Consider the following 132,499-nt stretch of genomic DNA (forward strand, 5'->3'; position numbering starts at 1 on the left):
GGCAGGAGGATAATTATAATCTGGGCTCTGCAAGTGTGGGTTAGCTCTCACTGAAATAAACTGCTCCATTCTATGATGAATATCAACATTGTAGGCACAAGGGGCAAGGCAGTAAATTGTAGTAGGATGAAATACCTACATTTAATTATGTGAAATTATATAGAATTTGAGAGTTTTTCTGATGCATGCTATTTAAAGCTACGCCTAAGTGCACTTCCTTGACTGAATAAAGCAGCTCTTGTTGCAAGATGTGGGCTTACTTTGTAGTTTACAATTTATAGTCTTTACCACATTTTGTCACCTTCTTATTTCTTAACTGAGATGTTTCTGAACATCTCCTTTCAAATAATGGAACACAACTCAAGTGCTGCACTATACACAGCCTCTTAAAAACTCATGAGCAGCGTTCTGTTGATTTTTTTTCCTCCAAGATACTCATACTTGAGTATGCTCTTCAATGAAGAGTGTAACACATGCATGCAGACAGTAGTCATTGCTCCATCAAGCCTAAAATTCATGCGCTTGTACACCAGGTGGATGGCACCAACCCCACTAATTTTCATTGAAAATAATTTTTTGATCAAACCAATCAGGAGCATTTAAATAGCCCCAGACAGGCCCAACTGAGCTCAGTCTCTGTGGCTGAGCCCTGCTTTGGGACACTGCTGCAGGAGCTCTGTGCTGCACGCTCATCGTGGTGGGGCTCGCAAATTACAAAGGAGCATCCATCTCAAGGCAAGGGGACACCTAAATCGTTTCCAGTGTGGGCAGAGGAAACGACCATCTGGGGAAGCTGAAAGGGTTGCCACCCACACAGATCAGCGGCCCTGGAAATAAAAGAGTGTTTCTGTACAAATAAGAGTGTGGAATATTCCTGCCTGACAGCCTGGCATGCAGGGCTGAGCAGAGAGTGAGCTTACAGCCGCAGGCCAGTAAGGATGCACAGCATGTCAACAGAGACACAGAAATTTTGTCCAGCCTCAGTGAGCACAACATTTAGCTGGTGATGGTGACCCAGACCTGAACCATTTATTCACATGCCAAGACACATGGGAATATTTCTGATCTGGTGTTCCTGCCACTATGCAGCCCTCAGCACCCTCCCTGAGCTGCAGGGCTGTTCTGAGAGGTGGTCAGCCCTACACAAGCCCTGTCGCTGCACTGGCTGGCAGGGACAGGTCCTGATGATGAGGCAGCAAACTCTGATGTTCTCCAGGTGTACAGGACACCGGACAGTATAGTCATGGCTTTATTTCTCACTGTTGTGGTTTAAATCCTGCCAGCAACTAAGATCCCCATAGCCACTCACTCCTCCCCTCCACCTCCCGAGTGGGGAGAATAGGGAAGAAAAAAGTAAAGCTTGTAGGTTGAGATAAGAAGAGATTAATAATTGAAACAAAATATAATAATGATAACAATAACAATAATAACAACAACAATAATAATAGTATTGGAAAGGAGAGAAAGAGATAAAACCCAAGAGAAACAAGGCACAACAGACTTGGTCACCAGCTGCTGACTGACGACCAGTCCCATCTCCAAGCAGCAATCCTCCTGGCTCAGTTTAGATACTGGGCATGGTATTCTATGGTATGGAATATCCCTTTGGCTAGCTTGGGTCAAGTGTCCTTGCCCTGTTCCCCATCAGCTTCTCATTTATCTCCTCACTGGCAGAGCATGACAAACTAGAAAATCCTTGAATTAAGGTAAGCACTAAGCAAAACCCAAAGAATCAGGGTGTTACCAACATTGTTTTTGTAGTCAGTTCAAAACACAGCATTGTGCCAGCTACTATGTGAAGAAAATTAACTCCATCCCAGCCAAAACCTCAGATACAGTATCAGGTCTTTATATTCCCTGGCAGTGGAGTATTCACAGACATAATTCACCTCATTGCATGGGACTGCAGCAACACTTACCTAGCAGATTTTTTCAGCATAGCATCAGAATTAATGAAAGGATTAAAGAGCTTCATAAATAATAAAAGAACAAATCTCACTTGAATTTGACTATTTCCCCTGGTTGAAAAACAAGAAAATAAATCCAAAGAACCTGCTTAGAAGATAGCCCCATATTTAATACTCAGTTGAAGAATCTTAAGATTTCATCTATGGATATAGACATCTTACCAGGACAGTGGAAGGAAATGACTACAACCTAAGGATTGCTTGTCCTTAAAAATAAAATTAATCAAATTCATTGGGAAAGATACTTTAAATTTTAATCTCACAGAGACAGATTCATTCAACAGCAGCCTCACTAATTTCAGTGTGTCTATAGACACCACAAACATCAGTTTGTTTTTGCAGCTACGCTGCACCAAGATGATTTTAACTGTATTAATAACTTGAACATCCTCCTTCCCAAAACATCAGAATGAATAAATGCTGTGCTGCCACAAAACAGCTTTGCAAGAGCAGAGGCAGATGAAGCTGAGGGGAGTGAGCTGGTGCAGCAATGACAGAAACCCCGACAAATTTGCACGAGGCCTCCCTTAAACCACAGTACTGTGGAAGCTGAAGGCTCAGTTAGCGATGCTGACAGCAAAATGTTCAGTGATTTCACTGCTCGTAACACAAGATGAATCACATGTTCTTCATTGAAAGCTAATTAGATAAAGTGTCATCTCCCAAAGGCTCAAGCTGTGCCTATGACAACACCCAGATCACTGCCTGAGTGGGTGTTCCACAGCCTGAGCAGTGAATTGCTGTAAGTCAATGGGCGAGAAGGAACAAGAAGGAATGCTGAGGGATGGGACATGGTGCCTGCACGCAGCACAGGCAGGGAGAGATACATAGGCTGTGATGTCCAGGCTGGCTCCCTCTCCCAAGGGACTGAGGCTGGAAACCTGGGGAGGCTGGAGTCACTGGTTGAGGACAGGCAGGGCTATGACCTTGCAAAATGCTAATGGCTCCCTCACACCTCTTCTCCCTCTCACTCTGCATAACCCAGGAGCAGCCATGACTGCTGTGGTACTCGCTCCATGACCGCCCCCCACCTGGGGCAGCAAAGTCTCCCCACACCCAGGAAATTGTGGGCTGGTTGTGGCATGGGACCAAGCCAGGAAGGGAAGGACCAAGGAGGAGGCCAGGGCTTCAGACCAGCTCTGCTTGGCAAGGCTGTTCAACATCCACTTGTTTCAGTGGCCTGTAATTCAACTGTAATACACCAAGTAAGAAACAAAAGTTTGGTTTTATTACAATATAGTGTGACAAAAATGACTTCAAAAATTTAAGTGCTGTAGTCGAAGGAGTAAGTAGGTTGTTGGCAAAAAGGGAGGGGGGAAACTTTACTGAAGAGATAGTGGGGGGACTGACAAAAAGTCATTTGAGAGGATTAAGTTATGATTATGCTAAGCTTGCCCTTAGTCCATTTTGTTCTCCATGTATTAACATATGAATGCCAACCTGCTCACACTTTCCTTCCCAAGTTAAACTGTTTCATGATCAAACCACAGGACCAGTAGGTTACAAGAAGAGATGCCATGAAACCATCAGAGCTGCACTTGAACAAGGCTGGGCTTTGTTCCTCCACTGCCTCACCACTCTCTTGAGAGGCATCTTTGAAAACTCCTGAGGCCAAGCCAGTAGGCATTAAAACATTATCATCACAGTAGACACAATCTTTCTGGGTTTTATGGGATAAACAATTACCCAAAAACACTTCATTGTGTGGCACATACATTTCAATCATTTTCTGCTTTGACTTGAGGCATTACCCTGCAGCAGGCTGGATGGTAGGGAAATGCATACATTTATGCATTTAATTTAAATTTATCTAGGTTTGCCCCTTCCTGCAAACCCCTAGACTAGCAAATAAAGAGTGTGAAACAGCCGAGCTGCATGTGGAACACCATACACTGCAAATGCAGGCAGGCTTGGAGTCACACAGTGCCCGTCAGGTCCCAGGTCATCACTGAAAAACAATCTGTAATATCTCCCCTGTGCAGCTGCCACTGAGACCTGCCTGGACGTGCTGCTCCAGACATGCCAGAGCCTGTCCCCAGCTCACAGACAGGAGCAGTGCTGCTGTCACAGCGCTCACAGGGGCAGGGTTCTGCCGCCTCTCCAGCCCCCGTCCCCAGCCAAACCAAAGCTACGTGGGGCCCAGCACGGCTCCGCGCACCCACAGCGTCCTTTGCCAGCCGAACCCTTGGCAGGGCTGCCTCGAGGCCCTCAGTACAGCTGAACCTGGAAGGGCAGCAGAGGGGAGGGGCTGCATCAGCCGTACTCTCCTGCCTGCAGCCTGGGTCACTTTCCTCTCAACTGCCAGACTGCTCAAGCCTGGAACTAGCAGTGGCTCAGGCAGGGCAGAGCTCACCAACGCTCCAAGAGAGCAACCACAGGCAATTCAGAAAATTTCTCCTTTCAGCAAGTACTCAGCTGCAAGCAGAGTGCAAGTAAACAGGAATGATTTAATTACCGTATAAAAGTAATTAATTACACACAGGAATCAACAGGGATGCCTTATGAGACACTGGTGGCACATTACTGTCAGTTGCAGAACAGTTAGCCACAGACCTACATGAGCAACACCAGACACTAGTTTCTGCTCTTAGAGTAGCAGAAACATTTTGGCAGACAAAAATAGGGTTTAAAAACATCACCAAAGACCATAAAGCAATTTCAAAGCAAGTAACATAAAACCAAGGCTAGGGCTGCTTCAGTGTTCCCCTTGAAATATGAAAATAGGCAACTGATCAAATTAATTGGTATTGTTCATCAGGAGGTTTAGATATTTCTGTTAGGGGGCTGGGGATGACTAACGTGATATTAAACATGGATTAGGCCAATGCTGCTTGTAGCAGCTGGACTAAGGGACAGACCACCCTCTCCCACCTTCTTCTACCACTTAGTGCATGGCCCCAGCATCCACAAAACACTTCATGTGCTTCCCCTCCACTCTATCCCTTCTGCCAAAAGCATGGAATGAGTGATTTCATCTGAAGTTAAGAATTTAATGTCTACCTTTGGACTGTGATCCCATGGCAGCCACAGCCACTGGGGAATTAGATCCTGCTGCCCACACTCTTAGCAATGATGCCCCAGATGACTTTGAGCATAGTGAAAGATGTACCTCGAGTAGCAGGAGTGACCAAGGACTGATGGGACACCTGAACCTTTCCAGACAAGCACTGAGGGCAAGACAGGACACCTTACAGCACCTAATGTGGCACCATGCAGGGACCACCAGTAAGTGGAGTCAATTCAGCTTCCAGAATGAGTCAAGACTTAAAGGAACTTAGTACCAGCTCAGCTGCTCTGCTCTAGCCATACACACCTAGATCTGGACACATTTACGTGGCTTAATCCTGAGCTGAATCTCACACAGAGCCCACAGAAAGCAAGGGGACTCTTCTCCCATTAACTCACCCCTGTTGCTCATGGCTTTGCTGAAATTGAACCTGCCCATGTTATCTTCAGAAAATAATCAGAAACCTTGTGACTTATGGCCAGTTTCAAGGCTGGGGTTTTGCTCTAAAATATTTTCCTTGAGGAAGTAACTAGAACAGTGCAGCATCAGCCCATCACCTAGGAGACAATACTTTCTTTCACATACAACATCATGTATCCCACATTATGCACATACTGAGGATTTGAGCAATTTATTTGGAAAATCAAGGAACGCATCAATCTCAGTGCTGGCATTTTATGCAAACTCACAGAAAAAATGGTCAGACATCAGCTATCCAAAGTTCCAGAAAACAAAGTGCTCCATTTAGATGCCTGAACACTAGCATCTGCTCTTTGAGATGCCCTGAGGCACCCGAGATACATGTGGGGTTGGCAGATACTACATAGGATGTATGGAAGCAGGAGACATGGAGACCATGCAGGACACCCCAGGGCATCTCAAATGGTATTCAATGCCAAAGCACAAGCAACTGAACCAAGTTCTAAAAATCATGTTTATGCTGAAGTCAGCTGTAGCTCTCCCATATCTAATCAACGTGTATCTTGCAGAGCAGCTAAGCTGAAAAAGAGCTACAAAAGAATTGCATCCTTATTTTGGGTCTGCCGAAATCTGGCAGAGCTTATGGACTGTGTCAGCTTATTTTGTTATGAACATATAATGCTCACTGAACCCCATGAGCTGCTGTGATAACAATCTCTGCCAGCTTGCTGAATGGATTCCTTTCAGTTGCTGCCTCTGAAGTTATGTGGCTAGAACAGAGCTTCTGCAGTGCACTGGGAACACCGGGTTTCAGCTATGGGAGCAAGAAAGCTGTCTGGAAAGATTAACGGGCTCAGAATTGATTATCAGACCATAGGAGCAGAAGGTCATTGTGTCAAGGCTCCTGGCTACCGCAGTGAGAATGTACTACTGGCTAATCCTCTTATCAACACATGCACTTCCACGAGGAAGAATACCACTAATGATTTAAATCCAATTTTTATATAATCACTGCAGTGTTTATTACAGTGAGGTTGTTATGGCATTACAGTCTTAACTGAGCTAGATGACAGAAGAGGATACAAGTCTTTCATCTGCAGTTAATAAATCTGGGGTCCCATGAAGGCTGAGTAGGTCTTTCATAGAATCATAGAATACTTTATGTTGGGAAAGACCTCTAAGATCATCCCAGTTCAACCATTAACCTGGCACAACCAAGTCCACCACTAAACCACACTCCTAATGTCAAAGCTACGCATCTTTTAAAAACATCCAGGGATGGTGACTCCCCTATTTCCCTGGGGTTGTTCCAATACTTGACAACCCTTTTGATGAAGATCTCAGGACCGAACAATAAACTTTGTACCGTAAGTATTTCCAGCAATTAATGTTAAATGAGCATGACTAGATATATTACTAATTTTCTGGACTATCAGCAAGGAGTAGTGACAAAATTTTTCCTTTAGGAGTTACTTAGACTGAAACAATCTTCGTACAGGTTAAACCTGAGAATATCCAATTAAGAGACCTAAGTGATTAAAAACCAGAAAATATGACTTATCGTTGGATTTTATTATTAAGAAATGTAATAAGAAACAGTTATTTGTATGTACCAGCATACACCTTCCCATCCAGCTTAGCACTGTAAGTAATTTTTTCATAACACGCATTTAAACAGCCTCCATCCTTGAGTACAGGTTACATGAGTGAATACTGCCATCTAGGCAGGCTTTTGGGAGCAACACCTATTTTAGAACATTAATCCATCTTTGCCAGAGAAAAATATTCTTTTACCCAAAGCAGAGGAGAAAGAAACCATTTTTTATACTATTAAAACTGACACAACACCAGCCACCAAAAACACAAAACCTGCCCTTCAACTGGATTGTAGCAATACACATTAAGAGCAAATATTATCTACATGTTTATTAAGAAATATATTATTCCATATTTCAATACAGGCCACTTGAACTTAAGCTTTGCACTGAATTAGAAATCACCTTTTTTCTATGAAAACTGTAAATATAAAGTATATTTTATTAAGGCTATTAATTACCAAAGTACATTTCACTAAGGCAGTACTATAATTGCATCTATTTTTTATGCTTTGAAATACAGTAACAGTACATTTTTAGGAGACACTTACTAAAATATCTGTTGATGTTCTACAAAGACAGAAATAATTTTTAAAACCATTTTTCTTCATATGACCCAAATAGCTTCCATCCAGCACAAAAAAATATAAAGCATGTAAAGCATTTATCTTATTTCTGACAATAAACAAGTTCTATACACGGCATTTACAGGAGACTTGCAAGATTTGACAACAATCTCATTTTGATTGGATACATTAAAAACTAACTTCATTATCAGTTGTGGGATCCTTTAGGGAATGCACAAATTATGAACACAGAATCCTACACAAAACAGTAGAACCTGAAAAGATAACAATTTTGCACTTTCCACAGATCCACTGATACTGACTGTGAAGCTATCCCTCCTCAGGTTCCTCCCCGGTATGTTTCAGCTGTCACCTTGAGGATTGTCCTGAGCAGGTTTGTGTACAAAGGTATTCTTCTTTCTCTCAGAAAGACCCCCCTGAATAATCACAGAAATGTGATTGTCTGGCTACTGACATCCATCTCCTCAGCCCCACTCCACTCTTTCCCCCACTTGGTAAGAAGCAATGCAGAATGAGACTGATTTGTACGGACAGCAAAGCAGAAAAAAGGAAGAGAAATTGCTTTTCACACAACTGCTTAATAGCAGACACATTCCAATTCTAGAAGGAAGGATATTGCAGCAAAGATGTATCAATTAAGCCTCCCACTCAGAGCAACAAAGCAAAAAATGCTCTCCTCCTTTCTCAAGAAAAATGGACTTCACCCTGCAGAAAGGGAAATCAGTATGAGGGACTGTTTTGCATGAAGACACTCAAGTAAAACACTGATGCCACCAGTTAAAGCAGGTGTCCATCACACAAATTGGTCTGACTAAGTCAGGCTTATTGTGTTGAAAACAGAGTTACATTCAGGTAACTTCTTTGGGTTTTTCCAAAACAATAGCAAAACTAAGAGACAACATGAGCATATTGTTTTATTGAATAAAATTCTGCGTCTCATATTTACACAGTGAAGTCTAGATGTAACTTAGTGAAGCACAGCAATATGCAATTTTCATTCAACATCTGGAATACCTTTAAATACATCTGAAACTACTTACTGTAACAATCACTTGCCCATCACTGATTTCATAATTAAGGAAAATTTGAACTTGCTGAAGAATAGCCAAGATGAACATTCAGGATAGCTGAGTTAAAAGAAAAGTCTGCTATGTAAATTCCAAACCCAGAAGATCTGATTAAAATGTCAAGAGTTTTGAAGGCAGCTTCTGTATTTCCCTGTTGTTCTTCTCCTCTCTGCAGAAAAAGTTGACAAAATAAATTATAAATCTGAAGACTGAAATTAATATCTGCACATTAAACAGACAGCACACTCCAGGGTAATCTTATTTCTTAAATTCATAATGTCTTAACTTCAAGGTGTATGAACTAAAACAAATTACTACCATTCACTTACTGATTTTCAGTTAAAATACTATTTTAAATCTTTAAAGCTGCCAAGGTAGACCTGAAGAAATTAGAAATGCTGCAAATGATACCTCAAGTCATCACACCACTAATTATTGTCATTTACACAAAAAAAAATTATGATGAACTACCTTCCCTCCTACTCTAGAATGTTAAGTAAATGTTTTGTATTTTTTCCACTAGATATACTATCATTCTACTATTACAGAGAAGAGGGGTCTGGTAAAGAAACTATAGTCAAAACCTTTCCTGTTTACAGAGATTTTTTTAAAGATAATTTCATTATTGATCTTGCATGAATTCTCAGCAATGTCTAAATGCAAGTGTAGACTTGCAGCAGCCATACCAACAGTCTAACTCATAGCTCTAGCAGTGTGGTATCTTATATGTGGACTACTCACTTGTTGTAAGACATGATTCACTGGCCACTTGCATGACTTCTGTCATCCAGCAGGGAAAGATTATAAACCAGGAATGTTGTGTCCTACTCAAGCTTCTGGAGGTTTGTTACTCTAGTGGTTACAGTTAGCGCTTATTAAGCAGGCAGTCTAGCCTGCCGCATTTGTGATTCATGTATTGAAAAGAACTGGTTGTTCGTCTCGGGTTAAAAAGATCTTGCACAGTCTCTCATATCTTATTTATCAAACAAGGAGAGGAAGTACCGTTGTCCTGTGCTCAAGCTAACCTGTATGAAGCCCTGCCAAACAGCCAGAAGTGCAAGGAAGACACAATTACTAACTAAAGTACCTACCATGTCCCTTCCTGTTTCCAGCACAACCAATTTCAAATGCATGCTTGGAAAGAAAAATGAATTTAAATCAACCCCCTAAGATCACCTAGCCTTTAAGCACCAAGATTAAACTTCTCATAAAATAGCTCAGCAATGAAGTTTAGAGTGGTAACGTTGCATTTTTAGAGAATAAGTTTGTAAAAGTAACAATGGCCCTCCATGAACACACACACTCTCACCGAGGTAAACTGCAACCTAGCAAGGAACAGCTTTAAAATTCAGTATCTGTTCAGAATCTGACAAGAAAACAAAATATACAAATGTGGTAGTAAAAGCTGCAAAATAGAACAGAAAAACACTTAAATACTTGCCATTTCTATGCTACAGTCAGCCCTCAACATATTGGTGAACAAGAGTATATTTTATAAAATTTGTCACTATTTTCTTCAGTTTCATGGCTATCTTCTGTTTCTCCTTTTAGGGGTTTTTTTCCCTCCTCAAATAAACAGCCAGACACTGTTCCACTTACCCAGGAAATGTATGTCCATCCTAATCTCACTGCTTTTTTTATCTTTATCTGTTTTCCAACTACAGAGAGTTATCTGGAACACAGCTGCCTACCTGGAAGCTATTTCTCTTATAGCTAACATAGCTACAAATTTTAATGACTGAGAAGCTGCTGAAAGATAGAGACTTTGCTCCTGTCTGTCTCATTGGTGAGGTATACAGGACACGTTAACAAACACTGTCTTTGTGCAGGAAATCCATCTGTACTGACAAACTCAAGATAAGCAACTACCTGTGTGTGAGATGCTGTCAGCATAGGCTGAACAAAACTAAATGTACATTAAGATAATAATGCTAACTTTGGAAATTATTAACCATGAATAAACCCAGCTTTTTTTACTCTTCCAGTTCTCTCTCCCAGGGGGGAAATGAGAGAGGCTGTGTGTACTCTCATAGAAAAAAACAGAAAAACTTTGAGCAGCTCATTCTGTGACACTAATATCTAGTCACACCAACCAAAAGATATGGTGTTATGGACCCCAACATCTGGATGTTTTGTTAGACAAGGCAGAAGGCAGAGTTTTCTGTGTCCTGGCACTGTTTTTCAGATGACCCCTAATAAACCTGCTCCTTGACATGCTAAATCCACATTTTCAGCTGACCAATAACCTCCTCTGACATTTGTGTGTGGTCCAGCCCATGAAAGAAATAGAAGTATAAATGCAGATGACTTTTCCATGTTTTAGACCAGGTTTAGTATAGACTTCCAGTGTTGAAATTGGATTGTGCACAAATTCGATGCAATCTCAGAATGCATTTTTTCTCCTATCTCATATCTCTCTCACTTTACCATCCTGTAGTGGAAGAGGGAGTTAATGAAGTCTCTGAACCACCAAATGCCCTCAGTTTGTCTCCCTTTTCTTACAGAGGTGACTATATTTGGTGCTTTGGTTTCCTTTGAAAAGTAACAAATCAGAGGCTACCTAGCATGACCCAGTAACTTGCCTCAAGGAAAGATACAACCAAGCATTCTCTTTAGGCAAAATTCCCTGACTGTGTTACAGAGGTGACAAACAAAAGAAGGAAACAAGTCATTAAGGAGTTTATTTCAACCCAGATCAAAGGCAAGGACAACTGCTATAAAAAACGAAAACACTAATTACATATTCTACAAAAAAGATGACATGTCAGAAAACAGCTTTAGTTTTAATTCCAAGGAAATGAGGTGCATTAAGAACCGCATCACTGGCCGAGCAAGGGAAGGGATTGTCCCTTCTGCTCTGCACTGGGGCAACCTTGCCTCAAGTCCTATGTGGAGTTTTTGGCACCACAGTGTAAGAAAGACACTAAATGATTAGGGAGTGTCCAAAGGAGGGCACAAAGATGGGGAAGGGCCTTGAGGGGAAGCTGCATGAGGAGCAGCTGAGGGCACCAGGTCTGTTCAGCCCGGAGGAGGCTGAGGGGAGACCTCACTGCAGTTACAGCTTCCTTGTGAGGGGAAGAGGAGAGGCAGGCACTGAGCCCTTCTCTCTCATGGTAAGGCAGGACTCAAGGAAACAGCGTGAAACTGAGTCAGGGAAGGTTTATGTTGGATATCAGGGAAAGGGTCTTCACCCAGAGGGTGGTCAGGCATTGGAACAGGCACCTGAGAGAAGTGATCACAGCACCAAGCCTGACAGAAGCACTTGGACAACACTCTCAGGCACATAATGGGATTATTGGGGTGGCTTCCAAAGGGACAGGAGTTGGACCCAATGATCCTGATGTCTCCCTTCCAATTCAGCATATTCTGTGATTCTATGAAATGCTCTGGTATGTCAGTAACAAGTGATTTTTGAGAAAAATAGAACTACATTATTTTTTGGAGACATTGCATCACTGGTAGCAAACCCATTTCTCATACAGGCACTCCACTATCAGCTGTTGAGAGAATCAAACAGAGTGGAATGCTAAAAAGTCTCCTGAAAGTAACTATTTATATAAAGGAAATTACCATTATGGTACTGGTAGCCTTCTATCCATGGCTATAAATTTAATTCACAGCTTAATGTAGAGGTAAAATGGACAGAAGACAGTGTCCCTAATACAGGGCCCACCTTGGCCCTCCTGTATTTGGTGTCAACAGCTAAAAATCCCCTGCCTGCCCATCACAGGTTCTGTAGTTTTCTTCTTTTCATTTACCATGTACAAGATCCAGCAAGACTGTATCTCAAAAGCTAGGTTAGTTTGTTCAATTAGAGGAAGCACAGAATCCACTGTGTTAACACATTTTCTAAACTGTTAAACTTTGGTCATTAAACACCAGAAGTTCTCCCACAGCATAATTCTAAATCCTGGTCAGCAACACCCCCCCACTGTCAAATGTTACTTAGTATAATATTATAATGAAACAAAAGATGTTACAGACTGTGAGTAACAGACACAGAAATACAAAAAAAGTCTTTGTGTTCTGCAAGGTAAAATCTTCAAGCATGATCAAATTACATGGAAGACCATAAAGAAAAATTACTTTTATAACAAATACTGAATATTAGTGCTTCAACAGACACTACAGATGCTTCATGTATTTCCAACAGTTGTGTATGTTTACAATACAGAGCCAATATTCAGGGTGAATTTGGTGTTATTTGTACTTTGCAGGATTACAGGCCACCCAGAGGAGTGAAAAATTATAAAATTTAACACTGTGGCTTGCCTATGAAGTAACTCTTGAGTAATCTAATAGAGATAAAATTATATTCTATGTGTAAGTATTCCTTTCACCCTTCACTTCATACTCTTTTCACTTCCCAGGATTCAAGACACTTAATTTTCAGATCGATTCAGCAAGGTAATTAATTTTAAACACTGATTTCAATGGCAGTACTCAAAAATATTCAGACACCTTTAAGACTGAAGGCCCAAAGCCATAAGAGGCAATTCTTATTATAAATAACTAAATAAACAAGTAGTAAATAAACAAAATAAACAAGTAGTACTATAGCCCTAAACCTTGCAGTTACCCTGTCAGAACCCTTGGAGGTAACCTGTCAGTACACAATGTTATTTCTCACCTGTACTACTGCTCAGTAGTTAATCATTTTTCTAAGAGCATCATAGCATTTCCATTTGTCTGGGATGTAGAAGGGCTCAAAGATGTGAGGGAAGGGAGTGTCATAGCCACATACTCTTGCAATAGGAGCTTCTAAATTCAAAAAGCATTCCTCCTGTTAACAGAAATACAGAATAAATGTTAGTGAGGACATTATTTTCAGGAGTCTTCTATCACAAATTGAGGTCAAATTAACTTTGCCAGACTGACAGTCCTGGAAACTTGAAAGTTCTATTTATATCACTGAATAAGTAGTCATAACCAGAATAGTCCTTCCTCTTGCACAAAGGTACTTATTAAAAAAACAACTTGTATTAATGTTATTTTAATTCTCTACACGTGTGCTGCATTAAATCATAGGCAGGTTATATTTAGTACATTTGCTATACATCCAGACTACTGCTGCCAAGAAGCAAATATTTTAGGAACAAAGGAGTAAGAGTCTCTTTCCTGTGCCACTTTTAAGCATACAGAATAACTATAATCTAAGAGTGCATACTATTTGTTGGCTAAAGGAACATCATGTTCAAACTTCTTTGAACTCTTAAGATTATTAAGGCTCTAAGCATAAAGCAGTTATGAAAATTAAGTGGATTTGCCTATCCTGTGAGTCAAATCCATGCTCTACACAACCCCCCACAATTTGTGTTCCACTTGGGAGATCAGATTTGATAATGACTGTGAGAGTTTCATTATTTTACCTAGAATGGCACAAAATACTACAAATACCACATTAATTGGAAATTAACCTGTAAATATGTAACATTATCAATCTTAATAACCAAATATATAGTGTGATCTTCTTACTGTCAAGTACCAGAATGATGGCATGGACCACAAAAATCTGTGAGAAGCAGATGTAGATAACTACAACTGATGTTGATGCTAATTATCAGCTCCCTTTCTCCCCATATCTTTAGTACAGGTATTTGCTTTCCAAAGCAGACAAATGAAGTGATAAAACATGTCTCCTCCTGGTCTCTCCTTTTTGGAGTGCAGCAACTGAGAAATCCTGGCCAACTTCCCCTGTACTTGGCTCAGCAAAATGGAAGATGAAGTATAATCTACCGGTCTTTTTCCGCCAGGCCCACAAGGAAAATAGTTAAAAAGCTATGCTTTTCTACAAACGAGTGCTAAGTATTTTCTCAGACTGATGAACTGTTTTGAATGCATGTTGCCTTGCAGTCCATGGCAGCCTAACTCTGCTTACTGTGCTTTCTATACATCACAATATTTGGCAGTATAGAAGGTACTGGTAACACACTGAGATCACCTTTCACTCCAGCATTGTGAAGTGCACAATGAACCAAAGTAAAAAGTCCAAGAAATTGTATGATTGCACACAGTATCAATTACACTTAATAATGCATTAATTCACCTAGAAAACTTCAAAGTCTGAGTATGCCTGAGGCAAAATATATATGCAAACAACATAAACATTTTTGAGCTCCATTTCCAGACACTTTTTTTTTTTTTGTAAAGCGAAAGGTTCACATTAATACAAAATAATGAGAAGCAGAGTGTAATAAATCCATTATCTGTCCACAAGGTAGATGTCTTATTCTGATTTTCTGGCAAGGATAATTTTGATCCTAAACAGTCCTTGATTCCTTGATTCCCATGACCAATAAGACATGGCAATAATTTTTGGACCACCCCAAAACTGACAGCTGCATTACACCAAAACATGCAAGTTTATTCTAGACCCACAGCCTCCCAGTCCTGCAGTGCTGTTTTCAAGTACCCAACACAGACCAATATCTAGGAGACAGACTGTCTAAACATACTGATGTCTTTCTAAGGAAGATGTTAGAAAAAAACTTCAAAGTTAAATGGTTCTGGAAGTAAAGTAGTAGGCATAGGATTTCCCATTCAGCATAAAACATTTTGAAAACCTGTATGAAAAAGTCATACTCTATTAGCAGGATATCCACAACTTCCAAACTTCAATTAAAGTAAAAAAATATTTTGTTAGAAAAATAAGTGTTTACAAAAGCAACAGCTATAGTTATTAATTCAATATATCTAAATTTTTCTTAATGTAAAAATATAAAAACAAAAATTAAATTGCTGTTCCTCTTGCTCTGCTTCCTAATTGCAGAGGCCAAATTCTGGCCAGTTATTCAATATGATACAATTTTCCTTCATTTGCCTGATTTTCACTCAAAGCTTTCTGGAAAATACACTATTATATTAGGATATACAGGCATATAATTGGTCATATAATTCTATTTCAACTATTTGATGCTTAATGCACACTTATTAAAAGACTTTTCAAAACAATTTAAGAGCACAGGTCCCACTAAAAATGTGTTCTTGAAATTCACAGCAATCAGTCAAACATGTCACACACAACACTTTAAAACAATCACATGCCTTGGCTTTGAAAATAGGAGCTAAACCCAAGGACTTGCTGGAATTTGCATAATTGTATGTGAAATGGATCCTCCAGTATGTGGTATATTCAATCTATTTTCCCAGATTACAGCATCCTAGTATGATAATATAGAAAACTTATCCAAGGTTATTTTAGCTTTATTTAAAAGCACATTTTACTTTTATCAGAGATTCAGGTACTCACTGCTAAATCAGGGTTCTAAGTTACAAATTCTTAAATTAAATTAAATTAAAATTTATAATTAAAATTTAAAATTTAAAATTAAATTTAATTTAAAAAATTTGAGTGAGAACAGCTGACATTTACAGAGATACAGAGTTGAACAAAAAGGATAAAATAAAAAAACAAGTCCATTATTGGGCATTACTGAAAGAAAACATTACTCATCCGTCTGCAATGTATGGAAAAATAAAGCAATCTCATCTGCCATTTGGCGGCAGTGCTTTCAGGTATCTGGTCAAGAAGAAGATAGTTAAAAGAGTTTTTTTGCTCCAGCCTGTCCTTCCTCTGAAGGGAATCTCTACAATTCCACAGTCATAGTAAACCGACCTTCAAATGCAAACACTTTGGTAAGTAAGTACTGGTAAATGAGACTATTTAATGCATAGCTAGCAAATCAGACAAAGTCAAACTCAGTCTTTCTCTGTATTATAGTTTTACTTTATTTCCATATTTTTTGGATCTATTTCATTTTTCCCCTCTAGCTAGCGTGGATTAAAGTCTGTAAACAGGATTTTTTCTTTATTTTTCATTTCTACTTGTGTGTAGAATACTTCCTAAGTGAGAAAGCTTTCCTTTAAAAATAAATAATTTCTGCAACAATTTATGTCCTCAAGCTCTCTCCCATACTATTCTTATTTTGCAACACTACAAGTACTCCAAAAAATTAGCAGCTACTAGAATGTACAGATGGCTACACAAGACCACTGATTTTACAACTCCTTTTTCAGCACAGGAATATACTTACAGAGGATGATAAACAAAAAGTTTATAGTAAAAGCTAATATGAATACAAAGAGTTGGATAGAACTCTTGATATTTATTTTGGTATTATAGCTATTATAATAAAAAGAAGACTAAAGTCCATTACAAAAGACAAACCATAGGAACATTCTTCATGCAACAGTACTCATTTTTCGGCTGACAATAACTACAACATTTACACTCAGGAATTCATGTGACAGGTTGCAAAGCTTTAATTAAATTGTGGTCAGTTCTTAATTTTGACATCTCATCTACAGATTATAAAATTTTAAGAAACACATATTTAACTGAAGAACTTTTCAGAGAGAAAATTTCAATTAATTTTCAAATCAATTAATTAATTCAAATTAATTTGCATCAGTTTCACTTTCTGTTCTGGATTTTTATTCAGATATATTTATGTTGCTGCCATAAACTAAAGTATGGGGCTTAAACAGTTAAGAACATTTATTTCAGATCACACTGTTGGTGATTGTTACATCTATATTATCTATTACTTCCACATATGGATTTTTAACTGTAGATTACCTACTATTGTAAAAATAAGATGAAACATGCTATAGATTAATAATGAACACAACAATCTCATTTACAATAAAATCTAGTTTTTAACTCATAACTTAGATTTTCACAAGAAACTTTCCAAAGACATTGTCAATCAAGCCCCATTTTGTAAAATGTGAATTTCATGCAATAAAGATTACACTAAATAAAGATTAAACAGCTTTTTCCTTGGTTCCTGCTAAAAAATAATGTCTTATTTTAAAAATTTACTTTCTATACCAGAAAAATCAAGCATCTGCAGATTTCATATTTCTCAATTGTAGTACTTTCCTTTACAGCTGCAAGCACCAAATGCTACACATTTTAAACATAATTTGCTTTGACAACATATATATGTCACATTCCTATGAACAGTCACCTCTATGACCTACATAAGTACTATACAATGCACCCACAAGATATTTTCAAGTTGAGATATGTGGAGAGAGAGAGATCTATGTACTTTCTTTAGAGAAACTTTTTCTTTCCAACAGCTTAGCCATTTTTGTCTGAAAATATTTGTATAAATCTTTTCCTGATAGTTACAACAATTACACAATTTTTCCTCAGAGAACTCTGCAGATGTATGTTGTAAACTTTTAACTTCTATCAAATATTTTTCTCCTTTCAAATCACTTGAAGACTATATAATTTAGCACAGATTAATAATGATCCATTTTATTTGTTACCAATTCTTTGAAATTATGTAATTTATATCTTGTCAAATACACAAAAATAGTTAGCTGCTAAAATTATTTCTTTTGTAATTGCTAAAAGAGATGGCATTTTTACTTAATAAATACTTCATTAATTATAAAACAAAGAAAAATTTAGGGGGAAAGAACTCTGTTCTGTGTAATTCATTGCCTTGTTGCCATTAAAAAACAATTAACTGCAAATATAGTCTTTACAGTAATAATTAACATAGAATTTACAGAATAAGTAAAATTTATTCTATGAAAGATAAAGTATTATAACATAAAATGAACAATAAATACTGAGGCTTAAAGCTTGCCTTCAAATTTCATTTCAGCCAGCTTCAAAAATAAATAGAACAATCTTTTATAACCCAATACACAACTGGTATGATCTGTTAAATTTTCCTTATCAAGTTAACAGAACCACTCCAACAAACATTCACAGCAAGAGTATTAACTTGAAGCTGTTGGAATTAGAGCCTTGGTTACTGGCTGAGTTGTCTTGGTGGCAGAACTGCACAAAGAGATCAGCACTGCTTTCCCACAGTATTTACAATACCAGACCAAAAAAAAAAAAAAAAACCAAAACCAAAAACACACCACAATCCAAACAAACCCAAAACTTTATTTATGTAAAATAATTATCTTTTCAACAAGAAGGACAATGAATAAAAAGTAATTTTTATTTCTTCATAACCTATCGTATGTTTTATGCAAAAAGGCAAAGACTTCGTATGAAAATATTACACCATTTAAATTGACTCTGGTAGAATCTACAACTAGAACTGAACTATAATTCAGTTCAGGAGAACACACAGACAGGAATGAAGTTCTTCCTAGTAAATGTACAATTTGCATCATTTGGGGTATGAGGTGCAGCAGCCAGCACAATTCTTCTCCACAAAATAAATGGCAAAAGACACATACACTCAAGAGGATGTGGAATGACTTCCAGGTTATGGAATAAGCTACTTTAAGTGAACCATAAGAATGTTTTTTGACAAGTCAGGTTTTTGATAATTAACTGCAATCTGCTAGATGATCACTTCCCAACTTTCTGCTACAAATACTAGAAATATTATATTTTCCTAGACAATTATGTTAGATATGCAGAATACGACAAAATTATTCAAACAGAAGTTGTTCCTCTGTATAGCAGGAAACCACCTTAAAGCAAAGTCACTACAAATTATGTTATTCTATAGGATATTCCTGTTTCCCGTGCACTTTCTTAAATGGCAATTACGAATATTTGCACTGGGACCCACATATTTTCTAAAAACATGCCCAAAGCCCCAAAGGTAGAATGATCTTCCAGGCTCACGAGTATCTGACTGTTCTTGCTTTATTTAGTTACTTGGCATTACTAACTGATCTGTTCAGTAAACAATCCTGCAAACTGCTACACGTACAGTAACATGGCTGAATAATCCAAGGGAAATCAACAGAGCTAAACGTCTGCATAAAATTATTCTTACGTGAAAATGTTTGCAGATCACAGGTCATTTTTCTGCACGAATGAGCAGTTGTTCTGCACAACAAACATTTGTTAAGCTTTTCAGTAAAGATTAACCTACTTCTAATTACTTCCTACCTTTTAATAACAAAGCTAGAAATATGCCACCAATATAATCAGACTTCATATTTTTTGATCATCATTTATCACCTACCATTCTAATTACTTATTTAATTCTTTTGTAAAAACATTTTCTGGTTAAGCTCAGCATGCCAAAAGTGACTGGAAGGATTTGCTGCTAAGAGTTTTAATAGTCAGTGAGTAGTATTTTTATTTTTACAGCTGTAGAGGCAGCCGAGAGATTCTTGCAAAGACAGCCTTGTCAGTCTACGTATCTGGCACAGTAAAATTCTCATAGAAGTATTTCACTCAACACACACTAATGAAATTCAAAGGAAATGCAATTTCAGCTGCTGTTACTAAACAATTTAAACCAGCACATTTCCCTTTTCATATCGAAGCATTTGCATTTTTGGACAGCACAGTGAGAATGATGCTGTCACTGCGACTGACACCAAATCCTTCCCCAGGGCAAACCTACAGCTTGGCCAGGCAGCCACAACTATAAAGGCACTATTCTGTCCTCCCATGAAAAGGTGAGGGCTTATCTAACATCTTTACAGAATTTTTTACGTGATCACCTTTGCAAAACAGGCTTAGAGTGGAGGGGATTATTAGACCACTTGACACAAAGATATAAGGAATTTCATGGTGTATTATTTAAACCAAGCCATCGTTTTACTTATAAATTTAATTTATTGGAAGCTGCTCAATGGTGCAAGCCCTCAGGTAGAAGAATTCTACTGAGAAGCTTCAAGTGAATAATATATATTCTCCTATATAGAGGCAAAATTAACAGTTAAGAAATCTGTCTGGTGAGAATAGAGATGTAATTTTTATTCTACAGAAAAAGTGTAAAAAAGTTGGAGAAAAATTTAATGAGGTTTTAATATAAAGGTTTATGAAAAAAGTACTCAGTAAGACTAAATTAATTATATTGGAGACTGAGATTTTGGGTACAGGCTAACCTAAAAGGCATGAAATAATTATTTTACAAATTCCTTAATGTAATTAGCTCTTCTTCTTTTCTAGAGAGATGCAATTTTTTTTATAGTTTTGATCATTCTACACTTCATTTCCTAAATTACTATTCAAATAGGCTACATTAATAATCCAGTGTAATGAAAGACTGCCAACAAAACAAACAAGAACAAAAACTCTATAAAATAAGAAATTAATACTTCATTAATTCTTGCAGCCATAAATAGTCAATGCAACTCTACAGAAGACCAAGGAATGGGCTGCAAATGAAACACTTTTATTTTAAAATGTTTAATAAGACCATAAACAGTTAGCATTACGTCTCTTTAATTTAAAAACTGGTCCAAAACTGAAGATGAAGAATAACATATTTCAGAGGCTATGAAATTTTGAGTTTCTTTTATGCCAGAACAAACAGTTCAAAATTATTGCCCTGATTTTGAAGAGTTGATGAAATGCATATATAAAAACAAATGTGTGGGACCTGTGACATATTCAGCAATATTGCACACAAAAATAAGGGTAACAGAAGAATTATTTTTACACAGGAGAGGAATATAACAGTAGATGTCAAATGTATATTTTAGGAGTCTCACTGAAGTTTTCCTTGGATTAAGCCCAAGTATTTAACTTGGTCTATGTTTCAGATTTATCATTTAAATAAATTTCATACCTAAAATGGTTATGTGAACTTTACTGTTATACTAAATCATTTACATAATTTTAATTTTCACCCCACTAATGAATTTACTGCTTTAAAATCAAAACTATAAATCCTTATATAAGCTAACCTATGTCTTCCACCAATGTTATCAATTGTACAGTGAAATTTCTTAATAAAGAAACAAAGTAAAATACCTACACAACTCCCCCAGTTACTCAGTTATGAAGCACCTCTCAATTTTCTCCTTTTCTGTTTCAGTTAGCATACAACATAAAATTGCCATGAATGAAATGTAAAAATAAGCTATTGGTAAAATTGCAAAAGGACATTTGCAATAGAGCCGAAACTGAGATTTTATTTTCCCCCTATGTGTCTGCTAAACAGTAAAAAAAAAAGTTTCCCTTGTGTAAATACTTGAGAGAAATTCTCAGTTTATTCACTAACTAAAATTTTTTGCTGAACTCAATCCATCAGGACTCTATTGGACTAGATATCTCTAACAAATGGCATTCAACAGCATAATACATAAAATTAGAATATCATAATTATAAAACAGAACTATAGTACAAATTTGTAAAATTTACTATTTACAAGGTCTGATTTTATTAAGCTAATTATTAGCAATCTTACTTTGCAAAAAAACAACAAAACCCACCAGTATTATACTAATGCAGGATTGTTTGAGAATTACTCCCTATGTCAGATTATTTTTTTCAATTTTTAACATAATTCTTGAAGTACATTTGGCTTCTGGTTTCATCCAGTACCCAGTACTGTGATGTACAGTGGTATAAACTCTAGCCTCCTGCAATCACAGAGCCTGTGATACATGACATACAAGAGGAAGCATAAAGGGAGAACACAAAATGTAGAATTCTGTCAAAGTGTGAGCTTTTATTTCCTTTGCTAGTGACCAAATTTATCACTGCTTAAGTCAGGTTTCCTGTCACCTAAAGCCACTACTGATGTCAGAAGTCAGGGATTAAGTGCACTTGCACTGATATGCTCTCCCAGATGGGTGACAACAAAATCAAAGCACATTTTTAAACAAAAGTTATCCAGTCATGGAAATTTCTATGCCCACCAGCCCATATGTCTGATTTCCTCTCAACAAATGAGACCACCAAGCCATGCACAGCTAAAGCTGGGGCTTTTCCCCCAAACTTCTGACAAAGCGTAAGGATACAAATCTTGTCAAGGTCTCAGAACCTTGTTCTGTCTCTGCCATCACAGAAGGCCACAGTTTCTATCACAAATTGATCATATTTGACTGTATTGCACTCTGTTGTGGTGATAATGCTGTAATGTGGTTACTGGCTTCTTTTTATCCATGCTCCTTCTGCATGACAGGTTATCCTGAAACCCTTTCTCTAATTTCAAGCTATTCATTTCAGATTCATTCATATATAATTTTCCCCCAGCATCACTTTAGCAAACACTTTTCTTTTGGTTACCTTTGTTTATTTTTCCAGTAAATTTATAAATAGGACTTGCATTACTTTAGTATTCCTTTTGACAGTAGCAAGAAGGCAGGTACCGTAAAGCTATTTTCACAGAGCAGGCTCCCCACAACTTCTGATGACCCTAACAGCTCCTCACTCACATCATTTGTTTTCAACACTTCTTTAAAAAAAAACTAGTTTGCTACACCACTGTCTTCTACAAAAAAATAAGTCTTTACTATTACTACCATAAGGGCCTCTCCAAACACACTTGTCTTTTTATCCAGTTGCAGGATACACAATTGAACCAAAGATAACTGATACACTAGCTCTTCCTCTTTCACCCAACTAATCATTTATAAGCTTATGTGAAAAAAAAACTAATAATTCCTAGTCATGTAGAAATTCTGTTTCTAAGACCCTCAATATCAGCCAGATTCATTATTGGATTCTGATTTTTATTGTATCAATAATATACTGACTTTGTAACTTAAGAATTCTGGGGTTTGTAATTAAGAGACAAGAGTGTTAAGATCTAACCAAGTCTTAAAAAATGCTACTCTTTACCACTTGTTAATATTTTTGAGAGCCCACCATACTACAGTCTCCACGTCAGTGGGGGAACCTTGCAGTTCTTGTACTGACAAGATTTTGTAAAGTCAGGATCTAATCTGTCAGGTTAATCTGGCACGATCTACACTCACTGTATAAAGCCCTGCAAATTCACTGACAAATTAAGTTTCAAAAACATCAGGCTGACAACATTTTTATCAGAGCACAATAACAGAAGAAAATTAGTACTTCATGCTTTTAGGAGGGAATTTGTAACTCTGAAGACTGAGGAACAGTATTCAGAAAAATCCAGCTGGAACAGAAGTTATTATGGGGCTTTTCTCACTGTATTTGGTGAGAGTTTTCACTTGTCAGATGGTAGAAATACAAACAACCAATCCTGCTAACTGTAAAAATGAAACATGCAGACACTGCTGACATAGGTTTAGATCACTAAATATCCAGTTTGAGTGTATGACATTGTACTTTTTCTTCATCAAGACAAGAAAGATGTTCTCAGATGTCTTTTTTGTGGTTGACTTTAAAAAAATCATGAAATAAAGTTCACAAGTAACATTATTTTCCTGCTTTGTTTCTGCTATGAATTCAGGGATACTCCAGAAATTATGGGGTTTGTTGGCTTCATAGTTTCCTATCCATTGTAAAATCACTATTACTTTGAATGCTCTACAAAAACAGAGGTTTAAGCATCTTTCTCTGAACAGTATATAATTTTTCAAGGCATCTCTACTTATTTTAGTGACCACCACAAATTATATGGAGAAAGAAAAGCTTAGCTCATAGAGGTTAATAAACAACTTCAATCTTGAAGACCCAGTGACCTAACAAACCAAGGGCTGAGATTTGCTATAGCACGATGACTACAGCATGCTGAAATTCAAGTTGCTGCTTTGCAGTTTTCTTATTGAATACAATGATTTCCTTTATTCAAACATATTTTGAAAATTTTCTTAATTATTTAAGTCTTCTAAATTATTGCAGCTGTTCTTTCTTTCTGATTTCCCCCCAACCAAAGAATCACTTAGGGGTAAAAAAGGCAGCTCTGTGTACTTCATTAACTTGTTACCATTAAAAATCAAGTAAAGGTATTTATGATCTTGAAAGGGAGATCATTTTAGGAGACAATCAACAGGATCTCTAGTCCTCAGGCACTGCTAAAAAGTTTCAAATCTCTCCATAGGGATATTTACTCTAAAATTAAATGTATCATCCTTTGAAGATATTAATCCTTATTGACTATAATAGTGCATAGATTAGAGATGCAACTTTTAAATCAATCCCAACTGAGTAATTATTAAGAAAAATTCAAATCCATGACACCTCATTGCAGTGGCTGTCTTTACACAGGCAGTCACAGAGATGAAACAAACCTTCACAATTAAATGGAAATATTGCAGAAGGTAGAGTACCCAGTAAGAGTGTCCATCAGTAAGAGTGAAAGAGACAATGATACTTGAAAAATCAATCCATATTTCCCTCTCATTTCAGTCCTGATCCACTGTCAAAGGTGGTAAAATCTTTATGGACATAAAAAACAGAACAACATATATTGTCAGTACACAGACAGTGAAAGGTCTTCAGAGCTTAGAAGTCTCTCAACTAACATGAAATTCAAAGTTGGTATAATGTCCAGCTTTACAACTGAATGAAGATGGCAGGTAATCAAATATATAAAAAGAAAATAAATGCCATTCAGCGACTTCTGAAGTTGCTCCTATAATTTTGGTAAACCCATTGACTTCTTGAAACTTCTAAATCCATATATTAATGGATTTAGATGCTACATATAGTATTTAGAGCCAAATGTTTCCCTCAACTAGTTCAAAAGTCCATATGAACATGGGGTAAATTCAGATCTTCCTACTCAAAGTTAAATCAGAATTTCAATCCCTGAACAACAGTAAAAGTTTCCATATAACTTGTGTAAAGATAGTAACATCCACATTTATTCACATAATCCCATCATGCTTCCTTATATAAGAAATCCTTTTCTTAGTATTCTGAATATAGACAGTGATTAAATACACAATAATTAGAAGATTTTGCCTCAGAGGAAAGTAGATTTCTCAATTTTGGTTCAACCAAGTAGGATTCCTCTCAGAGAAAAGCTGCTAAAATTGTGTTGGTAATGCAACATTGATGACATAATTTGATTTTTGAGTAACAGTGATTGCTTCCCCTGTATTAGTTACCAAGTTCCTTGTACATCTGAAACATTCTCAATACTTTCTGCAGACGAATTGCTTACCTGAGGCACTCTGAATAAATGGGAAAAATTTTCTGACTCAACAATATAGTAATATATGGTGTTACAACTCATATTTCAGAGACATTTTGTCTCCTTTCACTTCTGCCATTTGGAACTGAATAGAGCATAAGTCCATCAGAATATTTATTAGCATATGACCACATTAATTTCACCAATATCAATATATATTGTGGTTGACTCAGACATATGTATATGGAGACTTGAACTTGATGCACACAGAATGTGTATTGTGACACCTACAATACACAATATTCAGTGCTAGCTTTTTATACTCAGTATTTCTTATTCTCAGCCAAACAGCATTCTTAATACAAGGTGGTGGCCTGCCCAGCATGAATCTGATGTTTGGAACCTACTCCCCAAGTAAGGCATCTGATACTGTTCTACAGCAAGCAAATAAAAAAAATAAACAAAAAAAGTCTAATTTTTTAAGTACTCCCATGAGTAATAAATAACCACAAAGAGGGATAAAATTGGAAAGAGGAGCATTCTCTTTGCAGCACCCTAAAAGTCACAGTGCCACTGAGCAGCAAAGAAGGGAGCTCAAGTAGGGCACTTCTGTGCCCATGGCCAGGGTGCTCATCTCAGGGATAGCAGCTCTCAACCCCCCTTGCTACTCACATAAGCATTTTATCCAATGGACATGAACACAAAACAGAAAACAGCCCAGGGAAGAAGCTCAAACCTTCAATCAAGAAGACCTAGTTTGTCTGAAATTCCACCTGGAAAGACAGAACTAGTATTCCCTGAAAATCTCCTGCTGAAACTGGCAAAAAGATTTGACACTGGCATTTTCTGACAGAACAGTATTTTGCTAAAAATTGTCAGTCTTCAAATAAAGGCACGTTACCTTTTTTTTTTCTTTCTTTTTTTTTTTTTTTTTCTCTCTCTGAAGAATTGAAGTGTTGCATTTAATTAGCTTCCTGCTTGATTGAAATAATAGATTGTCAGGGACTAAATATTAGCAGCCCCAGTGGAATTGGTTATTTCTCCTCCAGGTCCTTAATAACTTTTATCTGTCTTCTCTTCCTACCATTAATGTCTTGTATCTAAGCATGACTTACAGATGTATTCAAATGTAAGAGTCTGAATATCTTTTACAGTTCATCTTGAAGAAAAATATTGAAACTATGTTAGGCAAAGGGATATATCATGTTTCTACTTGAATATTTCATAAATGAATTGCAATGTTTGTTTCTCTGGAATAACACCAGTCAATGCTAGCCACCCAAGGGGCCTTCCAGGATTTAATTACCGAAACTTGGGCCTGCAGATAACTTTTTTTCTGTGGCAATACTGAACAGTGTAAGTTTGACTGTATTTCGAGCAGCAGCCAATCCTAAAATACAATTCATCCATCTCAGCTGTCCAACAAAAGCATGGAGCTTTCACATTATAATGCAGGATTTACGGAGTGGGGTTTTCTGCCTTTTTCTTTTCCCCTTCGAGTTTTTGCAGGAACACCACGTGAGTTGTCTTTGGCCTCATCAAATATTTCTTGTATGCTTTTTGGATATCACTGTTACCAGTATTTCTGCCTCCCTGATGGAACATCTTAGGTCTGAGGTTTCATGATTCAGAGCAATTATATCATAAAAATTGAATGTTAAAACAATTCATTTACACATATGTTTATACTGATCCAAAGATTTTGTACACTGAGATCAGATTATAAAGCACATGGAACTAAACTTGTGTTTCAACTTCAACTAACAGACTATTCACATACAGTAAATTGTTTTAAATTAAGATGACTGCACTTAAATTTAAAGTTTGTGCATTTTTATAATTATGTTATACTCTAATGTATTTTGCAATGAATTAATTACATTATTTGGCAAAAATGCAAATGTAGCCCCTTTAAGTTTCTATTGTATTTCTTAAACCTGTCTTTGATTATAAAACCTATGAGCAGCTGTAGAAAGAATAATTTTTCCTTTAGTCATAAGTTCTATAAAAGAGTTAAAATGTAAACAATTAAATATACAGAGTTCCATATGCCGTAAAATAATTGTTATCAGATTTTTAAGGTATGGAAAACTGATTTTTAAGGTTTATAGTGTATCAATCAGTGGGTTTTTTAAATCAAAAGTTAAGGGTTTTTTCTGCAGGATGATTACTAATATGGTCAACATTTTCCTGATATTTGGAATTAAATTTAATAACTTTTTTTAAAGTAATAAGTGATAAACACATCAATTTACTACAGAAAGAAACTATTTAAAATAATAGCTCCATATTTAAGTTCTGAATGTATGTTCCATAATTCACTGTTAAATTTCATGCTATGAAATAAGCATGAGAATGGCTTTCAGATTTTAAAGCTGTAGTGCTACTACAAACCAGAGTACATGGAAGCAATTAACTCAGATTGCAATCATCTTATGCTGTGTTTATAGAAAATTAAGCTTTAAAAATACATACTTAAAACTGTGAAAATTTTCAAATATGCTTGGGGTATGCATAAAGAGGATTAGAGGTAATCTATTTCTTTTTAGTATCAAATTATGCAAAGAAATTGTCCTGGGGTGACTTCATATACTGCATTTATGAAGTAAAAACAAACATACAGTTTCTCTGGAAGATATTTCATAATTATTACTAATATTTATATAGGTAAGCACACTAAATTATTTCATTATTCCTTCCACTAATCACCATTCTGAATTCTTTCTATAATGTAAACAAAATTACTGGCTCAGAATTGTCAAAAAAACCATGAAGTTGCATAGATATTAACAATTCCAGCCCTGTGAGTTGCGAAATGCTTTCCCACGATTACTTAAAACTCAGATTTCAGTCAGAGGTGACAGCAATAATTAACACAAAGGGTTAGGTCTGATTTTTTTGTGAAAGAAACAGTGCAAAACATGCTAAGGCACTAAACTCTCTTACTTTTGCTTATTTTGCTGCTCAAACATGTTGCAGCCCACTAAACTGCAGGCTAAAAGCAAGAAACATTTCATTTTTAAAAACAACTCCTCAGCTTGGTTTTATGCCCACAGGCAAGGACTCCAGTTCAGCTCCCTGGGTATTTTGGCTATACAGGAAGAATTGCATCCATACCATCAAATATTCACATTTCTGCAGTATCTGGTCAAAAACTGTAAGAGCTAAAACAACTGATTTTGCTTTATACTTATTGTAATTCAGTTAATTAGAAGAGAGTGACCAGTCTGCTTCAACTGCTGCTCTGGAAGTGGGCCCTGAGAAAAGCCATCTGTTCCACGCAATAAAATCAATTTTGTGGGCCCTCTTCCACTTTTATTTCTGAATTCAAGTGCCAAACACCTGCAAATTCTCCAGGCAACTTCCAGATCCAAAACTCCCACTTCCCTCAGGACACATTTCAAGACGTAAGTGCACCACTGCAGTGACTGGCAAAGCTCCTCAGAGTGGAGTCCCCACAGTCAGGGGGCATCTGCAGGGGGGACAGAGCCCTCCCCTCCACTGAGCAGGCAGGGATGGCATAATGATCACTCTCCAACCTTGGGCAGTACAATTCAGTCCCTCAAGTCACAAAGCAAACACTGAATACCCAGGTTTAAGACACCTAAAAGCAGGTTTTTTTACTCAGAAGCACCTGAAAAAATTGTGTTACTGTACTATCCAGAGGAAAAAGGCAGCAACCACAGCTGATTACTACCTGAAAGAACTTCAAGATGCATTTGGACATTAAAATATTTAATTTTAAACTGTTTTGTCAACAAAATGTCTGAAATCAGTCCAAGAGAGTGGGCAGTTTCTAACCTCAACTGGCTATTTTAGAGCCAGCATCTGGTTTAAGCCAGCTGTCCAAAACCTCCTCACAGTTTGAGGAGCAGAGAGGCCTCCCACGGGGCACAGCAGACCCTGGGCATTCTGTGTGACCAAGACTTCTGCTTTGGGACTGCAGAGGGAGCTTATGGTACCAAAACTGCCCAGCCCCTTCACTTACCCCAGCCCAGACAATCGTCCGTCAAGCAACAACTAAATCAGAAATTAGCTCCCTTTATATAGTTATCCCCACTAAATTTAATGTATCTGAGCCATAAAGAACATACAAAACTGCAAACAGAGAGTACACAATTACCGTGAGCCCTGCTCATCCTGACATGTTGCCTACATAGTGAGATGAACCTTTATTTTTCATACAGAGCAATTAATCATGTTGGTAGATGACACCATCGAGCCTGTCTGAATCAAGAGAGCCACTGAGGAATACCGAAAAACTATCCAGCCAAAGAACTGCAAAGAGCCGTCACTAAAATCTCCCACATGCCAGAAAGCACTACAAGGTTAAAAGTATAAAAATTCGCCGTGGTGGGGAAATGCTCAACAGTTTTTAACACTGTAACACACTTGCCTATCAGCATGGTTATCTGCTGATCTATTTGATATATCTGATATATTTGCCTTATATCAAAGATCAGATCTTTTCTCTGCCTCCAGGACTTCAACATTTTATGGCATCACTCAGTGCCTAGATGAAATAAGTGCATCTATCTGGGATTAATGACTCTGGCCTTCCTCAGTTTAAAACATAGATACCCACATTCTGCAGCTGAAAATCCTAATTTTCAACTCTCTTGCTATAAATGCTAAGCATTTCTGAGTTGAGAAAGAATTTTCTCTCCTTAATACTCAAGGGTGAAGACTTGCTTGAGAAAAATGAGTAATGGGTCGCTCACCATTTCCCAGCTACAGAAACAAAACCATCAGCAGTTCCAGTCACATCAAACGCTTTGGTCTGCTAAGTCTGAATCAGCTTTTCCAACCAAGCAGTTAGAGGTTACAGCACATGATAAAATCAAAACACCAATGGCATTTCAGAGCAAATTATTGCAAAGATCAGTATTTTCAAAAATTCAAATGCAGGAGATATTCTTAAGTCTTCTGAATAGTAAAATGTGCTCACTTGTAAAATCTGGCACCCACATAGAAATGTGAATCATATGAACCTTAGCAAAAACCTAAGAACAGCCTTTAAAGTTTCAATTAAGTATGTTTTATTCTTATTCTCATTCTCTAAAAATCGTGTTCGCAATGAAGGAAAAAAAATAAAATTGAAAGTTCAGAAAAGTGTCAACATAATTACAACCATACACAACTAATCTCCTGAACAAAATATTTGTGGAAAAACCTGAGTGACATGGAAGAATATCTTTCAACAACAGAATGTATTTCCCTGATACAGTCCTCTTACATTTTAAAATACAATTTGTGAATATTTTTATGTATGCAATCCTCTCAGTCTGTAACGTTACTAAAAATAGTAAGTCAAGGGTAATGCCAGCTCTCTATCAGAGCTTCAATCACACTTACTTACTTTGTTGTGCTTCACATGCTTGTCCTCTATGATTACTGTCATCTGTCATTTTAAAGACTACCATCTTGATAGCATATCCCCTCCTCTTTATGAATTCTGAAAAAGAGTCCTGAAACCCCCTGAACTCAGTCCTCCTTTTGGACTCTATTATGAACTCAAATACTATTTCTTTCCAGTACTATTAGTGAGAGAATTAGAATTAGAGCAATTGCTTTGTAGAAAATTCCAAATTTCTGTCCATGTTTTAGGATATTTGAAAACTCAGGCAATGAGCAAACACACCACACTGATAAAGCTCATGTTGTTAGTATATTTCTTACTAATACTTAAAAATTTGAAGAAATTTCTGCTTCCTTTCACTTGGTAAAGCATCATTTTGTCTATAGCACTACACTAGTCAGATTTTTGACAGACCTATTTTGCTTTCTTGTATTTTAATGTCTGAGAGAATTATTATTTCATTCATTTTAAAAACCCTTTAATCCTCACATTTCTCAGCTTCATTGTGGGTAACACTACTGCTTACTCTTTATGCATGTAGCAATGTTTAAAAGGATACACCACTCCTTTTCAAAGAATAACTTAAGGTTGGGATTTGAAAATTTAGTTTGATATCCCTTATAAATTTCCCATTGAATACTTGCTATTATAAGGTAAGAGGCTGTTTTTGCAGTTGTCTTCAGAAGAACAGGTATATCTTTAGACTTTAATTCTTCCTTTTCACTGATACCATGACAAGGTGCTCCTATAATCTGGTGAGCTTTAGGCATATAAAACTAAGGTTTCTGGACACTTGGGAAACTAAATCTTGCTATATCATGCAGGATCTTTATTAAAGATGCTATGGCAGCTTAAATAGTAAATTTGATTGGGTTATGATACCATAAATAGTTATTCACAGATTTTCCCTCACAGAGATTTTTAAGTGTGAATCCATATTTTATAGCAATCTAGAGGTATGTAGACATATTCAAAGGTATTTCAAGGGTAGCTGGTCCTTCTGCTTCACCTACATTTCATTAACAGGCTCACAGAATCACAGAATTTATAAGGTTGGAAATGACCTCTAAGATCACTGAGTCCAATCATTAACATAGCAATGCCAGGTCCCCCTCTAAACCATGTCCCAATTTGCCACACCTACATCTTTTAAATGTGTTTTATCACCAGGAATGGTGATTTCACCACTTTCCTGGGCAGCCTGTTCCAATGCTTGACAATCCTTCCATGGAAGAATGTTTCCTAATATCCAACCTAAAAAGCAGCTTGAGGCCATTTCTTCTTGTCCTACCTCTTGTCACACAGGAGAAGAGACCAACCCTGAGGCTACAACCTCCTTACAGGTAGCTGTAGAGAGCAACAAGGTCTCAGAGAGCTCAGTGACCACTTCCATCAACTCACTCAATACCCTTGGGTGGATCCCTATCCAGACTCAAAAACTTGTATGTGTCTATGTGGTGTAGGAGGTTGTTGACCAACTCCCTTGGATTATGGGATCTTCCTTCAGGTCCCCCTCCCTGCCTTCCAGCTCAGAGGGCTGGGTATGCAGCTATTAGATATTGTCCTCAGTGCAAAGTTCTTAATCACCTCTGCATTTTAAAGCTAATCTCCACACCACATCTTCAGAGATAAGAACGCTAATCTCAGGTGTAAATGCATTAGAAATACTGAATTATCCTAAATAAACGACTGTTCTTTGAAAAAGCACAGTAGTCCTCCTTTACTTGGTAAAGAATCATTGATTTGGAGATAAATTGTTTGATTCTGAACAGACAAATCTGAGTGTCTTCAAGTGCTAATCATAAATAATTTATTAATACGTCTCCCTTAGACAATAAAACCGAACAAGTACTCCCAAAAACAATGTGCTGTCTAATGAATGTTTATGAATTTCTTGAAGAGATGACATTAGCACTCCTTACTCAAAATTAGGGATTTTCAGCATGTAATTCTTACCAGACATGGAATTCATAAATCACCTATAGTATATTATGCAGTTTGTTCTGTTTAGTTCAGCTGTCTGTTATTACTCCCTCCAGGAGTGGAACTTCTCCCTAACTTCAGTTTAAGTCAGGCATCCTAACCTAGCACCAAATATAAGATACAGCAGAGATTAAACACTCCCTGCATATGTCAGTCTGTTTTAGAGAAGGGTCAGCTCCTCTATGTAAAATCCTGTTTCATCTGCTATTAAAAAATTAAATAAAAATCTGACCTTAATCAATTAAAACTGTCTGACAAGGTAGTTTGCATAAAGAAATTATCTATCCACAATCCAATGTACACTATTGGCTAATATTCAATTACAGAAGCAGCACATTTGCCTTTGGAGAATATTCCCAGTCGAGCATAGATATATGCAGCACAAGAATATAAAATAGTCACAAATGTAATAAATTCAGCATGTTTTTGACTGTTATTAAACAATTTTTAAGTAATGGAAGATAATCAGATACCAATCAACACACCTCTGAGTTACAAAGATCATATGTTGCTATCATTTTTGAGTGAAGCTAGCAAGCTTTATATAACAACTAAAAGTTTAAAGAACTTATTTTCAGTTGTTGACATTTTTATTGATTGCACCGATGCCAAGTGAAGGTAAATTACATGAGCAGTGGAGCTCAGTTAAGCAGTAATTCAATACAACTACACAATATTTGTTGATGAGCACCCACCCAGAGCAGAAGCCTCAGCAAGATCAATTAGCTACTTGCCAATACTGCCAAGGTTTATGGGATGCCCCCTGCATTCTAAGTTACAGCACCTCTGCAACTTCTGGAAAGGCTTTGTGCTGCATTCTGCAAAATCCCTTACAGAGTGCCCTTGCTTACTATGCAATGCATCTTAAGACAGTAACAGGTTTCTCTATTTTTGGGGTCTGACTTAAAAACAAATCAGTTTACCATTACAGGGTTTCCTTAGATCATTTTAAAATATTTTCTTGTAAATGAGACCATATGATTGCTTTCCTTCCAGGAATATTTGAAAGAGCTGCAAAAATAAATGAACAGCATTGAATATGAGAAAAGGCAAAAATGAAAACTAAAAACAGAGGAAAAAAAACAGAAAAAACAAACTAACTATGCAACAGGGCCATATAACTTGATAGTGTGGAGATCTGAAGTGTTCTCCAGAGCATCCGGTCCACCGCCCCATACAGAACCATTCTGTTTCACACAGATAGCTTCCAGTAATCCCAAAGAGAAAATGGATTCATACACTAAAACTTTCAAGAAACTATGTGACACCAAAAGTAAGAGATAAAGTAAAAGCCATTTGTCAACAGCAGTCAAGGCTTATCTAGCATCAAGGATCAGGAGAAATATGTTCAAGCAATCCCAGATCAGAGACAGACACCCATGCTCCAATGCTCTGCTGCTTTTCTTGCTAATTTTTCCCACACAAACACATCACGGGTTCCCAAATTTTCCAAACTAAAGTCCCCTTTTGTCTAAATCAGCCAGCAATACACAAACCAGGAATCTAGAAGAGAAAATTTTCCAATTTCCTTCTGAGCACTGTTCCATTTGTCTACTTTTTGAGCCCAATTCCAGCTGTTGCAAAGGAATGCAGTGCAAAAAAAAACCTTCAGAAAAATCTGATGCTGAAAACCATGCATCTCTGCAGGATACAGAACCTACCTGACTTCCAAAATAAATACCTTTCTTCCTTCAAAAATAATAAAATATTAATTCAGCTTGTCTTTTCCAAATATCTCAAAGTGCCACTGTTTGAACCTTAAAGTATGTCAAGAGAATGTTCAAAGAAAACCCAAATTGACCTGTCTGATGATGACTGGGATTGACAGATGAGAGGTAATTTAGGTAGTGAAAGATGTTAACACAATACACAGCAAAAGCATTCCAGTCTCATATGGTCACTGCAGCTTTTCATATTGACACAATAACTGCAAGGCATTGAGTTGCTATGGGTTTTTTTCAGAAATGCTATCATTAGTTTTCTTTTTTTTTTCCACCATAGTATTCTTAATTAATTAAGAAAATTAGTTATGTAAGAGCAGACTAGACCATGCATTTCTGCCAATTCTGTTCAGGCCACTGGGTACTGTATAAACAAAACCCAGCATGAACTTTCAACTAAATCAGGTGGTTAACACAGGGTTGGAGTTTTTGCTTAGAGGGAACTCCCTGGTACCACAGAAAGATTTATAAAAGCTCATTTCTTCCTTAAATCCTGTATGATTTTAGGAATCAGACAGAGTAGGGATGTGATTTGCAGAGCAATATAATTAATTCACGTTTTCAGGCAGGGCAAGGAAGATCTACAGAAATGTGAATCTACAGCTGTAAACCAGTCAGCCTATTATCAGGTTTCTAGAAAGACAGAGCAAATCATTCTCTGTTCCATGTCCAAGACCACCACAGGCCTCAATGCCCATGTCCAAGAGCAAAAGTTGTTTGGCAATGGTCAACATGAACTAAACAAGAGCAAATCTTGCATGATCAACCTGACTGTCTTCTAACATAAGATGTCAAACACAATGGACAAGGGAAGAAGAGTAGATAGTGTTCTACCAGGACTTCAGCAAGGCTATCAACAGCCTTCCTTTAGTCAAGCTGGTGAAACAAAAGTTGCAAAAATGAGCACTGGTGGAACACTGTCTGGGTCAGTCAAGTTCAAGCACCTAATGGAGCACAACAAGTCCTGCATCCAGGACCCAAGCACCCTGAGCATCACTACAAGCTGGGGGCAGCTGGCTGGAAAGCAGATGTGGGATGTTGGAAATCCTGTCAGGCAATGAGTTGCACCACAGGTAGCACCAGGCACTTCTAGCAAGGACACGTAATGGCATTCTGGGCTGTATTAGCAAGTCCAAGCTCAGACTGGTTTTAAAGACTTTGCTTTCAATGTCTTTGTTTTGTGGTTTTGAAAATCATATTCCTTACATGACACAAATGTAATCCTCATGGGTTAATACTACAGCTGGGAGTAGTTCTCAGCTAATGACTTCCTCCTCAGCTCTCACTGTCTTTTCTTTCATATATTTAGACTTTTCAGGGATTATAATTTAAAAAAATAAATTAAAAAGTCAGGAAAGGAAAAGAGATAGGCCAAAGTCTGACAGATACATTTTTGTCTGGTTTTTTTTTTTTTTTTTTTTGCTTTAAATGAACTCTCTTGTGCTAATGAATCGTAACACATAACCCCTGTTCATACTATATTAGTTCAAAAGAATAAAAGCCAAAAATAATTGGCAGCGGCAAAGATTTCAGATTTAAAGAGACTGAGCAGCACAATACATGCCTTGTGTTATTCCTCTGTACTGTACTAGAAACTCTGTAATATTCCATCATTACAAAATGTGCTTGTGAAAGAATATAAAAATAGGCAAACAAAATAAAGACCAAAACACTCAAGCTCAGAACACACAGTGCACAAAGTACATTCCCATTGTATTTACCCAGTCATTAGCTATCTGTTTGCATTGTATATGGGGAAGTGCAAAGTAAACCAGAAAGCCTGCTTGCGTAGGCACTGACATCAGGACTGTAGGGTTATTAGACGCTGGACAACCTTTTGCAAAGAGCTTTTACAATTTGAAAACTTTCTAAAATAACAGATATGGATTTACTGTGAGAACTGAGAGAATTCTAAGCCCTCACTGCTCTGCTTTCTCTAATTAACACTCTTCACCATGGCAGGCATAGTCCCCAGCATTATATGACAGAGGTATCATGCCTTCTGTTGATGTAACACTCTTGAGTTGCAACATATGATTATTTAAAATCCACAGGAACAAGAGCAGAAGATTATGCTTTTCTCCATTAATCAAAAGCTGTTATTTCTCTCCCATACCATCAACAAGGCACACAAAAATGGAAGAGTGGCCACGGCTGTGAAAATATCCCCAAGATCTGTTAACGATCTCAATGATCTTCTAGAGAGCTGCAGCTCACATTGCCAAGTACAAATGAGAAAGCAGGGAAAACAGTCCAGAAGAACAGTAGCACAAACACATCCTTTTCAACTGTAGAACAATAATTCAATCCATATTCATCTTTAGGACAAAACACAGATATTACTCTTTAGCAAAATGGCTACTGTAAACCTGTGGGTTTTTCAAGCATGATAGTAAGAGCACAAAAGCAGCACATTGGCACGTATCTCCCCCAAAAATTAGTTTTCCCTATTATTGCTTGTTATCTAAAAAAAACATTTTGTCAAAATGAACAGGAAAACAAAATCACCTATATAAGAAGCTTAATATGATGACTGGTTTGATTTTTTGTGACTGATGCAGTCATTCACATAACTTAGTGCAGTCAGGAACTTAGGAACAAAACCTCCACCCTGCTGAAAAAAAAATAAATTACCATTTAAAAAACCTAAGAGCTATTCTTCCATTTTGGAAGCATCAAAACAACATTTATTTCACTATTTTCAAACTTGAAAATTGCCAGTAAAATCTGCAGCCAGACTTCTCCATTCTTTTCCCTTCTGATTTGTGGGCCCTAAGGCTTCAGGAAACACAAGCAGTGTCACTTCCTTCAAGGGAGATACACAGGCATGTTACAATATGATTACTTTTAATCATTTCAGCTGCCAAGCCAAATAGTAATTTGAAACCCTTATCTCGGCCATCTTCCTCAACTGGTTCACGTTTTAATATATCTACTGCTAGTAAATTATGAAAAAATTGAAAGCAAACACAAATTAGAGCATTTTCTACTGACTGGAGAAAGGTATGATGAACATGTAGGACTCCTAAACAGTGAAGCTGCCTGGAATGCAGTCAGAAATTTGTCTCTACGCCTTTGCAGAAACTGTCAGTTATAAGGAGTAAAGCTGTTGCATAGTGCAGCTATTTCCAAGAAAATTGTTTTGCATCCAGCAATTGAAGTGGGTGCAAATGACAATTCTCTAAGAGAAACAGGGGGTTTCCTTTCAGCCCTCAACAGATATCAAGGGCAGAGGGAGAAGATACCACCTTCAGGTTTTGTTGAAAATGATGCTGCTTGCTCTATTCAAGTTAGCACAGTTGTGATATCCAGTGAGACTCCACTCCAGCCAGTATCAGAGAGGACTTTAGTTATGACAGAAGGCAGGTTTGGGGTGTTGTGATACTACTCAGGCTGTATTTTTCCTCTCAGGGAGAAAATGCTTCATACCATTCCCTATGGCTGAATTGAAGAGACTTTCCTCCCACTGCTTGTGACAAAGAGGAAAGTAAAGGAAATTTACACGTGTTTAACTCAGTCATAACTGAATGGCTTGTCAGATCTGTATATCCAGTAAATCATGAAGCAGAGCCTTTCCTAATGTTATCCCACACCATTATAGCTCTTTCTTCCCAATAGTTTCAATCCACATTTTAAGTGTTTACTTTCACTGCAATCCAGGCTGTGATATTAATGCTGTCACAGTCAAGAATAGAAATAACCTATATATTGTCCCTTACGTATCTCATAATTTATTTCAGCCTTGTTTTGAAACACTGCAATCACTGGCTCTATTTTTATGGCTCTCAGAGTTCCTAACCTTAACTATTGCAAAGCAGGACTGTATTAAGATACATGTTACACAAGGGCTGATAACTGGCCCTCATACCTCTCATACTCCAAGTGCCAGGTAACTCTTAAGGCAGTGAGCACTGGGCTGCTGACTGCAGCTGGCACGGTATTTGTTAGCACAGAAATAAAGGACTGAGATCTCACACTTGCAATGAATTTTAAATATTGCACAGGGCTTTTCAAGTCAAATAAATCTGATTTATTTCCACAGGTGTGAGTGATCTTCATCATATTTTTAGCAGCACTCCCAGCTTGTGACTCAGAGCAGGACTAACTTATTATTGCAGAACTACATCCCACAGTAAAGCACTAAAGCATTGGAACATATGCAAACAACCAGGTTTTTTTTTTTCCCAGAAAATATTTTAAAGCATCAGTGAGGAGGACCTGGTTTTACTAATGTAAAATATACCTACTGTAATAAATATTTTAAGGACTGATTAAAGAAAAACTGCCCACATAATTACAAAAATGTGTAGCCTATAGAACTTCAATAACAAACCAAAATTCTCTTTCATTTAACACTGTAAAACCGCTTTATTTTAAATATTCAGCAATTTTACTTAACTACTGGCTTCAGATTAGGGAAGATATTTTCTTTGGCAATGCATGTTTGTATGCTTAGAAATACATTTTATTCTGGTTGTATTTTAAGTTACTAACACAGGAATGCAAGTTTCAGTAGCAGATTTTTCTTTCATCTTTAATTCGAGTAGTATTGTGTACTACCACAACTCAGACCTGAAATTCACTTCTGCAGTATGAAGTCACTTAGCTGCAAGCATTTCAACAGTTCTCATAGTACAACTCTAGTATGTATCCCAATAATTCTGTATTTAAAACTGATATGTGGGATTTTCTTTGAAATTCATAGAAGCTAATTTTGTTATGCCATCTAGACTGTATTTAGCTGTGATGTTCACGAGAAGCAATAATGAGTAATAGCCTTACAAGGGCATCAATTATTATTTAATTATTTCTGCTTACTTTCTATCAGACAGTTTGCATACATTAAATACAAAATATATGATCGGTGTAACAGAAAAAAAAACTATTATTTTACCACAGTGGATATTCCTCCATCCAACAAATGTTATATATTATATCTGCATCTTTTATCTGAATCAGTTCCTGGGAAAGCCATGTTTTTAACCACAGGAGGCTCAAATTATGTACTCATATCGTCACAGAAGTCACACAACCTTCTAAAAGGTAAGTGATCAAAAAGTTCACATCTATGACATGAAAACTCTGAATTCAGTATGGAAAAATTTCTGAAACATTGTTTGCAATAATTCTCAGCCATCCTTTTTTGAAAGCTATCCCACCTATAAATAACATTTGATCAGGGGCAAGTTCAGCCCACAGATAAGGAAATAAATCAAAAGAAAGGACAGGAAAAATATTTTTTATTCCAAATATTAATTTTATTCTTATTTTAAAATAAATTATCATTATATTAGCATAATAGATTTTTGTATCTCTTGGCATAATACATGTGCAAGCCAAGTATCAATCTCTGTCCATGGGGAGACAAATTTCATCATTTAAATTTGCAAACCATCAAACATGTCACTGTTAAACATGAAAGTGCTGCTGCCTCAGGAAATAAGATACTCTCAAATCTACAATCCATTTTAAGAGAACCTTTTAAACCACACAGCTTCATATTTTCTTATTTCTAAAGCACTCTCTAAATTTAAAGAAGTTCTGAAACCAGTAAATAAATGGGCAGATATGGACAGAAAACCCAACACCTTTTCAGCCACACAATTAGGAGTGTAAAATTGCTGTGTAAAAATCAGATCTCTCTCAGAAAGTAGAAAAGCTTCCTTACAAAGAAGTTTTGAAATGCTAGCTATGCCAAAGTTAACTAATGACTTGTGGATCTCAATGGTTCAATCACCTTTGAACAGGAAACTTAGATACAGACCTTTCCTTTTTCTTTCAGTACTTTCTTAAGAAGTATCACTGTGATTATGACATTTTTCCCTCATTTCTTCTGCAGATGATTTATGCACTATCAGCTTTAAAAGGAAGAACTAGGAAATTAGATTACTTTAGAGTAGATTAGATTAACCTTTTTTCAATCACTCAGTTTTTCTTGAATGAGAATTTCTGAGAAAAAGAAGCAAGCAGAACTTTCATTAAGTGTCAAGACAGATGAGGTTTTTGCGGGGTTTTTGTTGTTTTCATTTATGTCAGTGCATATATTTAGGTAACCAAATACAGACTTCTTAGTCTAACTACAGGTATCTTATAAAGGAAAAAAACAGACACCTCTAAAAAGAAAACTTGTATGAGAAGGACTGAAAAACAGAAGACCACAGAGTCTCACAAATGGCTTTTAAAAACAAAGGTTAAAATAATAGAATTTCATTTTCTGATTCTCCATGACAGAGCCACCATAATTGTGGCATATTTTTCAGATGGTTGTGTGATGCCCATAAATGTACTGCATTGCCTTTTAAAACTTCCAGCAAGGCAGGACATTGGATAATGAAGACTCCTTCTTTACTGCCGCTTTTACCATTTCATGTGGCATGGGTGCAATTTTGAACCGAATCATTGTGTTGAGGAACATCGAGTTCTCTCAAAAAATGCACTTCATTTTGACTAACAGAGCTTAAAATATGCGTGTCCAAGTTACAAGTTTACTCTTACAGTTGGCTGCTGTACAGCTTCATTTAGGTCTCCTGATATAAGTACTGGATATTCATGCAACATAAATTACAAAGCCATATAGGATTGTTATAATGTTACAAAGAACAAAATTTTTGTTACAACCAAATTAAGCAAAATTAATTACAGCAAAATTAGGCAAAACCATGAAATGTTTCCTCTCTAGAACACACAGTGACATACTTTTTTTAGACATCTATCCACATTATTCCTAATACTGTAAAACTGGAATACAGTCTTGGCATATTCTTTCTTGGCACTTTTCAGCTACTTACTTATTGCAAGATTATTCATCAGTGCACAGCAGAACTAACCTTGTTGGCTGAACAAAAGAAGGTACAAAAAAAATCAAAGCACTATAATCATTGCTTTAAAGAAGTAGAGCTTTCCAATGGTACATATGTGCAATCAGTTAAAGAAAAAAACAGGAGACTCTTAGGGCAAACTATCCTCCCCATGAACTGACATGCAAAAGAAGTGGAATACTAAAAAAGAGGTATTCAGAATGAAATCTTCATTCCACAGACTTCATCACCAGGACCTACATTTTCACTGTGGGCAACTCAGAGTCAAGTTTATAATGCCAGAAACATGTGGGGATATGGTATCCAGATAATGACTGAAATCTGTGCAGCCTGTATTGCCTACCACCTCCTGGGCAAAGAGTCAGGCATTTTTTAATGTTGCTTTGAGTGGAAGGTCACATTTAATCTATATTCTTTCCTAATATACTTTATTCCAAATGTAAGACAGCAGTTTCTTTGAAATGTCCAGGAGAAATGGCATGTTTTCAAAAAATATAGGGAAAAAGTGAAACACTTCTGTGTGCACTTCAAATATCTATTCAAGAAGACATTTGCACTCCTTAGACATCTAAGTTGCTGTTAGTCAGTTTTGCATGCTTAGTGCCTCAGCAAAACACAGCTGGGTGATGAGCACACCACTTGCTGGAACACGGACAAAAGGCATGTCTTCAGTGATGACAGGGAACAAAATATTATTTCCAAGCTAATGTATCTGAGGAACAATTCCAGCTTCAGCTACACAGATCAGCTTTTCCAGAAACTTTAGAAACTTCTGTAGATTAATGTAGATACAGGCAGATTAATAAGAGATGGATTTGGATCTTTGTAGAGAAACTTTTTCAGTTTTGAATTTTCATAAGATTATCACTTCAGTGTTTTGTACAGAGGAAGCAGCCCTTCCTTCCCTCCTCAGTCACAACAAGCATTAGATCTTCACCACCCTTTTCAGCTTGTGAGATAAGTGTCATTAGAAGGATTTGTGCTTTGTGTGCCTAGAACTTTGTCTCCTGCTCACCATGATCACTGTTAAGTGTGGTAAGAGTAAACATTTCCAACACGATGCAGGCAGATGCCAGTACTGTTATAGCTCTTTCAATAAAGCTGCCTTTCAAAAGGTGGTAGCTGTGATAGCAAACAGCACAACCACAAAAAGCATCACAGGCACTGCTGATATACAGCATATGAATTATACACACAACTAGGAGTACCTGAGCTCATTCTTTTAGTGGCATTACACTACAGAATAGAGCTTTCTCTAGCATTGATCTTGTCACAGATAAGACCATAGGAAGAGATGGACACACAAGTTTCTCTCCCAGTGTGGTTATTTCTCTCATGTAACTTACTGCAACTTTTTTTTCTTGGAAACTAGTTCTGGGCTTATGTCTGCTATTCAGGCATTTTTAACTGGCTTTAATCACTTTTGTAGCTTTTTAATTGCATCACTATAACTGCTAGATCCCTACATGATTGCAATGAACATGTTCTCATTTGCATTCAAAAGGACTACTGGACAAATAACATTACTCGAAAATTTCTTCTGTGCCTACCTATAACATGGATACTCGGCACTGTCAAAACTTACCCTACTGTAGTAGATCCAGGTTTGAGACTTTAAGCCAGGTTTGACATCTGGGCACTGGGAAGTTGTGTCTGCCCCAGGAAGATCAGCCAGTTCCCTTCCCAAGGAAGTAGTAGAAGCTCCTAGACTAGTTCTCTGGGGTAGTAAAACTCCACCCTTCGTTTTCTCTTCTATATTAAAAATCTTACTGTGGCCAACAGCAACAGTATAAAATTCATGGTACTCTGGAAGAGGACAGAAGTTCAGAAGAGCTCAAGAGGCTCTTTTTACATCCCCTCCTACAAGTACATTCACCACAGAAGTAAAATAATTTGATCTTGCGAGCGCACATAAAATATCAATAAATACACACTGTTTTACAGGCCTTTTATGTATTTATTAAATTAAACATACAAGAAAATTAAAAAGGCAAACTTCCTTACATTTTTATTTTTAAAACTTCACTGAGACATTAACATAGATAGATTTTTCTGTTTTGCTCTCTAATTTTCCCATATTCTGCATAGATTTTTATATGCCACAGGCCACTCTTCTCTAATTATGCTCCTCTGAACTATGTCTGTTGCTCTATACTAATAGTCTATCCAGATCATTTCTAATAGCCATATTAAAATATGAAAGGCCAGAAAATAAATATAATATACTTGCATGAATCAGCACTTTACAACCCCAAACCAACCCATTAAAATATTTTTTTCAGTAAGACAAAATACTGATTATATGGCCCAAAGAAGGAAACCTGACATACAGTACAATTTAAAAACTCCACATTTTTCTTTACCCTGCCTTGCCAGGGTGCCTTAGTACGTTTTAAGTTGCTATTCTTATGGCTAGTAAAGGATTCTAGCATCCCACTGAGGCATTTGGAGAAATGATGCCAAAGGTTGTGTGACTTTAGCCACTCAAGAAGTTTTTTATAGCTCCAAAGCGCTGGAAATTGAACAAAAGGTCATTATTACACTTTTACAGGGGACTCCTGGGCTCCCTATCATAAACTGCAAGGAAAACTTACTAGCACTTCTAAAGCAACTCATAATTTACTGGGAATTAAAGATAATACTAAACAAAATAAAGCAAATTACATACAGGATTGTTCAGTTTTCAGGCAGAAAAAAAGTTGAATATCCTTGAATCAGTAGTTGCTCTGAAGAGTTGCCTTATTCTAGAGCCCTGTCACAGATTGTCTGTTATCAGACTAGAGTCAGAATTTCAAAAAACTTTATTTATATTAATTTTCATTAAGCAACAAGTCGGTGATTTGACAGGGTATAGTATAAAGGCCTGCTGAGTAACAGGCTTAACAGGGACCCAAAATTGCTAGAGGGAAGTTCACAGTTTTGATGTTCTCCTAAACCATCATCAGCTATATTTACATGTCAGTTAGAAATGCTGATGTTACTGAACTACAATATGGTATGGGGGGGGGGGGGGGGGGGGAGGAAGGTATCACTGGATCACAGAGCAGAAAACATAGGATGGACAGTTCAGAGTTTTTTTTCCCTCCTCACAATGTGGATTAAAACCATTTCATTTCTATCAGCTTCATGAGCCATCAGAAATGTAGATGTTAGAATCACAACATGATCCTAATCAAAATAGTTTGCATTAAAACTGTAAATGTAAACTCTACCTTAGAGTAAGTAAAAACACAAAAAAGTTCCATTAGAAGAATTCCTGATAGCTAGAAAATGAAAATTCAAAAGGGGGGCAGCAAAGAGAAAATTTTAATTCTGCCTCAGTGCCCATGTTTCTGGACCTTTTCAGAATTAGCATATGGAAGACTAAACACATTGTTCAAAGTTATAAATCACAATGAATGAACACGGATGTATCAGCAGGACAATAATGCCGGAGCTCAGCCTCAGGCATATGAACATTTGCATGCCAAATAAAATATCAGAACATGGAAAAAATGTCCTCATTGGATACACTAAGAGTACACTTTATACTCTCCACTCGAGTGATTAAGGTGAATCAAACACTGAACTTGTTCAGTAGTCAAAACTTTTGATTTCACTGAACCACAATGACTTCCAGCATATTCTGCCACTCTACCCTTTCTATTGCCCAGGGATAAACTTGTGCCTCTTGAGGAATTTACATTTTTTTGAAAAAAAAGTATTTTGCTGCACACTGCTGTATGCCACCGATGCAAGGAAAACCAGTTCTGACAGGAGAAGACAAACAGGGTTTGATACAGCTGGAAGAAATGTTGCCCTCTGCCTAACAGACAAAGCAGCTTAAAGTGGGACAGGAAAGGGTTATTTTGTTTCAGTGCCAAAAGTTTTTGTTCAATACATTACTTGAAAATAAGTAACTCCATAGAAAGCATTTAAGTTAATCCTAAATTTTAAAAATATTCTTTTCTCAGTTGAATGCTTTTGTTTACAGTGCCTATATCTTGCAGGGCTTTGGCTACCATAAATGTCAGCCTGATCACTGACTTGAGCTGTCCCTGTTCCATCCATGGTGAGTTGTTCATGGGCACACACCTCTCCTCCAACCCATCCTTTTCATCTGTGAACTCTGGTCCTGCACCAGCAAAGCTAGCATGTGCAGCATGCTCCAAAAGAGAGAGCATTTATCCACATACACTGGGAACCATCCCTCAAAACCTTACTGCTGGACTTGTTCTCTGACCTACAGAAAACTTTCAGTGAGGCAGTGCTTACTGTCCTCCTCTCCTTCCAGTGCCCATAGAAACTGTCACATTCCTGTCTCATTTTTGGCTCTGCCCCTTGAAGAAAAAAAAAAAAAAAGAGAAAAGCTTACTCCAACCCATATTTTTTAGACAGAACAGACCCAAAGCCAAATAGACAGGGCACACTCACGTAGTGTAGAAATCCATGTCCAAATCAGTGCCAATGGGACTCAAACATGGTTTAATCATTAGCTATCAGAAGGATGTGCCTCAAGTGTCTGACTGAAACACCACCTGAAGGCAAGATATTGGTTCATGTCCTCTCTCACACATAGAATGACACTATGCCCAAAGCCAAAAGGAGTGAGTGTGCACAAGCAACCTCATGGCTGGGACTACTCTTAGCCCACGTGCCTGCTCTTGTGAGGACCTCTTCATGAAGTGCTTCACAGAAGCTGAAGGGATTTCAAGCTGAGCTGCAGATGGAAAAGACTTTTTGATATTTGTTATGTCTAGAGACTGGACTGATTGGGCATGTAAACACTCTACGCTTACACCTTTACAGAGTATATTCTGGGGCTGATTTTATGGAAATCTACCACCATTTTTGTTCACTTCATTTTCCAATGCTGAGTGTTGTTTTAGGACCTGGGGGGTGTTTGCTTGTTTTAAGGAAAATATCTGGGAGATTTGCACAGTACAGAATGCTGTGTCCTGTTCAATATTTGGCTATATCGAACTCATGAAATCATTTTTCTCTGCTCAGTATTGAATCTATTCCAGCCTAGAGAGAACACAACACTCCCTTGTAGCTGAACTGATAACATATTACAGTAATTTGCTGTTTTCATTGTAGAAGAATTTGTTCTTCTTTATGTTCACTAAAATTAAGTAAGTATGCATAAAGTCTCATGGGCAAATTGGACTTTATGACATTATCATATCAAACAAGATGTCTTAGGAGTCCATTTCATCCTTGCTGAATTTCTCACATCCTGTACTGCATTTTTTAGATATTAACCAAGACATCTGTATGGGTACAGGTATCGGAACATGAGACAAATTAAAATTATGATACTTCCATGCAGTGAGCCAAAATATAATAATGTTTGTTGAACACCCAAAACAATTTTGGCCTCAAACATTCAGTGTGAACTAAGTCCCAGGCACCACCCTGTGAACAGGCATTGCTTGTTAGATTTTGCCTCTCTTTTAAATGTGATACAGGTTCAGAAAAATGCCATCTCTGCCAGACAAATACAACCACCAAATCCCAACAGCTGGGCACACAAGCACTGGACTGTGCAGGCACTATAGCAGTGAGGGGCAATGCTCAAGGACAGGGCACACAGTGGAGTACAAGGCACAGAATTTATTCTTTTTTATTTACAAAAGAAAGTAAAAAAAAAAAAAAAAAAAAAAACCAAAAAAAAACCAAAAACCAAACCTAAATGTTTATGGCTTTCCAAGCTCTTTGGAAAGCTCTTTTAAGATAAAGAATAACTCTTAGCTTGACAATTAATATAAACTATTCACGTTAAATTCATATATCAAATTCCTAATCTGAAAGAGGATTTTTTTTATATTGATTTTACTGAACTTTCCAGAATCACTGTTGAATCTTACTTTTCAAACATTTTTTGTAGTGCATAAACCTTTTCTCTTTTATATATGAATAATAAAGCTTCATTTCCCTTGACAAGCCCTGGGGTTGTCACATTTTGTCTATTCACCTTTATTTTCTACATTTTGTAACAAAATGTAGTGATATTCAGTGCTATGCAAGACTTGAGACTTGCATAGCAAAAATTGCTTCTAATTTATCCTGCATCATAAATTGGGAGTTTGCTGAACTGTTTAGAGTCACATTTAACAAACACAGACAACATTTTCATGTACCTTTGTCTCTAGTCACTGAATGGCAACTTTATGCCGGTATTTCCCTTACTGCTCCCAATCCCTCACTTAAAAAAGAATCATACTGGTTTTCATCATTATGGCTTATTTCTGTGTATTTTGATTTTCTTTTCCTTCAAATCCATGTTCTTTTTTGTATTGCTAAACAATTTATGACCACCTTGAATTTATTTGCCTGTATTTATTCTAGCTTTTCTTTATATTCTATACCAATATTTTCTAGATCACACTCCTACGGACAGAAACTGATGGAGTGATCTATAAAACCAGGCTTTTATATCGTAGTTTGTGATTGCTGCTAGATGTGCCAAAAGAGTGATAGTGAAAGTTAAACAGGATGACAAATGAAGGACCACATTGTGTCAATATTTCATCTCTTCCAATTTTACTGCCTATTGTAATTGTGTCAAAGTAAGTTAAAAAACATCAATTCAAATGTAGTAATTTTCTTACATCAGCTGAACAAACATACTGCTGTACCTGCATGTTTTAGTGAACCTTTTCCTTGGACATCAACGTTACATTTAGTCCAGAGCATCTTTCCTTAGCTATTCCATGAAATGGTACTCAGTGAAAAAGGTCTGTGTCCTATAAAAAGTTGTCCAGGCTGGCCTCAATTATTTTTCTGATCAACTTGGGGAAATATATTTGAGGTTTTTTATTATTTCTTCAGCTGAATAGAGAACAATTAAAATTTCCTTCATTTCCATATGTAGTTCTAACAATATCTGCCTCAAGCTCCTCCAGCTTCTTAACACATACACATTCCATTACGCCTCAAAGGCCAGTTCAAAAGGCAACTTGCTTCAACACACCTTGTGAGAATGAAAACGCTTACTTTTAAATTAATAACAATTACACCAGATTCATTGCTTCCAATAAAGTCAGACTTTAATACCAGTTTACAGCCTGTTCATTAAAATAAGATTTTAAGTTGCACCAGCACAAAATCTGATGTTATTCACCGTAACTTCAAAACCCATCCCACAGACGAAATTATTCATTAGTTCCTTTTGCGCTAAGTACGAACACAGGTGCATGATCTGAACCTTAAGCCTGGTCTCATGGGTATTTTTAAGTACTGCACTGCATTCACTTCCTCAAAGCACCACAGAGAGCCACAGAGGACTGTTACAGCTTCCTTGGGAAATCCCACCTTAGCTTCTACTCATGGGAAAACTGGAAAAATAGAACTGTTTGGAATATCTCAACATGCCAAATTCTAAAGACAGATAATATAATGGCATGAAGAAGTATTTGGGACAAACATTCTGAAAGCATTTTATTGGAAGGTGGAATTTTTTTCATTAGGACTCAGCAAAATAATAATTACTCAGCACAGTAACAACCTGTTCAATATCAGTCAATACCAGTTCATTTTATTTTATATGTTCATACCACTGAAATCACTACATTTCTCTTTCTCGTTGTTTAACTTTCTCAGGCACATTTTTTTCCATGGTAACCTGTTTTAGATAGAACTGCTCTGGAATTTGTGTCTTTGAAAGGTATTTCATGATATAACCACTTTTCCTGAAATGCTTCTCACAAAATCAGCTCATCTAATAGTTTCCCTTAATGCCACACTCTAGCAGGAAATTACACCACTTACTGGAGATTAGGCCTTATTTTGCTGCAGGATGAAAAAATCTAAGGCACTACTGATCAAACAGACAAATACTGTTATACCCAATTTGTAGATACAGAATGCAAGATTTGAAAAAATAAGATCACGTAACTCAACTCTCAGAAACAGGTTATTTCACTGAATTTTCTGAGTCCTATCCTCTGATTGATACCAGTCTTCTGGAAGACTGATACTTCTGTGTAAGTCTGAGAAACACTCTGGAGCTGGAAGGGCTCCTGAGGACGGAGCTGTGTTCACCCATACATTTCTTTGGTAGCTGACCCAACATCCCCTGTGCAGAGAGATGCCCAAGGACAAAGTACTTACCAGGCAGTAAGAAAAGAAACTGTGCTACAAAGACAGGAACTGCAATCAAATCAGAATTGCTCTGTTCCTGCAAGAATGACACATCTGTGCAACTGCCTACAAAAAACAATGTGCTGACTTGTTATTTTATAGACAGCAATGACTTTTACCAGGTCAGCTAACAAATTTCTTTACTCATATGCATTTCTTTTATTTTAATAGCAGCATGTATTTTCATGGCGTATCCTGCTATAATGGCATCAATGTAAACAAAATTTAAATTCCTAAATGAAAATTGAAATTCCTTAAATGAAAACATTAAAAATTATTAGAGCAGTTTTCTATTTTTAAAATTTTAGCCATTACTTGCAGAGAATGGGTAGAAAACCACTAAGATTTTCTTGAGATGTACATTTCCTGTATTTGCAGGATCAATGCCAGAGGGTATATGTTACTTCCATACATTTATTTCAGCCCTATCAGAAAATAGCAGCCACCATATTACTGAAGCCATAACACAAACTTGCTTTTTATCCCTTTCTCTCTCAGTTTTCCCATACCTGTAACTTCCCAAACCACCTTGGCCCTCACATCTCTCCAGTTTTGGTTTCTCCACTAAACATCCAACAAGACTTTTATGATTCCAAAATGCTTCTTCCTGCATCCCACAACAAGTCCCCAGTGCTGGCAGGCAGCAACCCTGTGAAGTAATCCAGAGTTCTTTACTCTTTGTGCTGTCTCCATCCTGCCTGGTTCGCTCTCTTTTTTTTTTTTCCCCTCTTTTTTTTTAAATTTTTGTTTTTAAACAGGACACAGTTACTGGATTTATGTTTCTGTGAATTACAAATTATTAATGTACTGATGATTTCCACACACAATTCTTCATTATTTTGGAAGTGACATCTCAGTGGGCTTCTCTCCCAAGGCTTCTCAAACTGTGCTTTATGCAAGTTTAACACTTTCTCTGCTGAACATGACAGTTTTGCAAGCTTTTGTACAGAATATAACCTATTTAGACTTTTAACTGTACCTGTATTGAATTTGTCCTGGTATCCATTGCTCACTTCAGAATACTCATTGAGAGCACATATGAAACACTGGAGCAAAGGGCAAAGTCATATCATGTAGAGTTTTAAGTACACCACCTCTTCTTGTTTTTAATTTTATGTCTGAGCAGCGTAAATGACCGCTTAGTGCAATAATGCGCCCCTTTAAAATATTCTGTACTCAACACATAACAAATCTGATTTAACACAATGCCCAAATGCTGTTTTCAATCTCTCATATGCAAGAAGAAAAGCATTCAATGTATTTTTTCCTATAGATAGTGAGTGAAAGCCATCATTTCCATTTGTACTCTTTTCCTTGAATTGTATATCACCATGAAGTGTATGTGACCACTAACTTTTAAAATAGTCTATGTACTTCTATTCACCTTATTTCTATGATGAGACCTCACAGCAAGGATGGAATAACAATATGGAAACTAACCATCTAATCCAACTGGACATTTTATTGAAGTCTTATTACTTCCATGTGTAACAAGAAACTAAAGCCAACTGCAATCCCCAATTTTTGGCATTCTTAGTATGCATTATATCCAGCAAAAGAGAATGTCACTTTTTGTTTTAATTTTAACTGCACAGTGATATCAGATATACAGACTTTACTTGACTGTTAAGAAATCAATACTTTTAACTGAATAAGCAAGGTCTTTATTATGCCTAAAGCAATACTGTTCTTTAAGAAGTTGTAGCTTTTTATTTTCATCTCTTTTGTAGTATAATCTTTGAAGTACTCATATCAAAACTTTAGTATGGATGATAGAATCTTCAAGAACAGATATACAGAGTAATGACAATATGGTTATAACACAGAGTCAAGTCAGGCAATTCGTATAAAAGAAACCTGTCATGGATAAATGCAATGCCGAAGAGTTATATTTGAATTTATTCTGAGGGACCATATGTAACAGACCAGTTTTTCTTAAGATACAAAACCTTGTTCACTAAGAAAGATGAATATAAAATTATGAGCAACTATAATAAAACAAATATTTTCTTTCAATGTTGACAGAGATAAATTGCCCTTTAGTAAAGCATTTTCGACTTTGTTTTCTAAACAAGTGATATTTGTCATATATATCCCTGATATGAAAAACAACACCTCAAGAAGGATCAATCAGTTGAGTAGCATTCTCAGTGGAGGTCTGAAGATTAAAAAATCATGTTGTAATTTTAGCAATATGTTGGGCATCCCATGTTTTTTCAATGATATTTACTGGTAAGATTTTTTTTCAGCTCACTTTTTAATCCAACACATGCTTTCCTTTGTTATATGCTAGATTTTGACTTTGCTGCTCACCTTAGAATAGTTTTCTCAACTGTTGATAATAATACAAGATGCTACAAGACAGGCTCTTTTGATTGAGTCTATTTCACATTTTTTGTGAGAATTTATAAAGAAAATTAATTTCCTACACTCGCAGCTGACAGTACCCTGTAACTTTATTAGTCCTAGTTTAAACAGAGACTATCTACTAAAGAAAGGTTAAATGCTGATTATTTTGAAGGATGAAAAATCATGGAATCACAGAATGGTTTGGATGGAAGGGACCTTCATCTAGCTCCAACTCCCTATAATAGGCCAGGTTGCTTAGAGCTCCTCCATTCAACCTGGCCTTGAACACTTCCAGGGATGGGGCATCCAGAGCTTCTCTGGGAAACCAGTTCCAATACCTCACCACCTTCACAGTAAAGAATTTCTTCCATATATTTAACATGAATTTCCCTTTGTTCAGTTTGAATCCATGACTGTTTCTTATCACTACAGCTTCTGATGAAGTGCCCTTCTCCAGCTTTCTTGTAAGCTCCGTTCAGATACTGGAGGGCTGCTATGAGGCCTCCATGAACCAAATATTTGCTTCTTAATGGAGAAAACATTTTGGTAGAAAAAATTAATTTACCTTAATATAATTACATTAAAATTAGTACAACAACTCTTTAAAATACTGTAGCACAAAGATAAAGAAACGCAGTATTCTGATTCCTTCTGCATATTTAATTCAAAGTTACACTCCCAGAATTAAACTCTATTCCTCCCCATAAAAAGACTGATTACCAAGCTTTAATTACTGCCTACATGGCTTATATTTTGTGAATTTTACAATCCCATTTCACTCTAGTCCTATAATTTAACTATCCTAGAAAAATCAAAAAAGAGTCTTCAGATAGTGATGGGCACATTTAATTTGGATGTTTCTACAAACCAGTACCACTGATGTGCACAGGAAAGAAATCAAGTTAAGGGGAAAACGTCCAAGGAGGTACAGGTATAAACAACATCAGAAAGCTCAAAAGGACTTGGGAAACCTAATGCTCCAGAAGTAACTGATCCTGATGTACATCTCAGCCTTTCCAAGCTGTTCTGTGCATACGAGCTAACACGTGCATGAGCATCACCACAAACATACAAGAACAACTTCTGCAGACTTTTCTAATGAGGTCTCTGAACACTGTGTGCTACACTATGTTACTGTACTGGACCTTAATGCTTTTTCTGTGATTTCAACATTCCTAGAATGCATTTTTAAGAAACTCAAGGGATAACCACATGAGAAAAATAAAAAAGAACATTAAAACCAGACTGAAGATTTTTCCCCTGCATCTCATAGTGCACACTCTCCCTGTCTCCCTGTTTTGCAGTGGAAGTTAAATTTCTAGCTTAGCAGACACTATGCACAGCGCCTAGTAGGTACATGATTTCTCAGCTGTTCAAATAAAGTAAGACAAGCATCCACAAAACTGCAAAAGAGAGTAATTAAAAAAATATATATAAAACCTCAACTTTTAATGTAATGGTAAGTATTTCTTCTACAGGGTAACATGTATTCATCCATGCAGAACACTTAAAAACAAATAACCTGTGTACCTGAACTGTGGAACTGATTTCAGATGCAAATCCTCCTGTCAAGGGAGCCTCATGGCTAATCAGCAGTCGCCCAGTCTTTGCCACTGACTGAAAAGGAAAAACAAACGCCCAAAATGTCATCAAATTACAGCTCTTGTGATTTCTTACTTTTACTACTCATGGAATATGTGAAATATATGACTTTGTTAGCTTTGTTAGAACATAGCTACTTTTCCCCACTTGCACTTCCAGTGAACAATAAATTATCCTAAAATACTAAACTGAGTCATTAATAGCATGGTTTTATACTTACTATAAAATTATTCACATTTTCCACTCAATTTTAAGCAAGTATCAAGAATAAATTTGAACCCATTTCATATTAATTTACCCTATCAATGCAAACTGTAACATTTCTGAAATAAAATGAGGATTTTAACAAGTAACCAGTGAAAATCTGAGTCCTCAAAATACTAAAATACACATACACAAAGAAATCCTTCATTGATATCTCTGTAAAAACAGAGCCTATGTAAAGTCATGAAACATTGCTATTCAGAAAGTAAAATTGCTAAATAAAAATTTTAGCAAGAAAATGTGTGGATGACTGCTGCGTATTTAAATTTTACATGGCAATTAGAAGTACCATTTTTTAATTTTAGATTTCAATGTTTGAGTAGATTTTATGCAATCTACTTCATAGCTAAATAAATGACATAATATATACAGATGACTTAAGTATCTTTGATCAAAAAACAAAAACTGTGTTCACTGCAAAACAACAGTGAAAGCAAAATATTTTTAGTCTGATGGGAAATATAAAGCTTCACCACACAGAAATATATCAATGTTTATTGCAACTATGCAGATTGCCTGACTTAAACAGTATTAGATACCTTTAGTAAGAAATATGACAGCAAAGTCTCTGCTTCCATGATATGCATTTTAAAATTATTATAATAAAAAGGCTCATTAAAAAGTTTCATAAACTTCTAGATAGGTATATCAGGAAAAAAAAATTAGATTATATTGTATCTTAATCTTTCAAGAACAGTTACAGTCTGACATTTAAGATAAGTACATAGTGTACTGTTGGTCTAACATTACTCATCAAGTGGAAGAGCCCAAGACAGCTTGCTATCAGATCAGACTTTCTGAATACTGTGATCTTCAATTTAATGTCTACACCAGCACACTCTCCAGTCAGGCAGCTCCATGTTATCTATGTAATAGGATACATAAAAGCAATGCCCTAATTATGCAGCTTTCTTCTCATTCAAGTATTTTACTAATTCTCTTTGCTTTTCTAACAATGGCTCAATCAGTGGCTCTAAGCAGCTCATGCACAGATTTACTGGCAACTCACAGGCTACAAACATGTTCCGTATACTGTACTATGAAGTGGTTTGAAAACATTCAGAGCTAAACAAGACAGAAAAAGTAATTTCAGCAAATAATTGGAAAGTAATCCCGTTACACAGGCTAATTTCCTGGGGTATTTTTCCAGCACCGGAAACTCGTATCTAAAGGAACAGAGGTATTAACTGCATTATAAATCTGCCCAGTACACCAGAACTAAAGTTCCAAGAACAAAATGTACGCTCCAGTTTTAAGCTGATATGTTGGTATGCTGATATGATTAAAACTGATACAATCAGTTGCTATAGTAAAACTGATACAACTAATCAATGTTAAAGTTCAGTTCGGTTGTTCCGTGGTTTTTTTTAACCTTCTTTATTTTCAAGAAAGATTATTTTGCATATACTTGTTCTGAGAGGTTCACATTTTGATACTTTACACGCTGTAATTTAAGCTACAGATTTCATTTCTCAGAAGATAATAGAGTATAATCAAACACTGTTAGCATATAGGAAAATTCACATGGGGTCAGACCAATAATCTATCAGTCCAGTAAATTATCTCCCCAAATAAGATAATTTAATGTTTAGGGAAGAATAAGAAAAGGACCTTTAATGTATTCCTTCACTATATCTCAGTCGCCAATTATTTTCACATCTCCAGTTTCTTGAATCCAATATGTACTAAGTAATTAATAACTTTTATTTCATCTGTTCTCAAATCGAATCCATGTAAATAAAGAAAAGGGGGGGTGGGGGGAAGGGGAAAAATAATCTCTTTTTGATAACCTGCTTCAACTGTGTGAGAAATCCTTGTTTGTACATATGATTCCCACAAGCTTCAAGGAAGTCCATGTCTGTGGTAGCTTATTAAGAGTGAACAAGCAGCTGTGATCATCAAGCATTGCATACAAATACCACAGCCCTACTATATCACACTACATATATCACTCCTGGTACAAAATCATGCAGAGGTTTGGTGCTTTTAACACTCAACCAAGACTATGGTGAATTTTTCAGGAACACATCCAATCTTAGGTACTTCTAGTGCTTGTAAATGCGTCATACCTATTGGTAAGTTGCCCAGTTTTTATCTCCCTTCCTGGTCACAATTTTGCACCTTATTTCCAAACTAATTTGGCTGACTTAACTTCAAAGCTGCTGTTTTGTGTTTTATTTCTGTTTGCTAGAAGGAGGCACTATCTATTATGACACTTCTGCTCCCAAATGAATACACTAAGACTGCGATCAAATGGTGTCTTAACCACAATTTTGCTAAATTAAGCAGACTGAGCTCTAAATCTTTCAGCAAACAGCACATTTCCAATTCCTTCATCATTCTTACAGCCCTACCTGGAATCATCTCCAGTTTTCTATGTCCTTCTTGAAGCACACCCATCTGGAACCAGCATTCCCGATTTTTTCTGGAACACCATCAAATGCAAAGATAATGCAGCTGCAGTACTGCAGCTCTTGGATGTGCGAGGCCTTTTGGCCAAAGCATAACAGAACAAGTCCAGAGTTTACTGATAAGTGCAACTTCCTGCTTGTGAGAAAGGAGGTTAAAGGATAATGGCATCCTGGTATAAAGATGAAAATATAGTGTGCCTTTCTTATTTCAAGACACAAAATTATATTTGGATATGCTGAAAAGCATGTGCCTGAGCTTAGCTGAGTTAATGAGATTATGTTCTCTTTACCAGTAACTGTCTATTTTATCTGTTTCTTAGCTCTTACTTTTTACCAGTAACAGTTATAATGTTTTCCATGTATTTGATAGAAATATTAAAAAAACAGGTTCAAAATCCAACTTTGCAGGACCTTGAGACTACTATTTCCATTCACTAACACTGCCTTTCTATGCCACACAGTTATGAGTCAGCTCACTACGGTCTTACTTTTCAAACTATGATAATTTTTTTTTTTGAGCAGCTATTAAATGTTCTCAAACAACACTGAACTGTTGATAATGCATTTCTAATTATTTCTGAATAGCTGCTTCTTTCTTGATAATATCCTCTGAACTTACAGATCATTCTCCCCAGTTGATTTAGTACAGATTTTTTGTGGAAAAACTGATCCATAAAGTATCAGACTAATAAGTTCCTGGTCAAGAGATACTTTCAGTTAGGAAACACATTGCAAACATATTGCAGTCTTTGTATGTCCTCTTAATTTTAATTATGATATTGTTTTTTCTAATATTGTCATATTTCTAAATATGACAATACAGTAATAGCAGCAGACAATAACAACAGATGGGATTCAGATGTTGTATGCACAGTTTTTAAGTATTTGTTATCATGAAAAAAATATTTCAGTCCACATAGCTTAGAACAAAGCCTGGTAAATACATTCATAGTGTCCTAGAATAGCTAACATTTAATTTCTATATCTTCAAATGGAAATTAAACCTTATTTCCTGGAAGTAAAACAGTTACTCAGTTTCAAGCTCAAATTTCAAAACTAGCTTCCCTATGATCTACAGGGTACAGAAGACATGGTTAATGATTATCTGCAGGTATCATTGCTCTTCTATAAGACATTAATTTCACTTTTTAAATATATGGTAAAACATTAGTCCCTGTTAATTTATACAAGGGGATCACTCAGCCTCCAGGATAACCAAAGCCCAATATTCAGACAAGCATTTAGAATACAAATAAATGTAGCTCAATAAAATCAGGTAATAGGGTCCCCAACCTTAAAACTTCATAGGAAACACCACTGCATAAAACTGCATAAAACTAAAGAAAACAGCAGCTAAATCTGCACAGGGTAGCAAACTGGTCAGCAGAGAATCCTACCATTTTACCATCTTTTCTGAAGGTGGACAGATGGAGTGGTTTTGTTAGTCTGCATTAGGTAGAGAAAAGAACAATGTATTTTCTGCCCTTACAACCAAAGACTTGTATTTCTGTAAGGGATTGATTCTCCCCTATTTCCTCAACATCCCCATTCTGTCTTCCAAAAACCATAGTCTTTACACTTTTTCTTACCTAAGTAAAAATTAAAATTTTGAAATGCATGCACATTTTGCAGCTCATGAAGAGTATTTTTGAAAATACATCTTCAAAAACTGAGGTAGCACTTAAGAGATTAGCACTGATAAAAATATTCCTTCTTTACAACTAGAAGTTGTTGCTTGCTGATCTTTAAAGTCCACACATATTTCAGAGGGCACCAAGAGATTCTATATGTATATCACGTCTCAAATTAAATTAAAATTGATTTAATTTTTTTTTTGCCATCTTTAGTAACAGACTGAAAAGGGAAGTCAGAGGCAACATCCAGGCACTTAGAGAGCCTGGCTCTCTAAGTCACTCCATGCTGTCACAGCCAAGTTCAGATGATACAACTCTGGGCTTCCAAAAGGGAGAGGTCCTACCCTTCCCAGAACCTCTTTTTCCCAGCCCACCCCTGACATCTCAACACCAAGAGGGCTATTGGAAAAGGCAGTTGAAAGGGATAATCTGATTTATCCCATACTGTTAGCACAGAGCAGAAAACACCACTTCAGAGACAGATTTAGAGAGGGAAGGCACATCAAGATTTGCACAAGAAAAGCTTCAGCAGTGCTCTCTCCTTCTGGAAGGCAGCAGAGACCTAGGCTATAGCACACTGATGTCACCTTGGCTACACCCAGTCATTAGAGAAGAGACCCTAGAGCTTTAAACTATTAAATTAGCCCCAAAACAAAGCCAGAAACCAATATTGACTATAGTTTTCCACCTCAATTTCACTGTCATGACTATTTTACATTGGTGTCATTCACAAGAATGACAACTGACAGTGCATCAGTGCAAAAGACTAACAGCATGATCACTCTGATACGGAAATGTCAAAAAACTCTAATGCCTTTGCAAAACAGATTCTTTCAGGGTGCACTCTGAAGGTTTTCTGAGATGCAGCCCAGTGTTTTTACAGTGAACCAGTTGAGCAAATTGTTTTCAACCTCCCCAACCAGACGCTCTATCCAAAAGTTTCTATAATCACTTTTCTGTTCAAATCTCATTTCACTGTGTTGGATGTTCTCTCCTACAGGCACCGATGACAGAAGAAAACAACACAAGCCTGGCACTTCCAAGCACTTTGAAATCCAAGTGCTGACACTACCAGTAACATATTCTGCCCTTACTCAGGAGAAAGCAGCCAACCAAAATGAGTTTGATGCTAAACCACATTTAACACTACTGCTCCCCACATATAGCAGCACCACAACTCCCAGTGTAACCAGCTGCTCCACTAACACAGACACTGCCTTTGGAGAAATATCAAAGTCAAACTTTTCTTATAAATAACTATTATTCTGTCACAATGACAAGCTGGCTATTTTCTTTAAGAAGAAAATTCTCTTCTCAGAAAAAAACAAAACTTCTATCTCTTACACAAAAGGAATTTTTTTATATGTTCACTTTCCCCTTTAAATTTTTGCATAATTTGATTGTGCTCTTTAGAAACTACAAAAGCTTCCTGCATAATCAAAAAACTAGCTTTCCACAGTAATTTTTTAAAAGCTGGCAAAAGTTCTGAAATTACATTTTTATTGTATCCCATTTTGTACTAAGCATGCATGAAGCAATTATAAAACTGTACGAAAATGATCAATTGATATGTGCTTTTACTGAAAACAAATCAGAATTTGGAAGCTTTAAAAAAATTACTTGGTAAAGTTTCAATCAATGTCTTGAAAAACATTTTCCTTTTTCATTTTTAGACCAGCTTTAATGAATTTATGCTTGGAAAACTTAAAACCTCAGGGAGGCTACTTTCCCCAACCCATTAGTTCTGCCTTCCCTTTAATGTTTCAATAACAAATTGCATAGCAGCATTCTTGGTACTGAACACCACAAGCATAGGGATAGAAATAAGATCCCAGATTTCTATTCAGCACTTCCCACATAGAAATATGTAGCATAATCTGCCAGCTAAATCACCAAGGATTACATTCACTTAGCAAATGCAGATTCACAGGATGACACATCCCAACTACAATGAATTGTTTGTGCATGTGATACACTGACAGTCTTGGCAAATGCAGTTATTCCACCCCCAATTTCCAGACATTCCAGAGGACAAATCCCACTGGATTTTGGAGATCTCTGGAAAACCAAACAGACCCTCATGCACCATGGTTTTTTTTCCTAGAGTCCTAAGAGAAGGAATAGAAGGGAAGGGGAACAGTTTGTGTCCTAAGACACAGCCTGGACACAAGAAAACCCTGTTGCTTCCTATCATGTTCTGGTTTGCAAATTATAGCCATTAGTTGCTCAAGAGTGCCTTCTCCTAGAAGCAGGAAAAACTAGAAGTATGCCCTCTTTAAAGCTCCAACCAAAAAAATAATTCTTAACATTGAAGAAAAAATGAAACAAGAAAACAAAATAACATCATTTGCTGTGAGTTTCAACAGAACTAGATTTCCAGAAAAGGAAAATGAGAGATGTACTCTATCATAGTGTCTACACTACACTTCCAAAAGTTGACTGAAACTCATTGAGTCATTTTTCAATAAAACAAGACAATTCCAAGATAAACAAATGACATGAAAAACCGTTATTTCATTATCTCAATAGCCCAAAGCATGACCGAGACTTTTCAGCTACTGGTAACAAGGAGCTTTATCCTCCTTCTGTTAAGATTCTGTTAAATATACCAAACATTAACACAGTATTGCAATTGTATAGCAGAGAATCCTAGCCTAACACTAACAACAATCTATGAAGGTCAAAGATAAATCTACTAAGAAAAAAAAAAAAAGTCAATTTTATCACATCACTTAGGAAGGCCATTGGACAAAAATCTTTAACCAAAACTTCTCAAACAATAAAATGAAAAAACACAGGCAATTCTGTAATAGACGAGTATGCTGATTAACAGCAGGGAATGCAGAACAAGTCCATCACCTTCTTAGCTTGAGAAAAACAGCTAAACAGTTGCCAATTTTAACTGACCCACATTAGTGCGGCACAGATCTTAGTCTTCCTGTTACTACTTAACCAAAACTGAGGTTTCTAATCCACTCCTGTCTGCTTTTTCAGCTGACGCAACCAAGGTCTGTGCTTTCTGACCTACAAGTCTGGAATTCATTGACTGCAGATGGCACAGCCAAAGCTGCTGGGAGAGGCCCAGACCTACTGCCAGCTCAGGAAGCGCAGAATGAGTTTCCCCAAAACTAATAGTTAGTGATAACTAATTAACATGTCAAGAATGATGACGAGCAGATCCTTTAAGGTTCCCAGACTGCAAAGAGGACAAAGATGAAGACACATTGACTCTAGTTTCTATCAAGGAGAAGCAAAACACAAAAGACAACACTAATAGGAAACTGTGACAAAGGAAAGAACAGAGAACAGTGGTCCACTAATACTGAACGCAGTGTGTGACTTTCACATATCAAGAGTGGTAAGAGAGGCTGTCCTGCTACACAACCCTCCTCTGACACTGTCCCTATACCTTTACCTGCTTCCTCTGGAGTAAAAGATGAAAACAAACAAAACCCAAACACCCTATCCCAAAAATAAAAGCCAAACAAAAAAAACACCACACAATATCCCAGAAATTTTTAGTCTAACCTCCTTTCCAACTGATTTCAAATCACAGTAAAAGACCAGATATTAGAGAAAATAAACACATCTAAAATTATGATGCATTACAACTCTAAGTATCATTGCAATGGACAAAAATTTAGGAAAATTAAGGGAAGTATTAGGAATGTATTTGCTGCCCAATAAGATGTTTACCTGAAACCAAATGATTAATGCTTCAGCAAATAAATTATCAAACCATGTGCCAAATGCAGCATGTTGCAGACCACTGCCATACTGTCCACTCAGCTCTTTGCAAATTAATACTATGCATTTGAATATTGATTTCAAAAAACAAAACTTAAGTTCATTTTACATGAACATAGCCCCTTTAGATCTGTTCTCTCCTAAACAATTAGTCCAACTGTGCTTCTGCCTGGCTGCTTCTTTTACCAACTCCTTAGTATTAGCAATATATAGCTGGAAGAAAGTCCTAATGAGAGCTCAAAGGAAGGGGAAGCAACAAGCAAACAAGTTGGAGCAGAGAGAAGCTGGGCTATATTTTTGACAGTGCAAAGGCAGAAGCAGGAGACAATGCTACCAGTAGCATGGATGAAGGAAGGGAGGGAGGACAGGCCCTAGTACAGACCCCTGCAGTCCTTGCTTGCCACTGGCTTCCAGGTAGAATACTGTTCTCTACCTACAAACCATGACTATGCCAAACACACAAACAGTATTTTACCTATCCAGCTGCCCACTGGACCAGAGCTGCTCATTGGATACAGGAGTATTCTGAGACTATTAAAAGCTTTCTTGCAGTCAAGGTGTCATTCCTTGTTCATCCCTTGTCCACAGATCAATAGCCATCACAGATTTAGCCTTAGAAAGGCCATGCTTACTTTTCTTCATCTCATTAATACATTCAGAAATCATGCAAAACTTTCAGTCTGGGTGAAGAGCACTAGTTTTACCAAAAACAGCTTAAAAGCATTTACTGATAACTCTTCCATGAAATACATAACATTTTCTTAAATTTGATCACAAAGAGACAACCAAGTGCTCACTGAAGCAGAAGACATGTACCTGTGAGCAGTCTGGGTGCTGTCAATAAGTTGACCCACAGCTGGGAGCACTCCAGCAATCTCTCAGTACACATTTTCAGATCTACATTCTACATCATTATTTAGAAAATGTTAATAACTGTTTTCTTCTTGGACAAATGTGCAGTTGCATCTGAATAATGGGGTAGACTGTATGCCCTTAGTAGAGTTGCAGATGACACCAAATTGGGAGGAGCAGCTGATGGGCCAAAGGAGCTGTGCTGCGGTCTGGAGAGACCTGGACAGGCTGACAGGAACCTCATGTAGTTGAATAAAGGGAATCACCACGTCCTGTCCTTGGGCAAGAACAACTCCAGGCACCTGTGCACACTGAGGGCTGCACAGCTGGAATGCAGTCTGGCAGGAAAGTGAGACAGATATCCTGATGGACACCACTCTGACCATGAGCCAGACACGTGCCCTTGCAGCAAAAAAGGTAAATGGTATCCTGGACTGCATTTGGAGGAGTGCTGGCAGCCAGACAAGGGAGGCGATGCTGCCCCTCTGCTCAGCATTGGTGAGGAACACTGCATCCAGTTCTGTGCCCCTCAGAAAGAGAGACATGGACACACTGGAGAGTCCAACGAGGGCCACAAAGATAATTAAGGGACTGGATGAGGGGACCTCATCCATGTATCTACATACCCAAAAGGAGGGCGCAAACAGGACTGAGCCAGGCTCTTTTCAGTGGTGTGCAGAGGCAGAATTTCTGTTGTTATGCTGATGTTCTGTACTGAAACCCAGATCAGGACAGCTTGTTCCCCCAGTTTTATGTATGGCAAAAATAGTTCATAAAGAACTAATGTGACCACAGCAGGGATACACATATGAAACATCCTGCAGAGAAATGTTAGCACAACTATAAAATTTACTGACTCAACATACTAAGATTTTAATATTCCAGTATGTATCATTTTACACTATAAATGCCAAAAATAATTCTGAAATACTAATGTGGATTCTTCCTGCATAGCACCAAGAACAATGCTGTAGCATAAAGATGGTGGAGCAGAGATAAAGAAAAATGAAAACAAGCACAGGAATAATGCAAAGTAAAATGGAAAATTTTAAAAATTGCAGTTAAAACCAGGTGGGGTTCCTACAGGGTTAGGCAGAACATCCTAAGAAGCAATGAAGAGATGATAATAAAGCAATTTTAGCTTTTATATCCTATACAACATTGTCAGCACATGACTGAGATGATCAACACAGAAATGTATAAGCTTGCTGCAAAGCCATGAACCAAAGACAGATGCCCAGTGTGTAGAGTAGCATATAAAGAGTAGCAGAGAATTCCTCTCCAAAGAACTTGCAATTTAAATAGCTGAGACAGGGAAAAGAGAAATGAGGTATGACACACAGCAGGGTGCATCTCAATACAGTTTGGGCTGCTTGATATAATTTTTAATACCGGAGGGTTAAATAAGACTAAAAGGACTAATATTCTATCAAGTAGTGACTACTTCTCCAATGCCTTTCAGTAAACTTACTCTTGTAATGCAGCACTGCTACAAACCCCCTTGTAATACTTTCTTAACATCATTCTAAGTACCCTAAAAGAGATAATTGCTGAGAAAACAACAGGTGATAATAATGGTCACAGATTGTGGGGACAGTGGAGAAAATTTATGTTTTGTGCAGGTGGATATTCCTGCTTAACTTAAAAGTATTTAAGAACACATTAATCAACTTCATTAAGAGATGGGCAAAGAAAAAGTACTTCTGGAATTCCATAGCATGGCTTTTTGATATCCTTAAGGCAAATTACTACATACACACTAGACTGAATTGGTTAGAGAAGAAAACTGATTCAGAATTCAAAAGTAAATTTAAAAATAAAACTCATCTGGCTCATTCTTGTAACTTCAGATACACTACACTGATTTTATTGCATTCTTTTCCTCCACCACATCTCATTTACTTTCTGGCACTGGAAGCTCTCCTTAACTGTGACAATTAATAATTTTAATATACACTTGGTGCAAGAGTGTATTTACTTGATGACTTCATACACAATCTGCTAACACAATCTGAAATATATAGCATGAATATTAAAAAAACTTATTTTAACCAAATGCCTCTAGATCTCCCAGTCATTGTGTTCTAGCAATAACAATGAGCAGATTCCTTAAATAGACATTTAAAGCATAATGGCAACTAAACTTAAGGAAAATATTCATGCATCTACAGGACTGGTAATTCATAACTCTTCAATACTTTGAACTATATTTGCCTACTTGACCACAATTAAATATATCTATTCAAATAATCCTTCTTTGTGTATAGCCTAAAACCTAAAATTTAATAGCAAAGGTTTCATAAAATGGGAACTTTTGCAGCAGCTTCCAACCTTCACCAACGTGAATAAAACACCGTGGATAGACCTATCCTTCCTTTACCCTCTATACCTTTTCATTCCCTGTTTATGGGAGCAAAATCAGGAAGTCTCAGAAAATACAGATGAACAATACTGCACCAAAGAGATCCTTTTCATCCCAAAAATCTTCATGGACACATTATAAGATGCTCTTAAAGTCTGTGTGGCATAAACACATTCAGCTGGCATTCCTTGGAGAAAGTCCTTTTCTGAGTTTTCATTGTTAAACATACAAGTTAGTGTCTTTATAAATTAACTTGCTTCTTCAGTTTTTCTATATTCATGTTCAAATCCAGCACTTATTTTAGGCCTTCAATGTTGTAAGTCTATTAATAAATTAAAATTTAAGATTAGCTAGACCCTCTCTTGCCTTTCAGAAATTATGTGCATATTGTTTATTAATATTCTCAGGTTTTGAAAATTTCATATGTCTCTCAAATTCCTGGAATAATCAGGCTGTAACAGTACATATTCTTTTCACTGTAATACATTTCTTCAGAAAATAAAATCCAAGCTTTTAAGTCTGAGTGTTTCTGAGGTTCCTCCAAGATAACCTTTAAGGAAAGACTGCAGTCTTCTACAGCCAAAAAGGCAGGAAAAACACACACAATTCCATATGATTAAAGTCCCAAAATCTTAGAGGGATCTACCCCAGGACTATGAAGGTACCTAAACCCCTGAAATACCAAGAGCACCTAGCTAGCTTTATTTATCTTCCTTCCTCACAACCACCATATTCTCCCTGCTCAGTACCCTTGCTCTTCCAGGTGCTCTGATTCTCAAATACAGTCACATAAAAAGTCAGACAGTGAAGCCAAGTAATAAAACAAGAGGATGAACAGTGCCTCAGCTATTCATTTATTCTTGAAAAACAGATGGGATCCTGGGAAATTCTTAAAGGCCTCCCATGGACAATCCAGTGATTTTTAAGATCCTTATCAATTTCATCTATTAATCCAAATATTGTACAATACTTTCTGTGAAGAACACCAGATAGAGAACTTCCCCATCTGTTCTGAAGGATCTAAGAATGGGTCAGCTAACTCACTGCCATACTCACACCCCAATACACACACAAAAACACCATCTGGAACAAATCTTGGAGTATTCTTCCAGAAGCAAAACACTATCCTGCCAGATATGACCCACATAACAGGCCTCCTCAGAATCATTTTACTGAAGCTAACTATAGGTTTGGAGAACTTGAAAAAAGCCAGAAGAAACTCTGCTCTTAAAAGGAAAAATAAAAATAATACAGGTCACCAATAAAACAAGTAAAACAGACTGAAATTTTACAGGTGAAGACAACAATACTTTCATTTCCCCCCACTGAATTGCTCAGTAGCTTCTAACACAATTCAAATAACCATGTAGGACAAACAATAGTTAGAGTGTCACACAGCAAAATACCTGCTTTGATCCAAAGAGAAAGATTGAGATAAAAGTGATGTCTCTTAAATTTGTAGGTGAAGAAGAAGACTGTGAGAATATAAGAACTTGAAGGCAGAACAGACAGAAGAAAAACATGAATTCTGGAAAATGAAAAGTATGGATTTGTTGATGAAGAACAGCAAGAAAAAAGAAAAGGCCAAGGCAAGAGAGGTGCCAAGTTCTGGAAAGAAAATATCTGGATTTGGGAAGGTATGGAGAAAGGAACTGAGAGAAGTGCTGGCAATACCACTTGTGGCATACCCCTCATTTGTTTTCCACTTTGGTTCATACTGACAATTGTAGCATGACCACAACAGCAGTGAGACTTTGTTTCACCAAACCTCTCAAAGAAGCAGCAGCTGCAGCATCTATGCATCCAACATCTGCTTCCTCCTTATTTCTTAAATTACTTTAAATTCTGGTAGCATCATAAAGTTCACCACAGACAGCTGAATTCATTTCACTGCAGATGCTGAACCCACAGGCTTTACTGGACTTAGTAGTATTAGTATCTGAATAACTAATATGGACTAAATGGGAAAGCACGAGGCCATAAAAGGGAAAGACCTGAGCAAAATAATCACTAAATAATTAACTAAAAATATGAAATAGACTAGTATGATCAAGCAGATGTCTGAAAATGAGAGCTGAGCCATCTCTGCCCCCCTCAAAAACAAGCATTAGCAGGTGAAGTGATAGATGTGTGTTCTAGTTTAGTGCAAATTTAGGAGAAAAACACCCCAGGACAATGTGATAACAGAACAGAATTTTGTTGTAACAGAATTTTGTGCAAAGGATCTTGCAAACCTATGCTTTAAAATTACTTCCCTTGTTTATGCTCTTCTTAATATATTTTTTTCTGTATTACTTCCCATTTATTTTTCTAAAGCAACCAATTCACCTACTCCTTTCATTCTTCCAGCATCATTTTTTGTCCTATTCTCTCATCTTTTGCATATCTCTTCATTCAAACCATCTCAGCAATTCTCATGGTAATTCTTCTACAACCTCCATTTTTTTTCTATCAGTTACACTCTCTCCCTATCTGACCTACTTCAACTTACAGAAGAAGGAATAGTAATTTTCAAGATATTAATTTTCAGCCAAGAAAATGAGGGCCCCGCAGCCTGATCTCATTTTTCTGTACATTTGTCAGTGTTCTGACAGACATTTTGCAGCCAAATGCAAGTCTTAAAAATATTAAGTTTCTGAAAGCTTGGTAAGAATCAGCGTCTATGAGGGAGATTAGTACTCCTGCTAACTTCCTGTAACCTCATGAAAGACAAGCTGAACTTAACACTGTTTCCCCCAAACCTCTTCCAGCAGCAGCCAGTAAGCACCAGTAAATTGTACCAGTTGCTTTCTTTCTAGCCAAATAACTCTGTTGCTTTTTAACAATTAATTTGATCTTTTTGGTGTTTGTCACTCAAGCCAGTAATTTGGATATACCTTCTTTTTCCCCAGAAGAGGGACTACAGATGCAATGCTGGGGATAAAGTAAAACATTACCTCTCAATATCAACTGAGTAAGATCACATGATGACTCAAGCCTATATAAATTTGCGGGTTTTTATCATTCCTGTTTTCTGGACCAATTGTGTGTAACAAAGATGTGACGTTGTATCATATAAACAAAGATTAATATTCAGCAGTCTTTCCTTTAATAGATAGACTTGAATTTTAGAAACTATGATTCTATTTTCTGGCAAATCCCACTATTATAATCATCTAGCATGTTCCATATGTCTTCCATATCCAAGCTAAAACTTATAAAAAGATTAGATTACACTAAAATAAGAACTTCTTCCAATGCTCAAAAACATTACTAAGGTGAATCATATGCCATTTACTGCTACTTGTACTCTACCAAAGTCATTCTCCAATTATTAATTTCCATAAAGTTTAATGGTCTTTTGGCTACTGAGAGCAACAGTAAATCAATGACATTTGATGGGTTAGCACAGGACAATGAAGCACTGGCATACATAGAAATTGTCAGAAAATATATTCATTTGCCACTGATCTCAATGCAAGTCTCTTCAGTGACAAACACCAAATCAAGCCTCACATTTGAGACAGATATTTCTAGATACACAATAGAGCTTCATTTAATCACTACATGGAACTTTTTAACAAGTTAGTCCAAGAATCACTTATTATAGTAATTTTAAAATGTACACAAAAGAAATTCTATCTATAGACCAAGAAATAAGTTTTATTTTTAAACAGACTCTCCAAGTGAGCTGAAAAAAACTGTGAAAGTAATCTGGGAAAAACAGGCTGATATCAATTATTTTCATTAATCACTGATTACCACAGCGTTGCAATGAGTCATCTGCATGAGAAAATTATCAGCAATAAGAGTTTGCAAATATTCCTTATCTATTTGGTATATTCTCCTCAAAGAATTAACTATTTGGCTTCTTCTGTTCAACGTGATACAGAGGCATTTGCATTTTTCACTTAGATCAGCAGCTTAAAAGACACTGAACCATTTACATGCTTATCAACTAAAAGACAGGAATCATCTTTGTACATGACAGAATAAATAATCAAAGCCTGTAATTCATTCACTGCAGACTTCTGAATATAGCTGAAAAATAGTCTTTGTTCCCTCCTATCTGCTTATTTTGTACTCTTTGCATATCTGAGACACTCTTTCCTTTGAACAGTTTGAAATGTCTTAAACTATGTATCACATGAATATTTTTCTGCCAAATCACTAAAGAAGTTTATATGTTTGATGGCAGATGTGATACAAACAGAAAAACCATGAAATTGCTATAAGAACCATACAAGGCACAAACAAGACCTTCCAGTCTTGAAGCTTTAATTTCCAAATGCAACACTATTGACTAACATCATTCCCACTCTGGAATTAATGCTGCATCACTGTAATCACTGAAATGCCTGTAGAGATCTCCTAATTTACATCCTCTACATATGCAGGGAACAGAGAGAGGAGGCATTAAATACAGATCCAAGAAATACCAAGGAGCTTGGTATCTCAGAGCATGACAATGAAAGAAGTATAATCAAGCTTGTCAACAGAGCAAAACTATATTTGACCAGAATGTCAGTCAATTTATTTTTGTAAAGCAGTAATTAGCAGAGCTGTTGTTCTGTTAAGGATCTCTAAAAACCTTGGTTTGCTAGGGGAAGGACCAGAGGGAAGACCAATTACCCAGCACTGTAGGTGGCAACAGCATACGGTTTTTTACTAGTTTTCTCCATTTTTTTTTCACTCAGAGCAACATTTGCTTACAGAAAAGCACTTGCTGCACACCACTTGTCACAGAAGCTGAGCAACTTACTGCCCCATAAAAAATTCTGTGTTCTCTGATATTTTTTAGAGCTCTGTTCGCAAAAAGCTTTTCAGAAGCAAGTTTATCACAGTTCCTAGATTTCTCAGGTAAAATTTTCTTGGGTGGAATGTAATCATTTTAGAGAAAGACTGTTGCTTAGTCTTTTTTGCCACCTGTTTTCCTCAAAGGGTAATTGGTTAAGCTAAAGTTTAACAGTTTAGCATGCTAAATTCAGAAAATTAGAAAAGGGGACTTAAGGGTCTGTATTGTAGTGCCTTGAAGAAAATGAGACAAAATACTTAAAACTTTAAAAGTTTCTGGAAGCCCTAAAAGATTAATGTCTACCTCAGGCAATGAAAGATAAATAAAAAATTTATAAAAGGCAAGACCTCAGCATAAAGAAACTGAATAATTTCACAAATATCTTAAAGGATCTTTAAGGCACTTGACTAATGAAAATCACAATTTCTTCCTTTATACTTCCACATTTCTAATGATGTTTACTTATGAAACCATTGAGTCCCTAAATTACATAATTTTATATTGCTCAGAGTTTCTTATTTATTTCAAGATCAGCATTTCTGTATTACCAAGAAATATTTTATTTCTTTAGAAAACAGATGGTGAAAGCTCAAAACTTCATCACACCAGCAATTTTCTCTGTACTTTGCTGAATCATCAGCTGCTCAATCATGTCAGTTCTGATAATACTTTGGGTAATAATGAAATATATACTAAATTAATACAGAAGGAAAGGGGAATATCTTCTTCTACACACCTTTATTTGACATTTTCCCAATACTGGGGAAAAAAAAAAAGGTATTTTATTCTAGTGTGGTACAGGTCAGAAAATTTACACTGACATCTTAAACTACTAAATATTTGAAAACTACTGAAGTCAAAGAGAAAAAATATATAGCTAAATTTATCTTTTCTATTAAGCAAATTACAGTCTGTTACTATGTCATTTCTGAAACAAAAAATGGTCCATATATTAGTTTTTCAATTATCCCAAGAAATTGTTCTAGAAAATCTCTACATTTTTCAACATTTCAGTACTCCTCCTATACAATTAGAACAGCAAGATCTTTCAAGTTTAACTTCAGCATAGATACATCAGTCCTGATGATACTTAGATGTCTAGATAATCAATATGTTACTTCAAATCAAGACACATATATACCCAGTAACATATGCATTAATTGCTGCAAATATGTTTTGATTGTCCAGTAGAATGGGCAATTTACAATTGACTAACTATGTAGACAGATTATTCTGAAAGGTTTATTTTCTTCCACTGGAAAGCAAAACTGTATTAACACAAACTGCTGACAGTGTGTTAAGATCTAAAACTCACATCTTCTCCTAGTCAATCTATTATTTAAAACATCACTGAGCTCTGAGCCAAAAAATGACAGTATCAAGACAGTTCTCTCATGTCAGCAAAACACTATAGCTGGTAATCAGAAATTAATTGTTTCCATGGGCTTGTTAAAGTGCAACAGTTGTTCCCATCATATTGCAAATAGTTCCATACTAACACATGAAAAACTAGGTCCCACTGCTGAGCTTAATAACCCAAATTTATTTTTTTTCTCCTCAACACCATTTTCCCTGTAAGAAGCAGCAGATAGAAAACACATTATCTTCTAAATTTAAATTAAAAATTGGAATTTTTAAGAGAAAAAGTTTGAAACTTTGAAAAAGTTTTAATAAATCAGCTTTTCCCTTTAATACTAAAGTAATGTACCAGTTTAATGGCAGATGAAAAATAGATGATGCCACTTGCTCTTTAAACTCCCCTTTAGCAGCAAAGCCATTTAAGTCCTTCTTCCTTAAGAAATCTGTAACCTTCCAATCACAACACTGCTGTAAATTTCAAAGTCTAGGTAGCATGTCAGTAAATGCACCACAAGCGCCAGATGTGATAATATAGTATAGATTAGTACTTATTGGAAATGTTTGACCACATGCCAAAAGAGTGATTTTACAGTTTTGTCATGTGCAGATTGAGGAATTAATTAAAACTGGCAATATGGGGGGTTTTAGCTGGACAGATATCAGAATGCACATTTATAGCACAAGCACTATACAGTAACCAAGTGATATTAAATTACCACTTCCTCTTTTTCTCATGTAAAGTTTGATTTCTAATGTAACTACCGTTTAAACAGATTATTGCTGAGGCAAGTGAATAAATACCTCATATATGAATCAAATGGAAAACACTAATTAATTGCATAATCTTAAATTTATATCATGGTTCAATCAGATTCTTTCTCAAGTATCACTTGTCAATACTTGGGCAAAAAGACTGAGAAATATTTTTATATTGGGTGGGACGTAGAAAGGAGAAAACAGAATTATATATACACAAACACCTTGGCAGTGAGGTACTTCCCAGAAAAAACAAGATGCATAGGAACAAAAAACAAGGCTTCCATTCAAAGCTTTCTTAAAACACAAAAGAGCAAAGATATGAATAATTACTTTCTGAAATGGTTATGTATATATTCTCGTAACTTTAAAATGTCTGTCTCCAAGTATGGCTCCAGCGTTCTGCTTCTGGAAGCCAAGCAACAGTCCACAGCACGCTCTAGCAACCTGAAACTACAAGACCAAGAGACACAAGTTTCTTATGGAAACAGTGACAAAATTAACTGTCATCATGCAAGCAGCACAACTTCAATCACATTTTATAGGTACAAGATCCATTCAATAAGAAATCCAAGGAGTAACATGTAAAATGGCAGAAGACCAAGAACAGATAGCCAAGAAACATAAATCTGATCCCAGGATACCTGTGCTACAATTGTACAGTTCAATGCCTGGTGAGTGCAGTTAATGCATAAGAAAAACCACATCAGGCTTGCTGATCTTGATTTTCCTTTTATTCACAGTCCAAATAGATGAAGTAAATGTAAAGGAATGGAACAAGCTGGTAGACCCATAGGTCTGCTAGGACATGCTGCTTATTAAGTATAGGATATGAAAGATGTACTACTGAAAATTACTCACTGATGATATCTGACAAAAATGCCACTCATGCATTAAGGATAATGCATTAACAAACGCTGGAAACAAAGGCTCCCATCAAGATCCTTGATGGAAAACAGGCACAGAGTTTGCCCAATCTGTATTACTGCCCAGTTCCCTCTGTGGAACTGTTTTTCTTTTGCTCAGATTTCTCTTTCACAAGCAGCAGATGTGTTTGCAGCCTGACAAGCATTTATGCTGACCTCCATGAGGGGGTCTGCAGAATCCTTCCCAAAGAGGAGCAAAGCAACACCGAGTGTTGCTCAGAACACCCAGAACTACATACACCCCTTCACTTGACCATAGCATAGTGCCCTAAAGAAGCAGCTCTGAATTAGTATTCTCAACATTTCTTTGCACTAAGGTAGCAGCCATTCAGAGACAGTTAAGATGACTAATTAGGTATCACTGTGCATGGCAAATACTTGTCTTCGAAATAATTCAAAAGTAAGAAAAAAATGTGCATTTGCAAATTTTCACTTGCACAGTTAAAATGGCTGATACTAATCAGTTCAACATTTAAATTAACATTATTGGCTCAATTCAGGATGAAAAAAATACAGTAACTTGCACAATCCTTTAAGAGTACTTAATCCTGAGCTAGATTTCCTACTTCCAGTAACACGTATCTTTCAATATAAAAACCACTACAACTACAGAATTTTACCCTGAATGTGACAAGTGAAGCATTGGGAAATGTTCCACTGGCTTTTTAATCAATACCACACCACCCAGTAGTTCATACACAGGAAAGTCCACACAGCCTAATCTATTCAAAGTGTCCAAGCAAATCTGTTAAGTATAGTGAAGGAAATAAAATTTTTGTTTGAAAACTTCATTTCTGAAAGGGAGAAAAAGTGCTTTTAAACAGTTTTGTGGCTTATAAATAACCAATTTTATAATTATTTCCTATATAACTCATGCTTCAGTTCTCTGAGCAGCATCCTTCATGGCAGCTTAGATTTTCAATAGTAACACAGCTAATCAATCAAGTAGCAGAAAACTTCAAAGCAGAGGCTCCTTTACCAGCAGGGTATGTTGAGAAACACATTAATTTCATGCATTTGTGTTTACAGGTGAAGGTATAATGGGAAAAAAAATCACTCCTGATCCCAGTCCACTCATACACAAATGAAACATACAGATGTAGGATGCTGATGTTAGAATAAGCACAGGGAAAGCATTCCCTCACTCAAAAAAAAAAAAAATTAACTCCATGGAGAGCTAGTCCATCTCTCTTTGAATTATAACTGCTGTACCACTTTTACTTCAGTCGTAGTGAATAAAACAAGAGTTTTAGTCAGAAATCAGTGAAAATTGTCAAAGTAAACGAGACCTAACAAATTTCTCACTGAGCACAATGAGATTGTGCTTTGAAGATGTATACATAGACAAGATGGTCAGTAAACTAAGGACAGCCTTTGCTTCCTAAGGAAGCAGCTAAGGCAGCACATACTCCTTAAACAAGCTTGTGTCACTTTTCTGACACATAACAACAAAACTTTTTAAGTTGATTTATACAGCTACATACTGGGAGTTGATGTTGGGTTTACTTTCAATCCTGCAGGGAAAAAGCAAATGTTCATTTTAACTTCATGTCTCATTCAGAAGCAATATACTGGGAGTCTCTGCATGTACAACCTGAACAATCTACTTCATTTTTCTCGTGAAGGATTTTAGAAAGATTACAGATCAGCATGCATTTTAATGTACAGAAATGTATATAAACCACACTGATTCTTTGCTTTTATCCTAGTAAAAATGTCAGATATGTTCTTTTTAAACAAGCCAAATACTTATGCTCTTCATGTCAGCAGCAGGTGTCATCTCTCAACTACAAAATTAGAGTTCAATTTGCCTCACCTAACTTTACTCTAGGAAAACTAGGGTTTCCCTAACTTTTTTTTTTTTTTAAAGACCAAACTTTTAAACCATGACATTTCCAGAGGCCAATTTATCTCATGAAAAACCAGACTGCTGATGCAGTTGTGATGATTGACCTCAGGAAATATCTCTGTATTCTCTTTTTCTCTAGAATACTGTAACTAGGTCAACCTTCATTTCTCCTTCTTAGGCATATGAAGATGAACAAAAGAAAAATCTAGCCCCTGTTTGCATGTTGACCCATTCCAGGAATTGTACCAAAAAAAAGTTTCAATTACTGCTGGGATCCATTTGAAGTCCATGGTAGTCTGCTCCAGGCAGGTGCAACCTCATCTCCTCCTGTAGATGACAAGTGCTAACCTATTTCAAAACTGAGCAGAATCTCAAAATCTTTAAAATGCAAAGAAAATATCAGTAAAATTAGGCAGCAATTTTTATTTTTGCTCACTGTATTTATTCTTTATGTGTATTTATGTTTCCCTCAGAGCTATATATTCATAAACACGCTCATAGGAGCAATGCAAAGTCAAAACAGACGCTTAACTTGACTAGAGGAGGCCTCTGGTGGCAGATGCGAAGTACAACTCATAGTCCTAGGAAATATGCATTTTGATGACATAATTTTCTGTATAGAAAATGCTACAGAAAGCAGACCAAGGAGTCAGATTGCAGTAAAAATGGACAAACTACTGCTCATCTCCAAAGCACAAAAAATTTCAGCCCATCCCTCTTCATGGCTACACTACAGCTGTCAAATTAAAGTTGAATATATTTGCAGCCAAGATTAAAATGACAGCCTTAAAGTGACAGATCACAAAGGACACCACTGTCAGCAGTAAAACTGAGGGATGTGTTTTTACAGCAAGACACGAAGTCCTGGTGTCCAGCACCACACAGACTCCCATCAGCCATGGACCATGCATTCCAGCACCAGCAGAAGAGCAATAAGGTTACAGCATATTAGGTGCACCATCATCTGCATCCAACACGACAAAACAAAAAAACAAAAAGCTGGCCTGATGTTTATGAATGCTGACACAAGTAATAGTCAGAGGCAAAGGGCTGCCTGTAACAGCTGATAATTTGCTTATTGGTTGGACAGGAGTAAAAGCAATTCCATTACCATTTAAGAGCCCAGAGAGAACATAAGCAGACCAATAGACAGCTGAGGAACTTCTCTGGAATGGCCAACTTCTCTAGTGCTCTTTTGGATCTTGACACTGGCATCTCAGGAAGAGAATAATAAGTCCCACCACTGAAACTGATGCTGTCAACAGCAACAGCTGCCACAAGCAGTTCCTCTAAGAATGAGACTACAGCAAGCAGCTAGAACTGTAGTTCCATCCTTCTGTTTGCACTACCAATTACCTTAAAAGCTGTCCAGGATGCAAATGAAATTTAAAATGTTTCAGTGTTACATAATGCAACCAACTAAGGCACAAATGCAAATAACTAATTATTTTCAGCTGAGCAAAACAGACAAGATGTAAAGAAGAGAATTTAACATTTCTCCCATCACACCGGCCAGCATACAGCCAAACTAATATAATAGCAATGCTAACCAAAAGCATTTACTGTTTGGTATTTATTATAATAAACAGCTGAACTGCCTAGCCAAGAGGCACTGGAATTTTTTTTAGATGATTCTCTTAATTCTTAGAAGTAAACTTACTAACAGATTTACAGCAACAGGTCCATCAGTTTCATCTTTGAGACAGATGGAGAACCACTCCTACAAGCAAACATGAAGAATTGGGATTGCCCACCCTGGTAAAAAGAAGGTTTTGGCATGACCTAATTGCTGCCTTCCTGTACCTGAAGGGAGCCTATAATAAAGATGGAGAGAGACTTTCTACAAGAACATGTAGTGACAGAACAAGGTGGAAGAGCTTCAAACTAAGAATAGGTTTAGATTAGGTACTAGAAAAAAAAAATTCTTCACTGCAAGGGCAGAACTGAACAAATTTCCCAGAGAAGATGTGGATGCCCCAGCCCTGGAAGAGTTCAAGGCCAGCCAGATCTAATGGAAAATGTCCCTGTCTCTGGCAGGGGAGCTGAAACTACATAATCTTTAAAGTCCTTTTGGATCCAACCCATTCTATGATATTTTTATTTATGCCACAGTTACCTTAAAAGATGTTCAGGACAGAACATGAGCTGAAAATCTTCATGGAGTATTCAAATTTAAAGAACATATTTGAAAAATATTGTACAACTAAAGCTCTGCACTTCCTATGCACAGCTGCATTTTTTCCTGATGGCCTTTCAGTGAAGATCCAACCCAACAAAAGAGAATTAAATGTTCCTTCAAAGAGATACTTTGTTTTCAAAGAATGACAGCTCAAATCTTCAAAGGAAAAAAATTAGCAAAAAAAAAAGGAAAAAAAAGAATCATTTTACTTGCCCAGAAGAGATTGTAACGGACTTATTATGGCCAAAATTTCACTTCATATTGATGACAGTAACTCAACACATTTCATTTTTTACAGCTAGAAAGTACATCCAAGTAACAAGAAACACACTTCAAAAAAATGAAATACACTTCAACCAAGAAGATCAAATTTATATGAGGCAACTCATAGCTGCACATATAAGTACACAGTTTGTTACACATCCACAACCAGACAGCAGAACACTGCCAAGAGCAGATGCACAGCATGGATATTTCCTTCTGTAATCTATTCCATCCCATCCCACTGGCAGTCCCTCAGTTAAATCAAACAGGAGAAATACAAGCTTTGCCATAGAGTAGCAGACCAATGGCTCATCTTTCCCTTTAACATATTTAACGTTTTTATGTTTCCTGACCAGAAGCAAGGCCCTTACTGAGCAAACACAGAATGACACAATTAAGATATTCCAAGTATATAGAGTCAGGTATGTGCCTCATCTGCCCTATTTAAACATCTGTACAATCTGAGTTAGCTGTAGAAATGACACCATATTGCCTTAAATTAGAAACTGCAAGCACAGAAAGTATTTGATGGAAACACACACCTTTTTCCAAGCCCATGGCACGGCTGTTGTCATCCCTGTGGTTAATTCAGTACACTACAGTTACGAGGACTGAGTTAAGAGAGCTGCAGACATCTCTCAGTCTTCTGAATGATTTGTTCAGCAGCATTAAGTGAGTGAGTGAACCCAGCTTGAATTAGGATCCAAGGAGTTGTTAGCCATGGTCCTGCAGGCCTGTGAATTTGCCAGTTTAAGGAAACTCTCAGCTCTAGCAAAAGCAATAATTGTTCTGTTGGTGACATCAAAGACCTCTACAAACAAAAAAAAGGGCTTTCCAGTACCCAGGAATTCCAAACTAGGTAGTCTGAGAAGGGTAAATGCTGCTTTTTCTTCCCAACCCAAGAATTTGTATACCTTAAATCAAAACATTTATTTCTAAAAGTACAGCTAAACAACCCTAAGGCACATTACTGAAGACCTACAACTAGATGAACATCTTAATGTAAAACAGCAAGAAAAAGATAAAGATTTTGCCAAAGACAGCAAAGATGTCAGAAAGACAATGACTCAGAAATCATGGAAAACCAATTTTCAGGCACAAGTCTGATTAAATTGGGTCCTCTGCTTGAAAGTAAAGAACATGTATGCTGACATTATTTTGAGCCCTGAAACATAATTCTCTTTCAATGCTAAAGCAAATGTCTGGTCCATGTAATTTGCATGCACTCTGCATTTATGATACAGAATTAGAAAAAACAAAACAAAACAAAAAAAAAAACAGAAATGAAACACCACCAACAGAACAATATATACAAAACAAAGCAAAAAGCAAGAAACATTTAAAAAAAACCTAGATTGTTTTTAAATTAATGTACCTCATTTCCTTACCTTGCAAACAGTCTCTGTATCCCATGGTAAGATGGTCCTCAGATCAATAACTTCACAGGACACACCAAGCTTTTCTTGAGCCATTGATGCCACCTCTTTGATCACATGTACCTGAAAAAGCAATGTATCATCACCAAATAATCTAAATTATGCAATTTTCTCTAAATTACACATATGGAATACAAGCAGTGATTTAACATAGCACCTACATATTGAGCAGAGACCTTTCTATTCAATAATAACCATTTAGTATTCAGTGCATTCTTCTTATTTAGTACCTAATTATTCCCAGTATTTTAGCACCACTCCAAAAACTAAATGCACTGAAGAATCATTGAGAACAAAATTGGCTTTCTAGAGATGTCTTTCAGTGAATAGTATCAGTCCTCGCTATTTTTATTTTTTTTAAATCAGTTTGAATGAGTCTAGAAGTTTTATGTTAGGACTATAACTAAGCTAATACCAAAATACATCAGAGTAATATACTTTACTATAGCAGTCCCATACAATCCTGCAAGAAGCATTAAGTACATTCAGAAATACTACACTGCACTCCATCTGATCTTAGCCAAAAAGCCAACAAACAGTTCTAGCAGTCCCAGTATCTACTCTTAGTCTAACTTACTGAAACATAGCCAAGTGATCATCTCCAAACCATTATCTTACAAACAGCTAGGAGAGAAAGTAATTACCACTACCTGTAAATATCCAGTCCTGATCTCCACAATCAAAGTATATTGCAGTAGCATGACATTATAACCATTTATTGCTCATCCAACACACAGTTTAACACCAACATTACAAATGCTGCATTACCTGATTACTACAATTAACATTTTACTGACACAGAAAAGTATTCCACTCTAGTAGGAGGCTGTCACTGAACTGGAACAGGTTATTCCGTATCCACCAGCCAAGGAACTTATTTAGTAGTGTGTCACAGTAGATATAAAACAATCCACATCTATTTCCATCCTTTCCATAAAGTATGTTATGCTAAGAACAGGAAAGAAAGTAATACTACATACATTCAAAACTGTATCTTGACATAAGGTTGTAAAACACTTTTCAGCAAAATGCAGTTCAATCATTGGCTTCCCTAAAACAAATATTTGCATGCAAATGCTCCAACATGGAAAATAACAACTGTTACAACTCAGATTATTCTCTACAAATATCTCAGCAAGAAGAATTTGCTCATGAGATATGTGGATAAAAAAATTTATCAATATGATGCTGCAAATAAACTCTGATGCTCTCTTTGCCAGAACATTTCACAATACAGGTTAGGACTACGGCAAATGACCTTCATCAAGCAACTTCTAGGTATAGCCAAGAGGCTGAAGTCAAGGACCCAATAATTAAACTGGATGAGGTCATCTTCATCCTGAAGACAACAGAATTTAGCAACATGGACATGGTCAGGCAGTGTCAGTCGCCCAAAGGTCAGAGGGCATTAATAAATCCTATACAGGCATGAATTCTACACTGAAACAAGATGATTAAGGAATTAAACACAAACTATATCATGTTTATATGAACACCTAAATGCAAAGGGAAAATTTTAAAAGGGACATCAATAGAAGAATTGCAGTACCAGAAAGAAAATACAGCTTGCAGTGTTTTTGTTTAAACTTCTAATACATCTGTGGCTGTAGTAAGAATACTTGAAAATTTTCAATATGGCACACAGGACAGACGTGCTGTTCTCTGTAAAAGTATAAACACTTACCTAGCTCAAAGGGGAGATGGATTATTTAATGACAATAAACAGATTAGTTATTGACATAAAAGTCTGAGCACAAGTGGAAGGAACTAGAAGTTTTTTCTGCCCTTCATAAACACCACCCAGGACAATCAGCATCAGGGAACCTCACCAGAGCAGCAGCTGACAAGCAACTACCTCATGCCCCTTGTGTCCAAAACCATAAAAGAAGTTATCAATGAGTCTGTGCAACCCCTCTGCCTACTGACAGTGAATTCTGGAGTGGTAGCACAATTAAAAACTCCAAGTTTACGTGCTTCACCTGAACACATCCTCAACACAAACTTGCTGAACATATTTGATCTGCAGAATACTGTCACCTCCAGTGACAAACCAACACAACTGGATTTACTTCATATATGTGAAACATCTGCCCCCTTGCTGTATGACACAGCCAAAGGCAGGGTTTGGTCAGCTCCTAAACCTGGATGTGTCTGCACATCTGTCCAATTTTTTGTCACACCAAAAGAAAAGTGTGTCATAATTTTTTCCAAGAACCAGAACACAGCTTTTTTGAAGCATGTCACTGCAAGTCCTCTCTGTACTACTGCCTACTGAGTAAACTCAGGATATTATTAAATCTCCATAGCCAGCTTTTAAGCCATTACTTTATCAAGTTAATTACTTTATCAATATCTGCTGGAAAAAAACAAGTACAAGTAAAGATATTTAAGAAATCCATAATTTAATAGCGGTGAAAATTATCAGAAACTAGTAGGAATAACCACAGATATAAAGGAGATTAACTAGTCTGAAGACAAGGAAACTACCACAGACAAGCACTGAAGATTAGAAATGTCAAAGAAAACAAAACGAACAAACCCAATAACATAACAACAAATAGGCACAAACACAAAGATCAGGTCAATATGCTTTGTCACAGAAATTTTAAGACCCTCTCCTCTAAAAGTTTCTCAGATACAAGTAGGCCAAGAAAATAGTAACTTCTGGTTAGTCCAAACTAGACTCAAATCTCTTTTCTATAATTCTGGACTACAAAGATGTATTTTCTTAACAGCTTTTTCACTATTTGCAGATCTTAATTTGGTGGGGGGGAGGGGAGGAGGGGGAGGGTTGACAATGATGCTCCTGAACAGCTTTGAAATGTAACTGTTAGAAACAAAACTATACCAATCCCTACTTGTATTAAATGTTACATGGATTTTTAACTTTCTGTATAAAGGGACCCCCAAGTTACACTTCTTTAAATCACACAGTGAAGATCTATACTTTTCTTTCAGCATACTATTTTGAACTTTTCTTTCCCACTGCCTTCCTGAGAGTTACATGTCACTACCCCATTCTTAAATCTATCATTCTCATAATCATAGAAAAATCATTAACCTGATGCACAGGTACCTCTTCTACACTTCCAGAGCCATCTTCAATCAAAAATTAGTAAAAACTTACACAATAAAAAGCATGTTTCATAGCAATACAAACACTGGCAAACATTTGTTTAAGCATATAGTGATGGAAGACAGCACACTCATGTCTGGCACTTGAGCTTGAAAGCAAGCACCACCTACCCCCTAGGCCAGGCTTTGCTGGGTGACAAATAGCTTGTTAGAGAGTTACAGACCTGAGTGCCCCAAGCAACCATTGTCACATCACTGCCTGTCTGCAGCACCTCAGCTTGCGACAGTGGAATGTTGTAGGGCTCTACAGGAACTTGTTCCACTGAAAAAAAAAAAAAGACAGGAAGACAAAATAAGCATTAAATTCCTTTATTAGTCAATATTATCCATAAAACCATACACTAAAATTTTTCTTAAATGTTAAAGCCATCTAAAACCATAGACCAAATTTATATTGAGTATGTAACTGGCGCCCAGTGACAGGATGAGGAGCAACGACCATAAACTAAACCAGAAAAAGCTTCACCTCAACATGAGGAAGAGCTTCTTTATGTTGAGGGTAGCACAGCACTGAACAGGCTGCCCAGCAAGGTTGTGGTGTCTCCCTCTCTGGAGAAATTCAAAACCCACCTAGATGTGTTCCTGTGTCACCTGCTCTAGCTGACCCTACCTTGGCAGAGGGGCTGGACTGTATGATCTCCAGATCTTCCAACACTAACAACTGTGTAATTCTATTAGCATTAGGCTAAAATAGCTGAGTATTAGCATTCAAAGGTTTTAGCTGCAGTTCAAATTCTTTTTAATTAGACTGTTACAAATATGTCCAGTGTGGAGTTTAATTTATGTTACATACCACAACAAGATGATGCATATATACACATGCAAAAGATAGTAATAAGTTCTGGTGTACATCAAGTCAGAATATCAGCATCAGATTTGGAAATGGACACTGCTGGTAAAAAAATCTCAAGTAACCACTAATTAATCAGAATTCTTGATTATTCTAGAAATCATCTAGCCTTGAAATTATACTTTAATACTCAGACAAGAAGGATCAGCTGTGCCAGCATCCTCCTGATGCTCCAAGTAAGATGATTTGCAGCTTTATGTTTCAATTGAGGTAAAAGGTTTTCAGAAGCTACACAGGAAGAATCAGCAAGAACTTCAGGTTATAGCAGTTTAAAATAAGTTTAAATATTTTTCCTTTAAAAAAATATTATCTATTCACCAAAAATACACCACAATTAGAGAGAGAATGCAAGAATCAGGCAGGAAATGTCTTCTCCAAAGACATTTAAGGTAGTTCCATTCAAGAGTCATGTACTAGTTTTCAGATGGAAAAATGTTCAGTCAGTTGTGCTAGTTTAGAATCAATGCTCCAACACACTATACATTAATGATTTAATGATTAAAACTATGATAAAAATATCCATATATCCTGTTTTAAAAGAAATACTGTTTTTGATCTAAAGATGAATTTGTCTATGCACCAGCAAGTCAAATAATACTTCTTAAAACATATTCTAGTAGTAATTAGAAAAAATAAATCTTCTAAATACACAGAATCACAGAATGACTGAGGTAGGAAATGACCTCTGCAGATCACCTAGTCCAAGCACCCTGCTCTGTAATAATTTCTTTGAATAACAAGTGGCTAGAAAAATATAGGACTGGGAAGGAAAGGGAAGAGAGGCACATCCAGCCCTTGCTCTTTGCACATTAGCGGCAGGCCAGGTTTCTATGGATTTTACACGTTGTATGACCCTCAGGCAACAGAAAGAGATCCTGAAAGACAATGAAACCCACAACTACACTAATTGGCATTGCATAACTGTCCTTGTCATGAAATGGTCACCTACATGAAACCTGGAGAACAAGGAACTTAAAAAGATACCACGGGACCTTCAAGTGGAAACCCAGGGTACCAACATGAATGAGAAGGTTTTGAAGGAGGTGGGATGAGCCAGAGGAAAAACTAGAAGGTGTACATGATACAGAAATAAAATTTTTTTCTCTGATAATGGTTTTATCCACTTAGGGAAATGAAATATAACATATAATTACACAAATTAACTTATTTCTTACTATAGCTAAACCATTCTGCAATGAAATGTCCATTAAATGACCTCATCTATAATATCTGACAATTTTAAATCTAAAATTTAGCTTGTCAAAAATTTATAGGAAAGTCCAATTTGCATAGATTTGTCTTCATTGCCTTTCTAAAAACTCCTCTCCCAACTAATATAGATGAAAAACAGCATATGAAATTATTCTATTAATATTCTTTCATAGTAATTATCTAATCCAGGATAACAATGTTTACATACAAAGCAGCCTATCAATCTATTACTAAAGAAATAAAGTATTTTAAATCAAAAGTTTCAAATACAGCAATTAACAAAAAGTAATTATCAGTGAAAAGGGGCCATGACAAGTTAATTTTAAGAGGTTACAACATTTGTTGTATTTTCTAAGGGAGCAGTCTGAACAGCAGAAAGAAAATACATGTTTTCTCATCTTACCTGCCTTGTCTCTATAACAACCACTGATGCAAGTCGTATTTATTTCTACACCACCAATGTCATATATAGTACAATTAAATGAAACTGAAAAGGTCAAAAAACATCAGAGTAGGTTCTCCACAAGACGTCTAAACCTGATAATGTCAAGGTGACTCATCTTCTCCTTTGATTCATAACCATTACGTTCTCTTGACACTGCACAGGCTGTTAACACTTTTTATAAATCAAAGCCGCCTCTTCCTTTTTAATTCAGATATTTTCTTAGTATCTCTGACATTTAAGGGGACATCACTACGGCACTTTCAGTAACATTATGATCTCGTAAGTTAAATAGCAATAGAATTCTCTCTTTGCACATGTACTTGCATATTTAACTCTAGATTTTTACTCAGAAAGGCTTACATTTCTCTGCTCCTTCCTAATATAACTGAAGGAAAATTAACATACACAATACTTCTGATAAACACTTGTTTGGTTATGTGAAAGAAGACAGCATTTTGTCCTCAGAGGGTGTCTAGTAAAGGATCGTTACAACACAAAAGGGGAGAACAGGAAGAGGGAGAAGCCATAAGGAAGAACACACAGGGGCACAGACCTTACCACAAAGGTTGAGGGTGGCAGCTATAAGACCCAAACCTGCTCAGTCCCACTTATTGATAAGGTTATGGGGAATACAGAAGTGTTTCTTTCAGTAAAATTATCTGATGGAATTATAAAGAAAAAGGAGAAGCTATAAACAAAATATGGAGACACATACCTGAAGACTAATGTAATTAATGACAAGAAACAAACCTTGTCAGGAACACTCAGAGAAAGGCTATAAATTTTTGGTAGTTGGAGTGGAAAGGGAGTGGGATCTTTGTCATTATTTTAGCTTGATTTTTTGGCTTGTTTGTTTTAAACAAAGCAATATTAGCTTCAGGCCATCTGAATAAGGACAGATATCCTGTGTTTTAAAGACTATCCCACCTATAGTTTATTTTCAGCTATAATTTCAAATACATCAACAACTCTGAACAAAATGATGGACAAATATTTAGAGGCCTCATAGGAAGAAAGAAAAGTCCATTAGAGGAAAATGATGAGGCTCAAAAGCCTACATTAATTTTACGGACAGAAAATCTTCCTTCCCATTAATGTCCTTAACATCTTAATTTTTCAACTATAGTCCCTACACCACTGATGTAACATCATTCATAAAGCCCTCTGAACAAACATGTCTATTCACATAGAGCTAAACCAAAAAAAAGCTATAGTAGGGGCAATATGATTTCATTATTCAATGACTGAGCCATCATCATGGAAATAAAGAAAATTATTTTCGTCTGGAACAACGAGATCTCAAATCTTAGATGAAGCTTTATACCATGCTAAAAAGAAAAAAAAAAAAAAAGATAAGTAATAAAGGACAACTGATGCCATTTTCTGTTCTTGTTTTGGAAAGCCTGTATGTTCCCAGCTTTCAGAAGACCCTGCACTGTTTTGAGACATTAATGGAAAGACTCAATAGACACAGACATAGTTCAAGCTTACTGTCTAAGCAAGTTTCTGAATCAGTACAATTTTATTTTTCCTGATAGAATCAACAAACTCACATGGGGTATTGTAAGAATTTTCTCTATGAAACACAAGACAGTCATATTTTTAAAACCCTTCTTTCCACTGCTAACCTTACTCTTGTTTACCAGGCTTGTATCTCATGGCTGCTGCATCTTGATCTTACCAATCATGATGGCCCTGTTCCATTTCTGAATTCAGCAGGCCACTTGGTTTCTATAGTGGAATCACCAGAAACCTTGACTATGGCCAGGAGAATAAGAATGAACTCTAAAAGAGATCAATTCTACAGGAGAAATTCCCAGACAGCAATCATCTTCCAGTCCAAGCTGACCCAACCCACAAATGACAGCTTAATGGTAAAGATGACAAACAAATGATAACACAGAGAAAGGTTTACAATGAAAATAAAAGGAACAGAAAAACCATTCCATACAGTAAAATATTCCTGCTTTATATTGTAGAAATAATAAAATATCCATATAGATGAAAGAAGTTATCTGTCACAATTATCTGTCACATGTTGATGCAAATGTACTATAAATTTCAACTTACACCACTAAACTGATGTTCTTAGAAATTTTAAGACAAAAAATATAGGTTAAGTCTCTGAAAGTTAGCCATCAGAATGCAGGAAGAAATCACTCTCAGAAATTCCCAACAGCAATGCTGTAGCTAGTTACTGACCAGCATATAGATCACACTAAACACTACTTCCGCACATGTTTACTCAAGATTTCCATCACAAGCCTGATTTATGCTCACTAAATGATACAGCAGTTGCTTAACAAGTCATTTCTTCAAACACAAAAACCTCCCTATATTCTGAAAACTATGTGATATTGATGTGCAGCCTTTCATGCCAGTATGAAAGCAAGTATTTTATTAACTCTACAGTCTGTACTTGTGACTTGTAAATACTGGGGGAAGGGAGAGAAATAAAGGCCTGTTTTAAAAACACTTCATTTTTTTTCTTTGTTTAACAGGACTCAGACTGAAGCTCATTTTTCAAACAACTTCTTCTAAATTAATAGACAGAAACCTTTAAGTGAATTTTAGTAAATTTCAAAACACACTGAACTCAAGGAATGCAATACCCTATGGATACAACACACCCCACCACACTAAAAATAGCTGCACTTCTAAATTTACATTGCTAGCAGGACTTCTGGGCCTTTTTTTGGAAATATACAAGCAAATAAGCAGTTTTACCAGTAAACATCCTATTTGATCCTGAGTTATATTACTATTTCTTTGTAGTTCTGATGTCTGTTTTCTAAAATTTTCCCTTATTACTGTCTTTCTAGGAAGAGAATAAATTTACTGACAAAATGGATGCAGCGATGGGAAAGTGCTGTTAAAAAGGTCCAAAGCAAAATAGAAACACCTTGTCTGTCACTCAAATTGAGTCCACACAGAGTCAATTTATAAACTGGATTGATGGATCGAGCACAGTTAGCATTATAAAACCACAGGAGAGAAACACTATGGGTAAGTCATGGCTTCAGCTCTATTTTATCCATTGCTCATCCAATTTCTCTGCCTACCTCCAGATGCAAAACTTTTCATCTATTTTCTGTTCTGTCAAGTTCCTCTAGTACAAAGAAGTAACAAGCTAATTTTTAGAACTAAAACACCATCACTGTCAATTTCCGCTGTTCCAATATGTTACACGTAATTGAGAGCTATTAAAACTACTCTGAACCAGAAAGTTCAAAAGTAATGGCAATCACACTAACTTTTAAATAAGGTTAAATTCTAAATGGGCAGATTTTGAAGACTTTTAGAAATTAAGCATTTCAAAGAAATTTCAACTTTGGGAAAACAGTGATGGTGGGGCTCAGTTCTTTTGGAAAAATAAAAACTGATCTCAAAACTTAATTTAGTATTTAGAGTTACCACAAGAAAGCAGTTCCAATTTGGCCAAATTTATATCAAAATTTGATAAAGAATAATACCTGTTAGTGCTATTTCTTTTTTTAACCTTAGGCTGTAAAGCATTCCACTTCCAAAGTTAATTGAGCATAAAGCAGATGGTAAGTGTTTATTTATCTCTGCAGTCAAACTTTGAGAATTTATTCAGTTTTCACAATTCCTATAAAAACCCAGCCCACAACATAGCTAGAGACCAAACAAGTCAAGACTTCCACTGAAGTACTGTTTGAGCTGTGACTAAACATGTATGTGTAAAAAACCCCAAACATTGTTGCTTTATTGGAAAATACAACATACAAATCTTTACCTGCAGCTCTGTAAAGTATTTTAGGTTCAAAGAATATGCATGGATTTTTGTCCTCTATGCATGACAGCAGCAATCCTTTGGCCTGCAGAGGACTCCTTGGAATAACAACCTGTAAAAATATTTTTTAAGTAGTTTATTTAAAATTGCAATACTACTAGAAACTTACTCAATAATACTTAAAACTAAGCAATTATGTGCTTTAAATAAATCTACATACAGCTCAAGCTGTTCTCACAAAGTGAATTAACAAGCACGATTTTATTAAAACACACTTCACATTTTTAATTTTGTTTTGTTCGTTGATGAGGCTTTAATAGTTCCCCTCTATACTGAGGATCACATTACATGATTTAAATACTAAGGTGCTCTTCTAAACATTTGTTACCTAAACATTTGAGGTAAAATGAACAGAAAAATGTCAGTCAGATTAATATACATAAACTTAGTAAAATAAATGTAGATGTATAACAAAAAAATGCAGCTGAGTGATCCTCAGCCACTTGGGTAAAGATTCATCAGAACAGACCTAAAAGGTATTCAGACTTAGTCAAATAAGTTTTGAAGGCTACAAAAGGAAACAGCTATTTAAAGATGGCTTTCTTTGCTTACGGTGGAAGCTTGAAATTTCTTCATTTTGGAAATAAGTAACCAATGAAGACCTTAAACTATTATCAAGCAAAATAAGACTAAGCAAAGCCTCCAGATGTAATCCAAGTACTTGGAAAGAAACAGTATAATTAATTTGCCAACAGAAGAGTTAACTTTGGATGATCTAGAAGAATTTCAATTAGGAAAAGAAAATTATCAGATTATCACAGTATAAGTGAAAGTAGAACCCAAGAGCCAAATTCCCTCAAATCAGAAGAACCAACTAACTTCCATCCCAGAGACCTCAAAGAGCTGGAATATACAGCATGAAGTCTACCAGCAAACACTTTTATAGCTGTGAAATTAGAAGTCACTGAAAACATTAGTTCTAGCACTTGTTTAAAAACAAAAATCCATTTTAAATACACCCATGGCTTCAAAATATATTTTGAGAGTAACATCACTTATTGATATAAAAATAATATAAAATAGTAAAAACACAACCTAAATCTCCCCTTACATAAAATTAACTCAATAAGTGAAGAGTAAACAAAAGAGAAGCAGTTTATTAATATTTCACCAAAGTGTTTGGTAACAGACACATAGGAAATTAACCAAATAGATGTCACTAGTACAGCTCCTTAAGAATGAATCATTTTCAGGACAGATTTTATTTACCTTATTCATTTATGATGTTAAGTCAGAACATGGTGATGAAAACTACTCCAAAGCTGAAGTCACTACACTAGAGAGGATGATACTAAAAAGATCCTGTTCACACTGAGGACATGACTGACAAAAACAAACTGAAAAATACATATTGAAAGTCACATGTTTAAGGACTACATTTTTGTTACAGATTTAGAACTCAGGAGTAGAAATTAAGATATGAACTTATTATCTGCTCAAAAGATGCAGTAAAGTCCTAAAAAAACTAACAATGTAGTGAACTAACAATGTAGTGACCTAACAATTGTTAGCCCTATCACAAATATCGCTGCTAGAAACTCAACTGGAATACTTAGTGATTCTTTCTTTCAACCCTCTGAAAAGAAAATGAATGAAACAGATGCCAAAAGAGCCCCAGATATTGTTAAGATTTTTTTGATACTTTGATTTGTTTAGTCTAACAAAACAAAGACTAAAGAGTACAAGTGTTTTAGGATATAAACGGGATGGTGAAGGACAGATAAGTTAAATATACAAGTTAGTCAAGAAGAAATTTAGTATGGAAATTAAAAAGAAAAAAGAAAGCTTCTAACTATGAGAGTAGATATTCTTTTGATGGAATGTAGAGAATCAATATTAATGTTTTCCATGTACACCCTCAAAACAGTGGACAAAAGATACAACCATCCAATAGCATCCCCAAACTCCAACAAGCATTGCCTAAGTACCAATGACCATAATCCTCCTCCGAATAACCAAATTTGTACAAACTCCCTTGGGCTTGGGCAATCCAAACTACAACTGCCACTTAAGAAAAACACAAAATAAAAAGCCAGAAACCTCCCACAAAGTTTAATAAGAGGGTTGTTTTCAAAGTCACTCTTTCCAAAGATCAAACCCTACCCTTCTCAGCTTTTAAGATATTGTCTTTCCTCCTGTAATATGGAGAAAATATGCTTAGATATGGGACATTTGAAAATGCATCTGAAATATCAGTTCATTTTAACTTCTTGATTTCTGTTTTAAGGGCCAGGGTTATTAAAAAATAGCAATCTTGAAACATTATGAACAGCATCAACATACAGCTTTGCAAAAAATATTAAAGGAACAACACTTTTTCCACAAATTAATAATATTCAAAAGATAGAGTCTAAAATACTTTTCTGTGCATGAAACACTAGTAGATTGTTCCATCAGTTCCACAGAATTAATGTGCCTTTAACTGAGATGACAGATCTTAATGGTAGCAACCTATTTTAGCATTTTACCCAAGGAAAAGTGAAAGAAAATGAAAACCCAACACAAAGATCAGAGGTGGGAACAAAAAAATTATATTACCTGGAGCAACTAAATAAAATTTTGACTTACTAACTTATTGATAAGACTAGTCATCAGTCTAGGTAGTTGGTGTGAATCAGAAAGCTTTAATCACCAGAGTGGACCACTAAACCTCATCCCTTGGTATAGTATATAAAAATTTGAGATTGACCTACAAGATCAGCAGAAATTAGCTAGACCTGGAATCAGTATTTTAATAATCTAATTCCACCTTCATACAGCAATAAACTACTTTAGTTTTTAAATAAGCTCTAGGAAACATTTGATTCAATAAGCTGGCAAAAGACTTTGTAGATTGCTTTTGTCTGTAATCAGGAAATACTTTCAAGTTGAGAAAAGGACCTCAAATACCATAAAGCTCATATGAAGACAAGAATATATCCCATTCCTCAAAAATAATGAAATAAAGTGTGAATAATACAAGGTTTTTTACTTAAGAGAAGAACAAGTAGGAGAAATGGCTATGGCCTCCCTGTAGATGAGTAATATCTGAAGCTTTAGGACACCAAAATCATTCAGAGACAACAGTTTAAACAGCAGATAAACAATGAACATATGTCCTTAGAATACAAATACTCGTCCTGCTTAAATCTTCTACATTAATCTGCCATGAGTCACTGCTCAATGGACTGGATGCCAGCTAACCCAGAAGTACAAGTTCATAGACAAAAATTTATTCAGGAAAAAATGGAGAGCCTGACAAACAGTCTCTTGACCTGAGATGACCAGATGCTGCCACTCCCTCTTCTCTAATAAAGTTATCCACCTAAGCACTAGGGATCTTCACCTCAAGGGATGCCACAGCCTCAGGCAGAAAGCCTGCCTTAAAGTTCTCAGGAAATCACCAAGTAGTTGAGCTTGGCAAGGACCTCCAGAGGGTCATCTGCTCCAATGCCCTTGACGAAGTACAGCCATTCACAGAGAGTTGCCTGGAACCATGCGCAGACAAAATCTGAGTACCTCCAAGAATGGACACTCCACAAACTCTCAAGGCAATCTGTGCTTCCTCATGTTCAGACAGAACCTCTGGTATTTCAGTTTGTGCCCACTGCCCACCACTGTCCTTCATTTGAGTAAATTCAATGATGCACTTAAGAGAGATGCAGAAATTTTAAAAAATAGGAAGCAAAGTACTACTTATTAGTTTTAGGTTCTGTACTACACTGGACACAAAACTATGTAAAATGTTTATAGTGCAAAAAACAGACAAATACAAAATGCTATGTCTACTAAAGATTGCTTCAATAATGGCTATAAATTCTCAAACACTTAACACAGTTTAGGTTTTCTAAATGTTTTTAATTAGCATATTCAGATATTTTGTTGTGGATTGACATCTACTCTTCCCCCTGCCTGCACCCAGACTCATAGCAAGTCAGGTCCTTTATTAAAAAAAAAAACAAAACAAAAAAACAAAACCAATTCATCTTCATAAAGAGTTACTATACCTTTATTCCTGGACAGTGAGCAAAAAAGGCTTCTGGACTCTGAGAGTGATATAATGCACCATGGCCCACACAGCCCCAGGGTGCTCTAATGGTGAGGTTTCCACAATTGAACAGATCTCCAGAGCGGTAACGATATTTTGCTGCTTCATTAACAATCTGGGAAGATTTATATACAAAAGTAACATTCAGTCCAGCACCTCTAGTTATGCATCGAGACAGTTCAATACGTGTAATGTAATTACATCATCTGTTCCATTCATGGGATTCAGAGGATGAAATTATAAGCAAAGGAATACTGTAAAAGACAAACATTTTCCAAGGCAAATAAACCAATAATTTATTATGTTCAAGTTAGATGTGTAAGCTTCAGGGGTAGCCCTATAACCCAGTTGTTCCCTCATTCTGTACTGTCAATCAGCCCAGTCCAGATCTGTACTTTGTCCTGTGGACATATGGCCAGCTGCAGCTGGATGCAGAAGTGAGACTGTGTTCAGAAGACACAGGCTGTTGAATTTATGGCTGCTGAAGCCAACACAGCCACAAAATCAAAAAATAAAACAAACAGACATTTGCCTCAAACCAAATCTTTAATTTCCATTATTTAATAGGCCTTCAAATAAACCTTGGTACAGTTTACTGTTTACATGACAGTACTAGCACTGTTTGCAATTTATGCCTGTTTACCTAAAGCATGCATAAATATTAGTAATACAGCTGTGGTTATATTTGCAAAAATGACATATTCAAACCAAGTACTAATGCTAACAGAAGAGTAATTTAAACAGTTGTAAGATTTCTTTTAACCACTCTCAAATTTATTAGTACTAACCTGATCAAATGCTGGAAAAATGTAATCTGCAAACTGAATTTCTGCAATGGCTGTAGCACCTGTAACAGCAATTCCAATACCAAAGCCAACAATTCCTTGTTCACATAAAGGGGTGTTGAAAACTCTGTCTTTACCTATATAAAAAAAAAAAAAACAAAACACACAATTCCTTTAATACAACCAGCTCTAAGTGGAAAATATTGTCCCAGAAATATTTTACTTATAAACAAGTCACATGCAATTAAGCACATGGCTCTTTAGATGGGCTTTTTTAGGTGCAGCAGTAATAACCATCCATTACAGGTACAGATAATTTAACTTGCAACAACACCAAGGAAGAAAAGGAGAAACTCAACGAAAGCTAAGAACAGTTTCTGTAACTTACAACATTCTTAACACTTGAAGAAATATTTGTTCTGACACATTCACACTTAAACATGCACACCCTCATGCTTATTTAGGAGTAAACAATACTTACAAGCATACTTGAAAGTTTACAACAAATTTTGTTTCTTCCATTTTTTTCCAGGCACTGACAAGTAAATGTCTCTACTCAAAGGCAGAGAGATGTCCAGGAGCACCTGTACAAAAGCATACTGCCTCTTGTCCACACTCCCCATTAGCAGTGCCAATTCTCACCACTCTCCTCTCCCAAGGTAAGGCCACATTTATATAATCTGCTGTGTCTCCAAAGAACTGAAGCTCCTGCTACAAACCCAAAACATTTGATTTCATTTCTTCCCTATGGGAGTACAAAAGTCCTGACATGTTTCTGTGCCACAGAAATTTCAGATCCCAAATACACATCAATCTAATAGATGGTTGCACACAAAATTGTTCAGTGCATAAAATTAAAAACAAGAAAGAGTGAAAGGGAGATGAAACACCACTACAATATCCTCTATAAGACATATTTACAATATTTGCCAGCAGTACTTTTCTGCCAAGGGAGTACAGCAGAAAAATCTCTGTCTGCTATTAAATCTTCCCTTTAGAACACTGGATAGACAGTAGGTTTCTATAGGAATCCATCACGCATGAAAATGCCAAGACTTCAAACTGGATGGAAAAAATGTGCACAGTGCACACCAGTGGCTATGAAATAAATTAAACAATAACAAAATAACCATGAAACAACTAACCAAAAAACCAGACTAAACTAATAAGTGGGAAAGCTGCTACTAGGAGGACTCCTAATTTCAGTATTTGCAAGCTTAACTATAAAAAGGAAAGCTAATAAAAGTTTTCAGAAAGGGATGATTAAGGAAAAACCACTGTCCAAGGCTGTACTTGCAATATACTAAAGGGAGGCATGATTTACAAATCCTTAAAGGACACATCTTTCATTTTCACACATCACCCAGCATACCAGTGTCAGCCCTTGTATCCTGTCCATATGCACATGTGTATGTATATATACCAGTGAATATGCTTTTGGCTCTCTCTCTGCCTGCCTCTTTTTTTCTCCCCTCTACCAGGAGCATTCATTTAGAGCAAAAAGTAAAAAAATAAATGCCATCAAATGATACTGCAATGTTGGTGGTGTCAGTGAGGCTACACCAGCCAACACCAAGTCCAAAGAGCTGCCACGAGTGCAGGAAACACCATGATTTCTCATACAAGACAATGGAAACAAAGAGAATCCAAGATTATTTTTTCCCCTAGAGGGACTCTTTACTGCGTAAATTGTTCTCATTCCTGAAGGAGCTGTAATCTCAGTTCCTATATTGCATCCTCCAGTGCACTCTCTCCACTGACAGACATCGTGGCCGAAAAAAGAGGAAAATAAACTTCCTGTGCAAATGTGTAGCTGGCCCAGGCCTTACCACCACAACTGTGAAGGTGCAGAAGCCCTGTACCCATATCCATCTGTAGTACCATAAACACTTGGCAAACACTTCCTTGCCTCCCTTTTATTTATCTAGCATACCATGAATTAGCCATCTTGATTCCCTTCTCTTTCACTGGCACAATTTTTATTTAAAACAAATCTTATTTTAATAAACTAAAAATGGATTAACATTTTGAGGATGTATGGCAATGTTGGTAATTTTCTTTCCTACTTTCTACTTTCCTGCTTCTAATAAGTCCATTGGCAGATCATTGTTTTTTCATTTCACCTGCTTACAGGATATTTTGATCTAAGACTTATAGCTTAACCTTATTCTTTATTAACAGATTTTTCAGAGTACACTGAAATAGCCTAATACACAGGTTCCATAAATAAATAACCCTCACACAAAAACTGAAATGTATTTGAACAATCCTGTAAAATGAGCTTTTAACTAATAATGGGTACAAACTTTAAAATTTCAGTTCTTTAATATCAATTTAGGGTCGTGAATTAATTTAAAAGCATGTTAGCTCCACCACACTAGCATATAACTACAATTCAAAATCTAAAATACATCCTAATAAAACTTGCTGAAATACTACTGAGATATTAAATGACAGGCATCATGCTGCTATCAATGGATGATGATTAAATAAATGAAGTGAAAATCAATTAAAGCAAAAGTGAAATGTAATGAGACAGCTGTAATGTGAGGAGTGTGAAGCACCTAATTTGGAGTTCCAGAACTAAAGGCACAATTCTGAAGCACCACGACATAAAACAGAAAAGAGTGAGCTAGGGAACTCAATGATGACGTTTATTACTTAGGAATGGTTTTGACTGTAGCATTAAAATAATAATACTGACCTCTCAAAACCAAATCCTAAAGCACTTTACTATATATTAGACTGGAAAACAACATCAGGTAGAGTTTTGAGGAGTAGGGCTTTCTTTATAAAATCTAGCCACTTATGACAAAAAGACATGCATTGTTAGGATAAAACAAATTTATTAATTTCCCCAAACATTAAAAATTGTATGGTGTTGCTTTAACCTTCTATTTTATTGATACAGTATGAAAATCATTACTAAAACTAACACAAAATATTTAAATATTTAGCATTTAAATGCATTGAGCCTATGTATTTTTATCTATTTTATTTCACATTTTCTTACTTTTCACTTTTTTTCAAAATGTGAAAAGAAAGTCCATTTTGATAAACAGTCATTCACATGACCCTCTGCAAACCACCTAAGTCAGATTTTAGCTGAAACCTGACTGAAGCAGACAAAAAACACACAGATACTTAGTGTTTCCATATTTCACTTCCTTACCAACAAAGAAACACTTCCTAAAACACTTCCTACAATTTGTGTATCAGCCACAAAGGTTGAAACAAACTAACACCTACTCAAGGAGCTGATTTGTCAGTCCAGGTGGAAGTGGCACCTGTACATCTGAAGACAGGTGCTGTCAGCCTCTGCAGGAAGTCATTACACTGCTGTGCACTTCAATTAACCTGCCTGGCTTTATAAACACCCCTGGTTTCAGCCATCTGAACAGGTCAGTGCCCTTTGCCAGCTACTGAGGGAAGCGATATGGCAAACTGGGAGGGTTATGTGAAAAAAAAAAGGATGATTCTTCTCATATCTCCGTCCCAGTAGCTCAGGAGTAAGACTAGATGCATGTTAAGGAAGTGGAAAAACACTCTAGAAGTCTTCTCTAAAAAGGAAAATCTGAAATTATGAAGAACAAACTTTAAAGAAAAAAGCAATACTTGGTTCAATTTTACTTAAATAAAAAAGGAGTGATCTTTGTCATTTTCAGAACAAAGAGTAGGAACACTGATGTTCAAATTACCACTGACCCTTTGTGTAAGAGACAACAGCTTTAAGGCAGTCTCACAGTCATCTTCTCGCTCGCCAGGAATAAAGAGTTTCATAGCAACCTAACAGAACATGTTTACAGACATTTGTAGTCAATTATTGTGCATTAATGTTTTGGCTGCTTCATCTTTATTTGTTCCAATCCATCAGGAAAAAAGTATTTCAGATTTCAGTAACTGCAACGAGTCATGTTCCTATCTTAATTTAACTTCAAAAATGAGCTATTCAAACAATATTAAATCTCCTATAATGTTAACACACCACCCAATGCTCCAGCTCTGAGTAATTTCATATCACTCTGCATGAGTCCACCCTGGACTGTTTGGGTGGTTTAAGGAGTACTGCTGGTGATTTAGCCAAAGGAAAACTGTGCTTTGTTTTCAAAATACTTCTGTGTCACTGGTGTTAAAAAAAATGCATCTTAAAAGATGTTGGTACTGAGCAGAATTAACAATATACATGGACAACATTTTATTTGTCCCAATGATCTCACTGACTTCCATTTAAGACATCCATTAGAAGTCAAATAGAAAAGTCTGAGAAACTGAATATATTAGTTCAACTGAAGCAGTCAGACTGCACATGAAGAAAAGACTGGAAAGAAAAGGAAGCCCCAGCAGACGAGCTTTTTTGCTACTCACGAGGGACTTTGTGTAGAAGATTCAAAAATTAGTTACTGATTTACCATCAGTCCTGCCTTTAAAGACCCTTTTTAACATTAAAACATCTAGGATTTTTCACAGATGTAGTTCTACATCAGTTTACTAATTTTATTTCTTAACACAATTAACACAATCTATTCAACATTTAAGCTTTCTTGGTACCACCATCCCTTTTAAGCCCCATTTTACAGCTACAAGACACTAGTAGTTTTCCATTTCTCTGATATTATACAAGAGGGCAGGCCAAACAGCAAGCAAATTTGGTAAACTTATACTCAGCTCTTTTAGAGTTCCAAGGCTAACAAAAAGTAATTCTACTAACTTATTGGTTTGAATCATTTTGCTCTACCATTTTTTATACTGATAACCTAGTCAGAGTTTTTCAGCTTTTAAAAAATAGGCCCTGTTGCTCTAAAGGGAATACCAGTAAATATCCATTAACTTTACAGCTGAATATAGGCATTTCAAACCTACTTCTCCAAAGCAGAGCTTCAGGTTCACTGATACAGAGACAGTTTAACTCTCAGTCTTGAAACCTTGCACACTAACATGCTCTGTTGTTTAAACAGCTGCTCTTTCCAGAACTATCCATGCTAAAATACATTATTTCACCTAACTGATGAAAAGTGATTATGTAAAACAAAAATTATTTCATACTCAAGTAGCTTTTAACTTCTGAAGACAACTTTTACCTATTGTGCACAGAATAACTGACAAAATTTAGCTATACTTCTCTCCTGCTCTTCCCCAACCACGTATCCTGCAAAAGCCAAGAACATTTGTGTGTGCCCAAACATTCATAACAGGCTTCAAGGACCCAGCCATGCCTCTGGCATAACTCAGCCAACCCCAGAGCTGAGTGACCAGGTCTCAGCCCTCAGTAAAGTCAGTGTACAGTCTCAAGCCAAGTGCAGTCAGTTGGGTCTGTTAATAGCAGAAATACAGGTATACACACTGTGTATATACTGCCTATGCCTCCAAAACAATTTCAGTGTTTAGTTAAAGTTGATTATTTAGTAACTAAATACATGGCATTCCCATTAAATTTTCCATATATAATCCAAAAAGATACATTATGGCAGTAAGATAAAAAAGCTGGTAAAAAAAAAAAAAACATACTGCCAAAATCTGAGAGCAACTGACAACCGGGTCAGAAATGAGATTTGCATGCTCTAAACTAAATTAGCTTCTTCCTATTCTGCTGCTGCAAAATCCACTATCACGCTCTACCCTCCAACAAAGGAGCTGACTTCTTATTCCAGTTTTAGACAAGTTTTTAAACAGAAGTTTTAAAGATCAAATTACAGATAAGTCTTTCTTACTTGTTCATAGGAGTCTTAATTATGCCTTATTTGGGGGGAAAAAAGAAAATTCCACAAAAAAATGCATCCTTCTGAACCACCTGTCACCACTGTGTTCCCCAAAGCAAAGGACACCTGTTCTGCCTGACAACTGGTAAGAACAGGAATTTCTCACAGGTTTATCATATATGTCACTGACATAACCAACACTTTAGAAAATCACTTCAAGTAAGCTGGAAATCAGGAACAGCTGAGGGGTATATTCTCCTTTTAAGTCTCCCCCAGTTACTAAATCATACATTTGAAGAAACACAAATGTTTGAACTAGTAGTTTCAGCTCAATGTGTTCTCAGCAAGTCATTCTTTGACCCAAGACGATGCATTTTTCTTCTAAGAGCTTATTAGATCACACCTACACTTTCAACTCCTCTCCCCCAAGATTCCCTCAGGAGAAAAGCATATTTATTGCATTTTCATTTAACCTTCACTCTCAAAGACTACAAATAATACCGGAGTCTGGAGAACTGCTGAAGTACAAAGAAAAGGTCCTACCATGGACAGGGAGTAATCTCCTCCACTACCCAGAAATTCTTACAACCTGCACAATTACCAAATTTCAGGTTTGGAAGGAAAAGTTTCTAACAAAACTTAGTAAATTCTAAAAGTTCATAGCATGAATATAATATTAAGAGTGTCCTTGTCAGGCTTACAAATTTTTAGATTAGAAAGGACTCAGAAAAACTCCATAAACACCTCTGCTTTCCTGAAGCAAAGAGTAAAGATCTCATTTTTAGCCCTCTCCCTCAGTTCAGATTTCCTGTCATTTGCGACAAACTAGCAGCCACCAAAAGCTAAAGAATAAACTAAAAATATTAAAATATATTATGTAATACTCTCCCCTTCTCAGGGAAGAAGTGGGAGGAGTTGCGGGAAGTTAATGTAAAGCTTCAGCTTTAGCTTTGAATGCTGGTAACCTTGCAAGGCATTTAATCCTCCTACAATGGAAGAGCAGCTAAGCAGTAGTATGAACAGAAGGAAGAGCAGATTCTTTTCAGGTACACAGTGTCAAGTGAAAGAATGATTCAAAAAAGTAAACTAATTATATTAAAGAAAAAATTCTCACTATGACAGTAGTTACATGCTGGAATAAGCTGCCCCAAGAGGTTGTAGAAGCTCCTGCCTTGGACATGTTCAAAATTCACCTGGACAAGACCACAGGCAACCTAAACTCAACTCCATGTTGAGTACTGGTTTGAAACAGATGACTTTCAAGGTCTTCTCCTTACAGCCCTCCATGGTTTATTAACAGCCCCAAGCAGGGCTACATGCTGACTGCCAAACTTTTCTGCCAGTCCTTTTTACCTGTCCTGCTGATGGAAGCATTTCCTGACATTGATAAAATAGGACTGATTCAGATCCACACTCTTAGGAAAACATTTAAAAAGCAGCTCACATCTCAGATTTCCTCATCAGAATTTCTTTTCACTTTTCTAAGGGACTCTTGGAGGAAGAGGAGGTGAAAGAGTAGTTTTGATCTAATGAGCTCTTGGAAGGAAAATGCATCATCTTGAGTAAGAGAATGACTTATTGAGAACACTTTGAGCTGGAACTGCTAGTTCAAACATTCATGCAGGCTGCCCACTTCACACTGGAATCCTCCTCATCCTCTGGCTCATATACCCAGTTGCAGCCTAAATAAAAAAGAGTAATGTCTAACTGGACAAAGCATTCAAATACTCCTCCAGCTATGACTAATAACATTCCTTCGTCAACTACAAAAAAATCTGCTGTTTGAGAAGCACACTTGCAGAAAAGCAAAACTGACATACAGTTTGACATGAGAAGGTATGCCAGATGACAGAGTGCTTACTTGCAAAAATGTGCCCCAAAATTGACATCTACCAAATACCTATATGTGGGTATAAGCAGAGGACAACACACCAGCCTAAATTACAAGGCTTAGGTCAGTTCCATGCATTTTCACATCATCTGCAACATGACATGAAATGACAGCAATCCAACAGGAAACACAGAACAGTTGTCAAAGCTAAGTATCGCAACCTGTTAGTGAAAATTCTGCTGTAATGTGCTCCGCACACCATCTGGATGACAAATCAAGGAGTAGGTAAGAATGTCAAATACAAGTTACCCTCTCTCACATTCCTCAATATCAATACAAACATAGCAGTGTAGATGTATTTTATAGTAAATGTGAAAGCATGCTGGATCTACCTGGAATTGTGAAGCAAGTATTCTCAACACAAGAGCAAGGATCTTATGCTGCTGTTGAGTACTGAGGAGCAAAGAGCTCAGTGACCAGTAACCTGCAGTAATGAAAACCATCTTAAAAATCTCACTGGTAACCATGCTTGTCCCCTTACAATGCAAAGTATGTGCATGAGAAAAATTAATAAATTAGTGTATACTTGGTGCTTCCATCTGAGTGTGAAAAACCTGTGCCAGGTTTTGAGGATTTAATGTTTCTGCAAAATAAAAAGAGATGTTTTATAATAAATATTTAAAGTATCATATGATATATATAAAATATAATAAATAATAAAAATGATTAATATTAAAATATTGTACTTTACAATAAATGACTAGCATGTTAGGTCAACCTGGTCACTGGAAGATGACTCTGAATCAAGTCAAAGTAAGATTAACCCACACCTCAAACTGCTTCTGCTGAAAATCTTCTCAGACAATTCCCAGATTTGGATATTTGTCTTTATTTTTTACACCCTTTTAGGCTTCAAGCAAATTACTTCCAAGAAACCTCTGAGAGTTTTATTCCCTGTAATAAAGTCTGTAGTACCTTCTTAAATTGAAATTATCACCCTCTTACCATTAAACTCAGAGTAGAAAAAACAGCACACATATTAAATTAACCCCACTTGAAGAGTGGGATAAATAAAGATACAAATGGAACAGAGGGAATCACAGGACTAACCAAAGAAATTGAGAATCACTTAATTCCACCAAAGGAATTGCAAAAGCATAAAGAGATATGTATAAAAGAAGGTACACAAAATGTGCTTGCAGACCTGGTATTATTAATACAGACTGCAAAGACTAGTTACGCTCATTTGGGGTCTTTAATACATAAAGGTTCATCCTCCTTGACATGATATTATCAAAATATTGTTTTTACATGTTTCACTGCAAGTACTTTCTGAAGTGGAAAATTCCATTTTTATGAAGTTCAGCAGCACATACTTTTTTACCAGCAATGCATCTTGAAATATCTTAAAAATGTGAGAACAGCTTTCTTAAGCTCTGCACTGAGTATCAAGTTCTATATCAAAAAATACATTCCTTATCTTTCCCTCTAACAGGTTTACAACATAGGAAAAGAAACATAATAAATATTAGTAAGCCCCAAGTAAACAATACACAGTTTTCACACCAGGCACACTATCAGAACAATTAAAAAGAAAAGATAAGGAAAACAAAACTAAAATAAAAGCTACTTAGCTCTGACAGAGACTGATTTTTATCATTATCCCACAGATAGAAAAGGTGTAAGAAGTACCTACTACGTTTTACCAATTTTCCAAATACCTTTTCTTCTTTTTCTAACTGTAAATCTTCAAAAAAGAATTGGCTATTTAAGATGAAAATGAACAAAATGTACTATTGTGTAATGAGTCCAGAACACGTTCTCCAGATGTTACTGTTCAAAGACATTTATATAAATCAGAACAAATCCAGGTCTTGCCAAACTGTTCTGGAAGAACCAGGCAAGCAAGCTGCAGAATTCTCCACTTAAATCTATCCACAAAGAAATGACAATAACCAAACCCCAGGCTATTTAGGTTTTATTCAATGTATACACAAGTAGTCATTCTGAATTCTGAATAAAATATTCCACCTTTAGCTTATGTCCATGATGTCAAAAATTCTGAACTCCTTCCTTCTACCACATGGAATGTTTTAGGAAGGACCAGGACCTCTGCTAAAGAAGCACCATGTTTCTCCAGCAAGCTTGCAGTCTGCTTTTGAAGCATCGAGATAACATTTTTCTATCTACTTATACAGTAAAGCCCTAACACTTATGCTACTTTAGGCTGAGTTTTTCCTCCTCCTCATAATAGCATATGGTTATGTTCTAAAAGAATGTAAAAGACACCATGATTATAGATAAAAAATTCCACATAAAAATTTCAGAGTGTCCTCCCACCTGTTGAATTAAGGCCCAACTACTAGTAGCTTTCAGGAGGCAGAACACCCTGCCTTAATATATTGCATTACAGCCCATCCAAATTGTGTTCTTGTATTTCTTACCTTTGCACTGTAACATTTTGGACCACAAGAACAACCCAGAATCTCTACTGACAGATCTCTGTTCCCTTTCCAGTAACATTAAGCATAGTCTACACAATAAAAAATGCCCTGAAATCGTTGACAAAAATATTTACAATATAAACATTTTTAAAGTATTGGATGTATTTTGGAGGCTAACTACCAGAATATTTTTTAAAACAACTCTATACTATATATACCTCTAGTAGCTCAGCTTCTAAAGGTTCTCCCATCATTCCATACTACTAAAAGCCATGAGGACATTAAGCAGTTTTTGCAAACACATCCAAACTTCAACCAAAAACCTTCACCAAACACCATCTCAACATGAGGACAAATCTGTCTCCTCACTCATGTTTCCCTCCATTGGCTTTTCACTTGAAACACAGAACTTGCTTTCAGGAGTTTTCTACAGTTGAAGCTCATAGAATAATATTGTGCTCAAGTAAATACTAATCTTCAAAGAATGAGTATTATTTTTTTAGAAAAGCTGGTATCCCTTGGGCATGGCTAAGTACAGCCATCTCCTGGCCAAATAAACAAAGATTCATTTATTAGTTTACTGGACTATAAATAAACGATTCATTCACTGAGAATGAAGTGTTCCCTGGAAACTCACACAGGTGTTTACACCTTAGGCATAAGATCTAGAGTAACAACCAGGGATTACAGTGGATCAAGTGTTATAAATAAACATTGCTGCAAGACAAGCTAGCATTATCATGGGATGTAACAACAGAGAGCTGTAAGCAACCAGTAATAAGTAATGTTTACTTAGTCAAACATGAGAATAAAGTACCCAGTTTTGGATGCCCTACATCCTCCAGCTGCAGCAACCAGAGTTAAGAGAAAACTGATCAATAAAGAAAAGCTTCAAACCATAACAATAATCCTGGACTCGGACCATGTGTGTAGGAAAGCCAGAGAAACTTCACCACTGAAGGCTAAAAACAGCCTTTGCCTGCTGATCTGTCCCAAAACATACCCTGTGCTTCAGAGAGAAAATTTTCTAAGGCAGACAGTAAGGAAAGGAAAACAAATATGGAAGTGATAAATAAAATAATTTTTAAAGTATCCAGCTGATTGCTAATGGGGCTAGGTCATCCTGACATAAGAAACATAAGGATATTATTTTCTTTCACAGCTACAACTGTGGTTTGATATGTAGTTCAGTCACTCACTTTTTGATGTGTTTGAAATTTGCCACAGGGGATATTTCTGACTCAACTCTCTCTATTCTAACAGGATTCAATGCAAGTGATACCTCCTCTCCAGATGTTCCTATTTTTCCTGTGATTTATCAATTTGCAAGAAAATATCCTGAACTGATTGGATAGACAAATTACTGTTTACAATCTGCTACCCATTTATTTTACACTTTTTTTTTTTAAATATGGTTTGGATGAAAATAATCCTAGCAACTGTATTTACACTTCTAGTTGCATCAAAATAGTAACAATAGTAATAAAGCACAGGGAGGATTATATATAAAACATTCCTATACGTTCGAAAATATTAAGGAAAAAAGATAATTAAATTTCAAGTTACTTGTGCATACTCCTTCTACTCTACATGATAAAACTGTAAAATGAGTAAAGAGAAAACAAAATGAAGCTGCATATAACACACTTACTACTATCTGCATGTATTAATGTCTCTAGCCACGTGAGTGACTCAGAATTACCTAAAAGGAAATTATCTGAGATTGATTTTGTTCTGTCCTAGGTACGTATAGAAGTGACACACAGTTGTTCTCACTGAGTTTCATTTCATCAAGTGTCCACCCAGCAAAAAAGCAATTAGTGGCTGAGCAGCAGTAATTAGAAAAAAACCTGGGGACTAAATCAGGCCACAAACTGACAGCCAACACTGCATTGCTAATAAAGGCAGCAAACATCACTCTAGAACATTTCAGCAATGTTACACAGAAACCTTGGGAAAAGCACTTTGTTCTAATTGACTAGGCTTGAGGGCACCACCAGCTGCTGTGAGCAGTATATCTTTGTGTGCACTGACAAACAAAAGGAGGGGAACAGCAATAACAGAAACCAAACAGAACAGACTAAAAATAAAAAGCCATGAGTCAAAAACCCTCCAATCAGTGATAGGACATTAATCCAGAAAGGAAGAAACCTATCTTCCTCTTGTTCACTCTGCGATCACACAGAGGATCCCAAACAGTGACAAATAAATCACATGAGCAAAAGACAAATTCATTCCAAAACATTTCAAAAGAACAACTGCTGAAAAAAGCATTTCTGCTGTACTGCCACAAAGATCAGCTTTGGTATCTCAGTCAATTCTTTGTGGAGTAAACTCAGAACTCCCTAGAGAGCATTAGGCCAAGTCTCTTATACCCTGAGCAAGCATTTGCTTCTGGTAGGAGATACCACAGTGACATCCTCCTGGAATTCAGAGAATCTTTGAAAAAAAAAACTTCCATTCAAAGTATGCACACTCTACCTGCATTTGCAAATAGATGAAAGGGAATTAAATGGCATTATTCAGGAATTCTCTAATGTAAAGTAGAAGACTCATTTATACTACTGTTTCAGTCAAAAAAAAAAAAATTCAATAGCTCAAAAACTTAGAAAACAATCTATTCAGGCCTGCAGACACTGGGAATCTAACTTACAGTCACCTAGACTCCCTTGATGGTAACCAGGACATTCCATGACAAGGAACTGCAGGCTGCTGCACAAAAGGGAATTAAGCAGAACCTCAAAAAGTTTGCAAACTTCATCTGTAAAGGTGAACATATAAACCCAAAAAAAAGTCAGCCTCTACCCAAGCACTGTTATGAAAAGACCTGCCAAACTCACCTTTCTTCTATTGAACTCTCAGAGTTCTGAGCAAGGACTGGTCCTTTTCCACATTCTCAATATATCAAAATATTGAGCTCTGAAGTAGTCAGAAAGCTCTTGATCCTTACCCTCGCTGAGGACAATCTTTTGACGTGGCAGCAGGTGCACATTAGATTTTCCCTTCAAATGCAGGCCAGAATGGCACGACAGACAAATCACCACAGAGGCACTTACAGATAAGGAAGCCCTCAAGCTATAGGTGTTTGGAGGATGGCAGAAAGAACATTCAAACTATTTTATACATATATATATTTCCCTGTTTATGTAATTTTCATTTCTTGGCCACAGTAGGATAGAGAGCTAGGATTTTTTGGGGGTTTTTTTTGAGTTACACAAAAAAAAACCTGCTCTAGCATTCTTTTGAGTGACATTACTTGTTAATCACTATTTCTGCTATTCTTGTTTCTCAGTCTTCACTTCTGTCCACTTTCTCCATTTTTACCACGTTTTTTCCTCACATTTCTTTACCTACTATCATCTAATTCCCACCTCTGATCTCCTCTATATTTCTGTGATGTGGATGATATGAACTTTACATGCTGCAACTTTATTTTATACTTCAGCCAGAGCAACAGGACATGTATTCCCACTCCAAGATCGTTGTTTCAAGTCCATTTGAAGACTCAAAGACAAATGGATAGCACTTTCTCAGAAGAACTGGAATAATAATGTACTTCCCTTTAAAATAAAAATTAAAAAACGTTTACACACATTACCTAGGCTATAAAAATAAAATAGTTTACATCACACTGTTCTAAGGACAAGGAAACATCTCCAGAGAGCAGGACTATGGAACAGTATGCATTCCTTATTTTGATAAAGATACTCTAGAGTTTAGAGGATGTAACTTCTGCAAAATGGTGACAATCAAAAACCTGTCAGAGGGCAATGAGGAAGGAGATAAGAAATAAAACACTAATATGCCTTCCCAGGTACCAGAGCAGAGGGAAGGAACAAAGGAAAAAAACTGTACAACACTTATTTCCCTTACCTGAAAGGAGCACTTTGCATAAATATTTCAGAAAGTCTACTCACTTTCAGAATTATACAGACTTTTAAACATTCAATTCAATGCCAGAAAACTGGAATAATGTATTTCAGACCTTTACATACGGTGTATAGGAACAAACATACTATTTTTAGTCATACTATCATGGAAATGAAACTTCTACACACTGACTTATTTGCATACAATTTCTTAATTGAGTATTTTTAAACAAAATTCCTGGTAGCATGTTAAAAATTCATCTAATCAAAAGGCTGTATTTATTTCCTTAAAAAGTCGATGAGCTTTCCTTCACTTACTAGTACATGCCTCTGGCTGTGTTTATACAACATAACACTGCACTGGGGGAAAAAAAAAAAAAAAAAGAAGAAGCAGCTTTTATATTTAATGACCATTTTATTCTAAAAGCAAACTTCTTTTCTGCCTCTCCAGAGAGAGTTCAGTAACATTCTGGACAGCAACCAACATCTCTATAATACTACTATTGAGTATTAATATATTAAATTCTTCCTACTATAATATTAGATGATATTTAGACCTTGACCTCTATAAAAGTGCTCAAAAATGAACTATCAAATTGTATCAAAGGAACAACTTACAGGCATAGACTGCCACCTAGTGATTTTAATTATCTACAAGGAAAAAGAAATTAAACAAATGAAACAAAAATCAGCCTCTCTCTTCCAGGATAGGAGAAAAAAAAACCCATTCATTCCTTCATACTTTATATCAACATATAGAAACAACTTCATATTGTATTACTTGAATCCCCTATTATAATTTGACAGTAAATTTATGAGAGGAATGGGAAAAGAGTCAGTAAGTGTATGTAATCTTCCTCATAAGATTCATCAGGTTGGTTGGTCACTTCCATCTTGAAATTCTCCTTATTTTACCCAGTCTAGCCTTTTCATAAAACAAGCATTCCCTCTAGAATTTATTTAATCTCTGAGACCACACTGATAGGCAGGCACATGTCTCCTACTGAATTTCACTATCAGTGAAGAAAGAAGCTGAGCTACCCATGTCCTCTTATCTGCCTTACAAAATTCAATTTCCATTCTGTAAGTGAATCCTAAATTCAGGACATTATCTTCACACACTCTTTCTGTTCAAACTTGTATTTCAGATATTGTCTTTCATTTAATTATGGGCACCTCAGCAGCGTCACAAAGAACTTTTATTTTTCCTGTGTATTGGGTTTGTATGGCCAGGTTTTGATAGAAGGGGAAGGAGCTAAAGGGGTGGTTTCTGTGAGAAGCTGACAGAAACCTCCCCTATGTCCAACAGAGCTAATGTCAGTGGGCTTCAGGACAGAACCACCTCTGGCCCAGGACAAGCCCATCAATAATGCTCTGGAATAATATGTTTAAGAAGGAAACAAAAAAAAAAAAAAAAAAAAAAAAACAAACAAAAAAAACCACAGGCACAGGCTGGTGCAGCCCATGGTGAAGTACCCGTGACCCTATACCCACGGAGGTCGCAGAGATCCACCTGCAGCCCCTGAAGGAACCATGTGAGAGCAGGAGGTAGATGTCGAAAAAAAATGAGGTTGTAATCCCATGGGAAGCCTGCACTGGAGCAGGTTCATGGCAGGACCTGTGGCCCTGTGGAGAGAAGAGCTCATATTGGAGTAGCTCTGCTGGCAGATTTTGTGACCTCATGTGGGACCCATGCTGGAGCAGCCTGTTCCTGAAGGACTGCACCTTGTGGAAAGGGCCCACACTGGAGCAGCTCATGAAAAACTGCAGCCCAAGGGAAGGAATCATGCTGGAGAAGTTTATGGAGAACTGCCTCCCATGGGAGGGACTCCACATTGCAGCAGGGAAAGTACTCCCTCTCCATGAGGAAAAAGCAGTGGTAGAGACAACAAGTGACAAACTGACCATAGCTCCAATTCTCAGTCTCCCTGTGCCACTGGCGAGGAGGAGGAGGCAGAGAAACAAGAGTAAAGTTAAGCCCAGAAAGGAGGGAGGGGTAGGAGGGAACGTGTTTTTAAGATGTGTTTTATTTCTCATTATCCTACTCTTATTTTGATCAGTAATAAATTCAATGGATTTCTGTAAGTCTGTTTTGCCCATGGCAGTAATCAGTTTGTGACCTCTCCATATCCTTTTATCAACTCATGAGCCCCTCATTACATTTTCTCTCCCACATCCACTTGAGGGGAGTGATAAAGCAGCTTTGGTGGGTACTGGACTCCAGCCAGGGTCAAACCACCACATCAAGTCATGCCTTCTCCACCTCCTTCTCTCTCAATCAACACCTTTCGTTCACTTGTCACCTAGACCTAAACACCAGAAGCTGTAAAACAAACTTTTTATTACTGTAGGAAAACAGCAAAAAGTTTTTCAAATTTTTCCTTCTCTTTTAGCTGACACACTTTAACAAGTATAATCTTTGCAATGGCCTGAATTAAAGTGAAGAGACACCTTCCTACCTTGTTAATCTCATCTTATTAGCAATTTATATACCTACCCATTTTACTTGACAATTACCTGAAACACTTAAGTTTTTCCTCATAAAATCTATCCTCTTTTTTACCCTGAAGAAGTCAGTACTCTTTCTGAGTAAATGGCAGTACTAGTTTCATTAGTTCTTGTTTAATGTTCATATAAGTACTTCCCCAATTCTCATGTTCCCTCTCATGCTTTAAAGGAGTTCTTTCTAAATATTCCTGAAGTCACATCATAGCTTCCTCAAAAATCTCATGAAAAATCTTCATTATCATACCCATGAAATAAACCTGATTCTAGCTAGGCTGCTAATGTGTTGTGATTGCTGGTTATCATCCTGATTTGCACAGTTAGTGTAAACAGTGCTTTGCACTCCCTCAACAGACCCCCTGTGCTCTGTCAGGGCTGTCACAGAGTCTTTGACCAGCACTGGCATGTTGGAATACACTACCAATAAAATGCTACTACAAAGATTAAATAATCTCTTTCCTTTGTTCCAATAGTATATGACTGTCTTACATAAAAAAAAAAAAAAAAAATCAAATGACCCTCAAAGCACCACCTAACAATATAAAGTTCGTCTCTTCTGTCTTTTAAACTCGAGATGCTCACTAAAACCCAAGAAGGCTGTTTATGCAACCATCTGCTGCTATTACTTATTTCCCAAACAACATCTTCTGTTGCCTATGTTTCCAGCAACTGCTTGCAGTGTCAGAGGCCTGGTTTTCATATGGAGTCTCATACATACAGTCAATATATCACACCAGTTACAGAACTGTAACTCAGTCTCAACAAGCAGCACTAAAGATCATGGCTAACAGAAGTTCTATCCAAATTATTTAAACATTCACATGTAAACTAGAGAGCAAGAGAACATCCACAAAATAATTGAAGCAGAGAAGAAAGACTGCAAAATATGGTTGTGTTTCTGAAACTTCTTAGAAGTTTAGTCTTTATCCTCTCCCTTTTTTGGTCTACTCACAAAAAGGTGGATCTTTGTTCCTCAAGATGGCTGTAACACATCTTTGTTACCATTAAATAGATTTAATCACTTGCAGTTAAAGGTCCAGGTCATCTCTGTACCTTGAGGAAAGCTGCTGAAACTAGGTATCTTCTAACCTCTTCTTCTCCCTAATAGCCCAGTGGGAAGTAGTGACTGCAGTGGGGGAGTAGCAACTGCCAAATTAAAAGTTGCATCACATTACTGTCTCCACAACCAGCTTCCAAGACCTGTAAAATGCTCCACACTAATCAGCCTGCCATACATGAAACATTGATTTTACGGGTTTTTAGCATTCCAGTAACAGTTCTTCTCACAGCAAAATAAGTAAAAAAAAAAAAAAAAGCAGAGATGTTAATATGAATCTGATGTCAGATTTATAAATTAACTTACCATACTTGTCTCGCAACCCAACTGTACATCTGAAGACTCCACCAAAGGCCACGTCTTCACCAAATACAACTGAAAATAAGAACAGGGGAGGCTAACATTACTCCAACACATCTTACACCTTTAAACAATCATATTTCAAAGGCTTTTATATGAGACTAACAAAAGCAACTCCTAGTATTTCATTTAAACTTCAAGATTTATCTAGATCTAAATATTTCTCATGCACAGCCTGACTATAACAAATGAAGAACCAAGATTAATGAGAAACGAGACCACCAACACAAAACAGAATTCATGTCTCAAAACAGAATTAATGAAACTGATTCTGTTAGGCTTTCATTAGCTATCTTTTTTTTTGAAATATCCTATAATAACACAGTGCCTAAAACTGAGTAAAATTCCAAAAAGCACTTACATTCAGTCACTAACGAGTCACTGAAATTAAGCCTTCTGCTTCATTCATAACCATTTGCATTCTTCATCCACAGTTTTCAATAAATATAGATGTTTTAAAAAACATCACATTGAAGTTTTTTCCAAAATATCAATCTAATATGAAATGTCAAGCCTTCTCCAAAGATACTTTCCAGACCCCTGAAGAGTGACTTCAAAGGAACTCCTTTACAGAAAAGATGACTATTTAATAACTAGGACAGTTCTCAGTATTTAACACTACTATTCTTGCAGTGAATAAAGTTTTATCACTAAAAGTATTTGCCTCATAAAATTAGCTTTATATCTACTAATCTGTTCAGGCTTCTTTCTTTGCATTTAGGGAATGGTTATGTCTAATTTTTCTTAAAACAGTTATCTGTTTCATAGAAACAAGTATTTCCCATTTCAATTTTTAAGCATGTAAGATGTGCAGCAATATCACCAATAGACGCTTGTATGAACCAGGATCAGTTCTGATTATTCCCCAATTCTTCAATATTCTCCATATTCTAAAGGACACAAAATAAAAAGTTAACCTTCTTGCCTTTCAAATACTAATCTTAATTAAATAAAATAAATTTCTGATTGAAATCACAAAAAGGGATTAGCATACTTGTGCTAATCACATCCATGACACCTCTTAAAGAAATACAGCTTCTATAAAGATGTAAAAAGAATGTACTCATGGAGTGTATGACTGAACTATGTCCCTAAATCACTTCTCTAATTCTTAACAATAATTTGGGTGGGATTTTATGTACTTAAAATCATTTTAAGTCCTTTCTGTTATCATATGGCTCTTTACTTTTGAGCCAGCTGGCATCTACATAAAGTATTCCCATTTAATCCTGGTATACACAAACTTGAATGGATTTACTCATTCAGTTCAGCCACTGAAATATATTTTCCTGGAGAGATTCTAATTCTCATCAACGTAAGTATGATGATTTCCACACTTATTTGCTCAATTCCCATACAACTAAAAACATATGAAGGACATGTTTTCTATTGCAAAAAGTCCTAATTAATTCAGTAAGTGCAGTGATTCTGAGAACTCACATCTGGACTGTAGAACTCCAACATGGTCCTGCAAAGGGCTCTACAAAGACTAAGCCCTGCAAAGTTGAGGAGCAAGACTGGAACCTTAGTTCTCTAAAGGCGCAAGACTATATATAAAAGGGTAGGTTCCTTCTGGCTGGACTAACATTCTACTTGCTTTCATATGGTTGATCCTAGAAAAATGGTAATGAAATCTGTTCTTGGCCCTAATTTACCCTCAATTGTCTAAGTTTAATCTAATCAAGGTGCATATAAAACAGCTGAGATTGAGAGGGAATGTGTACAGGCATAGTACTGAACAGACAACATGGAATTTGTCCCAAAAGATTAGACAATTAGTCAGACTTTAGGTTAAGCAGTGATCCAAGCAGTGCCAAAAAGGGCTACTAACATACTAAAAAGAAAACCCAAAATTACAAGATGATGCAGCCTTTGAAGCTGTGTTCATGGGAAGCATCTCTCAGATATCTGGCCATCATGCCTTTGTTTGGACAACAGAAGCAAAAGACCTCTTGTTATGTATAAGAATTAAAAGTGGAGTAAATAGTTTTGTGCAATAGTTCAGGATAAGCCTTTTATATCTCGCCATAATGAAGTAGCATCTTCCAAGTTATGGGTTATCCAGACTGCAGAAGTCTAGCAAATCTAACACTGCCTATGCACAATAATGGACAGAAATCAATAAAGCTATAAATGAATTTTGGAGGGCAGGGAAGAAAGCAGAATGTATAGAGTGAGGAATATATGGTCTCTAAAAGAAATAACAGTTTTAGGGAACAGAAAGTTTAAGAAATTTAAAAGTAATGCTTATATTTTTAAAACTCCTACTAGTGGGACTCAAGCTGCCCTCAAGGACAGTTCTCATCAGTTATACTTTAAGGATATTAAATAATGTATCTTCTGTAATCACTTTCAAGTGAAATACACAGAGATAATACAGAAGATACAACCGCTTCTTAGACCATATAATCCATTAGTAATCCGCTAAAGCAACACATTTTTAAGATTTGAGATCAAAGTGTAGAAATAACTTATTAGGAAACTTTAAAGACCATGAGAAATATATTAAATATTGTACACAGATAGGCAATTCAAACCACAATTTATATAAAACAAAACACACCAACAAGTATAAGGTACCTGCAGTTGGATCTTTGGCTAAAGCATTGTCCAAGGCACTTGTTATGGATTGGAAGAGATTCATCTTCTGAGTTTGCCCTGTGTGAAAGAAATGATTCCGCAATTTAATTTGGTTCAAAACACAAAGTACATTAGGAAACACTGGTGCAAACGTGTCTAAAAACTCAAAAACTTAACCACCAAAAACAAGATCCCTGTTAGGAATACCCAAGATTAATTTACTGAATAAACTTAAATTATGGGATGGATGAGCATTGTATACTTGGCCTTCCCAAGGACAATAATTCTACTTCCAATTATTTTTTTTCAAAAACCTATGCTCTTGCCTAGAGCAAATGCAGCTTTGCAATGCTCAGTCAAACACTGGGAACAATGCCTTCCTTTTTAAAGGCAGAAACCAATGCATTATTGTTTTGAGGACTGGGATCCCCCGACCCTTCTGCTAAAATTCAGTCAAGCTTACTTTATCATTCTTAAATCACATTTTTTTAAGCTCAGCCTTTCCCACTTACAGACATCTATGATTACCAGACATTTTCTACACCACTGGCCTGCCCTCTGCACTGCCACTGAACAGACACTTTATTAAGTGCCTGAAGCATCAAGTCCATACTTCAAAGAAATAAACTTGGTGCTGAAGTAAAGCAAGCTGTTTAATTCAAACCAAGGCTACCGGAGTTCCCTTCTTCATTCCAGCACTGCAGGGAAAAATAAGGAGGCCTGAAAGCAAAGATGGGCCAAAACAAAACCCTAGTCCTCACTACTGTGACCAATTCAGATTCTCCAAGCAAATAAAATAACTCTTAAAAGAAACCAAGTAAGAAATTGCTTGGCTTACATTTGGTAACTCTTTAACTGGCAAAACCTCTTAAGTCATGACTAGAAGCTACAGTCCAGGAGAATGCTACCTACCAATACATACAGTGTGTAAAATTAAATAAATTAATAAGATGGTTAAATGAAGATCCCATACAAACAGGTGTTAGAATTCAGAAAGGAGAACTACATTCTTTTTCCAGTAGTTACAGTACCGCTCAACAAATGTTCAGCTTCCCTTTCTTCTAAATAGCTAATTAATGTTAGTATCTTTCATTAAAGACTCATGTTACGCCACACTTGATTAGCTGAGTAGCTGCATTCCTACACATTCCTGTGCTTGGTAACTTCACTTGTTATACCTTACATAGCCCTTTAAGGATAGGAAAATATAAAAAAAAAAAAAAATATGGGAATTGTTCAAGTTATACAAAAGCCCTAATGAACAAAATTTACAAACTGAAGAGAACAAAAGCAGAGGAGCAGCAGCTGTTTCTCTCTTTCCCTAGTCATTCACATTAGTACTTAGGTTATCTTCTCTACAAGATAACATCCTTCCAGTATTTGATATAAATTAATGGTTATTACTTAAGCTACCATCACAAATTCCTCACCATGATAGTTCTAACCTGCTTCTCTTCCTTATAACAGAGGCCTTTCTATCAGCCCCACAGAGGAAAGGTAGAACTAATTATGCCTTTTAGATCTGAACTGTAAAGTTGGAAAACCAGTATCTCAACAATATCAAGATCAGTATTGCCATAATTTTATTTCACTTCCACTACTTTTCACAGAATTTCTAATTCTGCGTATTTAATAGGGAATTCGTTTTCTGTTAATTAAATAGCAATAACTAGCATGCCACACCAGAGTTTCTTCACATGATCTCAAGCAGGGACATGCCATAGACAAGCTTCACCTTGTGAAGGCATCTTGGACGCCTGTACATCTTTATCACTAACAGAAAAGGTAGAGAAAACTCTGCTTCTGTTTGTCACAAAGATGCAACACCAAGGTATCCAACCAAGTAACAAGTTTTCTAGAGCATAGTGCGGTTCACGTGATAGAAACAGCTGTTCTGCAGCTGGCAGGCTTCTTCCAGGAGAACTCGGCACTAGCCATCTGCAGGAACGCGTTTCAGAAATAAAAGTCAATCGCCATGCGCTGTTCATTTCCAAGTTATCTGTGTTTACTCTCAAACACGTGACCACGAGGATGACCTCGAACCTCTCAGGGGACAGCAGTCTTTATTCGTGACAGGTTTATTATCACATGCGTGACCTAAGCATGCAATACAAAAACCAGGATAAATGTGAAGTCAGCAAGTTACTGCTAGAAGCTTTTGGTACAGGGCAGAGGCCGAGGATGGGCTTGCGGGTCTGAGCACGCGACGGGCCCATCTGCCGCACCTCTGGCTCTGACAGCCCAAAACACTTCACCACCCTACCGTCGAGGGGCCTGCGGCAGCCCCGGCCCCGCCAGCGGCCCACAGGGCCCTTCCCACCCACAGTGCAGGATTTCTAGGGGACAACCCCCGTGTGGAAGTGCCGAGGACACAGCGGGGTCACGCGGCCGTGCGCATGCCTCCGCCGCCCGGGGTCCGACTCGCAGCGCACAACGGGCGCTCGGCGGCTCCTGCCTGCCTCCCTCCCATCCCGGACGAGGCTGCTGGCGCCAAGAAGGCGGGGGCAATAGGGCGGACCCGGCGGCAGAGCGAGATTGAGGCCGGCCTGCGGGATGGACCCCGGCCCAGCCGCGCTCTCACCGTACTCGCTGGGCGCCGGGTCCGGCTGGAAAGCGAAGTGCGCGGCGGCCCGGCGGGGCGCGCCCGGCAGCGGGGCTAGGCGGCCCCAGAGCCCGGCGGGGAGCGCGGCGCGCAGCGCCCGCCCCGCCGCCGCCATCGCCGCGATGCCGGGCCCTACGCCGCCAGCAGGTTCTAAAGAGGCGGGGTCCCGGGCCGGCCTCCCATTGGCCAGCGCCGCCGGGACACGGGCCAATCAGCGGTGGCTCCGCGGTGGGTGGAGGAGTGGGAGAGCGGGGAGGGAGTTTTGCTGCGTGCGCGCGGAGGGCGCGGCCTGGGGGGCGGGGCACGGGAACGCGCGCGGCGCGCGGCAGCGAGCGGGAGCGCGCTGGTCCGCCGCGCCCTCACGGCCACAGGTACGGGGACAGGGACAGCCGCGGGCGCAACCACCGGGACAGCCAGAGGTACCGTCGTAGGCACGGCCACAAGCCATGGCCACAGCCGTAGGCACAGGCGCAGCCATGGCCGCAGTCATAGGCACGGCCACAGGGGGCCTCGCCGCACGCTCGGTGCTGTCACAGTCGCAGCTGAAACCAAAGGCTTCACCTCTCCCCTTAAAACTTTTCTTTCACTGCAGGGGTTGTCGTGTCACCATGGCAGAATCGACAAATCCTAGACTGATTTGTGTTGGAAGGGACCTTAGAGATGATCTAGTTCCAGCTGCCTTGCCAGCGGCAGGGACGCCTTTCACTAGGCGAGGTTGTTCGGAGCCCATCCCACCTGGCCTCGAACACTTCCCAGGGTGGGCCATCCGCAGCTTCTCTGGGCCACCTGTTCCAACGCCTCACCATTCTTGCAGTAAAGAGTTCTTTACCTAATATCCAATCTTAACCGAGTCTTACCGTTTGAAACAGTTCCCCCTTGTCCTGTCACTATATGCCCTTGTAAAACTCTCAATCTTTCTTCAAGGCTCCCTTCACAAGTATCTGAAATCCTCAAATTCTACCCCAGCAGCTGCCCAGAAAGGTACAAAGAATTCATAGACCTGCAGATATTACATGTTCCACTCTGTCTCTCAAAATCCCTTTCAACTGCCCATCCAACCAGGCTCTCAGTCTTACTCTAAATTACTTTTTTGCAAGGTCTTTTCTTCTAAACACTCTTGCTCCTACCTTTGTTACATTATTTTATTGAAATTATGATCTTTCATATGCACGTATTTTCTTTGTCAGGTTTTATAAAAGCATTCTTTCTAATGTTCTTCACACCAAATTGACCACCTCACATTCCTTCCATCATCTATGTGAATCTTCTTGGTCTACTTTTGCAGCCTCCATTTCTTCTCTGTACACCCATCTTTGCTTCCTTTTAGTTGTCTCCAGATCAATACTTTCACTTTTGTCCGTGCTTCAGATCTTACCCCTGTGCATGCCTCTTCATCAGGCCCTTTCATGCAGCCTCCAACATGTTACAAGCTTTGAATTGTACTTCCCTGCCTGTTTTGATATTATCTGTAAGACCAACAGTACTGGTTAACATTTTTTCTTTTCTCCAAGAACCTAACTCAAAACCATGCCTTAAAGAAAAGGGCTAGAAATTAGAATGATGTATAAATTGCATCACCTCTTTAAAATGAGAGGGCTCATATGTAACCCTGTGTGGGCAGGACCTAGTTTAAATACAGGAATATGAGATTTCATATTTAACAAAAAATATGAGTAACTCTTATGATTAGATATTTTTTCTGTCTGAGTTCCAAGCCATTCCTGAATATCCCTATAATGACCACAGTTCTTTCAGTGAGGACTATTGTAGATGCTAACTCTGAAACAGAGAGCATGTGGAAATTGCAGGCCACATAGCTTTCTCAGTCTTGCCTGAGAAAGCGGCCTGAGAATTCATGAGGAGGATTTAAAACAATCCTCAGAGACAGAAAACAGCCTTGCAGGTGCTGTTTGTCTGTTCCTTGTTTTCTTGCAGGAGAAGGTCAAGGGGTGGTAAGCCCCACTGACCAATGATGGTGATGTGTTAGTTTACTAACCAATAAGAGTTTCTTTTCTGTACTTTTCACGTATTGGTCTATAAAAAAGATCTGAAGCAATAAACCGAGAGAAATTCTCCTGATTGACTCCTGAGAGAGTCTGTGTCGTTCATCTCGCCGTTCCCAATAGAGCGACAGACTATTGTTTCATTATGTATTTTTTTCCATGTTGATGTAGAATTTCTTAATCATTAAGATTGTGCAAAATTAAAGGCTTCATCCTGCTAATTGAGGAGACCATCCACTTACTCTTTAACATGACCTTTATCCTTAGAGACTGCTGAAAAAATGCTCAAATTTTGAGTGATTGATCATGTGATCAAACAAGTTTGAACATATCCTGGTGTATGCCAGGGAAACAAGGCACTATTTAAGTTTCTAAAAGGGGTGAGAATTTTAACAAATTATAGAAAAGCCATCTTTACAATGAACAAGGAGTATAAATGTCAAACGTTGAGGTTGCTTCCAGCTTCAACCGAAGGCAGCACATGGATGTTTGAAAAAGTTTAGTACCTGGAAAACATCATAACTATCAAGTGATATATAATCATGTAATATGTATTGCTAATAGTGGAAGATATTACAAATATCCAAGTTTACTATTCAAATAATTGTGTTTCTTTCAGAAAACAATGTATCTGAGTAGGAAGAATTTAGCTATCTTTCACATCGTTGTGGCAAGATCTGCAAAACTTAAAAATGGAGAGCAATAGTATAGAAAGGACTTCATGTGAGTCTGTCATCTATTACTAATATGTCAGTTGTTGGATCTGTGAATTGCTAAATTCATACTGTAAACTGTAAGATATATTCTGCTTATGTACAGTTAGTATATGCCATACTGTGACTCTTGTCTCCTCTACCTGGTGCTACATGAACCTTGAAAAGGAAAAGAATGGTCATGTGGCCCAGTATCTTACAGAAGAAGTTATAGCATTTATGATGGAAGGGTGGAAAGAAGAAATATCTTCCATTCAACTGCTAGTCAGACCTAGGTAAAAGAGAAAAAAGTATCTGGAGATATACTAACACCTAAATTGTTGATGCCTTTTGAGTACAAAAGATAGTTTGTCCACATGACCTTAGATATTTGCACTGTTAATTAAAAAAACCAAATGGGGAAATCAAAGAGGTTTATCCAAATGTACATTGGCTGAACAATATTTTGGTGGAGTTTAGTCCCAGCATTTATGTCTTTCCAGCTCTGATTGGGTAATAATTATATCCATGTTGTTGCTGGTATATGTTATAGTATTCCAGCAACTTCAATTAGATTTTGAAGACATTTTTCTCTTTTGGAAGTGGTTCAGTCACTTAGGGTCACTTCTGTTAAATCTGTACAGCAGACATTTAAGAGCTGAAATCAGCTGCATTTCCCATCTGTGTGTATTAGTCATTATGCACATCCTTAGTATTGTTGACAACCATTAAAAAACTCTGGCAGGGATTTCTATTATTTGTGAATAATCATGCAAAGCAATTAATGAGGATCTGATGATGATTGCAGACCCTACTGACACAGACCAGATTATTCCCATATTTATGCCAGCATCAATCAGATGTAACTCCTTTGAAGTCCATGTTGTTGCCTCTGATTGACATGCATCTAATTGTGAGCAAACTGCAGTATTGGATTTGGACATAAACATATGGTTTCAAGTCTACTATTGTATTTCAAAATCTCACAACATTTTTACATAGCTTGCAGCTGAACCTTAAAATACTCACATTTCCTAGTAGGTGTTACTTTATTTAAATTGCATTTCTGCAGATGATGAAGCATCCAGGCGATTTCTGTTGCATTCCTTCGAGCATAGTTGTTTCCTTGTCACTTCTGTCTGATGTGTTACAGTGTTGCTGTAAGTTTTCCTCCCTGCTCTGTGGTTCATGGAAGGAATTTTGTTGCATGTTTCCACCCCAACAGTTGATTAGTTGTTTCACCCCCTCTTATAGGAGCTGCTGGTAAGCACTCCTGTCACGCTAATCCTAGGGCTTGGCACTACAGCTGTTTTCGTGCTTTGTTTGCTGTCTTCTGTCTCCCTTCTGCCCTAATTATTGTCTGCTTTGTCCTTCTTTTTCTGTACTGATAGTTTGGAGCTGTTTTCTCCCATCCCTCCTTCCTCAGACAAATGGGTTTTTTTCCTGATTAGGGACAGTCATTTCTTTCTCGTATTCGTGAAAAGGAGAAGTTATAGCATTTGGCCTGGCTGGTTTTATTATCAGTCCTGTACAGATTAAATGTGGGAACAGAAAGGGTTTTCTTGCCCCCTGAGAATGAGTAAGACAAACTGAACAAGACCAGAGCAGTAATGGTTTTGATGAACAGGACTTAGAAATAAATGGTTTCATCTTAGGTAGCATAAATGCCAGAAACCCATCTTCAGTTTAGCAGAGAAATTATTATTTTACACTTTGATAAAAAGCATGTCAGGGCAATCTATCTGGAACCAGACAAGTTGTAGTCTGCCAGAGAGCAGGAAAAAAAAGGAAAAGAAGCTTTAATGGTGTAGTTTTGCCCTCATTTTCATGTAAGGTCAGAAGTCATCCGGTTACTTCTGCCGTATGACCCACCTCTGTGGTAAGACAGTGCTTCCCACTCAGTCTAGAATAGTAACTGTGGGTTTCATCACCAACTGCTTTTTAGATTTTTAAACACTGCACACTTAAGTTGAAGACAGTCCTATTTTAAATTACATGAGTAATTCATGACATTGAGTGAATCAAGGCTAGAAGCTGCGGTGTCTATCCATAGAGACATTATTCAGCTTTCTTTATACGACATTTCAGTGTTTCATAATTACAGAATGAGAATCCCACTCCTCTGTTTAATTCAATCTGTTTTAATTGCCTTGAAACCACAGAGCATATTTACCTCTATTTTCTACTGACTTAATCTAGAAATACCTGTACAGGGAAATGATTTCTAATAGTTGACAGCTCATAATTCTAATGCCAAAAAAAGTCATAATGAAATCAAATTTGTGCAAGGAATGGGGATCACAATTTTATCCTGGGGATAGTTAAATGTAGGAACAATTTACCTGAGAACATGCTGGATTCTCATCACTTCTACTCTTCAAATCATAACTAGATTTTTTTGTAGAAAATGTACTGCAGATCAAACAAAAATTACTATCTTGACAGCAAAACTACTGGGTGAAGACATACTAAAATAATCTTCTTTAACCTTGCAGTGGTAAAATACCTGTTGTTGTTGAGTAATAAGGGAGAATTTGACTGGTCAAGAAAGTATGCCAAAAATCTTAATCAGATTCAGCAACAAGTAGAGTGATGGATTCTTCAGGTATATTGAATATATTTGTGTGTATGTATATATGTATATATGTATATATGTACATATAGCTGACATTATAAGCAGTGTTCAAGAAATAAATATACAGAGATGGCTTTAAGTAATGGTCATATGATTTCAAGAAGTCACATTTGGACCCCATGAGTTCCCAACAGGTTTCCACAGTGTTCTGTCTGCTGCTGGCAGGTGCTGCTCTAGAGATAGTCATGTACAAAGCAACACATTCAAGAGGTTTAAGTAAGTTTTTGAGGCAATGTTCACCTTGCCACAGACTGGCCTGTAGCTGCTGATCAGAGTGGGAGCTGTGATCAGTTACAAAAGTAATAAATCTCCCCCCAGAATGTTAATAGTAATTTCTGAAGTTAAACATACTGAATGTATGTACTAGCCAATTAACAAGTCCTACTGTGGCAATATAATTGTAAAATATGCCATACTTTTACGTGTGGAGACATCAATTTCTGTGCATCACTTGGCCATTTGTTGAACTAGTATCACTAGCCAGAGAAGCAGTATTGCACAAAGTGCAGTATGCAGCCCCATGCTTCATTGCTGTCAAGCACAAGAAGATTGAAAAGAACTATATTCCGAGTGTGAATAATCAAAGCTACACAAAATGAGATCATACTTTAGGGATACCTGTGCTACTAATTTTGTAAGAGCCAAATCCCATACTCAGCTGTCTGTTTGTCTAAATTTATTCCATACTGGAAGGAATTTTTTTCTTCTGCGTATATGTCTTCCTTTTAGCTTGACCATCTGTGCAGTTACAGAATTATCAAGTATTTTTTTTCTGGACTAGGTTTCAGGCATTGGTTCATATTCAGATTCTAATGCTGCTTTCAGTGTGGCACTGCTGTCTGCACCACTGCAATCACCCACTTGAAGCTGTCTTTAAATAATGTAGCTGGTTGTATTTATTACTGCTCCTCTTTATTCAATCAATTTTCTTAATTCCAGCAAAAAATATCTAGGTGCATTTTTTATAGAGTGTATTATTTTATAGAATGCATTTTAATATAGAGTGTATCTTTCAGTATTCTCTTTTGAATAAAGATTTTCATCACCACAGAGTACCTGAAAATTCTGTGGGTCACCACCAAGGGAAGGAATGCTTAATGCTCGTGCAATTTGTATGGGTATGGGAAATCTAGGATGCATTAAGCATTTCTATGTGCCAATCAAAAAAGACAACTAGGTTGTGGCAATGTTGTACATTAAAGCTTTCTGAGTTTTATATAAAAGATTGTTTCAAATACATATACGACAAGCTTCTGCCTAAGTTTAATTTAGATGAACAGGATATCCTTAAATAGGTTCTCAGTGGCACCCATAGGCAGCACAGGTATTGAATGTAGAAATAAAGCTTCACTAAAACACAGGATTTAGATTAATTTAGGCAGACTGGATCTCACTGAAAGCCAGAAATAATAATTCACATTTTTATCCCAATCTTTCATCTTTTTCTATATTTAAATAAATATATCAAAGTCTATTAGAAATAGCATAAAATGAGAATTGGCTTACTGGTTTGTAATTTATCATGTATACCATTAGGTGGCAGGGAACAATAAAGATTTACTTGATGAAATGCATATGTTGAAATACAGATCTATCAGATTGTTCTCTCCACCCTTTTTGAATCAGATTTCCTACTGTGAACTGTCAAGAGCTTTGTTTAGCTAATTATTAAATGACTTACCAACAGGGCTCACTGCTTTCATCAAAACTGCTTCAGATTTCATTTTTGTGCAATCCTTTTGTGAAATAAGGAAAAAAAAACAACACAAAAAAAACAAGGCATACTCATCCCAGTGGGAGTTCCTTAAAAATTAAACATCAGCACTGTTGTGCATCTGCTTCTAACCTCTGCCTCTGGTCAGGCTAAATCTGAGTGCTGGAAGTAGCCCCTAGGCCAATCTAATTCAGTTAGCATTGGTGGGTGGCAAGAAAGTTTATAATTCTTTGGAGAGCCTTGGTTGTAAGGGCTATGTTTTTGTCTGTGTCCGGCTATGCATTTACATGGCATAGATACAAAAAGATTGAACTGACAAGGCTTAGACACCCAGGCTGACAGATAGATGGCTGCAAGTAAAAAGATAGGAAATTTATTCTGTTAGAAACTTTTATGTCTCTAAATCTAGCTGGATGCTGATTATAGATTTGCAATTGATGTCACTGGTGAGAGGGTAGGTGGCAGGAATCACAGGGCAAGACTTGTCTCCTTGATAATGCACTCAATGATTGATGTATGGGAAGTTAATTGCACTACTAGTGACTCTGTAATAGATAAGGAAATCTATGCTCAGCATTTCCCAGAGATATGAAATTAAATCCCTTGCAAAAGTAGCACCTAAAAAATTCATTCTTGTTCCCTCAAACTCATCAAATGCTGTTAGTAGGAGCTGTGCCACAGATATTGTCACATGTGCTTAACTGGAAAGACCCAAAGCAGATTTTTCCATATTTTTATGTAATAATCTAGTGCCAAATAACAAGTCCAGAATATACTATACAGCAGTTTGCCATTCCCATTTGATAAGCTTACACCTGAAAGGAATAGAAGCACAAGAGAGATATTTTGTTGATTTGTTATCTATTAGTCTGATAGGCATAGAAATTCAGTTCAATGCAGTTTTAATGTGGCAGTGACAGTAAAGTGAGTGACAGTAGAAAAACAGAAATCCATGATTCACAGAAAAATGTGTGGTAGCAATCTACTCAGAGAACTCTTAACAGTATGTCTCTTTTGTGTGCAATTGCCTCTAGAAGCAAGGAATCCTTTATTCCTCCAGTTCAGCCCCGGCATTGCCTGAGAACACTGACAGTAACTACACAAGCTATAACCTCACTATTTGTAAAGTCTACATGTCTGCTTGAGTCAGAATTCAATATTTTTAATCTTAGTCCCTGAGTTTTAGTAATTGTGCCATATCCACACAGTTGAGACAGAGGCAATCTTGTGGGAGACTCTCTATCTGAAACAGGAATCTTCAATAGTTAAAATGCCAAACCAAATAATAATGATGGTAACACAAGATGACTTAAGCAACAGGTTCTATTAACTCGGATTGCAGAAAATCATATTCCTTCCAAATATAAATACTCAATGCCTGTGCACATCACAGTCCCATGGCCACCATGGCTTCAGCGTAAAAGATGGGTCATATTCAACAGAAATTTCTTTCCTTCACAAATAATAGCTACAGATTTCAGAAAGCTGCCTAGCAGGACTGAATCTAATTTAAGATGCTATCAGCCTCAGCATCTGACAGCAGTATTGATACTCCCAATAGATCAGTCTAGCAGTCAATCTATAGATCACCTTACACTGTTTCTAACTGTGTAGATCATGGACCTCCCCGGAAAGATGCAACATAGCCCTGGAGATCATGGGAGAGGAGCTGCAGTGTGTTAGGAGACTGAGCTCAGACCCTTGTGAAATACAACAAGCAATATTTTTTCCGGTACACTGTTCAATAATCAAAAACTTTTGTCTTTGAGAGACTGATGGAAAACAGGAGTCACTAAGCAAGTGTGTTTCCCAGAGGAAATTATGTTCAGTGGGGCTGTGCAGGCTCTCCAAAGGACAGGCTGCTGGCAACAGGTGGGTGCCATGCAATGCGATCTGCAATAAAAGCTGTGTGCACATTGCAGTTTGCCCCTGGAGTCTGCAGCACACTGTGAGCACTGAGGTGGATTGCACATAAACTGATCTGTTTGCACATCCTGATGCTGCTGCTGGGCTTTCACTAGCACAGAGCCTAACAGGACATGGATTAATGCCGGGATTCAGTCTGGGGCAGTGGTGGTTTACTTATCTTTTTGGAAAAGGGAGGAACAATCAAACTGATCACTTACTGTGCCTTATGTTTTTAAAACCACAGATAAGTATTTGTATCTCCACGAAGGAAAGATCTTTCCAGTCTGCATAATTCAAATGTGGGTTACCATATGCCTGAAGCTGGGAAACATTATTTATATATGTATATCTGTTTTCCTTATGTTGTTCTTTACAGTTTTATCAGAAATGTCAAGAGTTGCTTGCACAGCTGAGCCAAAATCTTGAATATTTCCTATTGTACCTTTTGTCCTTTCATTGTTGTACAATCAGATGTGAAAATCTGACCAAGAAGAGGATAAATATGTTCTGAGATATTGTCATATTTTGAGAATGTAAGGACCTAAACAAGCAGTCTTCCTGGATTCTCCTTAGAATTTACAGTTGTTTTCAAGAGTGGGTATAACCACCTTTTTGATTTCTCCTGTGTCCAAGATGGATGAGGTTCAGCCCCCTTTGCATCTCCCATCTACTTTCTGAGGTGGATACAATAAAAAAAAGAACTTGAAAAATCATCTGCCCCAACCCCCCTCTCCCCCCTCAAAAAAAAAAAAACAGCTATTGGTGTTCTGTATCGTCTCCTTTTTAGAGAAAGCACCAAAGAGTTTGGTTTTGTTTTTCTTAAACTCCATATATAATAAACAGTAGATGTGTACTTTCCAGTGCTTTCTTTTGAGGAGCCCTCAGTAAACTAAAACACATTTCAGAATTCAAAACCTTTGGTCCAAACTAGCTCAGATTAATGAATGAAAAGTTTCCTTTGAAAGAGGGCTCTCTTTCAAAGGAAGGACAGTAGAAGCAAGTTGGCTAGAGAAGTCAAAATATTCTGGAGGTCAGGAGAACAAAGTGTATTTCCTAGGTATATGATGACTTTGTGAGCAGTTATGCTATCTAACATCTTTCTCTGTCTTCCTGATAGGCTTCTCGCATCACCCAGAAATGAGATTAGTGGAAAGAAAGAAGTATGCGTTCCTAGTACTTTCCTTAGCATGCCAAAAAGACAATAGCAAGAAGTAGGATGAGATTGAAAACAGGAGTGGTTTTGCTCAGGTCTGAAGATACTGGGAAGATTTACATTGCAGTAGAAGAATGCCTAGGGTTGTTTTCCTTCAAATGTGCCAGGAGGTGGTACAAGACCTACTGGTAGTTTCATATGTATTGTCAAAACTACTGCCTACGACTGCACACATTCAGCTTCTTGTGAAAGACTGTTACAGGCAAGACCAAAGGAAAAATTACTCTTGCAACCAATGCTTTACCTACCCAAAACAAATAACAGCAAGGGTGGCTTGTGTAGCAATTTGTAGGAGGAGATCTGAGAATTTTCATCCTTTCTTTAAGGCTGGGATCTAGGAAACTAACCTGAAGGGTAAGAGAGCAAGAAGGATGCAGTTGCAAAATTAAAACAAAAAAAGACTAACTGATAGAGAAGAAGAAATTGAGACATTAAATCGCAGTAATGGAAAGGGATATGAAAAATCAGGCAGATGATAGAATGGCAAAAGAGAAAATTAGGGAAGACAGTTGCAACAGATGAGAGGGAGATATGGTTGAGATAGCTAAGAGGTGATGTCTCAGATGGGACAACGAAGCCTTATGTGATACTGACATAGAACAAGAAACAAAATGACCTCCAAGTGAAGGGGAGAACAAATGGAAGCAAAACTCAGATTCACCTCTGTATCAAAGAGATTCATCAAGGAGGTCAAGTGAGCATAATGTTAGCTCATCAGTCCAAAACAAGAGAGTGAGATGTGGACCAGAAGTTGCAACCTATCAGAGTAGGGATGGCAGGTGGAGCTGCCAGAGGCAGATGGATAGGGGACACCACTGTTGTCTACAAACATCTTGGATATCCAACACTTGGAGTGAGAAAAGCAATTTGAATCGATACTGGTAGTAGAAAGAATGTGCATATAATAAAATGTTAGTAATCTAGAATTGGAATTAGAAAGTTCTGGAATTAGAAAGTTCCTAACCATCAGATCAGGAGGCTTCATCCCATTATGTGCTGTCCTATTAGGAACAGGGTATGCAAACACATCCTAGATTATCTTAAGGTGGAGCTTGATAAGTTTAGGGATGCAATCATATACACAATTGATATCCATGATGAATGAGACTAGATTGGATGTTGTAGGAGGACTTTCCTAGTCCCTGCCCTAAACTTATTTTCCTAATAATGATGCTGTTGACTCATATGTATTGACCAGGACAGGTGCAGACAGACACACATTTGCCTCACTCTCTTTCCAAGCCAACTGGATGCCACCCACTTCTGGAATCTGTGTAGCTGGAGTGGCCCAGGGCTGTACCCAAGTTGTTAAATCTGTGCAAATACATGACTTTCAGATCTCAACTGGCTTGCTTTCACCTAACTTGGAGTGTGGGCGACAGAGTCCACACCTATCCATACACCCTCAGAAGGCTGTGCAGAGCTCACATGTTTGGTGCCTCAGAGGAGTGTGAAAACTACATAAATTAGGGATGCAGGGACTATACAGGGTGATGTAGCAGGGCTGAGGGGACTCAAGATCCCAGAAGAAGTATAGTAGCAACATCTGCCAGTCCAGAGTGCCACAGCAGCATGGTCAGGAGCTACATGCTTCTGTGTGACAATAGATTACAGACTAGTCTGATACATCACCAGTGTGTACCATGTCACCAGGAATGACAACTTGCTCTTAAATCTTTGGTTGCCCTCCCAGTTGTGTTGAGCTCCTAGGCAATGCTGCACAGTGGGGATGGTGCCCTGTTCCTCCTGGTTAGAGCATCCCTTCCTTGTCTGTCATCATACTTTGTATCTTGCTCCCAGGAACTGCATTGCTCCTCAACAAATGTGCAACCCCCTGCTCATGCTGCAGTGGCCACAGCCATCTACTGCATCAAGTTACATTCCAAGGCACCAACTGGTATTTGTGGATTTGGAAGCAAACATTTGTGTGTTGCAGGTATATGGCAGATTACTTTTTATTGCTAATAAGATCTCATTTAGGAAAGATCATTGGACCCTTCACTGTGTCATCATCTGCACAAACAAGACCTTTGTTTTTCACACTAGATTTCCATTTTTCCCTCCTAGTAAAAATCTATGGTTATGAGTGTGCGTGGGTTGCACTGTTTCCGCTGTGACTGGAATGGGACCATTCCCACGCTACTTGAAGCTTTGCATTCTTGGCTCCTGAGATTACTTGCAGATAGCTGTGGCCATGTCTTCCTTTGATGAAGGTGTTCTTATCTTAGGTGGGATGTGGAGTGCTTCATCTTGCAACATTTCTGCTCCCTCCCCAGGCAGAGAAAGAGAGAGAGAACACAGGAAGAATGACAACTTGTACTTTCAAAATCACAACCTCATAAGGACAACAGTTGATAACAAGCCCAAGCAAAACCAAACTACTGACTCACCCTCCTCTCTCCTAGCCTACTGAGAAAGATTGAGGATTTCTGCACAAATAATAACACTGACTTCAATTAGACCCTTTTTTTGTCATTAAAGGAATTGATGGTTTTTTTAGACTGTGCATTTATTGTAGAAACTTGTCTCCATTTTTTCCCCTGAGCCAGGCTGCTTTTATCAGCAGACCTGTGATAGAAAAGGGGCATATATTTACTTGTGTGCTTCTATTAATATGAAGTTAAGAACTGCAAATTTCACATGCCTATACCCTACAATATTGCCCTGCCTGCAAATAAAATTATGTCTGAGATTATGACTTGCAAGTGCTTTCTAGCAAAAGTGAAATTTTAGGTTTTGAATAAAATGCCTTTGTTTCTACAAAAGAGGTAAGAAAGGCATTCCACAGGGAAAATAAAAAAAAAAAAAAAACAAACCAGCCAAACAAAAAAAAACTTCATAGAAATATTAATATAGATAATATAGATAGGACATAGATTTATAAATGCGATGTCCTGTGTGTGCCTTCTTGGTCATTTATGGGCAGGTGAATAACATCACAGAATTATCTTTGCTTCCAAGCCTATATCAGGTTTTTTGTTATTAGAAATACATGTTTAGCTGAAAGCATAAGTCCAAAACCTACTGTTCAAAGGTCAGGACTGCAAATCCAAGCATGCTTCTGACACTAATTAGAAGATATTAAAATTAATATTGCAGGTGAAAACCAGATTCAGACCACTTCTGTAGAGATAGGATTAATTTCATTTTTACCATGTTAAAGTTAAGCAGTGAATCTCAAATAGTCAGGTGGGCTCCTTAGCTGTACCAATAGGCAGAAGTAAAGCACTTCATGGTGTGATTCATCCAAAACTAAGGCAGGTGTCTGAGAGAAGGGAGACACATCTCCCTCAGAGCATGTCCTTCTCCATGCTCTAGAGGGAGTGCAAGTGACTCTCTTGCAAGATGGATCCCACCACTGGAAATGTCATGTTACTTTTGTTACTGGATCACTGCCTTACTTGGGGCTTACTAAAGCTTGGTCTTCAGTATCTTCTCTATTTATCCTTTCCCTGTAGTGTGTAGGTGTTGCCATTATTTTTGTGTGCTGCTCAATTTAGCATAGAACACTGAATTTATTAATTTTCAGTGGGATTCCCTCATGTTCTCAAGTACAGTATTTACTAGCTCTTTACAAAAACTGATTAAAATCTTCAAAGATGTGTCAAAAAAGGAAGTCATTATTATTATATATTATTATATACTGCTTCTTTTTACAAAGGAAAAATGAAAACACCTAGATTAGAGTTGATGAAAGCTTCCTGCATTTCAGGTGTGCAGAGACTGATTTTTCAGTGCTTACAGCACTATACATCATTCTGGATGTGTGAGACACAGCCTGTTGTGACCTGGATTGCAACTGTGAGAGCTTTTTCACTTCTGCAAACCATTTTTTTTTTTCAGGTCTTGTGTTTGCCGCTGTGAAAAACTATAACCTCTTACTCCAGTTAACACTGTTAGTGGCAGCTTTTTTCCGGGACAATACCACTCTGGAATAATGTCACTTCAATTGACGTGGCTGGCCTACACTCTGTAAGGTGTCATTCAACCAATTTCACTGTAAGAGCATTGTTTCTGGCACTGCAGATCCACTTTTGTGATGGTGCTGCAATGATGGTGCTGCAATAAAAGCAGCTGAGCCTTATCTGACAGCAGCTTCCTCCATTGCACAGTCATAATAAATTCCCACAGCACACTCAGGCCACTCTTTGCCCCAAGTAAGGCAGGGAGTCCTGAGGGAAAACCACAGGAGTTTGTAATCAGGTCATTAAAAAAGTTTATGATCGTATTAAGAAGGAGGCTGGAGTAACGTTTCACAAGCAATTTGAAGTTACTTTTTCATTCTTGATATTTCAAATGTGGGTTACTTCTAACAATTTAAAAATATTGTCATACACTATTTTGAACAAATCAGCAATGGGAGAGGTGTCCCTGAGCAAAAGCTCTGCCTGGGTCATCAGCAGCAGTAGGTGCTTTATCTGGCACACTTCCAGCAGCTAAGCTCACACTCTAGGTGGTGGCAATACTGTCATCTCCTGGGCACTAGAGGGGGATGGATACACATGCTTTGTTGGTGGATTTCAGAGCTGGAGAAACAGTGCTTCTGTTTTCAACCCCAGACACTAAAGAAACTGGTGACAAACCTTTCTTCATTGCTTCTCTCTCCCTGTCTCTCCCACTTTCTCTCTCATTTTCCTTTTTTTCCTGGAGTAGAGATTTTCTGTTGTCACCCTGTTGCCTTCTGTTCATTTCTGTCTCTGCTTCTTCACTCCAATGGATTATTTCCATTGACTTCTAAAGGCTGTCTGATGCTGTGCAGGGAGAGCTCTTGGCTTTACTCCTAATCTCTGCTTACAATCCCTCACCTTTCCTGTTCCTGCCAGTTTCTTGTACCTGCACAGCCTCCAACTTCATGTGACGCTTAAATACAGTAAATACAGGTTCTTCCACTGTCCTCAGCAAGACAGTGGTATCTCAGCCCCTTTGAACAGGATACTGAGATAGATCTGTTGATCTTCTGAAGAAGCTTGTATTCAAAGTATCCAAATACTCATCCATGAGTATCAGATCTTGTGGGAGTTCCATTTGAAGCCTAGTATTTGCCTTCATGGTAGAAGGTGAAGTCATCTTGAAAACCCAAGACATTGACCACAGTCTTCCCTGTGGAGCACTAGGCACTCTTTTCAGACATGGTTACATAGACTCACACCAGGCTAAAAGAATCATCAGAAACTACAGCATTGTCTTCCAGGTGAGCCGAGCCATGGGAGCTTGGCATCGTGCCTTCCAATTCAAGGAGAGCTGAGTTGAAGCTGTTGTACCTCATGTAGATAAGGCCAAAGACCTTGGACAGATTTTGATAATAAAGCTGTGAGTAGAGACTGTCTGGTGTCCTCTCATTAGCCTGAAATTCAGGCTACAGAACCATGAACCGTGTCCTGGGTTCAGGTTGCTGGTGAGTCATTAAGCAGACCTTTGTGTTATGAAGGTAAGCTGGATTCCACATAGAAATGAGCTCTATTAATAAGTTGCTTCTGTCTCTCTTCTCCTTTTTTTTGTTCAGCCTTTTTGCTCCTCTCTCTAAGCCCCCATGACTGTTTTCCGTTATACATATTTTCTGTACATTTTACCTTTTTCTAAAATTCCTCCCTCTTCCCACTGGGCGGAGGGTATTCCTTCCCCTCTCTACACTCTTCAAACCAGCAGTGGGAGCACCGAGATGAGAGCATAGCCCTTCTTCCCTTTTCCATTGCAGAAGCTGCTGTATATGCAAGGCCAGATGAGCCCTGCTCCTTCTACCCTGGCCTGTGGCTGTGCAAGTGGAGCATCTGTAGTAGAGGTAGAAGCTTATAGGACTTGGGAGGTGTTTGAACTTGTATGTCTGCTACCAAATGATACTGTAGATATCAAATGTAAAAATTCCAGTTTTGGATGTATTCTGCTTGCTTAAATCTTAAGAAGCACAGACTGGAACTAATGTTTTCATTCAGCATCACAAACAACTAACCATGGAATATCCTGTTACCCTGCACCAACAGATCTCTGGCAGTACTACTGAAGCATTTTAACAAAAGAAAAGCTACTGAAAACTTCTACTCTGAGGGATTTCCATGGAAAATATTAGTCCAAAAATCTGCAGTTCTGAAAAGTTTAGTTAGCTTAGAGACACAGGAACATGAGTTGTGTTTACTGTAGAGGTTGTTACTTCCATGATCACTACTAGCCAGGGCTTAGTTGGTTTGTCTTGTTTGGGGTTTGCTTCTTCCCCTTTATTTTTGTGATTTACTCCTCGATTAACAACGTGGGAGAAAATGTGTGTTCTTTTGTCAAAACTGATAAGTACTAAAATCTTATGATAATTTAAACTTCTTTTTTCCTTAGTTGTTTGACTTCTAGAAGTCCTTTCAACATCCATCTCCTCTGATGTGCATTTTTACATATACATTATACATGTGTACATATATATATATTTACAAGTTCTCTTTCCTTTGACTTTAGCTTAACAGTCTAAGGAATTCTAAGCTATCATACTCTTTGTCTGTCTACCTGTCTGTCAGTTCTCATTTGGTGAATTTGAACCCACTTGCCAAGCAAAACTAGGCTGGATCCACTACTAAAAAAACTCAGAAATTCCTTTAAGTTTCATGGAAACCATTGGGAGAGGAATGGGACAGGAATTGGATACAAATATCTTCCCCTGTTGCAGCTAAAGTATAAGCTCAATGTTTTTTTCATCCTGACAGATGGGCAGTCAGCACACACATCACTTGGCACCCACCCCAACACGTGCTGCCTCTTCTCCAGCCAGAGGGGTAGGAGACAGAGACATTTTTGGGGCATGCCATAGTGCATTTGGAGGTGGAGACGTGGAACTCTTGCAGTGAGAGATGTAGGAACAGATTGTACACATCTGCAGGAAACCGTATTTTAGCATTTCTGCTGTCCAAGGAATATCTGACATCTATTTGGAAGGAAGTGAGGGTAATTATAGAAGGGTACAGGCAGGGCTAAAGGGAAAAGGTCTT

At 37.2% G+C, this 132,499-nt stretch overlaps 1 protein-coding gene across 2 annotated transcripts; it reads right to left on the reverse strand.

Annotated features, from left to right (window-relative positions):
* Positions 1 to 7,305: 7,305 nt before the first annotated feature.
* Positions 7,306 to 115,487, reverse strand: BCKDHB (branched chain keto acid dehydrogenase E1 subunit beta). 2 transcript variants are annotated; one of them, XR_015772272.1, is made up of 12 exons: positions 115,349 to 115,484; positions 112,768 to 112,845; positions 110,134 to 110,202; positions 92,429 to 92,562; positions 91,600 to 91,755; positions 87,557 to 87,665; positions 81,457 to 81,554; positions 78,110 to 78,220; positions 53,273 to 53,359; positions 13,274 to 13,426; positions 8,617 to 8,812; positions 7,306 to 8,281 (listed from the first exon to the last, which is right to left on the reverse strand). XR_015772272.1 is itself a non-coding variant. In XM_005518161.3 (11 exons), the coding sequence occupies exons 1-10, from the start codon at positions 115,482 to 115,484 to the stop codon at positions 13,286 to 13,288; spliced, it is 1,119 nt and encodes a 372-aa protein (XP_005518218.2). In that variant the 5' UTR covers positions 115,485 to 115,487; the 3' UTR covers positions 8,478 to 8,812; positions 13,274 to 13,285. The 2 variants fall into 2 exon arrangements, 1 of the variants encoding a protein (XP_005518218.2); XM_005518161.3 differs by lacking the exon at positions 7,306 to 8,281 and having other exon boundaries at positions 8,478 to 8,812; positions 115,349 to 115,487.
* Between the last annotated feature and the right edge of the window lie 17,012 nt (positions 115,488 to 132,499).

This window comes from Pseudopodoces humilis, chromosome 3 (assembly GCF_049639895.1).
Source record: "Pseudopodoces humilis isolate 2021_Gansu_Grassland_sample_001 chromosome 3, ASM4963989v1, whole genome shotgun sequence".
Taxonomy (NCBI): Eukaryota; Metazoa; Chordata; class Aves; order Passeriformes; family Paridae; genus Pseudopodoces; species Pseudopodoces humilis.

Bases quoted from the DNA above. Each gene is read 5' to 3' on its own strand.
- BCKDHB (XM_005518161.3), bottom strand. From the start codon at position 115,484: ATGGCGGCGGCGGGGCGGGCGCTGCGCGCCGCGCTCCCCGCCGGGCTC. The intron at 112,846-115,348 runs GTGAGAGCGCGG...TCTTTCACACAG, and splicing joins CCCGGCGCCCAGCGAGTACG to GGCAAACTCAGAAGATGAAT. The intron at 53,360-78,109 runs GTAAGGAAATGA...TTTCCTTTTCAG, and splicing joins ATACAGAGACTGTTTGCAAG to TCAGTGGCAAAGACTGGGCG.